The sequence below is a fragment of the Trifolium pratense genome, linkage group LG7 (genome assembly GCF_020283565.1).
Source record: "Trifolium pratense cultivar HEN17-A07 linkage group LG7, ARS_RC_1.1, whole genome shotgun sequence".
Classification (NCBI taxonomy): Eukaryota; Viridiplantae; Streptophyta; class Magnoliopsida; order Fabales; family Fabaceae; genus Trifolium; species Trifolium pratense.
In genome coordinates this window covers 49911458-50029202 of record NC_060065.1, presented here as the reverse complement: position 1 = coordinate 50029202, position 117745 = coordinate 49911458, and the positions used below count along the sequence as shown (strand labels likewise).

Below are 117745 nucleotides of genomic sequence, written 5' to 3'. Positions count from 1 at the left end.
ATATGTTATTGAGATCAATTAAAGTTAATAGTGTTCAATAAAAGCGTATAAACCTTTATTGTTGATGAATTTCAATAACATATCAAATGATTTTAAATTTCTATAGAATTTTACATGAATTATTTAGATGATATGATTTTTAAATTTAACGATAAATTTCTTTAAATTTTATACTCATTAAAATGTTACCGGTATAATTTAATTTCTCTAATATGTATATAATATATATATTGATCACTCCTTTATAAAAAAAAATTACCATAGCTATTATTCTTGATTCTTTGTAGTTAACTAGCAACAAAGCAATTTCCTTGTAAAAAAAGGAAATTAAAAGCCAAAAAACAACCCATAAGACTTGAACTCAGGTCCCTTAAGTAAATGGGGCACTACTTAACCACTAAGCCAAAAACATCTTTATGATAATATTAGCGGTTATAAGTATTTATGCAGTAATTCTGGTGTGGCTATAGCCACAGTCAGCCCCTACATGGATCCGTCCCTGCCTATTTCTCTCAACTGAAATATTTGCTCTTCCTTTCTTCATCCTGAAGGTGTGTTTTGCCTCTATTTATGGGAAATTGCAATTCAAAAGAGGTTTGGTTGGGATGCAGATTATGTGCAGTCAAAAATCATGACTGCATGCAGTCAGCAAGATCTGGACTGTCTGATTGAAATCAGACGATTCAGGTTTTTAAGCCAGACTTTTTATTATTTTAAAAAATAAAACTGCATAAGATCTGTGCCGTTCAATTTTGATCGTACGGTTGGAAATTACTAACTGCAGCCTGACTGCATGGTTCCTGAATTCATGGAATCCAATTCTGTTTGGGTGCCTGTTGGTGTTGATTGTTAATTAAAGGTGGTCCCCATTGCAGAAAAAGTTAAGGAAAGGGACAGGTTAAAGAAACAAAAAGAAACAGGGGATGGGCGTGCACTGTGCAAGCAGCTCTGTTGCTGCTGTTGTTGCGACTTGCGTGTTCTTCTTCTCTGTTTTTGCTTTATTTTTATTTTGACTTTGACAATAATAATAATAATATAATAGAATGATAATTTGCTATTGTTACTGTTCATTATTTATTGTCTTTATTTTTTTCCAGATCTTCGTAAGCATTCTTTTGAGTTTTGATGCATTGATTCAGATTTCAATGGTAATTGGAAAATATTTATAAAATATTTTTGTTCCAAATCTATATATTCCCTAAACTGGTGCATTTTATCAATTAAAATACCACACCGATAAATAAAAATCAATGAAAAATATAAATTATTAAAATTTTAATATTTTGTGATTGTAATATTTCATTTTAAGTATTTATTTATATTTTTTATATTTTATTGTCATTTTTTTTAATCATATGTTTACTTATTAAAAAGGAATTGTTGTTCATATTCTTTTTTATTGGATTTAAATCATGCTTATAAATGTTTTTTTACTATTATTTATAAATAAATGTTGCACTCCATTTTTTTACTCATTATTTTTTTATTTGTCTAATTTTCCATGTGATATTTAACAAATACACTGATAAAATAATGGAAACTCCTCGAATGACTATGCTATAGGATGAATTGGAAAAAAGTGGAATTGAGAAATTGATATGCTTAAAAAAAATTATTCTTAAACTTCATACTTATAAAGTAGAGAAAAATGTGTCATTGTCTGGAATATAAAAGGAATGAAGTAATTGACTTCATATATTATTTTTTTCATTCGTTTGTTTCTCCAATTAGGTGATATTGAACGGTCGGATTGATTAAATTTGCAAGCTACGATCAAAATCGATAGTTTCTGTCAAAGTTCATGGCCCTTTTATGAAAACTAGATTTTTGATATGACTGTTATTACAATCTGTCTATCCATTCGGAGTCCGATCATCAAGATTATTTTTTTCATCTGTTTGTCTGTCCAACTAGGGGATATTGAATGGTCGGATTGATAAAATTCAAAATCTACGATAAAAATTGGTAGTTTCAGTCAAAGTTCACGACTCTTTCATCAAATTGAATGTTCATCGTGTTCATCATGTACACTGGCGGCGGACCACCGATCAGAAAAACCAAAAACCACCCAAAAAAATCCCTAAATTAAAACCAAAATCCAAAATTTTGTCCTAAACATTTATTTATCATTTTCAAACACAAATTAAACCCAAAAAATAACAAAACAAACAAAAAATCAAACCCAAAAACTTTAAATCTCTCTGGTACCTTTCTTTTTTGTACAAACCCATAAATATAAAATAGAAATAAAACTGAAAGAATACAAAATGAGTAACATAAAATAAAAAATAAGACCAAGTGAAATACACGTGCGAGAATATACCATTAATATCCGGTTTTTATTGTCTGCGTACGGTGCGAGGCTCATATGTCATGCGCACCAGAGACAGAGCCAGAAAACAAATGTCTAAAGGAGAGAGATGACGATTAAGAACAAATATATTAACCGTTAGATTAGTTTTTGCATAATGACCTTTTTTTATGAAAATAAAAGAACAAATATATGAAAATCTAATTTTGATTGTAATGATCGTTTTTAAAAATACTATTTTTAAAAAAAGATATTTATTGTTTTTTAAGATTATCAAGATATTTATTGTTTTTAAAAATATATCTACGATCGCATACCCAGCTCTACTGGCGGCTAGCCCTAGCCGCTAATAATTAATACTCAATATAATCGATAGCACATGTTAAAAACGTGTAAAAAGACAAAAATTAATCAGTAGATTGCTGATGAGCATTAAATCCCAAAGTAAGCATGTCTTCATAAGAAATTAAATTAACAACTATGTAAATAAATACTCTAACCCCAAAACTTGTCTATAAAACTCCAACATCAGAGTCTTAATGTAAATTTTTAAAATGTAAATCACTTCAATATTTAAATTTTTAAAAATAAATATTAAATTATTTGAAAACAATTGCTTGATAAGAAACATATATTACATTAACAAATAATGAAATTTTAAGATAGAAGTTTGTTACCTCATTAATCAAAGAAATTACAGTCGATGATAAACACAAAAAGAAGCGATTGACTTGTAAAGCAGTAGGTTAAACTCCAGCGACAACATCTCTGGCAACATATATGGTAGCGTGGTAGTAGGAACAACTAAGAAGAAAGACTGGAGGTAATGAAGACTCTTAGGTTGAGGTTTTACGATCAAGTTTTGGGGGTTAGAGGCTGGGTACCAAATTTGTACTAGTTGAATTGAAGTTTATGTTTTAAAAGGTATATGAACTTATGAAGATGAAGAATCAGAGGTTGATCAAGTTGTTGGTTTTGGATCAAAGAAAACGGTGTTGGAAAAACAATATGGTGATACTTACTACTATCTACTCCATATATAGTATAATTAATAATAAAAATGAAAACAAAATAACGGACAAAAGACACGTGATGAACAGTCAAAGAGCCTTAACTGCTCCGTTTAAACCTCACCTTAGAATCTACCATAATTTATATATAACTTAACTACCTTATTTTCTTTTTTCTTTTTAAATAAAACTACATTTTATTATTTATTTGTAAAAAACGAATTCATTTATAAAATTAAGTTGCAATTTTTAAATAAATAATGTTTTTTTTTTTTTTTTTAATTATTATGGGTCCATTTTTGATTATTTGTTCGGGCCTCCAAAATATCGGAACCGGCCCCTGATATATATATATATATATATATATATATATATATAATATATATATATATATATATATATATATATATATATATATATATATATATAACTTTAAAATTATTGATAAAATATATTTATATTTTTTTAAAAAAACTTAACAAAATTGATTATGGGATGGGCCGGATCTGGATTTGCTACAGTTATAGATGGGCCGGTGTGGGTAGGAAGCAGATTTTTCTGCTGTAACTGCTGCGTCAACGCAGTTACAGCAGCAGCCGTTGGATGTCAATCAATGGTCAGGATTATTTTAATGTTTATGTAATACAAACCGTCCGATGATAAATCAATGGCCTAGATCGAAGGGTAAGCACTGAACAAAGCCAACGCATCGTCTACCGAGGCAAGGCAATAATTGACGCGTCATACCCCACTCACGGGACCCATATTTACTGCTGTTGATATTAACACATTTTTCCATTGTTTTAAATCACAGCCAGTGAATTTTGATCGAACGTCTGTGATTAATCTTTCTGTATTAAATGTCAGCCACTGATTCAGATCGAACGGTCCTTAGCTGTAACAGCAAGAAATCCATTTCCCCACTCACTACACCGATTGACGAAGTTGGGTATTAACTCCGAAACCAACCATATTCCTTAGAAACACGCGTCCCTTAATGGTAGTGATTAACCCCATATATATGTCATTGATATCTCTTCACTTCCCACAATTAATCAATTTCTCTTCACTTCCATCTGATCAACAACAGACAAGTCTAAGGCGTCTACCAACCCAGCAAACAAACCTTTGAAAAATGGCGGAACACCGTGCCGAATCTTCTGTTCGTCCAGCCATAAGTTTTTTCAGTACAGTGCATGTCGAAGGGGAGGTAAGTACCCTGATTTAATATGCGTTTTAAAAGAGAAAAACCATTATGGAGTAATAAAAATACAAAATCCTTCGATTAAAAAACAAACCACAACGATGATGTGTTAACATTGTTGTGTCTTTTTTTTTTTTCCAGATATAATAACTTAAATTTAAGTTTTATTTTAAATTTGTTTCCATTTATGTTGTAACGTTAGGTCAAGGGCGAAGTTGAACCGGATTTTTACAGAGAATACAAACAAGAGTTAGGGAAAGAATGGCGTCTGTTAGATTCAACCGGAAGTGGGGTTCAAAAAGTCGTTGAGTTCAACGATGATGATGAAGTTCCCAGGCTTACAAAAGGGTGGACGGAGCTTAGGGAAATGTATGGTTTACAAGGTCATCATTCGGTATTATTCAAATACATAGGTTCAAGTTCCTTTCAGATCTTTGTGTCACCCGAAAAGATTACTCCTGCACAGTTCCCAACGTGGCATTCGAAAAGTCGAGCGCTTCGAAAGGCTGTGACATTTAAAGTTACTATCACAGAGGATCCTGAAGTTAATCCGATTTTGGTAAGTTTCTGAGTTTTGTGTTATATTGTTCAATTTTTGCTAAGAACGTTTAATGAATTAAACAGATATAGTTGTTAAATTTGTTTTAATGGTTTGTTTCGTTCGTTTCAGACACTACCATACGATCTGGGAGATTATCTGTGGAACACAATGCTTGGCCGGGTCAGGCTAGTTGGTAACAATGGTGAAAAGCACTGGTGCTCGTTGGAGTTTAAGCAGTATCCTTTTGAGGTGAAGATTTCAAGTGGCTGGCCGGAGGTTGTTGGCATCAATGATTTCAAAGTTGGAGATACTATACTGTTCAACTGCTTCAACATCTACGATGACCATATGATGTGGGTGAGAAAGGAGGAGTAAAGATTGGGACCAACCTGGTGATTGCATGTATTTAATGTTTCTGTTTTAGTATTTTATGAACTTACCTTTTGTTTTGTTAAGTCACAGACATATGGATATGATATTTTGTTTGTTTTGGACGTGTTTTATCTGATCTGATATATGACAATGTTTCTCTTTATGGGTTAAATTTAAGGTACTGTGTTATAACTAATGATTGGTTTTTAAGGGATTTGGATTCTCTGCAGTCAAATAGGGACTGCAGGTAAATCTGAACCACTGATTTTATTTATTTTTTTATTTATTTGATTATCTAGTGGTGACACATGGGTGACCATCGTGGCCCACCCCAGGAAAAAAATATGGGCCACCCTCCACTTACCTATATAGTTAAGTTATTAGTTAATAAATATACTTAATAAAATATATTTTATGATATATAGCTATTAGTTAATAAAATTCCAATATATTCACTAATTAAAATGCCAAGTTAATAATATATTCACTAATTAGTTTTTGGACTGAGCCACACAAATTTCTATCCAACGATTTATTTTATGAAATTTGTGTTCGTTAAAACATTATTGAGTTGTGCAACATTACTAAAAAATTATATCGGTGTTATTTGATTTATCTCATCAAATAATTTTTTCATAAAAAGTAACTTGTAAAACAAAAAGTAAAATGAAATTACCAAACAACTTTAACTTTATTTTTAAAGTTTCTTTTTTTGACTTTATTTTTAAAGTAACTTTTATAGTAAAAAAATGTTTGGCCAAACGAGTACCTTTAAAATTAGATGCCACTTAGGGAGGGACAATATTGAAGGCCAATGTTGGATCCGTCAATGTTCTTATAATGGAAGTTTCGGTTATAATAAATTCATATAATTTATAATACTCTTGTATATGTGATGGAAGTTAGGGGTGTACGTGGGCCGGATTGAGTTGGGTTTGGCCAAAACCAAAACCCAAACCACATATGGTACTCCGGGTTGTGTTTAGTAAAATAACAACCCGTTATAACATTGGGCCGGGTTGGGTAAATCCACTAATTTCCGGGTTGGATTGGGTTGGGTTGTGGGTTACCCAAATTATTTTTCTATTTTTTTTATTAAATATCTAAATATTGAATCGTCATATTTTCTCATAAAAAATAACTCAATCAATGTATCTTCTTGAAAAATAGGGTAACTTTTTTTCACTATAAAAAATAATCACCCATTTTTGTGTGTAAATCTACTAATTTACGGGCTGGATAGCGTGTTATCCAAATGATTTTTTTGCTTTTTTTAATATCAAATGACTAAACCATGAATCACTATATTTGTTTATGAAAATTATTCAAATTTTTTAAATTTTTAAAAAATAATGCGACAAGTTATCATATTTGTTTATAAAAATTATTCAATCATTTTTATTTTCGTAAAAAATAATATAACTCATTTTCAATATAAAAAATATTTAATAATCAAATGAAAAAATCTTTAGTATTTTCATAAAAAAATTTCAAGAAACATAGCACTAGTGGGTTAGTAGGTTTTTTGGGTTGGGTCCGGTTTTACCCGAAACCCAATTTTTTTAATGGGTTTTTCATTTTTGAAATCCATATCCACCCACTTGCCCGACCTAACCGACTTTTTTGGGTTGGGTTGGGTGGGTTTGACCGGGTCGACCGGATTTGCCCAACCCATGTACACCCCTAATGGAACTGAGTGAATGACCAGAGCTTTACATAAAGCTACATTTTAATTGATAAAAATATTTGTGTTTTCTCTTTAAGTATTGAATGTTTGGGCATGATGTTATCAAATATGTATTTGAGTAGTACGTATTTTTTGTATAAGCAAATTGACATAGATTTGTAGTTGACGGTCTTTGGCACACAATTCCGTTTGCAGCTGTCGAAGGTGCCGTTGACTAAGCACCACCCATGGAGAGCTCCATGGTTCAATAATTTTTATGACTTATTTCTTTGATTGAGGAGAAGAAGTCATTGATATTGTTTTCCATTTGAATTTGAATGGGCATGATGCGATTGTGTTTATTCCAAAAATAATTAGATTCTGAAGAGAGGAGAAAATGGTAGTTGCAACACACCAACGAAAAGTGGGTGGGTGTGTTATCGCATTCCCCATTTTGCATTTATATATATTTAATTTTAAATTTAATTTTTGAGTAAACGACCACTTTGGTCCATGCAAGTGGCACTCGCTGTCATTGTAGTCCCTGAATCATAAAAAAACATTTCAAAATCCCTGAATATAACTTTCGTTTGTTAGAAAAGTCCCCGTCGTTAATAATACACATAAAAAAAAAAAAAAATTGGGTGTGGGAGGGCCGTGGCCACCCTCTGCCCCACCCTAGTACCACCACTGAAGATACTATTATTGCATCTGATACTAACTTTCAAAAGCCAAAATTTATATGTTTAAATCAAATATATGATCGCCGTATAGGTGTCGTATTGTATTGGTATCGTGTCACGTACCGGGTCTTCGTAGACAACCTACAGAGATGCCAGTAAACTCCAACTTCCGATCTCGAAACAAATAATTAAATAATATAAGAAGAGTAAATTTTACATTGAAACTAATATTTTTTATATTTTAAATATAAGTTTCAAGTAAATTATACTATTTCTATTTTCCTTAACTATAATTATATAAAAAATGAATTAAAAAGATTAATGAATTTATTCTAATTCCCATGTGAATAACCAACAACAATTGGAAAGCAAGTATATGAACAATATAGAAAATTAATACATTAATCATGTTTCTGGGTAATTTAGCCATCGTATTTTGTCACAGTTATTATGCCATCTTCTCCTTCCCAAAATTGGATCCTGTCGCCACATTTCATACAACTATTCTTGAAAAATTTGTACCATCCATGACCAACATGACATTGTGAAGGTCGTTTCTCATTCCAAATGAGGTTCCAGCATTCAACAACACCCCCTGCTAATGACACCGTAAGATAAACTGGTCTTGTTGAGAGCCTTGTTTGAACCACATGTGCAGGGATCAGCTGAAATTGGCAACAAAATTGGACATAGAACACTCAATTGGCAACAAACTATAACAAATATTGGACATAGAACAATGAATTGGCAACAAAATAGGACATAGAACAATCAATTGGCAACAAACTATAACAAATATTGGACATAGAACAATGAATTGGCAACAAAATAGGACATAGAACAATCAATTGGCAACAAACTATAACAAAAATTGGACATAGAACAATGAATTGGCAACAAAATATGTGTCGGATAACATGGAGAATCGCAGGAATATCAAAAAATTTAGATTGAAATCTAAGCTGAATAAAACTAATAACGAGTTTGGAGTTTAGCTTACGAGTGGTTGACCCCCTCTGGCCGTTGATTTTGAAATAGTTGACTCCCATAGGGGTATATCTGATCCCCATATAAGACCGGTGTCAATTGCTTTTGCTGGTTTTGAAAGAGTAGATGTTGTAACCTTGTTTGGATCACGACGATTTATCCTTGAATTTCGATGCTTATTTCTTTTCAGACCAAATGAAAAACTCAAAAATACGAACTTTATAAAATCAAATCTGATGTCTACAGGCTTTGTGATTCGATAGACTTCTCTAATGGTTGTGAGGTTGGTGTTAATTTTTGCTTTGCCTTGTGAAGCTTGCGTTATTGAACAAGGAAACACATTTCCACCAGGACCATGAATTTCACATATTTGTGTAAACTCTTCCTTCCATTTTTGATAAACTGATGCAGGGATAATGATGTAAGCCTGGGAAACGATTGTATGATCAAAGTCTATAATTATAGGATAAATATTGGGCGCAATATAGGAATTGATAAAATATGTTTGAAAAAGTTTGCTTACCTTATTTTTCCACAGTTTGGTTACGAACTTAAAAGTGCTACTGCCGTTGTTCATCGTAGTGAATAAATGTCGTATAGGAGGATATGCTTGTGGCCTGTGGGTAACGACAGAGATATATTCCATCGGCAGCTAATTCCATTAAAATTACATAAAGGTCAACAAACATTTAATTGTCAGCTGACCTTGGTACCAAACTGTTTAAATACAAATTATTACATCGTTAATAAAAATATTATTTATAAGATATTAAGATATATAAAATATATGATTAAATTTGTAAGTATCATATTTAAATAAAGCCGACTATAATTTTACTACGACCGAGTGGGTTTGCGACTAAGTTTCAGAGGATATCAACATTATTATTCAGTACTGAAAAGAGGTTGAATCAAAATGTGTCAATGAAGTACAATAGTCAAGCCGATCACAATGAATTATGTCAATTTTATTTTCGTCAATTACATATATTTTGGATCAATTCTTACCTTTTAATTTACATTTTTTCTCCTTTTCTTTTGTCTATCATAAGAAATCAATGAATTCTCTCAATTATTTTCCCCGAAAAAAATTGAGAGAATTCATTCTCCTAATTTTAGGACATAAAGATTATTATAAGTTGATTATCTATAATACAAAAATAATCAAAAGCAAACACATAAGCCAAACATACACTAAGTTTTTAATGGACCTGGATACCATGCAGTCAAAGCATGCTGCAGTCATGCAGTCAGTACATGGGAACCCTTAGATTTATTTTCAAATTTTTTTTTTTGAAGTATTTTTTTTGAATTAAAAAAACATTAATTTGGATGGCTAAGATTAACCTGCAGTCAAAAACTGACTGCAGGGAATCCATTTCCGTTTTTAATTGTAAAAATTATAAAAATATGATATTATTGATCAAATACATTACTCCCTCTGTTCCAAAATATAAGCAAAAATAGGTCAACAAAAGTTGATGAATTTGGTTTAAAATTTAGTCCGAATACATTCACTGTTGTTGATCCACTTTTGCTTATATTTTGGGACGGAAGGAGTACATGTTCAATACACCTAAAAAGTAGTTTTTGCTTATAATTGTGTCCGGTGAAAATATATAGTCAAAACGGGAATGGATTCTCTCAAGTGTAATTTACACTTGAGAGAATAATGTGTGGTTTGTTACATTGATCAAGAGAGAGAAACATATAAAAATTTAGAGAAAATGAATTTAGATGGTGTTAGATTACACTTTATTCTCTCAAGTGTAAATCACACTTGAGAGAATCCATTCCCAGTCAAAACGGATAGATTATTTTCTAGGGAGGAAGTAACGTTTTACACACATACTATAATGCAATGCAGGTGCATCACATCCATTAGATCAAATCGAATGGTTTAATACAATTTTTAATAATGTTAAATCGTGATCATCTGATTTCAATCAAATGGTACATAAGCAACTGACTTCATCCATGAAACGTAATCGGACTACATGGGATCTACATCCCTATCCAAATTGACGGTATGGGTGGCCTTTTTCGTTCCTCTGAGCATATATGTGGTTTAGGTTTAATGGTTTATTAATTGAAGTTGGTTTGGAGAGTACAAGCTTCAAATCAAAGGAACAGTGAGCCTGAAAAGCAAATGAACAGTAAACGAAAGGAAAAGCTGTTGACAGATTAAGACGTTTTGGTCTTCCCCGTAAGTACAGTGCATTGTCTGTTGTGTAATAGCATGAGTAATTGGAGCCAATGACACAACCAAACAGGATACAATCATCTGGTCACATTTGAACTCGCCTTTGAACTCCATCACTGCTCTGCTTAATGTTAACTGGTTCAATTCAAAATAAACAAACATGTCATCAGTGAACAAATAGTTTTTTTTGACAATAATAATAATAATAATAATAATAATAATAATAATAATAATAATAATAATAATAATTCGGATAGATAAGACATACGGCTAATTTCAGAATAATTCGTTTAATAATAATAATAATAATAATAGTAGTAGTAGTAGTTAATTTTGTTAATAAAAATAGTGATATTAATATGAATAATAGTAGTAGTAGTAGTTAATTTCACTAATGTTGTATTTTTTCCTGTCTAACCGTGTATTCAAAACTAAAAAGTAATAATTAATTGATATAAATTTCCAATAATACCCCTCAGATAGTGGAACAATGAAATTAATCAATTTTATATTTTAAATCCAGATGTCAAAAGAATATTCCTGAAGATCCGGTTTTTTTTTACTCGCGTACCGTGCGAGGCTCATTTAGCCGACGGAGCCTATTAAAAAAAAATGCATTTTTTATGTTTTATGTTTTGAGTAAATTTGAATCCAAATAGTTGGATTGGTCTGTGAAATATAAGCTAGTATTTTATTATTTCAACAAGTATGGAAAGACACGTTTCTCCGATACGCTAAATGAATCAAATAATTACAATAACCGTAACGATGATTAAGCAAAAGTAGGTTGTATGGAAAAAATGATTTTTTTTTTCCTTTTGATTCCCGAATCAATTGTAAAAAAAAGCTTAAGTAAGGAATGTCGCGTAAAAATGATATATTTCGGACAAATAAGCAATGATTTTGCAGTGTGGAAGTAATTATTACACATGTACCAAAGAAGCTTTTTACTGATATCAACAAGTATGGAAAGACACGTTTCTCCGATAACTAAATGAATCCAATAAACCCAATAATCGTAACGATGATTACGCAAAAGTAGTTTGTTATTGATATTATTAAGTGTTTGTTATTTTTTTAAACAATAACATTTTGAGTTTTTGTTAATAAATTTCCAAATATATAGCTCGCAACGCCAAAACTTGGAGATAAAGGAGTGTTGGATCAGATGGTAGTGCGTGGTAGTGGGATTTCATTATGCCATGTTGTGTGTTCAACTCCTGCTTTGCCATATTTTTTAGACTTTTTGTTAGGTCGGAAGTCATCATCAAGAATCACATAGCAAAAAAAATAAATGTTTATTTAAGTCAAATGTTAGTGCCACCCGGATTTAAAAATTAGAGCATATAATAATCAACTCTTTATTTGGTAATTTTTATAAGAACCCGTCTACAAAAATAATCGTTGCTCTTTTGATGGTCATTTTTTAAGTTAACAGTCTAATGCAATTTAAATGTTATCTATATGAGCTACATATTGATCCCATTGATCAATGAAATTTACGGAGCAATTCAATTTGGGAAAGCATACTGCAATAAGCTACATCTCATCCATTGATTAAATCTGGCTGTTAAATTTTTTGTTGTCTACCGGTGCGAGACTGATTTTGCCTTCACACCGTAGTCGAATTTTATTATTCAACTATAAAATTTGATAAAACAAACCGATATACTAAATCTAAGAAGTTACAATTTGGTTATTTAATCATTGAAAATTAGCAACAAAGTCTTATAATTAGGGACGGAGTCGGAGGCAACAATAGATCAAAATAAAAGATTTGACTAAATTGTGTAATCATGTGTGGGGTGAGTTGGGTATAGGGCGGGTATAGGTGCATTAAATGTGAGTGTTAGTTTTGATTGATATAATGCTTTCAATTGCATACTTAATTAAGCAAGGCGTACGTAGTAGTGAAAAAGGCTACTTGACTTTATAACACAAAAGAAGGACCAGAGCAAACCATAATACTATATCGTTTCCAGTAGCTTTTCTTTGTTCCGTCCTCCAACAATGGAACTCAACAACAATCACATTCTGGTCTCCAGCCCTGCAAGAGGAAGCAATTCGTAAATTCATAACCAACTTTAACTTTCATTTACACGATTTAAAGTTGATAACTTTATCTATATTCCATGTTATTAATGAAGAAAAATGTGTTTGTGTAGCATCCACCCTCAAAACGATGGTAATGTCTCGATCATGCATATCTCCTCAACTGGACCCATGGATGACAATGTAATGGCTGTATAATAAGTTCTAGTAATTAAATCAAAAGTTCTAGTGATTGAATCAAGGGTTCTAGTGATTAATCAAGGTCGTGTTTACTGAAATATCACAAGTAAAAATAATTTTAATAAACTTTTGTTACAGGTGGTTCATGAGCGTGGGGCTCATGTCATTCAAGATGCTGGACATGCTGGATCTTCAACGGAAGTCACTCTGAGGGACATAATGGACGCCATTGAGGTACAAATATGTTTATCAAAAGTTGTTTTCGTTGAATCCATTTATGTGTGTTTTATAAGTAAATACGTAGCATCCAAAAAGAACAAAGTAAATCATTTTTGTGTGTTTTCGTTCAATCCATTTTTATGTCTTTATAAGTAAATATGTTGCATCGAAAAAGAACTAAGAAAATCATTTCATTATTTTAGAACCTCAACATCCGTTTAGATAGCATGGATCTGTGTAACACCGACATGATAAAGCGCTATGTGAAAGAACTTTCAAAACCCGTTGTGAGATCGCCGGCTAAGGGGAGGGACGATGGTGACGTCCACAGCAGCTCTGATTACTCTCCTGAGCTGGGGGATAACGGGAAAAAGCTGAAGAAAACATCTGTTTTACAAAGAACCGGTGTCGATAACGAGGTTGAAATCGACAAGGAGATGGCGAGACTAAAAAACTTTGGTACAATCTCCTTGTCTGAGGAAATAGCTGATGCAACAGTCAAAGCAAAGAAAAGAACAATTAGTAGAGAAACTTTTGTTCGCGCCGAGACACAACCCAAGAGGGCGAAAAAACGCGTGGGGTATTTTTCAAATGCAGTGGAAGAGGATGCTATCGCAAAAGCTGTCGATGATCATCAAACTTACGAAGCATTCAACAGTGATTATCGGAGACGTGTCAACGACAAGGTAAAAAACATTTGCATGAAAACACTTGCATGATTAAGTAATGAATGTAAATAAGCATGTAGATAGTAATTTGCATCATTATTGATGAAGGGCACAACACTGAGGAGTACAACGGCGATGCCTAGAAAACTGAGTTTCACACCTGGTGAATGCTCAGCACCACCTTTGCCTGGCAATGGACGGGGCAAGCAAGCCGCAACTGCTGGGGCAAACGGCGTCAAACGTCGTTCCCCTGTTGGGAGAGCTAAGGGTGTTGTAGCTGTCGGAAAAACACAAGCTTTCAGAAATGGCGTTGGACTGATTATTCCAAAGGTTATCATATATGAATTATGTCTTGATCATCCAGTTTACAAATTTTTTCAATGCAATGACACTATATATGTTACTGATATTTAACAGATTTTCAAGTGTCCATTTAAGACAACCGTGGACATGAAATTGGACAATGTGGAAGTCAGGATATGTGCCTATGTATTCCAGAATGACTTTGATGTCAAGTGAGTGATGTAATTGATATAACTTGTAAATTTTTGAATAAATATCGATATATGTTTTGTTGCTGTAATGTAACATAACATTGGTGGTCTGTGTGCAGGGATGTTGTATTCAGGAAGGGCAAAACAGAATTTGCAAGATGTGAGTTCGAGTGTATGCTTCCCGGAATGTTGGTGTCAAGGGAGGTAATATTGATGAAAAGAGCGTCAACGTAAACAGTGTATTAAATGATTATGTGTATTATTGTAATGTTTGACGCTTAAGGCATTAATTGTGTTGTGCTATGTGTTTGTTATACAACTTTAGCCTTTTTTTTGTATGGTATTTGCCAAAACACTGTGTTTGAGCTATGCAGGGTGTGTGTTTAGCAATTGTTTTTATCGATTTGGGCTGAAATGCATTTAAATACTTGTTTAGTTTCGTGATTGGCACATGCCTTATTCATATATGTGTCTGTGTTGCTTGGGGGTTTATTTAGAACTCCATCCATTGACATATATCTGTTTGTGTCAACATTACTAGATAATCCTCATGATGGCGTTGAGGGTTACATGGACGCAGCAGAACACATTTTGTAAGACACTGTGGTGTCTCCCACCTTCATTTGCGGTATATCAAATATATTTCATATTTTATCCAAGGCCATGTTATAAAGGAATTACATAAATACATAGCTGATGTCATAATAAACTCCAAATTGATTACAGGAGGATGTTGTTGAGGATCACACAATTGACAAGTTGCACGGCTATTACGGAAAAGATTGGTTGCCTAAGTTTGATCGCCTGAATCTGGTATGAATACATATTGAACTGTCCCTGCAATACACCCTAATCAAGTAACACTACTAATAGTATCCAAATATAACATATTTGTTTACAATTGGTGTAGATCTACGTGCCCATTGAAGATGCGCGCGGTCATTTTTATCTTATGGTGGTATCTATCGAACATGGAAAGATCTTTCACTTTGACACACACCTTAGAGACGATGTCATTGACGAGAGACAGAGAACCATAAGAACCATCGTATGTATTCGTATAATAGTCACAACACCTAACAGAAATTTTATATGGATTATGTAAGATACATGTGTAACCATCATATTTTCTTTGTTTAGAGCAAGGCACTTTCCAAACTGATTGACAAAGTATATCCCGATTACTATACCTTCTGTGGACTGGCAGATTTTGGGAGGTGGGACATCGTGGAGGCTAGAGGTGTGCCTAACCTTGGGAACAGGTATTTAGTCAGTAAATGTACAAAATTATAATGAAATTGGTATAATTATGGTGTTAATGTTATATGTTCAAAATGTAGTGATGCTTCTGGACTATGGGTTGTGGAGTGGCTCAATATGCAAAACAGTTTTACGAGCAACGCAATTGGATTGGTAAATTATCTTTCTCTTGTAAAGTTGTTATGTTTTGAAAAACCAAACTTTAATTCAGAACGTGGAATAACATATGCATTTGATATCATTATGGTTTACCATGATATGCCTTTGAGTATGAACAAGTAGTACAATCCAATTCCTCTGTAAGATACGCTTTGCAACAACATGGTGCCATGGATTAACACACGTTAACTACCTGTATACCATGCTGCATTTACAACACACGAATTAAAGTCAGTTATCAGTTTTAATAAGTACACATTTGCGTTTGATATAATTTGTTTTTCATGCCGCCCATAAACTTAAACTCAAAATTATAGTAAGGTCAAGCAAACACAGTCAAACACAGCTATGTGGTTCCTATCTGAATGTTCTTATTTGGTTCCACAAACAAACACATTCAAACTGATAATGAATTAAAATAAATGTGCGTTGTCAAATACTTGTTCCTGAACTTGTTATTTAATTACTAACCAAATAACGTGTTATGCTAGCTGGATGAGAATGTGACCAGAATGATTGTGACAATGAGAGTCTTGCTTGGCAACCACAATGAGGTTAGCAACAGTTTGATACAACGGGCGAGGATGTATTGGCATCAAGTAACTGCAGAAGATGATCAGTGACGAGGACGAGGGGTATGTGGGAAGCAAAAGTAATTATGTATGGTATTTTGAAGGGCACTTCATGTTTAATGGTACTAGCATTATTTTGGACGGGCCACTAAGACTTTTATAGGCCCATTATTTTGTGTGCACTATATATATAGTATGATGGGCACTTCATGTATGGTACTAGCATTAATTTTTGAGACCCATTAGTTTGGATGTGGATGTAGACCTGGTATGGGTGAGTTTTTGGATGGGCCACTAAGACTTTTATAGGCCCATTATTTTGTGTGCACTATATATATAGTATGATGGGCACTTCATGTTTAATGGTACTAGCATTAATTTTTGAGACCCATTATTTTGGGTGTGGATGTAGACCTGGTATGGGTGAGTTTTTGGATGGGCCACTAACACTTTTATAGGCCCATTATTTTGTGTGAGCTAATATATAAACAATTTAAAATTTCCTTTCCATATTGATGCATAGCCAGAATATATTACATTCATTAAATCTAATACAACTAAAAGGGTATTGACGGGAATCTTGTCAGGAAATGAATTGTCACATTTTATGAGGTTTTTGTATACTACATATGGCTAATAGTAAGATTCCCTGTCTCCTGATTTAGTTCCTTTTCGAGAAAGTAATAAGTATACTACATATTTCCAACACATATTTTAACTGTACAGCTACAGGATGTAACAACAGTAAATATTGGTTTATATTACCTATAAAATGGCTTCCTATCCACACTTGAGATGATACGCAAGAAACAAACTTGTGAAAAATAGCCAGGTTGGTTTTATTATCATTTTCAGTTTCAATCAATGGCATCTAGCTCAAATAACTCCCCAAACCCAAATCCACTTCATCGTTTAGATCTATCGAAGCTTAAAATCCCTAGCAAAACCTATACCCACACAATGATGGCAGAAACCACTATACCAGTATCAGACAAATGTTTTCATGAAAAATTAGTAACAATAGAGCTTCATGTTCAAGGGTTCTATAAACTTTATGTTCAACCTCTGTCTGGACTCCAACCTATACCAACTGAAAGTGATTTTATTGTATCCCCAATATATAAATACAAGTTCGGCCTTCCTCTTTCCGTTGTCACTAAAAATGTGCAATTATTTTCTGTCGGTTTGTTTCAAAGGTTGGCAAATTTACCCATAAGTAATGATTTAGCTAATTATGTTTCACCGTATATTTTTGAAAATTGCGTTAGAATCGGACAGCGATCTGGAGGAAAGGAATTTAAGATTGTCTTTGATATTAAGGTTGTTGAGATGGATTTGGCAGATTCGCATGATTGCGGTCAATATCGTAGACGTGGTTTTGTTTGATTGGTATTAATGATTAAATATTGACGATTATCTTATCATATTAGTACTTTTTTAGGTCGGGCAACTGTAGTAGTTATGATTTATTATTAATGATTTGTATTAGTACTTTTTCAAGTTTGGATAGGATTTTATAGCTAAGTGATCCAAAAAAAGGCGACCCCCAAAAAGAACCTAAAGGATATACCAATATGTTGGGCATGATATGTATGATTATGTACAAGACCTCCACTCAAGAGAAGTATAAGTTATGATATACTCTGTTGATGATTAATCTCATCTTTATGCCTTTGTTATGAAATCTGACATAGGGCCATTGTGTTTGTTAACTTATAATTAGTTGGTCTTATTTGGAAGTTTATTTATTTATGGTTATGCATAATGTGTCTGTAACAACTATGAATTTTTAATGATTTCTAACAAAAATTAATCATTCTTACTACCGGTCGAATAAGCGTGTTGAAATTCATTAACTAACTAGTATTGTTAATTAATCCCGTGCATCGGCACGGTAACAAATTACACTAATGTATAACAACCGGCAAGTGCTAACAAACAGGAAGGAACAATTATAAATAACAAAACGGTAACCCAACACGGAATAGTATTTACACACATTACCTACAAGATTGCATCCAGACAGCTCCTATCTGGTGTTGACGTAGCCTTCGTAATTGTTGCCGCTTAACCGTACAGACATTGATTGAACAGAACTGGCTGCAGGAAATTCTCCATCTTCAGCCAGGTTAGGACAAGATCTTATGTTGTGTCCAACTTGGGAGCATCCGCCACATGTTCCTGGACGCCTGCTTCTCCCAGCTGTAGTGTTGTTGGAACTGGGTCCACCGCCTTTGCTTCTTGCACAGGAAGGGTTCAATATGTTATCAACTTCGACCGGACCATTTAAATTCACAGGACCGTTATCACCAACGTACTTTGATTTAAGCCTCGTGATTTCATTGGTTAGATAATCCAAATAGTTTTTATAATCATCAACATCCTTGTAAGCCAAATCGGAAACTTCCTTGCTAAGATGCACCAAATTGGCATGTCTCGCAACCAAATGTGAATCCCAGTAATGTGAACCATCGTTAACATTACCACGAATTGAGTCCTTTGCAAATTTAGACCATCGATTCAACACAAGATTAGTCGGGAATTCAACAGTATCAAGATATACCATAATTGCCACGATGTGTTCACAAGGAATTCCAATTGATTCCATTCTAAGACAAGAACATTTAAATTCATTGTTTGATGGACTGTGAGATACACGCCAAACATGTCCTTCGTCTTGATACTTCGTCACAGAATAAATTGAAAAGGATGCCATCTCTTGAGTGTCACATAATGATATCAGGGAAACCTTTTTTAGTACAGAACGTACCAAGCAGAAAATCTCATGTGTGAATTGTTTTGATGCAGACCTCTCGAGTGACCTTAGAGGGGTCTGCAAGACAGCATTTCCATATTGTGAATGAAAATCCGCCTCCACCTCCCTGAAGCGAAAATAACATACACATCTATTAAACTGCTTCACAAAATCAGTCATATTCATCTTTGAGTGGACAAACTGACCCATGTGACTGTGAAATGCTTCACACCGCGACGTCGTTCGTATTCCTGCAAAAAAATGCCCCCTAATATGGGCTGTTGACCACATCTTCTTTTTCTGGTACAATTCTTTGATCCAACTGTTGTCTTGAAGCCCAAACTTATCTATCATTTCATTCCACAGTTTCTCAAATTTCCAAACATCGTTATCGCCAAGCATGCATTTTTTCAAGTATGGAATGAACTCTAGGTTACCAATGTTAGACATGGCATTTCGAAGAAGATGCCAAGCACATAACCTATGATAACTATTAGGACATACTCTCCTTATTGCATTCCTCATAGCTACATCACCGTCTGTTATTACAGAAACAGGGGCCTTGCCTTTCATCGCAAGCAAAAATTGCTCCAACAACCACACATATGTGCCTTCAACCTCATTAGAAACTACAGCAGTGGCAAAGATAATTGTCTGATTATGGTGGTTGACACCGGAAAATACAACAAACGGGCACCTGTATTTATTTTTGTTATATGTAGCATCGAATGCCAACACATCACCAAAAACCTCATAATTCTTTTGGCTTTCTCCATCACACCAAAATAAGCTTTGCAACCTACCACAAGCATCGACCGTGTGTGCAACGAACATCAATGGATCTTTAGTCCTAAGACCTAGAAGGTACTTAACAGCACCTTTAGCATCAGAAGACGTTTCTTTTCTTTGTCTTTGAATTTGATTGTGCAAATCCTTCTTCAAAAACCCTACCTTATCATACCCTCCCGCAGCATTGGCAAACGCACCGATCATTTGAGCAACCTTTATCCCAGCTTGACCATAGTTCTTAATTTGAATCTGATCTGAATTTGTAAGTTTCCTATGTGCTGCCAATAGCCCACAGTGCTTCTCCGTCAACATATAATGATTGTGCTCAAAACTGAAAATAGTAATGTACCAGAGACCCGAAATTATATCAATATGCACTCGAAGTCTTGCACTGCAACCACACCTGGTTTCGTGTTTCGGACCACGCTTGCGCGTCACTTCAGTTAAATCGCGACGGTCTTTCCTGTAGCCTTCTAGGTTACAAACGAATGTTTTTTGAACAAGAACTCCATCTTTATTTCTAACATCTTGCCCTTTGCGAACAGCAAAACCGTTCATCTTTGCAAACCAACAGTAAAATTTGTATGCAACTTCCAAATTACCAAATCGCAACTTAGAAACGTCTTCATTGTGCAAGTTAAACATATCAATCTTTACAACATCCTCCTCACCATCAATTATGACTAATTGCTCTGCATTTTCATCCAAATGTGTCCACTCATTGTCGGTATCTGAATTTTCATCCAAATCGTTGGCAACCGTGTTCCCACTTTCATCCAAATGTTCCCACTCATTGTCGGTATCAGAATAACTTTCATCACCGTCAAGTTCACCCCCCAAGCTTTCATCATCTTCCTCATAATCATTATAATCATTATAATCATGATCTGCAGAGTGACCAACATTGTCATCTTCTGCATCAAACCCAATGTCATTGTCTCCAATATTATCCTCATCACCTCTACAATGTTCTCTATAAGAAGGATTCTCTTGTGTTAACTCGTTCAATGCTTGCTAAAAAATAAATAAATGACTACATCAATATAAAATACAACAAATATATACTATCGGTTAAAAGCACAAATACATACTAGCACTTACAAAGTAAGCATCCATTACTTCATCGCGCGCTGAACTGACACCAGCAACACCACCGTCGACGGCACCACGAACTTCGCCACTAACAGCACCATCAGCGTCACCAACGACTTCACCACGAACTTCGCCACTAACAGCACCATCAGCGTCACCAACGACTTCACCACGAACTTCGCCACTAACAGCACCATCAGCGTCACCAACGACTTCACCACGAACTTCGCCACTAACAGCACCATCAGCGTCACCAACGACCTCACCACGAACTTGGTTATTCATTGTTCTGCGGTCGATCTTCAACGAACGATTGCAATTGCAAGTTTCAGTGAGAATTGTTGCTAATTTTTCATGTTATTTTTGGAAAGGTAAAGTTGAGATTGATGTCAAATACCGACATTAACCCTGTAATAGTGTAACTATTATTAAATTTACAAAAACATGCGGTGATGGAATATTCCCGAAATATCCGGTTTTTTTTGCATGCGCACCGTGCGCGGCCTATCAAGGGTGCGCACCGTAGACGGCGCCTAATAAATAACACAAATTAACAATCTTACTAAATTTATTTACTATGTCCTTTTAGTCTCTTTTAGTTACAAATCTGATAAACAAAACGATTCATTGAAATTTAGCCCTTATTACTTCGATTCGTGTAGAAAAAATATAAAATCTTGAGAAATTGCTATTACATGTTTTGATTTTGGAGTCATAAGAAATAGTAAAATTAAGGGTTTTTTTTTTTTTTATTTTTGCAATTACGTGCAGATGATGTAACATGAAGAAAATCTATAAGAAGTCCAACAACAATTAGAAGAGAAAAAAGCAAAAAAAAACATAGCCACAAAAAAAAGGAAGAAAAGAAAAAGAATCAAACTCTTATAGTGGTTGTCATTATCAACAACTACTAGACATTATACTAGCAAGTGCATCAAGAATCACAAATTTTGAAGCATATACATTAAATCAAGTGGCATAATCAAATTGCATACTACAAAAATATCAATATGTATATGCAAGAAATAGAAAAACAATAGAACCATTGATTCAAATTCAAAGGCATGGGAATGAAGAGCACAGGTGGAGAAATAGTTCAAGTTCAAGGAGGTCACATTGTTAGAGCAACAGGTAGAAAAGATAGGCATAGTAAGGTATATACTGCGAAAGGTCCTCGCGATCGACGTGTTCGTTTATCAGCACATACAGCAATTCAATTCTATGATGTTCAAGATCGTCTCGGCTATGATAGACCGAGTAAAGCCGTTGATTGGCTTATCAAAAAGGCGAAATCGGCTATTGATAAGCTTGATCAACTTCCTCCATGGAATCCAATTCCTAATGCAACAGAAGAGTTACAAGAGGAAACAAATGCAGTAGAAACAAATGAAATGGTTATTGCAGCAGAAAATTCAGAATCTTCTGGTTACAATATGCAGCAGAATAATCACAATCACAATCACCATAACCATTCAGCTTTCATTCAATCAAGTATTGATAATGATGCTATAGCATTTTTTCCAACAAGTTCTGTTGCTGAAACTATGAATTTTCAAAGCTATTCTTCTGATATAATCTCAAGAACAAACAACTCAACACAAGATCTTGGTCTTTCACTTCATTCATTTCAAGACAATTCAGCTTCAAATGATCAAACACTTTTCTCTGAATCAAACCCTGTTGGATTTGATGCTAATTTTCATAGGATTGTGAATTGGAACAATGATCATGGAACAACTGATATGAATAGAACTGGTTTTATGGTTAATTCGCCTGCGTTTTTAGGCCAAGGTTCGGCTTTTTCCGCCCATAGGGGGACCCTTCAGTCCAGTTTTTCGCCTTCTCTTCGTCCTTGGAATGATATTCCAATGACGGATTCTTCGGTAGATCATCACAATCACAAGTCTCATTCTCATCAACCAATTCACCAAGCTTCTATCTTTGGTAGCAGGTTTTTGTCTGATGCTTTGACAGGTTACTGTATTCCTGCTAGGATTCAAGGAGACGATGAGAGCCACGGAGTTGGTTCCGAAAGGCCATCCCCTTCTTCTAATTCTCATCACTAACAAGTAATGTGACCTGCATAATGCTGCAATCTTTCTTTTCTATCAGGTATTACATTAATCATTTTTTTTTTAATGCTTTTCTTCGAGTAGTATTTCGAAAACATACATGTTTTAAATCGCTTTCGTCTCACAATATTTTTATATTGCGAAAAATTTACTGTCAAATATGGTTAATGAAGCCTAAATCACGATCAAAGATCAGATTAAGTCACATTTTTTTTACATAGTAACTACTCATTTTAAATTTCCATGTCATCCTTACGGAATTGTTCTTGGACAAATTTGTATCTTCTGGATGCATGATTAGTTCTTGGACAAATTTGTATCTTCTGGATGCATGATTAGTTCTTGGACAAATTTGTATCTTCTGGACAAATTCGTCATACTCACATAGAAGGAAATAAATGTGCTAATTAGTTGGCTAAATATGATGCTCACTTAGACGTTTAATCTTAAGTTGTGCACTTCCCCCTCTCCGTAAATAGCGCATATGCTGTTTGCGGATGTGACATGTGTCTTGAGGCAGGGTCCTCGTTAGTTAGTTTGTTTTGTTGCCTTTTTATTTTCCCCTTAATAATTTTTTTTTATAAAAATATGTTAAATATTGTTATGCAGGGGCATTGTCTGCTAGATATGAAGACATGGGAAGATTAAGATGGACACATTTTGTGATGATACACAAAATTTGTCTGTTGGGTTCAACTTTTTTGTAACTTTATTTATTTTCTCTCCTTATTGCAACCATTTACTTTGGTGTTTTTTTTTATAATTTTGAAACAATTGAATGTGGGTTTATACCTTCCTTAATTTGAATCAATGCTGCTAGATATATTTAAGCATTATTATGTATTATTTCATGATACTTTGCTCAATTAATATATGCCTTTGACTGCATTCTGATTTGATCCTTATCTTCGGTCGCAAGGTAAGTAAAGACTGACAAAAAATTATTCTCACCAGAAATCGAACTAGTTTAGCCAAGAATTATTTCCACCGAAATCGAACTCAGATTTTTCCGAACAATCATTTTAGAGAGAGTTCGTTAACCACTTTATCTTAACGTCTGGTTAGTTATTAGTGTCCTCTTTAGTAGAAAGAGATTTTAGTTTCCTTTTTCCTTGCTAGTAATTTATTATGCTTACTATGCTAGAACATTGATTATGTGGACTTGAACAGTACCATAATTACAAGGATAAGAGTATAGGACTTGCTGGCCCATTTGTTTGAATTTTGTACGAGACAAACATTATTAGCATGTGGAAAATTGATTATGTATTCTATTCTGCGTTCCAGTAGTAGTAGTAGTAGGGTATACATCATGAATAAACTAGCCTATTTTTTTCTACAATGGTATTTTTTTTTTTACAAGATTTTACCATGGTATATTGTTAGTATGTTAATTATTCTGTTAGTATATTTACATCTTATCAGAACTTAATACCAAATGACTCATTGTTTCGTGCATATACCAATTTATTATTAGTTTTTGAAAACTTTTCTTTTTCTCTTTAAAAAGAAAAATGTCTTCATTTAACAGACTCTAAAGTGGACGGTATTAATAGAGAGAAGATAATAAAGTTAAGGTTGCTGCATTTACACAACTTAAATCATTTGTCAATGATAGTTTATGTTTTCTTAATAATCTTTAAATAATAATATCCAAGATTTTTTCTTTTCACAACCTTTTCTTCATTCGCTCCTGAAAATTTCAAAAGTACCTCCTCGCTACTTAAGTAGTGCACTCAGGCGGCGCAAAATCTGGAAATCCTAGAATGTGAACTCAGTTCGCATCATAGTATGCAACCCTTATAAAATCATAGAATGTGAACCCAGTTCGCATCATAGTATGCGAACCTTATAAAATCTTATATTTTTGTATCTCCCACTCTTCATTTTCCCCTATTTTATAAGGTTTGCATCCTAGGATGCAAACTGTTTTTTCCCAGATTTTACGCCCCCTAAGTTTGCATCATAGGATGTGAACTGTGAGTTTTTTTTTCCTTCAGTTTTTTCTATTTTCGCACTCACATCCTACGTTGTGAGAGGGTAGGATTGGAAGGCCGAGGGGCGCATGTGAGACTCAAGGAGCGTGAAAAGAAGGAATCTCAAAATTGTATTAATTTTGATTTATACTGAATGGGCCATAAAGCTCAAATGGCCCCGTGTATGTTCAAGATCAGAATTGTTTTTGGGCTTAGTCCATTTTCCATGCCTCTTTTTAAAATTTCTCTATACTACCCTATATTTTGCTCAGACCCCCCAAAATTCTTTTTTTTGCACTTTAGAACTTTTTGGAATCCATTTTTTGAGGTAATTTTTTTTAAAAAAAATATTTCGAGAAATAGATTCCAAAATATTCTGCAGCTGTGAGATGTTCTGCCGCCATAGGCCATGTACTGTGAACTTTTCAGGTACGTCGGCACATGTCGTACTCTTACAGAAAGATGATGGCCAGGTTTCTCATAACATGAAAAAATCAAAAGAAGCTAATCGTGAAGGACATAACAGAAAAATGTGGGAAATATTCATTTTGAAGCAATGATATGTGAAGGACTAGTTGAATACCAAAACTTGTGTTTATTATAAAACCAACTATGCATGTATTTATAGGCTCTATTGTGAAAATAGTGGATTCATCCTGTGTCCTCATCAAACATGCTATATATTGTGAAGTTTCAATACTAAGTCTTTCTAACATAGTAACTTTGCATATCAAGAAGTTTTACTTACATAATTCTTTCTAAGTTTGCATAGATTCATATATGATGAAAATTTATTCATATGGTAGTGTATAATTATAGAAAACTAAAATCAATACTATCTCAATTGACATATCTAAATTTTTGTCTCTGCATGTGTTGTGAGGTTTGTTTCCATTTTGCATGAGTTGGTGTCCTGTGCGAATATAATATATAAGAAAAGTTTTTTTTTTTTTTTTGACAATAATATATAAGAAAAGTTAAAGATTATATTATTATTTAAAATTTCACACTAAATAAATTTAATTGTTAGAATTTCTCTGATAACTTTTGATTATTCAAATAAATTTTACTATCAAAATCATAAGATCATCTAAGCCTATTTTATAATTTATTTATTTTAACAAACATACACATGCACACACCTAGGCATGCATACCTGCATGCACGTGTGCACGCGCGCGCACACAAAACAAAAGAAAAGGTGCTTCTAAAATTGTAGTGCCCTATGCGGCTGCTCCTCTCGAACACCCTTCTAAACCCCTTGCATCCACAGTGTAGTTTGAATGATTTTTTTTGAAAACTTCGGATTATAGAATTCGAATATTTTTGATAATTTTTTGCCTCAGAAAATAGAATCTGAAGTACATATTTATATGCTTTAGATTCTGCGTTCCAAAATAATTGAAAATGCATAAAAAATTGATATCCCATCAAAATACACTCAACAAAAACTTTAACATGTCCCATTAAATACAACTTCAAGCGATACAAATCCAAAACGGCATACAATAAAGATTAAAATAAAAACATAAGATCTAGATGAAATGAAAATTAAAAAAATTCGAATTAGATACAAAGAAGGGTAAGGAATCAAGAACTGCAGTAACTCAAGGAATAATTAACCTCAGGGAAACAGTCTCATCTAGTGGATATCTGGGAATTAGCAAAAAAAAACAATACCAAGAGGTACTTAGCGGCAAAGTGGCGATTAGTCTGAACTAATTTTTTTTATTAGTAATAATATAGTTAACTAAAATCAAATTGTTGATATGTTTAACAAATTAGTTAAGATAATAATTGAATAAATAAAATATTTTAAATAATTAGCAATTCAGTGATATATTCTGATAGTTTTTTTTTTTTCACCCTCCAATTTTTAAGGGAATGAGCCCTGATAGTTTGAAATTCGATTGAAAGGTAAGTAAAATCAGACAAAAAGTTGTTCGTTTCAGATATTAAACTCAGATTATCTCAAACAATTTATGTTAGATCAATTAAGCACAATCACATAGTTAATAAAATCTAATAGATTAATTTAGTAAATTATTTTTATTTGCTTATAAAGAAAAAAAACTCATTCTTAATAAGTATTTAAGAGTTAAGTTGACCACAGGAACAAAAACACGGTGGCTCATGTGTTAGCAAATTGGGCTGAAGTTGAACCCAACAAAATTTGGTTAGATAACTTACCCCCCACATTGTAGGCCATATCCAAAAAGATATGATGTCATCTCATGTTTCTTCTGTTTCTTCTTTTTGATTCAAAAAAAAAAAAAAGAGTTAAGTTGACCATATTTTGCAGTGTCATTTCTTAAGAATAGAGAGTAGAAAGTTTCAGTGAGTATAACAACCTATTTCAAAGAGTTGATAGGAATATTATAATATGTAGAGATCGGAATCTGACTATTAATTTTTCACTTATTTATCTTAAAAACGTAAGATTTTGGTTATTAGACTATTTTAAAGAAGAAGAAATAATGGAAAGCAGAATAGAAAAAACTCTAACAACAAAATGTTGTATTGCTTAGTGCATAACATTTTAATTCCACACGTTATAAACAAAAGTCTTCTTAATTTATCAACACTTACGTGGATCTCGATCCTTTGTGAACTTAAGCCTTGAAAAGTCAACTTAAATTTTGCTTTTCACCCATACTTTAGTCTTTACAGGAGTTAGTAAACCTGATTTATGGTTACTTTATATATGAAGTATTTTTCATACAAATTTTCTTTATTATATAGAAAGTAGGATATTTTGCGATTTTCTTATGTGTCCATAATACATAAATAAATTCAATATTCATCATAATCATAACTATGTCATATAAAAAATATATTGATAAGGTTTTTTATATTTTGTATTGCGGAAGCTGATACCATTGACGGTGCTTGGATATCATTGATTGGGATTTTGGTGTTCGTACCACGGAATTTGGTAAAATATATATATTTATGCGAAGAAACTCTCCTGAGATATACTTTTTCTCATTCTTATTCATAGTTGTACCACTCTATACGCTACAAAATAAAACAAATTTTTAAATCATATCTTTTAAAACAACAAACTAATCCTAAATAATCTAAAGATATCATAAAAATTCTAAAAAAATATATAAATTCAAATTCTAATACTATCTATTTTAAATATAAATTTAAAACATATTTAAATCTAAATATTCAAAAAAAATATTTAAATATTATTCCCAACACACGTATATTCATATTGCAACTAGTTTTATTTCCCCTATTTTTTTTATAGCATTGTTGTCATCCCAATTACCATGCAATAGTTCTAGCAATCAACCAAATAATAGTCTCTTTTACCTTCCATGTTCCCACTATAAGCATCAATATTTCAATAGTCAAAAAATTTGAATTTTTTTTTGGAGTTTCTTGTTAGTTTAGGTCATAGACTTTTATAGTCACATCAACAAGAAATATAAATTAATATATTACAAAAGAAAAAGAGACTTATATTAATTAAAGTCTTTGTTACCATATTATTCTTCATTCACACACGCATTGCACACATACATATATATCATAGAAAAACCAAACCTTCATCTTCATTTTTCTTCATCCTAAATACAATATATATACAAACACTCTCTCTATTGATCATTTATAGATTATAGCTATGAGTAATTTTAATGATGATAGAAACCATGATGATGAACATAATTATTATCCATTTGGAAATATCTATCGTGGATCAAGTCAGAGCAATTTCAACAAAAAAATCTTGTTAACAGCCATAGTTTCTTTAATACTTGTATTAATTTTGGTATTTGCTCTTCATCTCTATGCAAGATATGTTCTCAAACGCCAAGCTAGCCGTAGAGCCGCCATTCATCAACTCAGCCTCACCGTCGCTCAAGCTCATACACAATTCACCGAACCACCTAGCACTGGACTCGACCAAACCCTCATCGCTACTCTTCCAACTTTCCTCTTCAAAGGTAAACAACAAGACAAAAAACAAAACAATGATGTTTTGAATGTTGTTGAATGTGCAGTGTGTTTGAGTGTTGTAGAGGATGAAGAAATGATGAGGTTGCTTCCAAATTGTAAGCATAGTTTCCACGTGGGTTGCATCGATAAGTGGTTAGCTTCACATTCCACGTGTCCAATTTGTCGAACCAAGGTTGAACCGCGACTAGAACCAGAGGCACGTGAGGGTCCCACTTTGTTCGAACCACCATTAGAAGGTACATCGGATGGTGATGGTGGTGTTAGTGGGTCCCCAAAAAATATTTCACGGTTGAGCTCTTTTCGAAGGATTCTTACTAGAGATAGATCTTCGAGACGAATCCAACCTTCTAGTATTCCACGTGATGATGTTATTATTGATCGTGATTTAGAAAGGCAATAATTTTTATTATTCAAGAAAGTTTAGATTAGGAGATACATGTTCATGTAAGGTTAGAGAGAACTATTTAATTCATCGATGATTTGCATATAATCTATCAACTATGAAATTTTAGACTTCTTCAATTCAAGTCAAAGTAAGTGCGAACGAAAATTCAAGCATTCGTGTCAACTGCAGATGGTATGAGGGTTTGATTATATATTGTTGTTATTATGATGTGGTATTACATATATGGTTTAACCTTCATTGGCATTGAATAGTAGAAAGGGGTGGAAAAATGATGATGTAATATTTTTGAATATTTTTTTGTATATGTTATGTTAGTCAAAGTATGAGCGGTTTTGGTGTTGAATTTCAATTATCGTATGTTATTATATTTATTTTTTGGAAAGGATTTGGTGTTTGGTAACGTGGGTTAACGTAATATAATGACTGCTAGTATATAAAATGGGCATGTTAGGTGCTTGCTCCATGTGATGTGAGCTTAGCAAATTAAATGTCTTAATTAAGTGAACATTTTTATTTTAAATTTTAAATTTGTGGTGGTTTTGTTTTGTTTTATTGGGGGTGTGAACGAATTTGGTGAGGGAAACCAAGAATCGTGATCCCTATAATTGGGATTTGTGTTGAGGGAAATAAATATGTATTAAGTTAGCAAAGGAGCAGATAGAACCTTTGAACTCTGATTGATGATAGATTTGTTTTATCAAACTAGTAGTAGAATTTTTGGTATCTAGTTTATTGGTCCCTCTAATTGAATCCATAAAAGTGGTTTATTGTTGGCCCACATTTGAATAAAGAGCAGAGAAAGGGTGGGTCTTGTGGAAGTAGGTCATGTAGGGTGTAGGGTTGGTGTGAATCCGCATATATGGTGGCTGGAGCAAGGTTGAAGGGTCGATGCGAGGAGCCCTTGCATACTACCACGAACACGGAATTTAGTGGTAGTCAAATTTGTATTTAGTGGCGATTAAAAGTGATGGTTGAAAAACAATGTAGAAATTGATGCTATTATAAATTTTAGTGATGATTTTCATCTAACTACCAAAATAACCGTCACAATGTTGATTGTTGTATGAAACATTGTTTACTCCAATGTTTATCGTTGGTCAATGGCAACCGTTGTTATCCAACCGTCTCTAAATCGCGCTTATTTGTAGTGGCACAAATAGCATTATTGTAAATAGCTTGATCAAAATGCTAACCAAAATAACTTGAGAGTCAAGACGAAGTTATACACATAATCCACAGTAGTGTATGAGATGAGTTACACAACAAAATTCAAAACTTACAATGTGGTACAAGGTTTAAATGTACTCGGAGAAAAACAAAGTTCAATGAGTGCAAGTGTAAATCATTTTTTTTTTGTTGACAGAAGTGTAAATCATACTTTGAAGGTTTGTTTTGTGTACATGGTCATGCCCACTTGGGAGATAAACAGATTACCCGACGGGTGATGAGAGCATTACAATTGAGATCATTAGACGTACTTCAATATTTAGGAGAAAGATCTTTAGACTATTGAGTTGATCATCATCTAAATTATGGTTTTAAATTGCAATTGCAAGCGCAGATGTTGTGGTTGCGATCGTTTTGATTGTAGTTATTGGAGTTGTTACAACACACATTGCGATTGTTGAGGCATAAAATGATTTTTATTTTTCACAAACTATCTTAGTTCCACCACCATACCTCTACACTATTTACTCACTATAATAGTCTTAATTTGGTTCGTAAATAGTGATTGAGCGGTGCTTAAATACACTTTTAATCCCATGAATATGAGATTGAGAATTTTCATTTGTTATATATAGATGTTTCAAGTTTTAACATGACTTCTATTTATCATATTTTAAATATTAAGTCATCTAATTTATTATCATGTCATCAATTTTTATTTTATTTTTATAATTCATGTCATCAAATTAATGGCAGAAATATTTGAATTGGATGAGCAAAATTTGTAAGAAATTATATTTTGGGAATTATATTTATGCATCATGCATAAGTTTATTCCTTATGCAAAATAACTCATGCTGTGAAAATTGTGGTTTTAATATTAAGATGAGAAGTACCGTATACGTTATAGATTGAGTTTACAATTTGACAAATTAACAAATTGGTTCAATAGAATTAAAGTATGACGGCAGGCTTTGACTCCTAAGCCCAACAACTATCCATTGACCTTTTAGTCCAAATTTTTAGAAAGTTCAAAGATTATTGAAGATCTCCTTTTTCTTTTCATTTTTTTTCTTTTGACAATTTTAAGGCATGTATTCCATTTAGGATATTTGAAAAGTAGGACACACGATTAACAATAAATTGATCAAAATAGAAAGAGATTTGAACCTCTTAAACTTAAATCGATAGTCCGAGATTTGATTCCTATAACTTTTATGTTTGAAAAATATTCGGTTGGGAGGGACATTATACTTTCTATATCTATAGTGGAGGTTGTTAAAAATAACCGTTTATAGTAGAGATGTGATATTTATCTCAACATTTCTTCAACATTCTTTGGCAAGGAATTTTGTACCAAGAGTCACTTTGGATCTTCCTTAATCAAAAGAATGAAATATGCATATCCAACTTAGTTACAATATCAGTTTAAACTTTGTTTAAGAAACAAAGGGGATACAAAAGGTATTCACACTCAAATACAAGGGCAGCTACAAGGAAAATATATGAATCAAATGTCAAAAAGAACAAGCCACACCCTATAGTATTTTCTTAAAGTACATTGATGAGGATTCACACACCACTTGTTGAAAAGACATGTTTGACCAAATACTATTTCCAACTAAGCCCAAATCCTCAATGAATCCACAAGAAGTGTATGCTACCACACACGAGCAAATCCATCCGGCACAACGTCGTTTGATTAGGATTAGACGTTGATTTGCAAATAACGTCGTGAACCCTCAACAAGCTCAATGATTTTTCACTCTAGTCTCAAGAGATCTTAGTAAATAAATTGAAGATACCACACTTTATTCTGAAAAACCTCTCGCCCACCTTATTTAGAACGAGTGTTTATTCTCTCCCGTGAGCTCAACCGTCGTCCTCTGCCACACTTCACATATGTTTGTTTCAGCGTTTGATATTCCAAATTCACGTTGCAAAACAATGTTGCCGCAAAATTATGTAAATCACAACAAATGCAGCTCTAGATGCGTGTTTACTCATATTTGTCACAGAACCAAACAGACAATTCATCAACTTCGTTCGTCGATCTAGGCCCACGTCGAATGAGGAGGCCACTATCTCCTAAATCTACTGTCAATTGATTTATCTACTTTTGTTGTTGACAGCCAATTAATGTATATGTATATCTAGATAATAACAAAACCTTATCCATGCTATAGCTACCTTTAATAATCAATGTAGATATAAAATAAAAAAGCAAGTAGCAAAAAAAAAGATCCTCTGCCAAAGATCTAAGAAAGCTGGTTAAATTTGTTAGTATATGACTACAAAATTGCATATTCCATCTTGGAATCAACTAAACTCACAAGTCTCAATTGAATCTGACCTTTTCTAACTTTTGTCATGACATAAGTTTTTATAACAAAGTATATATGACACACAAAAATTGATTCATGAAACAATTAAAATTCCATTATATATACAACACAAATTGAGCCAAACTGATAAATATTTACAATTTGGATTTTTTAATTTATATATCAAATAAAATGATTACATATTAATCATAAAAATACAACCAAACAACCTATTAAATTCAATATGACTTCATGACTAACACACTTTCTTTCATTTCATCCATAATCCATCACTCCACAAGCCCACTAGTCTTTGTTTTTCCAATGAATGATTGAAAAAAAACCACAAAACAAGTAATAAAAAATAATCAAAGACACCAAATAAATAAGTGAAAGAATCATCAACAAACATTATTATTATGATTATACATCCATTCCATTTTTTCTATATAAATCAAATTAAATTAAAGCAGACACAACTGGTTCTTCCACCCTATCTTTTGAGGCCACTGCAGCACATGTATTTCCCTGCATTCCAATCATGCAAACTTTGAGAGTGGTCCCTAAAACACATCACGTGCTTCCTCTTGTTTCATAACAGAAAGAACCCTACTAGTACTAATACTAGTACTACCATACCACCCAATAATGTCACTTCTCCATCCTCCAATATAATTTCCTTTTTCATAATAGATATTATAAGTTCGATTTTATGGTACAATCGACTGCAGACGTTAATTTAAGAGATAAAAACTTAATCTAATGATTTACAGTTGACTACATTGTGAAATCGACTGATTTATATTTGTGCTAATTAATTTTTCACAATATATCTAACGACCTGATAAAATGTGACATCATCCAATTTACATTACAATGTCATAAGAAATGAAAATAAAAAATAAAAAAAATTCTCCCATAAAAAATAGAAAGAATCACAATATAATGTGCAATAATATATAAGCTAGCTAGCTACTTAATTAGTGTGAATCTTCTGAAGGGTTGAATTCATACATTGAGAAGTTGTTCATTTTCTGTTTGAGCATCACACATTGGCTTTTGTGATGGAGATGGTAAGGGTGATCCATTAACATTTTCAATCTTCTTCAGATTCTGATTGTGATATACTTGTCTTAATCTCTCTATTTCCCTCTTCAGTGCCTCTTGATGAGCTGCATGCAAACATATCATTAATCAAGATCAGATAATTCAAATTTAAACTTAGTTTTATAAATTATAAACGAAAAATTTGTATTTTATATTAGACGTTCGATTTTGATTGAGCAACTTATGACCTGAATGTGTGAATGTCGAGAATCTTGACTTTAGCGAATTTGAATTTAATTAATTAATCCAACATTCTTATATAATAAAAGAGTCTTAAATATAGAGGAAGTATTGAATTTGAAGTTTGAGGCAGGGCACAAGAGAAGTACTACTATTACTACTATGAGACAGGGCACATGATCATATACAGACACATAAATAGGCATGCATGCAAACAGAAACACTTTCACTAAATTCAATATAAATTGGTGTGCAGTCTCATAATTATTGGGCTGTTTCTTCCCTTATAAAATTTAATGAAATACAAGTACTATTACTATAGTCTATAGTATGCTACTTTCGGATTGGGGTTGTCTACACTCCGAAATTTATATTTATAAATAATTAATATCCTACCTTAAAATATAGATTGTCTGATCTTGATCATACGGTCTATATGTACTAATTACATGCAGTGTGATTGCCTTGAATCCAAATCCGCAACTTTCACTATGGAGGGCTAGTAATATAGTGCAACTTTATTAGTAGTAATAACTCTTCACCCCAATTTGGCTAATCTATCTATGTAGTTTTATTATTCCTCTCTAGCAAGAAAACTTAACCAACTTCAAGAAACTACTATTTGGTCTAGATTCCAATCCTAGTTCGTGCATATGGAACGGTATATGTCTAGATAAGTCAATCTCTTAAATAAATTTCAGTAATTTTAAGGACTAATTTATGTAATTGCGTGTAGGAATACGGACTACTTATTTTGCTTTAAAGCTATGCTATATCTTATTGAAGTGTTTTCTCATTAAAACCGTATTGTCTTTCGATTGAAAAGTACACATTTTTCTTATCCTCATAAATTCACTCATTAATTTGCCATAATAATATATATACATATATTCATGCTGTCTCAAATTATAAACAAAAATTGGTGAGAAAAATTTGGACTAAATACGTTAACTTTCTTTGATCAAATTTTATTTATAATTTGGGACAGATAGAGTATTTAAATAAACAAAGAAATAGTATAATGAAGAAATAATTAAATTACCATCTTTGAAAATTTTGTCTTGAGCAAGAGCTGCAATTCTTTGCTTGAGAGCACTGTTATCAACATTAAGAAGCAAGCGTTGATGATCCAAAAATGCAACTCTTGGAGATAGCACTGAAACTTCAGCCTTCAATATTGGTGGTCAACAAAAAGTCAATAACATTATCATTATTTGATCATTTCTACTATACTATACACATCAAATAAATAAATTATATAAAAATGATTATGAAATCATGTTATATGTGACAAACTAACCTGCAATGAAGTTACACTTCTCTCAAGCTCTGATATGTATTGCAGCTTCCTCACACGTGACCTTTGTGCTGATTGCCTATTTGCCAAGATTCTAATTCAAAAATAAAAAAATTAAAAGAAAAATAATTAGTTCCAAGACTCAAAGAAAATATATAATTAATATAGAAAATATAAAACATTTCATAGAAACCAAGAAGGACAACAAACTATATTGGTTTTGAAGATCCACAAATTATTAAAATTAAGAAATCGGAGCCTTATAGTTGTGTGTGTGAGTTTCTGGTGGTAATTGTCATTTTCTCTACGGACAAGCTAATCAAAATTATAACTAGAATATGAAATTCATGCTCATAAAAGAAATCTACAATAATGAAGTGTAATTAAGAACACATTCTCCAGAATTGTGTCATGTTGGCATTGCAAAGTTTCTTAGGAAAATTAAGCATATTTTTTATAAATGAAACATACACTACTAGAAAAAATTGAAAATTAGAGATGAAAAAAATAAATTAAATTTCATCCTAAGTGTTAACATAACATATATATATTAAAATTTGCATGATAATTTACCTTTTGACTCTCTTTGGATCAGTAATTCTATCATTAGAAGAAGTAGAATTGTTGTTATTTTGAGGGTGTGAATTTTCTTGATTGCATTGGCTTTCAACCTCATCCGGTTCATTTTTCAATTGCTTCTCATAACCTTCCTCTTTCTTCATCACCTTCTTCTCTTGTTTATTTGTCTCATTCTCATCATTGAAAAAATTCTGATCCGAAGGACTCGAAGGATTCGACGAGGACAATGTCGGCGGCATATTATGAACACCGGCTATTTCATCGTTGAACATCGACAAAAATTGTTCATCATCAAACTTGTCAAACTCATTATCATTGTTGGTATGTTGTTTACTAGGACAATCATTGAGCATTGGCGTTTCATAGAAGGTAACAGAATCGCTCACCGACCTTCGGTGAGCGCCTCGCCTTGCGGACGAGAAGTCGAGAAATTCATCCACCCATGAAGGATTTTGACTATGATGATGATTATTGTTTGTGGTTGTGACAATGTTATTAGGTTGTGACATGTTTGGCATAATATTTTGTTGGTGAATGGAAAAATCTGGCCAACTAGGTGACATATTTGGAATCTTAGGAGGTAATTGTGCCATTTGAGAGACAAAATTAACAAACAAGAATTTTGCAAACCTCAAAATATGTTTTTGTTTTGTTGATATTGATAATGATGTAGTATTGTATAACAACAAATGCTATATATCTAAATATATGAACATTTCATTTGCATGAAAATATTAATATACAATATATGAATGAGAGAGAGAGAGAAGAAGAATGAAAGTGATGAGCCTCTAACACAACCCTTTAATAAATATGTATATCCCCAGAAACCATAAGGGAATGTTAGAGGGAAGAAAGCTAAAGTTAATTAAACAATATAATCATGATTTTTTTTTTCTTTTTTGTGATGTGAAATGTGTTTTGAATTTTTAAATATTGTTATATTTTGTTTAAGGATATAAAATCCTAAAAAAAAAAAAAAAAGAGTTATTTTTTGAAGGGTATCTTGTGTACAGTAGGGGTCACATGGGGATGGAGAGGGAATGGACAGCTATGAACAGCTGGGAAGAGGGACTCAACGGTGTTACTGGAAAGTCGCCAGTGGATTTAATAGCTAGTGGGAATCAGCCACCACGTGCCCTTGTGGCCTTCTCTTTAGTGACATGCCCTTATAATAATCTTTTCTTATTACAATTTTTGTTATATATGCTTATCATAACTTACTAATTTTAGCCCTTTCAAAATTATATTGTGTGTTTATAAATTGCAATATTAATAAGTACAATCATTGGTTAAAGAAAAACAGTCAAACTCTAGCTAACCAATTAGGTACATTGGAAGGAATTCGAATTCCTTGCTGTCGAGATCCACACATTTATGTAATTACTATATCGGTAGTCGTTAAATCATAATCAGACAATACATATTTAAAGTTTGATTATTTATTTTTTAAAGATCAAAATTAGTATTGAAATTTGAATGCAAGGAAACCAAATTCCATTTGAAGTAGGTTAAAGATCTCAAATTAGAGTGTTTTATTTTTAGAAAAAAAGCAAAATGAGATGCATATCTAGTGTCCAAAATTAAGATATGAAAACAGAATTAGGTAATTGATTTGATTCGGATGAATCGTGTCCATGTTATTGATAAAATTTTATTGAATAATTCATTGTCTCTAAGACAAAAGGAGAGAGAACCCCACTTAAGGGGGTTAGTGATTGATGAAATCATATGGGTTTGTGATCTTTAACTTAGAGGAGAACAAAAGCCATGTGCATAAGATAATTAGATACTATTTATAATAAGGGGGTGTAGTAGTTATTCATGGGGTGCAATGTTTTTCATTAATCATTTTTCATTAAAAAGCTAACTATACAGTAATTTAAGATATAGTTAGGATTGTGTGGACTCGTGGGATTTGGGGTATGAGCTGTGAAAGAGAGGAAAAAGTGAGGTCTTCTTGTGAAGATCATGTTATGCTCCCATGTGAATTGTTTGCATGCACTATATGCTTTCTTTGCTTTGTCCCCAAACCATTCCCACATGTAGGGTATATGCTCTCTTTCTCTCTATGTGGATGTGCATATATGTCTTTCTAGGTACCTTCTTCCATCATCTTATCTTAATTTGAATTAATGTAGTTTTATAAGGAGATAAAAGTTTGACATATATAGCACATGATTAAGAGCACCTTCATGGGATTTCATATTATAATCAATAGCATCTTTAAGTTCATAGGTATGCAAGGGTTGGATGTCTTCCAAACTTATATCTATGGAAAAATTAGGGTTTGTAGCTTCAACAAACTCACGTCCGACATAAGGAATATAGTTCGCCCAGTTAGAGCAAATGGAGATTCTCGGACAGGGAAAAGCAGCACTCAACATCGATAATAATATACATGAGAATATAAATAGAATGGAAATCTATCTAAACACACTTGAACGTTATTGGATCACTAATTCATTTTAATAACCCTTGATTATTTGCATGTGATTTTCTTCTAAATGTGACATTATTTTGGTGGATGACCAATTTTCTAATGGAATAATTTGTTGCTAGGAGTCTCGTATTAAATACATATAAGTGCTTAATATGATACTTAAGTTATAAGACTCTCCCACCTAATGAATTAGACTTTTGAGTTAAAGTCTCCTCATAGACTTAAGCCCTAAATATGGTTAGACAGGTATGTATATTAACATCAAATGCAGTGAGAAGGACATACCAAAAAATCATAGTTTTGGTCACTAAACTATGCTAACACTCGTTCTTTAATCGATTGAAATCAATATGAATCTCTCACTTTAAACATAGATCCCATGTAAAGTAATGAGACCTACATGAATTTCATCTGAATAAAGAGTGAGTGTTAGAAAGAGTGTTAACGTATCTCATTTTCAGAAACAATCATAAAACTTGGTTGGCAAATCAATCATCATATTCCACAATCATGAAGACCACATTGCAAAATTTGTTAGCTTCATTATGTACTACTACAATATTTGCAAATACAATAAACTATGTGCTCATTGAAGTAACAAAAGAATCCTAACTAACATAAGAATCCCAATCAATGAACTAAAGAATCTCCAATGTTTTATGCAATTTCCTTTTTTATATATTTGTATTTTCAGAAGAAATAAAAATGTTTTTTATTAATCAATGTTTTATTTTCCCAAATTTCGATGGGAAGATAAGATGAAATTATTGATCTAAGTTTTAAATACGGAAAAGCTTCTCATTCCATTATTTTAGTAAAAGTGAACAGAATAAAAACACCACCAACAATTAGAAATGCTTTTCATACAAAGAGACTAAAAAATGAGACTTTGCGAAATTCTATAATAATCACTAGAAAATGTTTATTGTTACTACAGATTATACATAATGTGTATTGTTAGCTAAGGGACCTAAATGTAACTAAACCTAGTTATGGGACTAAAACAAATCAACAAATTATTTAAGGTACCAAAAGAGTGATTTAGTCTAGAATATATTAAAGTTTAAATTTATTTCTGTCCGACATAAACCAACTCCATTTGATTTGTAAAATGTATGTACCGGACAGAACATCACTGGACATCACGAATGTTTAAGGTATTAAACAAGTGTTGTCTTATATGATGTTTGGTGGACAAAAATGTAATTTTAGTATTTTAGAAAACTTATACAGAGGATAAAAAGTTGTCTTGTGGTTTAATTTTTGTCTAGTCCATTGGCCCAAACACAACACGACAGAAATAGTCTGTGTACAATTTTTTATTTTTTAGTAGATCAAACGCACCCTAAAGAGATGAACTAAATTTAAGAAACAATATTTAATTTAAGACAATATCAGCCTAAACTATATATCAAACAAAAATATTTCTAGTCTACATGTAAAATGAAACTGAAACTATTCACACCAACTGAAACTGCCTAAATTGTGGAAAATGCCTAACAAGACCTGTACGTCTTCTTTATGGTCATGCACAAAAAATGAGTTCCACAATTCTTGTCATGCTAAAACTCTCAAAACAGAATTGAATATGCATTGCAAATTTGTAATGCATAAATAAAATAAACAAGACATTAAGAAGTAATGTATGTTGTTTATGATTATAAATATCAAGTTATGCTAATGCTATCATTTAACATATCCACTAAAAAGTAAGAACTAACCATGAGGACAACTATAACATTAAGCATTGTTATACTCAATCTTGTTGTGTGCAATCTATGGATAACTGCAAGTGCATTTCCTGCAATGCAGACAAAAATTTCAACTGACCCGAAAGTCATGAAGAAGAGGTATGAAACTTGGCTAAAACGACACGGACGACATTATGGAAACAGAGAAGAATGGGAAGTTCGTTTCGACATTTACCAGTCAAATGTTCAGTTTATAGAGTTTCACAACTCTCAAAACCACTCTTACAAGCTAACAGACAACAAGTTTGCAGATCGTACAAATGAAGAGTTCAAAAGCAGCTATTTGGGTTTTCTGCCTCGGTTGCGTGCACAGACAAATTTCACATATCATAAACATGGAGTTCTGCCAAAAAGCGTTGACTGGAGGAAGAAAAGTGTTGTTACACGTGTCAAAGATCAAGGCCGTTGTGGTAATTTATTGCAATTCAAGTTTATTCATTTTCTCAGATATCATATTACCATTTAGCTGCTAATATGAAGTCTTTGTGATTTAAATTTGACAGTAGTTATATCTATTATGGAAGTACTTTCTTATCTTAAGGAATCACCTAACAACAAAACGTTTTTTTAAGTCTTATGATGTTTTATATAATGCTAAGTTAGCTAGCTAAAGATCGTGCTTAAACATTTTCGAAATTTATGTTTTGAGCTGACATGATGGTGTCAAACTCGATGCAGGAAGTTGTTGGGCATTCTCGGCCGTGGCAGCTGTGGAAGGCATCCACAAGATAAAAACAGGAAAGTTAGTTTCTCTATCAGAACAACAGCTGATAGATTGTGATACTAAAAGAGGGAATAAAGGATGTGAAGGTGGCGACATGTATATAGCATTCAACTACATCAAAAAGCATGGAGGGCTAGCTACTACTAAAGAATATCCTTTAACAGGAACAAGTGGTACCTGTAACAAAGCAAAAGCTAAAAGCAATGCGGTAACTATAAGCGGCTATGAAAAAGTACCTGCTCGCAATGAGAAAATGCTAAAAGCTGCAGTTGCTCATCAGCCTGTCTCCGTTGCAACTGATGCTGGAAGTTTTGCATTTCAATTTTATTCAAAAGGTGTCTTCTCTGGAAGTTGTGGAAAGGACCTCAATCATGCCATGACTATAGTTGGGTATGGAGAAGAAAATGGTGAAAAGTATTGGCTTGTGAAGAATTCATGGGCAAATGACTGGGGTGAATCAGGTTATGTTAAGATGAAGCGTGATACTAAGGATAAAGACGGCACTTGTGGCATTGCCATGGATCCTACCTACCCTGTCAAACATTAAGCAGCATGCTAGGATAATTGACCTGTTGTGGTTGTAAAAATGAAAGATGTTAGCTCAAGAAAGATTGTTCACGCTAACAAAGAAACGTTTTAGGAAGACACGACAGCTATTGATTGAATTTAATAATATGGTGAAGAAAATTCCACAATACTATCCAAATATAATAATGCAATATACTTTGCTCAATTTCTCATTTTCACCATTCAACCTTCCCTTAATGAACACCATTGTAGGTCCCTGAACCAACCTCAGTAGACCTGTCCTTGAACTCTGAAAAAGAAATTGCTCCCCCGATATTTTTAAATTTTTTGTGATTGCAACGTTAAACATGTGTTATCATTTCAGCTAAATAAATTATTCAAAAAATAAAATAAAATATTCAACCAAATAAAGAGAAGTCGATTATAAGGTTAGTAAGCTATAAAGAAATCATGCAATGCCAATGATCATTCCTGAGAAAAACAAAGATGACTGTAAACTGGAACGATAAAGCATTTCCCACCATTTTATAATCTGTGTAATTGATATTATTATACTGTTTCTGTGCAATTGATATTACTAATACACAAAAAGTTACTCCATTTTCCTGTGTCAAAAATAAACTATACAGCCGAATTATTTTAATTTTAATATAATACAGCCGTCAAAGTCAGCCTAAGGAACTTTAATTCTACAACTCAATCAAACCTGTTCCTGTATATGCTCACTCCTTTTCCAAGCGTTAATTTAAGAGATCATACCTCCAAATGATTGGCAAATCTGAGATTCAAGAGCTGCAACTCTCTGCTTCATCGTTAAGAACAGAACTAGGCTAACTATAAGTAATTTAACAGCTAAGATTTAAGTTTTGCAAATCTTTCTCTCACAGCACAAGCTATCTTCCACTCATCGATGCTCGCCAAACCTTCGATTATCTTCAGCCTCACCTTGATATACGGTATAAAACCTCTTTCTGTCATCCCCATAACAACCTTTGCAGCCAAAACATACTCACGTCTCGCCAAGCAACCTTCAACCACCAACTCATAACTCTCAAATCCGACAGAGTTTCCCTCTTTCTCCAGGAACTCAATCACCTCAACAGCTTTCCATATCTCCTTGTTTGTCCGTAATGCTGTCAAGAATTTCACCACTGTTCCATGGTCTGGGGTCAAACAATATTTCTCCACCATTTGCTTCATTAAATCTTGAGCGTCAGAAGTCCTTCGGGCATTGCACATTGCACCAATTACAATGTCGTAACTATTTGAATCGGGAATACATCCTGCTCCACCCATACCCTTCAACACATTAACTGCCTCCACTAACCGATCAACAGCACAAAGAGATGATAGTAGATAATTACAAGTACCACAATCAGGATGATATCCAATTGATTGCATCTCAAGTAAAATATTAGCCACAGAATGCGACAGACATCGCCGGTCCAACCAAGCAGATGAGAGGAGAACATGAGTCTGAGGAACTGGTAAGCAACCAGAACGTAGAGTCCGTTGTAGGATAGCGAGTGCAAGAGGAAGGGGGTGAGAACTTTGGAGGGTGTAGGAAAGAAGGTAGGAATAGGTTAGCTGGGGCTTATAGCGTGGTCTGATGGATATAAAAGATTGCAACATTTCATCAACAATTTGCACTTGTAAGTTCTGCGGAAAAGACGATAAAAAAGAGAAAGGATTTGAATTTTGGGATCGAGACAACTCCGTGGAAATGATATCAGGAATTTTAACATAGTTTTTGGCTTCTACTTCAGCTCTAACAGTCGGTTCAAGCTTTTGCAGTGAAGAAGAAGCTGAATGAAGTGAAGAGCATTGGTTCAGACTAAGGAAGAAATGACGAACAAGTCTATGGCACATTGCTTCTCCAATCACCGGTCTTGATCCACTAATAGAGTAGTGGAGTACTTTGTGCAATGCGAAAAATGACACCTGTGGCCCAGCAAAATGCTTAGTGGTTCAGTAGGAGCAAAAGGGCTAAGGAATTATGTCACAAACATACAGGCGAAAAATGCAAAGATAGGGATAAACATTGATAAAATGTCCTTTTTCATGGGTGGATATGCAACTTCGACTAGAAATCGAAACTACCAACTAAACATTGCTAGGCAGTTAAAAAAATTTTAAAAAATGATGATGAAATCATAAAAATGTTGCATGCCATACAGTACATCATCGCCAAGAAGCTATGGTAGCTGCATAGCAATGTATAGCATCCATGTTGAATTAACAATGGTAAAACACTCATAAGTAAGTTCAATATGGTATACACGTACATGAAATTGAGGATATGATGATATCCTATGAAATTGAGTTAACAGTGGTAAAACACTCATAAGTATGTTCAATATGGTATACACGTGCATGGACGCTGACACTGACACGTCGACACCGATAATAATTTGTAAAAAAGACATAATTCAATGTAATTATAAGTGTCGGTGTCGTGTCCCGTGACACGCCTAATGTGAGAAGTGTCTGTGCTTCATAGATGAATCAACATATTTTGTATGTTTTCCTTATCACATAGTAACCACCACCTAAAGAATCTGTTTTTCTAATTTCAAAACCAATGCAATTCACTATGCAGTCTTCAAAATGGGAATTAAGCTAACTATAAATTGCATCATTTAACATACCTTATTTATCAGTGCCATCAAAACAGAACCAACAATATTTTGATCTGCATAAATAACAGAAGCAATAAAAATTTCAATTTTTTGGAGTTAGAAAAGAAAATGGTTTGTGGGTGTTACAAGAAAAGGGTTTTCTAGCATACCCAGTGACGGTGTAGTGGTGAGGACTATGAGAGATGGTGAGTAGAACCCGACTTCAGATCTTCAATCTTTAAACTGAAAAATGGGGAAAATGGTGACGGTGAGAGTGGAGGATGGCGGAGGGAGTTGATTGCGGTGAAGATGACGAAGAGGGAAAGGAGAACATGGATCAAAAGGTTCGTTCGACGGTGCAGAGAAAGATAAAGCGTGATTTCTGGTGTAGCGGCGGATGGCGGTGGAGATTAGAGGAAGATGGAGTTTTGTATCTGTGAAAGGGAATTACAACAAGTTTTTTTATTAAACAAATACTTTTTTCTTAAGTTTTTATTTCAGCCCTTAGATTGTTTTTATTACACATGTCACACATCCATGTACTTAATGGATTAAATGGAGAATAGGCTAAATGGAGGGAACCTGGATTCGGGGATAATTGATAAGTTATCTTATAGCAGATAGTTTTTAAGTTAGTTTTTAATTTATAGTAAATAAGTTAGCTGATTGAATTTGTAGTGTTTGGTAAAATTGACGGTTGAACTAACTTATAAATATGAAATGACGTAAAAAAGATATGTTTAATTAATATTTAATTTTTTCTATGATAAAATTTGAAGATAAAATACTGTTTGAAAAATAAGCTATAAGTTATAAACTCCTTTTTAAAAATTGTTACCAAATAGAGTTTTTCGCTTATACACTAAGCTATAAGCTAACTTATTTATCTTCTCAAACAAAGCCTAAATGGATTAAAAGGAAAACAGAGGGATCTTTACTTTCTATGATTCATTTGAGTCTAAGTTTGCTCTATTTTCTATTTGTTGTTTATTTAAAAGAGAGATATATGTCTCGCGAGTTTAGCTTAGTTAGTAGGATATTGCATTATATATGTAGTGGACTGAGGTTCGAACTCAGTCATTCCACTTATCTACCTTAAATGTGAAAGCTATGTGACAAAAAATAAAAGATACATACAAGTGGAGGATTAATGAAATTTACTAATGAGTCTAATGGTCTACTTATAAAAATGGGTAAAAAATTGAGTAGATTCGTTTATTTACGAGAGATACAAGTGGAAGTGAAAAATTAATGGACCCATATGTGAAAAAATAAGACCTTGAATAGTAAATTTTTTATAAAATTTTTATGAAAATGCGTAAAGTCAACGCATTGGAAATTGTAGTTTTATTTTTTTAATAAAAAGTTTATTTAAATGAAATGTTTATAGAGTGTCCCGCGGACACTCGTTAGCAATACCCTTAAAATAAATAGGTCTAACTAATCATCCACTTGTGTTGTATTTATATCTACAAGTATAAATAATGGAGCAAACACTGATTCTTAAAAATGCGGCGGGTTAATGAATTCGGATCTCTCTATTTGTCAAAAGAAATTGAGAACTTCGTTTAGAGAGACATGGACACTAACATCTATTTGATTGAGTGGAAAGAAAGATGGAAAAAAGAAAATTACGAAAATCAATGAATGAATTTGAACTAATCTATTTTTTTTCTAAATAGAGCTCTTAATTTCGTTTAAAAAATGAAGAGATCATAAGTCTAGATTAATGTGTTAGTCTGCCAAAACTAAAATCTCATCCAAAACAAAAATAAAATAATATTAAAATAAATAAAGTATTGTTCGAAAACAAGCAACGTCCCAAAACAAATTTCAAAATCAAACTAACAAGGTTGAGTTTATTTTTTAATAATTTTCAAAACTCAAAACAAATATTATATCACAATTTTGATATTTATTTTTACGCTAACATGTCACCACCTATGATTACAGACTCCAACCACCATTCTGACAATCAATCACCATCATCACTCTGACCACCGTTGATCACAACTATGATCAATCCTGATCACTATCGACTATCATTATGACGACGACTTCAACAACCGTCAACCACCACTCTCACTTCCAACAATCACCACTCTATCCATCTCTTATAACCAATCTAATCATCATCAACTATCACTCTAACCACCACCGGTTGCCATTCTGACCACCACCAGTTACCAATTCAACCACTCCCAATCACCTTAGCTAGTATAATTTTCTTGTAAAAAAAATAAAGTCTTAGCTAGTATAATTTTATTTTATTTCATTATTTCTTATAGTAATAGTAATAATAACATAAGGGGCATATTATGACCTTTTAAGTTTTTTTTTCTTCTTCTTAATATATTGTATTGGAATAAAATAAAATGACATAATAACTTGATATTGCTGTGCACCGAAAAGGAAATAATTTCATATTGCTTTACAGGTAGCTAGCTTAATTTTCTGTTGGGACATAAATTGCTTAAGATATATGAGCTTACTTTTGTACTCTGTATATATTCAAAAGAATTAGTTAGCTTGCAAAACAGGGTTGAACTATACTTTTCATACTAAATCTGTGTAAATCATCATGATTATAGAGCTATGCTTAACGGTTGGAGAAGTAATGTATATATGTACTATTCTTACATTTGGGTGTATTATTTTCGTTAAAAAAAGTTTTTAATAACTCTAACCACTCCCATAAAATTAAATCCACCATGACCATGAACAAAAATTCATCAATTGGGCAGTGATAAGGTGACATGGAAATCAATATTTTTCCATGAACATATATAGTTTCTAATCCATCCATGATCCACCCACTTTTCAATGGATCTAATATTTAGTGTTTGGGCAGCTGTATGACACTTGTACCAACTTGGTACTATCCAAGGAAATGAATTTATACAGTTAATTAATGCGTCAACTTAGTAACCGTTTCTAACTGTCTGATTAGAAAATAAATGACCGAAATAAAATATTATATAAAATTAATCAAATAATTTAGAGGTAAACAAACTTTTATTTTTCTCTATAAGTAATTAATTATTCTCATTTTTCTTATAAATCCATTAACCAAGCAATGTTCATATTCTAAGTACTAATAATTATTCACCATGTCCCTTGTACAATACTTAACCAACTAACACCACTACAACACCAAACACCTCCTTTTTTTTTTTTGGCTGAATATCTAAAAATCTCTGTCCTTCCCCTTAAAGAAACAGAAAGCTAAATGCAATAATGGGTTAAGTTAAAAAGAGACACACATTAAAGTTGGTGCCATAGGACTTTCCTTAATAAATGCTTCACTTCCCCTCCTTTTCTTTTCAAAATTCAAATTCACACCCCTCTTACCTATTATACACTTTTCTTTCTAAATACTATACTTTTTTTCTTTTGAATCTTTTCATTGTTCTACTTTTAGTTCAAATTTTTCTAGTGAAAGAAATATAATAGAACCATGCAGTGATGGAAATAACAAACCGGTAGAGAAAGGTTTGCTTTGAAAAAAAAAGGGGGGTGTGAAAATGAGTACAGCAAGATTCATCAAATGTGTTACTGTTGGAGATGGTGCTGTTGGAAAAACTTGTATGCTTATCTCTTACACAAGCAACACTTTCCCTACGGTATTACAACAAACGTACACATGATGTTTTTTTTTTAACATGTAATTTAGTTTGTGTTTGGTTCTTCTCTAATTATTTTATTTTTTATTTATTTTTTGAAGGATTATGTGCCTACAGTTTTTGATAACTTTAGTGCAAATGTTGTGGTTGATGGTAGCACAGTTAATCTTGGATTATGGGACACTGCTGGTAAGCAAACCTCAACTCTTAAGCTAGCTTTTGTGGTTGAGTATAGACCTCCGAAATTCTAATACATCAATGTTGTTTATCGACCGTTAAGTATTTTTGACGTGCATGGTTTCGAGATTTAGTAATTTATTGTGACTTTAAAAATTCAGGACAAGAGGATTACAACAGGCTTAGGCCTTTGAGCTATAGAGGAGCAGATGTGTTCTTGTTGGCCTTTTCCTTACTCAGTAGAGCCAGCTATGAAAATATCTCTAAAAAGGTTCTTTTTTTATGGCTCATTTACACATTTATTCACTTTGAATATGGTTTAATTTCATTTAACAGAATCTTACATTAGGCTAATTTTATGCAGTGGATTCCTGAATTGAGACATTATGCTCCAACTGTGCCAATTGTACTTGTAGGGACAAAACTTGGTAGGAACTTAATATATATAACTTGAATATTTAGTGTTACTTATGATAAAAGTTTAGCCTTAATGGTTATTTAATAATTAATTGGATTTTTTAAATAATTTGTTTTGTAGATTTGAGGGAAGATAGGCAGTACTTGATTGATCATCCTGGAGTTACACCTATAACTACTGCCCAGGTAAGTCATAGAAATTTGTCGGAGTTTGACTCTCTGCAGTCACACAGATGCAAATCTCAACCGTCGATGATGACTAGACAACTCGTATTTCAAATTGTATTTCTGTTATGTGTTGGAATACAAGTAGTCTGATTTTCATCCAAGGATTGAGATCTCTTGATTGTGTGATAACCTATGAAGCATGAACACAGACACGGACACCGAATACGACACGAACACTAACACGTCGATACCGATAATAGTTTGAGAAAATGACGTAATTCAATGTAATCATATGTGACGGTGTCGTATCAGATACAGGCGCGTGTCGAAAACGAGACACACCTAATTTAAGGAGTATTTGTGCTTCGTAGATGATAACAATAATTTGTATGGTTAGTACACATAAGTAATGTAAAATTTATGGGCAGGGAGAAGAGCTGAAGAGGGCTATTGGTGCAGCTGTGTACTTAGAATGCAGCTCAAAGACTCAACAGGTTCAATTAAATATTAGATTGGGGCAAACAATGTTACAATTAAGATTTAATATTAGTAGTACATTATTAGCCTAGGACTAATTTTATGTGTTTATTGCAATGTTTCAGAATGTGAAGGCTGTGTTTGATGCTGCAATTAAGGTTGTTTTGCAGCCTCCTAAGCAAAAGAAAAAACGAAAGAAGAACAGATCATGCATTTTCCTTTAATTGCTGATATTCATGTTTGATTCACATTCTGTAACATTTGATTGCAAACTCTACAATCTTTCTGCTTTCTTGATTTTTTTGTTGTTGTTGATGGATCCAAATGATGTTCCTATGTTATATGTAACTCGATATTCAAGGATAAATTTTGTTATAAGAAATAATGTCATTAATGTTGCACAATATCTTTGTTTTCACTGAGAAAAAATTGGTAACATGTTATTAGTACAAATTATCCATCAACTTTTTTTACTAATGACTAGTATCTTCCAAAGAATTTGGCTTACCACTTTAAAGGGTCTCTCCTCCCAATCAATTTTTTTTTTTCATTAATAAGTCTCGAACAATTTATTTAAGGGATTCAAGTTCAGTTTCACTCAGACCAATCTAATATTTAGTTAAGGAGTATTATAATGGCAAGTGGAATACAATATACATGTCTACTTCATATAGTATCCATAGTTGTTTAACGGTGACTAATTTTCTTATGGGAACTTGTGAAACGCACAAGATGAATTCTCTCATCTTTGCCGATTTTTTTCACACGTAAAAGTCAAAGATCGAACTCAAGTGACCATATACTTAAAGGACTCAAATTTCTTACCATTGGACCAATTCCTATCCTTTTCTATGAATTGAATATATAGTATTAGTAATGATTAATATTCCTAGCATTATTCTTGTAGTTAATCATGAATCAATCCTTTTGATCACAAGCTGTAAAAAAGGCTTTAAGTTATGTCAGTCATTTGGTTTTAACAAAGGCCGAAAGGTTAAGCAGCTAAAATATTTTATTGAATTTGAACCCACATAAATAGCAACAATCACATCCATCAAGATACAGAACAAAAATCATAATGTAGGAAAAAGATAACATAGCATAAATACTCAAATCTTATATAATGTCTCAGCAAAACTACAGTATTCGTGCCTGCGTGATTAAAATAAATAACATAAAATACAGTAAGAATCAAAGAAGCGCCTGTAGCTCAGTGGATAGAGCGTCTGTTTCCTAAGCAGAAAGTCGTAGGTTCGACCCCTACCTGGCGCGATTTCAGTTTTTATTTTTCTTCTTTTTTCTGCGTTTAATATTCTCGTGGTTTGCAAGTTTAAAGTTTCTTTGAACATTCTTTGGAGTGATTGTGACGAACTTGGATTTCAAACTTCTTTTTTCATTTGGATTCTCATCTAAAGTTTTTTATTTATCAAAATAAATTTTAAATTATTATCAAACAAAAATATAGAGGCATGTTCCTAAGATGAAATAACTAAATCTGTTCCTTGGAGACATGCAATTATCAATGATAAATAAGCATATTTGAAACTTAATTTATTTATTTTTTTACTAAATTTGAAACTCTTAAATAAAATAAAGCCAATTTGTTTAAGCTTTGTATCAAATAAAAATTTATGTAAAAAAATGTTTAAATGTATTTTTCGTCCTTTAAAATATATTATATTTACAATTTGTTTAAGTTCATGTCGCATTTATTTTTTGGTTAAGTTGCCTAGTACTAGAAATTTCACCTTAAAGATGAATAAATAGAGTGTTCGGGGTTCAAACTCTGACTGCTGTACATATAGTGCGATATTTCATCCAACTAAGTTAAGGTCACATGGACAAGTCCAAAATTCTTTTGTATCGTTGGCGATCCACCTTCTCTCTTTCACCTATCGCCGTCACTTACCTCAATCCATTTTCTCTTGTACCGTCGCCACCCACCTCTTCATCTCTACCTTCCAACACCGCAAAAATGTTGAGATTCGAGGTGGTGGTGCGGGGTTTCAATACCACCTTTCCTCAAGGGTCGTCGAACTCTAGTTCGTCATTCACTGTCGCCGCTGTGTTTCTCCGATAAGGTTACAGTTGTTGGTACGTCTTCTCCGACGACATCAAGGTTTTGTTTGTTGGTAGGTTTATTCTGTTGCTGTTGTTCTTCATCGTTCGACTAGAGATGACATTAGATTGTGTGGCTCGAAATGACGATTGATACTTGTTGTTATCGTGTTCAATGTAGAGAGTTGTGGTGCGTGAATTTGTTACTGCGTTAACGTTTTAATTCATTTGCTATTTTCTGCGCTCAGGTCGTTGTTGGCTCGTTCTCTAGGTTTCTCATATTCGCCGAGTCTATTTCAATATCCATTTGATTTACCATGGCGTTACTCTACCGCTGAGTTAAAAGGGCACCTTTTGAGTCAACTCCCGAATAAGGAACTAGCCGATATGAATATGAGTTTAGTAAGATTTTGGATTATTTGATTTGAAAACTTCATTATTGCTTGTTGTTTGTCGTAAGGAGTTAATGATACGTGGACCGATTCCGTGTTCATCTAAAAACATTCAAATTTTAAATTAATTTTCTATTGATATTTTTTTGGTTACAAAGAATTAACTTTTCTTTTTTTTTTTTACATTTAACTGAGAATTTACTTTTTGTTTTTGACAAAAATAATTTAAATTTATCGTAAATACCTTTACGACGTTGTGAAAAATAGCCGTTATTAATAAAAAATTGAAAAAAACAAATAAAATAAAAGAAGATTGATGATTCATTTGATTGAGGCGGCGTGTAACTTCGGCATCCTTTTGCTGTAACAGTCATACACGTTTCTCTCTCTTTCCTCTTCTTTTCCAAATTTCCATTTCAATCACAATCACTTTTTACTTCCTTCTTTCAAACAAACCCTTTTCAATTTGAGATCTATCTTTTCATTTTGAATCAATGGGTGTTACTGCAGATGAAGAATATGATTACTTGTTCAAGTTGGTTTTGATCGGTGATTCTGGTGTTGGAAAGTCTAATCTTTTATCTAGATTTACTAGAAATGAATTCAACTTGGAATCTAAATCTACTATTGGTGTTGAATTTGCTACCCGTAGTGTCAAGATTCTTGATAAGCTTGTTAAGGCTCAGATTTGGGATACTGCTGGTCAAGAAAGGTCACATCTTTTCTCCTTTAAGATCATTTTTTGTTTTTTGTTTTTTTTTTGTTATGGTTTTTTGATGATCTAGGTTTTAAAATGGGTTTGTTTGGTTTGTTATATTGATGAATTGAATTGAACTATGATGGATGGACACTTCTCAGATTAGACGTGTCACACAGTGTCAGACACACATTCAATGTCTGTGTCACATATGACTACATTGAATGTGTTATTTTCTGGTCGATATCGACTTGTCAAGTGTCATGTCTATGTCTGTGTTTCATAGGAATTGAATAGCGCCAAAACTCAAAATTTTTACTTTTGGTGGTTGTGGTGTTGATCTTGATTTATAGGATATTGATTGTAAATACATGATTGTGTGTTTGAGAATTTGTTGTTTGGTTGGGGGGATTATTAATTGGGTTTAAGAATGTCCATGTCCAAGTGATACTTTTTTTTAACAAAGGTATTGAGTTGCTGTTGTGAATTGTAGTTGTTGTTATGTTTTTAATCTTGGAAAAATGTTGGTAAATGAGGTTTTAAATTGTGATTGTCATCGCACTTGCATTGTGATTTTTTATATTGCGGAGAATAGAGATATATGACTGATGCGGGCATGCAGCCTCAATTATCCGTAGATTCTCTTCTAAAAGTATAGACTTATAACCTTGTTATATCATATAGATTTTGGATTCAACCCCTCTAAAGTGAAAATCACTTCAACAGAAGAAATTGGTTATTAAGATTTCTTACTTTTCCTCTAAAATGAGAGTTCAATTTCGAGAATGTTTTCATCTACAATGTGATGCTTCCAATACTAAAACAAAACCTCTATATAAATTTGCAGTTTGTTCAATATATCAAGGTGTTGTTTTTCAAATTTTGGAATTTGTTCAATATATCAAGTTGTTTTGCTCAATGATGTTCAATGCAAAATGCTAAATGAAATGAAACTTGTGACAGCCAGTCTTAATGTAATTGGTCTGTCTTTTCAATTCACATTCATGTGTATGGTTATGCGGGCTTGATCACTTGGTGGTTTTCAACTTCCTGATGTTTTTAGAATTCGAGTATAATGTTCAATATGATTGCGCGCCAATTACGCCTAGATTCGCTTCTAAAAATCTCGAATTCTAAACTTGTTTGTTAGTTATATATAGTTTTTGGATTCCACCCATCTAAAGTGAAAATCTTTTCAACCGAAGAAATTGGCTATTAAGATGCCTTTTTCCTCTAAAATGAGAGTTAAATTTAGCGAATTTGTTCATCTGCAGTGTGATACTTACATTTCTGAATCTTGTAGTCTCATTCTTTTTCATGTATCACAGATATCGTGCAATCACAAGTGCTTACTACCGTGGAGCCGTTGGTGCATTACTTGTGTACGACACAACAAGGCATGTAACATTTGAAAATGTGGAGAGATGGTTGAAGGAGCTTCGAGATCACACAGACGCCTCCATTGTAATCATGCTTGTAGGAAACAAAGCAGATCTTCGACACTTGCAAGCCGTGTCAACAGAAGAAGCAACCACATTTGCAGAGAAAGAAAACATATATTTCATGGAAACTTCTGCACTCGAGTCACTGAATGTGGATAGTGCTTTCGTGGAAGTGCTGACTCAGATATACAATGTTGTGAGCAAGAAGGCTCTCGAGAAAGAGAACGGTTCTGCATCATTGCCTAAGGGAGAGACTATCAATATTGGTAAAGATGATGTGTCAGAGGTTAAGAAGAGTGGATGCTGCAGTACAGCATAGTGTTTGAATTGAAAGATGTATACAGTAGAAGAGGAAGATCTTAGTTACATAGTAAATTTTCATCATTTTGGGATTCATATGAAATGTTTTGATATTTGATTGATACCTTTATTTACCATTGAACATTTTCCTATTTGTTTGTTGTGGCAAAGTCATTATTTTGAGATGTTTTTGTTTTGCTCTGCCTCAAGAGCTCATTATTGTTGTTACAGTTTTGATGTGTTGTTATTATCTTCAAATCTTTACCTTCATGCGTCTTCTTGCAATGGTCTTATTAATTTTTCGGTTTTCAATATTTAGATATGATTAATGACAAAATGTTAGCCTTGTAATGAATATGATTAAAAGGCGATGAAAAATTCTGTTGGTGAACTTACTGAGGACCTTTAGATGAGTCTTCCCTCCTAACTACATTTTTTTCACAACACTGTCGGACTTGAAATGAAATACTGTTTAAGAGATTTAGGTCTAATTCTATTTGAAATACAGAGATTTAAGAGATTTATGAAAGAGTTTAATTGTTGTGCACCGTCAGTGTAATTTTTTTTTACACATACATCCAATGACGCGTTGCCACATCATTTAATGAATGTGACACGTCATGTGTTTTTAATTACCATACATGATGTGTCGGTATATTATTGGACTCATGTGCAAAACAACTTTACACTGACGGTGCATATAAATTAAATTCTTTATGAAATACAAACGAATTCCGAGCCATTTGGGAAAGGTTTGTTCCCTCCAAAGTGATTATCTTCTCTTGACAATTGTTACATTATCAAGGCCAACAAGTAAGAATTTATCCTGTAGGAAAATGTTCGGTATAGAAGTGGAACCACTGTGTTCATTTGGTTCATCACATTCGGAGACTAAGATACACATTTTTACACATTGTCACTTCTCTCGGTCTGTCTGGTGCAAAATATGTCTGTGGTACGGACTCTCGATAGCTATGTCGGGGGATTTGACATATTTGTTACAAAATTTCATTGTTGGGCGCGGGAAAGGAAAAGGTAAGAAAGGGATGGTGATGGTGTGGCCGTGTGGGGCTTGCCAATTTAGCAAACATGCACCAAATATGCCAAATCATACAGGTTTTCATGGATAACCTCATAACTGGTTTTATCCTTGAGCACTTTAAGGAACTCAATTAATGATGCAGACAACATACTCAACCACATCACCAAATATTTTGAGAAAATATGATTGTAGGGTCGGGTCAGAACGAGAATACGACCATTTTTAGCATTCCAAGACCTCTGGCCTGTTGTCAAACTTTCCCTTTCAGCTGGTGCCATGTTGTGGTAAGTTCTTTGCCAATGCAATTGTTGATAAACTGATTTTGATTTCACGCAGTGCATGTTTGGAATCATGACGAGTTTGTATAAATCAAGGCTGCACAGATTTTGTTGAAGCTCTAAATGTAGCTTTTGTCAAAATCACAGTGGCACAGTGCGATTCGAACAAACTCATGGTCAATCTAACCATGTTGATGTTGAGTAGTAGATAATGTAGTTTTGATTATCTAGATTACTATCATGTCTTATAATTAACAATTTTATTGTCTGTGAACATATATATATGCGTTACTAACTTGAAAATGAATTTGTTTATACTATGCAGTCTTGAGCTATGGTATCACTTGGTTTCATGGCTGCAGTGAGGTAATAAATAACACTTTAAAATCCCTATCTATCATTGTACATCCATTTTGTTTTCTTCATAAGTTGAATGATTACTTACCCTTGGAAATTTACATTTACTTATTGTGTAGCGTTCGAGTATCAAACGAGCTTGGTAAAGGAAGCGCCAAAGCCGCAAAGTTCTCAATCGTTGTCACAGTGCTTACATCGTTGGCCATCAGATCTGTTTTTGTTTTTCTTAATTTTTAGGGAAATACTTGCTTATATATTTACCTCTAATAAAGATGTGGCCGCAGGTGTCGGAGATTTAGCACCTTTGTTATCGATCTCTATACTGCTAAACAATGTTCAACCAGTTCTCTCAAGTACTATTTACAACATTTCCTCTTTTTCAGTTAATTTGATGGATTACATGAATCTTAATGCAAACTAATCTTCAATGATATAGACTTAACAAAAATGTGATTCCATTTCGACAGGAGTGGCTATTGGAGCTGGCTGGCAAAGCATTGTTGCATATGTCAACATATGTTGTTATTACATCATAGGTATTCCAGTTGGGATTGTGCTTGGTAATGTTATCCATTGGCAAGTCAAGGTATGCTTTACCATCCCTCTTGTTTTCATTTTGCTTATATGAAGCTCCGACACAGACACAACACCAACACCCTAATAAGAATTTGAGAAATAAATACATGAGCCAGTGTTGTGTTTGTGTCGGACACAGACACATGTCAGGCACGCCTTCAATATGAAGTCTCTTTACCCAAGTTTTCATTTTGCTCTTATATCAAGCTCTGACACAGACACGACACCAACACGTTCACCCTGATAAGAATTTGAGAAATAGCCGGTGTCATGTCTGTGTCAGATACCGACACATGTCAGACACGCCTTTAATATGAAGTTTCTTTACGTAAGTTATGTCATTACGCTTCTAATTAATTGAACAGTTTTTTTACAACTTCTGCAGGGAATATGGATGGGAATGTTTCCTTCAAAAAAAAAAATGGATGGGAATGTTGTTTGGAACATTGATTCAAACTATAGTCCTAATTATAATCACCTACAAAACTAATTGGGATGAGCAGGTATCTTACATATTTGATACTACCTGACAGTGTTAGTTATTAAACTCTTATCGATATGCATTTAACATGATTAAATCATTGGACATTTGATTTATTAATTAACGGTTAATATTACTCGCTTTAGAAAGACCGGATTCATAAAGGCAATTATAGAATATTTAATGATGATAAACCAAAATATTGAGGAAATTATCCAACAAAAATGGACAAAATTAGTAATATGGTGGGGGTCGGGGAATCCATGGAGCAGAGGATACTTCCCCGATCACCGCCGTGAAATGTTTTCGGAGGAACATTTCCCTCCATCCATGTTGTTGCGGTGGAAAAAAATCTTCGTACTCGGAGTCACAGCCCTAAACAGATGATCCAAACGGGGATTCTCATTCATGGATACAAATTGACATCTCATGTGACTAACTTAATACATATTATTAAGTTTTTGCCTTATTTTATTTATAAGTTGTCATAGTAAAATTTGAGAGGAAAAAAATTGAGAGGATTCATTCTCCTCAACCACATCACCAAATATTTTGAGAAAACATGATTGTATTTTCTACCGTCGAGATTGTCTATAAAATTAAACTGAATTAATCAAAATGTTATATTATATTTCTACAGTCAAGATTGTCTACTACGGAAAATTGTGTGCAAGCAAGACAACAATTCTTGGTCTGAGTTGAAACCAAAGGTAATTCTTATTTTAAGTTTGTCGGACACAAAATGCAAATATCTATCACAACCAAAATTCAAACATTAGTTTATCACGTAAAAATTTAACCCATTTCACTAGACTCAACTCTAATTATTAAAGATTTGTTTGGCAAGACTAATAAACTAACTTATAACTTATTTTTTGGACACTAAATTTATAGATTATTGAAGCATCAGATGAACCCACCGGTGCACCACTAACAAATTTTCAATTTATTAAAATTGGACAGAAATTCGGTGACATCAGATAAGTCTGATATGAAATTTTATTCAACTATAAAAAAATGTTAAAAAATATATATGATGCAGGATGTGCACACTTGCATCATGTTTGTAAGTTGTCTTCTTTTAAACGATAAGAACCAAAATGTATTAAGAAATCTCAAACAGTTCCTTGGTTGACAAGAATTAAAAAATGGTTACCAAATGGCAGACAATTAGACGGCTAAAACATGAAAATGACATCTGACATTATCTCATTAGCAGTAGCTACCATTATTTTAAAATATTACTATAATAATAAAAATTATAGATGACCTTACATGAACATGTAGTAGCACTTGACAAGTTACTATAATCTATAAATTATTCATTACTCCTACTTTGTCTCTATTTAACAACCTCGTGCTAACTTGACATTAACTGATCTGGATTCCCTGTTGTAGGAAAATACCATAGTTACACACAGTAATGTATAATAGACGTTGATTTGAGATCAAACGGTCTGCATGCTGTAGGAAAATACCACAGTTACACACAGTAATGTATAATAGACGTTGATTTGAGATCAAACGGTCTGCATGACGCAGTTACTGCAACATATATGTTTCCAATATTAACCCTACTTAGGTGAATACGTGAAAAACCAATTTACTATGAATTGAAAAACCAAGCATGTGCAACTACCAAATGCTGAAATAACAACACATTGTGACAAGCAAAATACAACAAACAACTAAAGGATTTTGAATTGCTTCTAAAACAAACACATGCTCATCAAAGTATGAAGGCATGCAAAAAAACAGTAGTAAAAGTTTAGCAGGGAATTGAATATATGTACTTAGATTCTAACTATTGTTAATCAGTGGTAAACTAGAACCAAATCATCTAGTGAATCATTACAAATTTCGTTACTAATTGCGACGTTAGGTGTTGAGAAACTGTCGTCAATCAAATCATGTTTCATCTTCAGTTATTTGAGATGCCAGCCATCTTGTGAAAATTTACGCGTCTCTATGACAATGCTTTTATCTTCATCTTCTGAAAAGAATTCACCTATTCTGCACAAACACATTTTGTTCAAGTAAGTATACATACAATTGCCAAGTAAAAATCTTTTTATTTTCAATAACAGTTGAAATTTAACATAGAAAACTAATTTCATTCGCATATTTGGCTTTGCGCACCAGGTTGCCCTTTTACATATTTGATATAAATAATGCAATAGATTTATAATATGATTATATATACATGTAATAGGATACTACTATATAACCCAACTACATAAGGAAGTTACATTATTTTTAACATGTGTGACCTAAATTCTAAGTAAAACTAAATTGGTGATACTCTTATTATGCTTCCAAGCTCAAAAAAACAAGACATGAAATGCTCAAATAAGTAACTATGCCTCAAGAAGGTAAAGAATTCCCTTTTACTCAAGGATCCCACAAAAACACCGCTCTGATTCCGATTCAATAAAAACTCTATAAACACCAACATCTCCACTTTGTATGTTTTTTTTTTATCAATAATCATAAGTTTCTTTAGTATGATATGGATTCTAGAAGCAGATGTACAAAAAAGAATAACAATTTTTTGATGACAAAACAGTTGTACTATTCTACTAAAGCATTTTTATTCTCATCATTTTAAGCACTAGTTTGGATAAGCTTTTGATTTATAGGAGATTCTTAGTTCAAATAGGAGCTTCTCAATTAAAACACACTTATAACTCTTCACTTACAAAATATAAAAAAAGAAAAGTCTTTATAACCATATTTAAGGAGAAGTTAAATGAAACATAGCATTCTAAAAATTGAAAAACTCAAATTTCAACTTTCAATGAGAGGTAATCCTTATATCATAGTTATTAAAACACAAAAAACAAAAACTTTTGTTTTCTACAAGTGAACCTTGAAAAGTTGTTTATCCAAAGATCCTAACATACATAAGCAACAAAGTGATCTTATCCTCCTCCAAGTCCTAAGATACTCCCTTGTGAGCGAATCAACCAAATATAAGCAAAAAAAATATTATATTTGATAAACTTAATATAAGCAAATTCTATCTAACTTCACCTTATAATTAACATTATCAACAAATTCTATCTAACTCCACCTTAAAATAATATATTTGATGAACTTTATACAAGCAAATTCTATCTAACTTCACCTTAAATGTTATCATTCCAAAAATACCTCTAATGTTCTCAACATAGTCTAACAGAAACTTAAATGAAGAGAAAAAGTGGTTTGTAGATTAATATCAATTTTTTTCTTTTTATTACATAAAGAAACTTAATAAAGTTAACTAACCTTCTTAATTAGTAGTATACATATATGACTATTTTTGCAAATATTTGAGTCTAAATACATAAATTACATAAAATCCTTAAGCAGTGATTTATAGTTCCCTTAGCAAACATACTTTGGCACAAGTGGTAGATATTTGGCAACTTAACCATTTGATCCTGGGTTCAATCCCCGGCCGATGCACACCGAAAAACATTTGTTGGGAGAGGCCAACCCCCTTAAATGGATCTCAGTTCCCTCAAGGGGGATTAGTCTCCGCATTTGTGCGCGGATGATACATTTGGTTTCCCTAAAAAAACAACTTAGCAATTTTCTTATTGTGATGAAAACATGCATATCCAAGCAAGTAAAATCATTGATAGATACTAATTTTCTATCATAGATACTAATTCATAATTCACAACTAACTACATATATTGATGATAATTCCAAAGTGTTAGAAACAAAAATGAAATTTCTCAAACAAAAAAGAAAATACTGTATCACATACCATCAAAATTCATCCACTCGAATTGGGTCGATTCCCAAAACCCGGATCAGACCCACCAACCCTCCTATTCCTCTCATGTCCACCACCAGACTTGGGTCGCAAGTTTTCCCTAAACCTCCCAAGTTCCGGCCCAACCCGTTCCTCTCTAGGCACAAAACCCGGTCGAAGATGCGGCGGAACAAACTTATCCGTTTTCGGAGAACCCAATTCCTTCTGTTTCTCACCGTTCACAACAGGCGAAGGTAAAAGAGCCGACCCAGTACCGGTTTTTCCTAAAGGACGAAGCGAGATCGAATCTGATCCTGGTTCAGACCGGGGTCGATCTGGAACGTGTTGAATCGGGGGGTCGGGGTTGGGTTTGGGTTGTGAAATGGGTTTGGGTGTGGGTCGGGTCAGAACAAGAATACGACCATGTTTGTTAGGAGCGGAAACTGCAGAATAAGAAGCGGAAGAGAATGAAGAAGATGAAGAAATAGAAGGGTTTTTTGATGCTTTGTTGTTGGTGTTGTTGTTTGTGTTTGTTGTTGTTATGGATTTGTCGTAGATATGGTTGAAGTTAATGGAAGCATACTTGTTGTTTTTTGCCATCCACCAGTTTGGTTGCAGAAAAAGAGGGAGAGACGAAAATGGCTTTCAAGAAAAGATGAAGATTTGCGAAGAAGAAGAAGAAGAAGAAGAAGAAGAAATAATGAAGGAAATGTTGTATTCAAGAAGAGATTTTGGGCTTTTCTAGTTCTGTTTTGGGCTTTTATTTGAAGAACTTGTCTTTCAAAATTGCTTTTTAGGCCTCTTATGTACCCCCAAAACCCAAAAATAATTGGGATACAAGATGGTTTGAAAGATACAATCTGAAAATGCCTAATTTCGGAACTTATGTTCCAAAATGTTTTTTTAGTTAATTTCGGATTGTAACTTCCGAAATAATGGATCCCTCCTCATAGTTTAAAAGTAGTTGACTTTTGCTTATATTTGTGTCCAAAATTTGAAGTGTTTTTTTTCTTATATGTGTGTCCGAAGGGAGTATATAATTTAATTATCTATTATAAAAAATTATGAAAAGTTTATATTTTAAAAATATCCGTCAAAACAAATTGAACAATATGGACAAGGGGTGGTGCGGGTGGCTAGCGCCGAACGTCGCACCACCCAAGAAATATAATGCTATTAACTTTATAATGTATTTTGAATTTTCTTTAATTCCTCCTATATATACAACTCTAGAATTAGAATCGAGCTAACTAGGGAAGTTATAAACATAAACTAATTCTATAACTGAATTGAGACAGAGGAAGTTAGGTGGTTATCAACTAACAACCAGTTAGTTGAATAGCTTTTATCAGAAGTAATGAGCTAATGCTTCTCATCTTCGCATTTAACATAAGGATATATACTTTGTTGATTTAATGTTAAATTTATGGTTCAAATTTAGTCCAAATTATTGTGGCATGTGTGAGGTGAATTAAGTTTTATATTGCTTAGAAAAGTGGAGGTTGAACATTTTATAAGTGAGATGACCGTAAACTTAATGCCTTAAGGTTTTTGGTTAAAATGTATGTAGTGTCTAACTCGCTTAATTGTATTGTTACAATCCAATTCAAATACTACTTTATTATAGCCTAACAAAGCTATATTCAAGGCCTTTGTAAAGTCCCCACTCAGCTGTCGTATACAACACTGTCATGACAAGAGAATGCAGCAACAAAGCTTCCCGACTCGTCTCTGAGACACGCTCCCATGCTCACCTTGTTCTCCTGCGCGAATACTGCAGCATCTATGTTACACTTCAGATATTCAGCCGGCGGTGGTTGCCAATGAATCCGTTGGTCTGATTGTGCTTGCATCATTCTGTTTGCTGTTTTGTTGTTAGCATGATTCCAAGCTTGGAGTGTATAATTTGCTTTGTTGATTACCTGCATAATTGTCTCTACCTTATTTTCCCAAAGTTGGCATTTCGCTTCCTGCACAAGCTCCATGATGTTATTGCAAAAGTAGTCAATTGCTGCTCATTAAAACATTCCAATATATTTGTGAAAAATACTTTGAAGCTATCAGCATGTAGCATTTGTTGCTCTATATGCTACCACATATTTTGTTCCTTCCAACAAGAAATACTCTCATTACAACACAAGAATAAGTGCCAATTGTATTCAGTATAGGTTTGACAAACCACACAATTCTCTTGGCACTCAACACCTTTGCTAGATAATCTTTGTCTATATGTAAGCAATCTATTCCAAGTATCCACATATGCTTCACCTTGGGAGGAATAGCAAGTGCCCAAAGTTTATTCCAATCACCATCAATAATATATACAGTGGTGGTAATGAGTGGATTTTGATCATTTCTTAGCCAAGGTGTGTTTTCAATTGGAATTAAGGAGCGTCACCTATTTTTCAGCGGTAACCATGTTTTAACAAAGTTCGAGATGACCAAATGCTTCGCCACACATAAGTAGGATTAAATCCCATTTTATTCATATTACCAAAAAGATAAGACTAGTCAACACGATCATAGGCTTTGCTGATATCAATCTTTAAAGCTGCTTCACCTTTGTTTTCTTTGGTTTTACATTTTAAGTAATGAATAGTTTTGGATGCGGCTTAATTAGTAAAATGGTCCCTTAAAGACATTTTTGGTTTCAGATTGGTCCCTTAAAGAAAAAAAGGTCCAAATAGGTCCTTAAAGAAAAAAAAAGTCCGAATAGGTCCCTTAAAGACATCTCCGTTAATCAGTTTGGTCCTATTTAGACCTCTTTTTAAGGACCAAACTGATTAACGAAGATGTCTTTAAGGGACCTATTCAGACTTTTTTTTCTTTAAGGGACCAATCTGAAACCAAAAATATCTTTAAGAGACCATTTTACTAATTAAGCCTTTTTGATGCTATCAGCAGTACATTATCAGTAATTGACCTTAGTGCAAAAAGGCCGACAGCCGACTGTTCATCAGAAATGCATTTATCAAGGACCTTTTGCAACCTATTGGGCAGAGTCTTGGCCAAAATTTTATACACCACATTACATAAAGATATTGGTGTAAGGTCCTTCATACTTTTGGGTTGATCGCATTTTGGTATAAGGACTATATTTGTGTTTGCTAAAGAGATAGGGAAAGTACCTTCACGTAGCCAATTGTTACAACTTACAAGCATCTACAAAACAAGTACCTCTCTCCCACACAGCTACCAAAAGCGTTTATAAAATGTCTGATATTTGCTTATGGCAGCTGTCACAGGAAGAACAAATGGAGTAGCAGCACCACCAAAATAAGACTTTTGCTTATTGCTTTGATATTTGTACCTAGGATTCAAACTCAAAGTTTAACTTTTGCTTGATATTTGGCTCAAAACAAAAAGGTAAATATAAGGTCTAAAAGAAATTAAAATCAAAGTTATCATAGAACTCAAAAATAGAAGTTAATTTGAGTACAAATTAAAAAATGATAACAGTGTATAGTTTATTAAGAATTTAGTTTTACAAATATAAACATATATGCTCCAAAAAAAAGTTATAAAAAAAATTATGAGATCAATTGAATTCAAATTAAAAATAAATAAAATCAATAGATTTTTTTGCACCAAAGAAAAAAAATTGAATATGCTAATTAAATATCACCAAATCCATTTGATTTATTTATATTCTATAAAAATTATGATTGAATATCACAAAAAATATAAATTATAAAAAAATCTTCTATAACCTCTATAAATATCAACTCAATACACCTCCAAATCCAAAAAAAAATAAAATTGAATTCCATCTAGAATTTTCTTCTTCAGCCAAACCCTCTCCCTCTTTCGTAGCCGTTTTCATCACAATGTCTTCGTCACAACAATCGTTTGGCTTAGGTTCGACGGATGCCCGCACTGTCATCTCTAAGTTAGACTGGTTGGTGACCAACCTTTTCTCTTTTGTGATACTACTACTAATACTACCAAATTTCCCATTCTATTTCACCTATTTCAGCCTACACGGTGGCAGTTTCACTTTTAAGATATTCATGATAGGTTTTGCATTAACAACGTGTTCAATATTTGCCAACTTGTTAGGTTTTGCCATATATTTGGTCCTCAGTTACAAAATAAAACAACATATCAACAACCGTTGGTTCCGCATCTGCTTAGAATATGGGTGTCATACATTTTTCTTTGTCTGTTTTTGCATCATGAATGGGATCTATATGGCAGCTGGCACAGGAGGAACAACAAGAGTAGCAGCACCACCAACATAAGACTTTTGCTATATGCTTTGATATTTATATCTAGGAACAAACTCAAAGTTTAACTTTTGCTTGATATTTGTACTCAAATTAACTTCTACTATTTTAGAGTTTTATGATAACTTTGATTTTAATTTCTTTTAGAGCTAATATTTATTACCTTTTTGTTTTGAGCCCATATTTATCCTCTATACATATATTCAAATTCAAATTGTTTGTAGCAATTTCACACTTAATTATAGTCTTAATATTAGTGTGTGATCGTTCTTGCGCAAAAAATTTATTACTCTCCATTTCTTTTTAAGTGTTGCTTTTGACAACAACCAGGGGCGGAAGAGCTTGTGGGCTGGACAGGGCCATGGCCCGCCCCAGCTTTTTTTTTTTTTAATTTTTTTTATAGTGAGCAATTACAATTATACCCTTAGCTACTTTTTTATTTTCCCTCCCACACATCAAACTCTGTAACACGCACACGCAAAGAAGGACAGAAACAGAGCACACGAACAACAAACGCAACGACAAACACGCGACCTTACACACACGACACACCACCTCCACCGCCCTGAGCACCACCGCACCACCACCACCATTGACCGCACCTCCACATCACGTCGATCACTCCACTGTACTTCTCAGATTAATGTATGAATCTCAATTGCAAAACCCTTTTCCTCTCTCAAATTTTGGCTCTGTTAGATTGATATGAAATAATACTTGGGTTGTTGTGTTTCAGTTTTTTCTTGAATGTTATTGCTCAATACTCTTCCAATACTTCCTTATTTTGTTGTTGTTATGTTGTTTGTTTCAATTCTAGGGTTTTAATTGATTTTATTGTTTTTGTTAATGTCATGTTATTAAACTCTGTTTTGTGTTTGTTAGTTACAAGTTTGTCTATTGTTTCTGTTGTTTCTAAATTAGTTTGTTACTTTGTTTTTTATTGTTTATATTGTAGTATTTTTGGTATTGTTTGTTGATTTGCAATAGAAAATTGAAGATGAAAGTTAGAAAAATTGACTCTTTTTTTAAGAGAAGAACTTGTGAAGATGAAAGAGAGGAGGAGCATGTCGGTTTATATTGAAAAGGAAATTGCTGCAAGTATCGATTCAGAGACTATTATATTGATGCTTTCAAAGCTATTGGAACGCGTAATGCATCGTTTTAAGGTATTTTAAATCATGTAGTTTAATTTTTTTGATGATCAACTTTGTCCTTATTACAACTTAATTTTTTGGTATGTAATATAATATGCATTTTGGATTTACAATTTTTTTTTGTTTTACGCCACCCCCCCCCCCCCCCCACCATCACCACTATTTCTGGCTAGCTCCTCCACTGACAACAACGATTGATTACGATTTCTATAAAAGAAGCTCGTATTTTATCTTTGTTAACTTTTGTTAATAATGAAAAAAAAGTTAAGAATGGAAACAAAAAATATGAAAAAAGCAAGCCTGATCAATACTGTTCTTACTCTTCACTGCGGGCATACATGTTAATGCACTATTTTAGTTACTTATATCTTTAATTATCTATTATTAAAAATTATGAAAAGTTTATATTTTAAAAATATTCGTCGAGACAAATTGAGCAATATCTTATATGATAACATTTGTTTTTATATATTAATTAATAAAAAATTATAGTCAAAGTAGATCGATTATGTGAATAGTGTACATGGTCATACTGTAACACACTTAAAAAAAGAACGGTGGAGTGTCAAATTTCAATCAATCAAGACTTATTTGCGAACACCTTATACACACTTCACATTCCAGAAAACGAACTGCTCTATCCTAACAGCTTAAACTTTTGGGATAATTGGTTATTTGACATGGTATTAGAGCCTCTATGACTAAGTGGTCTAGAGTTTGATCCCCGCTCCCCTCACTTTCTAATCAAAAAGTGAAATTTAATTATATGGTAAGTGGGTCTATACATTATCCACGCTTCAAGTCCAAACAGGGCCGTATCTGAGGGAGGGCGACGACCCTAGGCCCCTACAAATTAGGGCCCAAAAATAATTTTTTAGGGGTATATTAACATTATATATGCCAAAATAAATAAAATAAATAAGGTCCCTTTGAAATACTTATTTTTGAGCTTATGCAAAACAACTTATACAAATAAATAAATTTTTCATGTATTATTATAAATTTGTCAACGTAGTTTTTTTAAAAAATAGCTTATACAAATATGTTTTAGAAAAACATATGAAGTATAAAATTTCAATAAATAAACACTTATTAAAAATCAAATTACACAAACAAAATCACACAATATTTATTAGTATATATTTAATTTTTTTTGACGTATGAATTAGCACAAATTTAAAGAAAATTCAACATACATTATAAAGTTAAAAGCATTATATTGTATAATTATTGTAAAAATAAATAATAAAAGACATATTTCAAGTTACAACTCAAGTATATTTTCCTTCAAAAAAAAAAAACTCAAGTATATTTCAAATCAGTATCCTTATTTTTATTTTATTTTTAATTTGTTTTTTAGTTAAATTATATTGTCCTCCGATTATTTTATTTCAAATCAGTATCTTTATTATATAACTAGTTTAAAGACCCGTGCGAAAGTCATTGACTTTTATTCGATATTTAAGTTTGTCATTATATTATGGTAAAAAAATTATTTAGAATAAAATATCTAAATTTTTTTATATAATATTGTTAAAATGTAAGTAAAAGTTGTGCTATTTTTTTTGTAAAACTTATTAAATAAATAAATTTGATTATAATTATAATGATAAGTTATCCATTTTTTTTTATTAAATGAGTTAGATGCCACACTTTAACCCAAAACATAACATTAAAGTGTTAGGTTTATAAGTCCCTTCACTTATAAAGTGTTCAACCTCCACTTTTCTAAGCAATGTGATACTTAGTTCACCTCACACTTGCCACAACAATTTAGACTAGATTTGAACCATAAATCTGACATTAAATCAACAATGTATATATCTTTCTGTTAAATGTGAAGATAAGAAGCATTAACTCATTACTTGTGATACAAGTTATTCAACAAACCGGTTTCGATCACAATTTTGGTGGGTTTAAGCGTTGTTGCACGCTCTAATCTCACAAAATTCTTCTTTTTCTTTCTTCTCTATAACTTCGTGTTGCAATCGTTTGTTTGTCTTCTTCATTCATCCCTTGTTCTTCATTTTTTGGAACTGCTTCTTGTTCCATTTTCCTTTGTTTCTTCGGTCAAGAACATCTTCACCTGCATCATGTGGATAGTACTGCTGGTAGTGTCAATGGAGCACATGCATCCAATCAAAACAAGGGATATCAAAATGACACTTTGAACGGCCTTATTTCTTGCATCCGAATGAAAATGCTGGTAATTTCCTCATTTCTCCATTACTTTCTGGCTCCAATTATCATTCTTGATCGTACACTATGACTGCACCTTCTCTACTCATTACACGAAAATGAAGAAATTGTGGCAAGAACTTGATAATTTTCATCCAATTCTTGAAAACAATTGCTTATACAATACCAAAGCCATAAAATATGCGGAGATGAATTAAAGAAAACTAACTATTATATTTCAATAAATATATAATTTTTTCAATAAAATTAAAGATTAATTTATGCAAAAAATAAACTCACACTAAATATATTTAAGTTTTTTGACAAATAATTTAACATAAATTTAAAATAAATTATAAAGTCAATAGTATTATTGTATTTTTTTTTGTTCTACAATGGAGCTGAGGATCGAATTTAGAACTTCTAACATATTACCCAAACTCATCACCACTAACCAAATCTAATGGCTTACCGTATAGTTTTTATAAAAAAATAAAATAAAATAAAAAAAGATAATAGTGTATAGTTGTATTAAGAATTTAGTTTTACAAATATAAACATATACGCTTCAAAAAAATAAAGCTTAAAAAAAAATGAGATCAATTGAATTCAATCAATAGACTTCAAATTAAAAAACAAGAAAATCAATAGATTTTGTTGTCCGAAGAAAAAAAATTGAATATTTTAATTAAATATCACAAAATTGATTTGATTTATTTATCTTCTATACATGTATAAAGAGGATATATTGTTTTTGGTGTGAACTTTTCATAATACCAACAATATTTTTTTAACAGCAAAAATATTTTATTAACAAACTCACCGTAACATAAAACATATCTTTTTTAATTGGACAAAAGTTAGACACAGACATGTGCAGAACTCGCTTGTATTGAATAAAAATTATGATTGAATATAAAAAAAAAATTATAAGAAAATCTTCTACAACCTCTAGAAATATCAACTCAATACACCTCCAAATCAACAAAAAAAAAAATCGAATTCCATATACAACTTTCTGCTTAACCCAAACCCTCTCCCTCTTTCATGACAATGTCTTCGTCGCAGCAAGGTTCGACGGAATCCCTCACAGCTTACATCTCTTTCTTAGAGTGGTTGGTGACCGACCTTGTCTCTTCTGTGATACCACTACTACTAATACTACCAACTTTCCCATTCTATCTCACCGATTTCAGACGACACGGTTTCGTTTCCACTTTTAAGAAATTCCTAGTATTGTTAGCATTAACATTGCTTTCAATCTTTTTCAACTTGGTAGGTTTTGCCCTATTTTTGTTCGTCGATTACAAAATACAACATATCAACAACCATTGGTTACGCAACTGCATAGATTTTGGGTGGTATATTATTTTCTGCAGCTGTTTTTGCATCTTGAATGGGATCTATATGGCAGCTGGCACAGGAGGAACAACAAGAGTAGCAGCACCACTAGCATAACACTTTTGCTATTTGCTTTCATATTTATATCTAGGAACAAACTCAAACTATAACTTTTGCTTGATATTTGTACTCAAATTAACTTCTGTTTTTGATTGATTTTAATTTCTTTTAGAGCTAATATTTACTTTTTTTTTAGCCAATATTTATTCTTTATACAAATATTCAAATTTAGATTGTTTGTATGTAGTAATTTCACTCCTATAGTACTATATGTTGAGTCAAAAAAAATCTATAGTACTATGAGCAGCCGTACGATAAGGGAACGATTAATTAATCTACAGTTGTATTTTTCTTCTTTTATTATTTATGTAATCAATGCAAGATTACTCACTCTTGAGGAGTTTAATTCGTTATAATACAAATCACTACTTGTGCACAATTTATTTGAATGATTTTTGCATGTTAGACAAAGTCTAATTTAATATCATCAATTTATGTAAAAAACAAAATATTGAAGAGACTACTTGTTAATAATGTATGATATCGAAATTGTATTACCATTGGAACAAAACATGTATGAATTGCTTAAATACTATATGACATTGTAGGAACCACTTGTTAGTAATATATCATACTCAAAGTGGTTTTACTATTGAAGATACTCTAACATACTCCCTCCGTCCCAAAACAATTGTCCTTGTCTGTTGATATTTGTTGATATTTATTTTGACCGTATTTTTTTTTTACTAATGTATAAACACAAATATTAACAAATAATATCTTGTTTGATTTGTCTCAATGAATATTTTCACAATATTAAATATTTATAATTTTTCATAAAAGAAAACTAATGATATTAGTGATTCAAATTATGTGTTGGTATGCATAAGCACTAGTGTTTTGGGACGGAGGTAGTATCTGATATTTGTCAAATTATTTTTTGATATTTCCAAAAAAAAAGTTATTTTTTTTTTTGTCTTAGATGAAGTGGTAAATCCACTTAAATTAAATTTTAATACCGTTATTTGGACTAGATTTGAACCAAAAAACTAACATTAAATCAACAAAGTATATCCTTCAATTATTGAATGTTAAAATTCGGTACGTCATAAATCCGTATAACAGTATCAAAATATTCTAAGTTTTGTTTTACCGTTAATATCCGATTTACTAGACCGTCTAATTTAGTACGAGGGTTAATTCTGACATCAAGTTATCCCTGCCAAATGATTTATTCTCAAGTGAAATACATTAACCAGTCAAGTCGATTCATTTGGTTCAATACTCCCTCCGTCCCAAAAAGAATGACCCATTTTGAATATATGCACTATTCATATATATTGTTTTGACCATATTTTTCTACTAATAAATAAAAATAAATATTAACATATAAGATGTTGTTAGATTCGTCTCGATGAGTATTTTCAAAATATCAATTTTTTATAATTTTTACTATTATACAATTAAAGATATTAGTCGCCAAAGTTATGCATTGGCATGCGTGTTTCGGTCAACTGGGTCATTCTTTTTGGGACGGAGGGAGTACTAATTTATCCTTTGAATACTTTCTTTTTGGAGGAATACTTTTTAAAGAAGTAAAGAATTAGTTTCCTCTAAAATAAAATTCTAAACGGTACCAAAAAAAAAAAAAAAAAAAATTCTAAACGGTCACTTTGATATCTAAAGAATTAGTTTCATCGACCATAACTAAGAGTTGTTGGATTGAGTTGACTAGTTTAGTAGCTATATAGAATTATGCATGCGTGCAGATTTTGCATTGAATAGTTTCTTTTTTCTTTTCTTTTTTTTCCTATCTTTCTTTTGCACTTTGATACTCTCCTTCTCAATTTCTCTACATCCGTCTTCTTTCTCTATATGTTTCTCTTAATTTCAATATCTTTTTTCATTAAAACATTAATAAACAAATTAATCAAGAGAAATAATGAAACTTAAAGAGATATAAAAAAGGATAGAGATGTAGAAAAAATCAGAGAGGATTCAATTTACTTATGTTTCCAATTAGAGTTGCAATATTCCTAACAACTAAACTATACTCACAAGCAATAACAAAGCCGATTACAACTACACACCCTGGATTTTTACTATTTGAACATAGGATCTTACATTTAATTAATTGTTTAATTTTAATGTCATTTTCTATTTTATTATTATTACTACTTTAACATTTAAATTTTCACTTAAAGTTCAAAAACACGGAAGCAATGGTTCGAACCGATGACCTCGTTTTTTCGGATGCAGATTTGATGCAGTAAGTTTTCACACAGTTTCGAATCTGAACTATTGATTATAAATCAGTCAGTTCAAATTGATGCAATAGTAAAATCACATAAAACAATCTCGGCCATATATTTTTTATCGGACGGCTAAAACTGTGTTAAAACAAATTGCAGTAAATTCTTCTTCTTCTTCTTCTTTTTGATAATATCACTTTTCTATTTATTATTTATTTTTGATAATATCACTTTTCTAAATTTCAAGCCGATATTAGAATTTATAATTTGTCTAAAATTTATGTAACAAAATTTTATGCCTTTGTTTAAAAATTCAAATTATTTGATCGAGAAAAAAAAATGATAAAATTAAAAATATATAATTATTTATTTATATTTTAATATTTATTTAAGAAGTAAAAAAAATGGCACCTTGATCCAAAGTCCTAGTTCCGCCATTGTACACATAGACCAGACTATACGTCTTTTAAAATTTTCTAAACCCCATTAGTTTTGTATAAAAAATGTACAAAGTAAATGGTATGACTCCATTTTCTTAATTCTCTCAAATATTATATATAATTCAACCATTTTTCAAGTGAACCACATGCCATTGTATTCAACCGTAGAAGTCACCTTATTATGTGGTAGCAACAATGGTGTGAGCTAGCAAGTGAGTTAAATAATATTGTATTGTTTCTATAAGAGTTTAATGGTATATTTGACAATGATACTCATGGCCTACATAATGCAAAACAGTAGTTTATCATAAAATTGATTTGTTTAGTGTGATAGTGTTTCCCATGTGTAAGGTTTATACATGCCAGGCTGCCAAACACCGTTATACAACTGTTGTTTGTCCATACTTAAAAAATTATTGCATTCTATGAAAATATATATAGTTGTGTTATGCGTTTTATAAATTTTATACGTTTATATCCTTCAAGAAAAAATTTATACGTTTATTATATTTACACACACATAAATATACCTTCTTCTACAACATAAATCATAGAAGATGACGTACTCCATTCTCATATTATAACAAAAAAAAAAACTAACTTTTATCATTTTCAAAATATATACTTTACTCTCTCTTTTCTTTTCCCCATAATCATTCACTAATAAAAAATCTTTTTATATCTTCCTATGAAATTTATTTCAACAAAAACATAAAAAATCATCCTTGAAATTATCATATTTTACTTTTTTTAATAAATGTGAAAATATTTTGTTTTTGCTTATATTATGGGAAGGATGGAGTATGCATTAACAAATTTCGTTATAATTTACTTTTATTTTTGTCTTAATTGCACTTTTGGTCTCTTATCTTTATTTTAGGTTTCAAGTTGGTCCCTTATCTTTTCTGCAGGTTTCAAGTTGGTCCATCCCGTCAAAGTTTTCACTATTACCGTTAAATTTGGACACGTGGCAAACATAAACCACCCTTGAAAAGATGACACGTGTCCAAATTTAACGGTAATAGTGAAAAATTTGACGGAATGGACCAACTTGAAACCTGCAGAAAAGATAAGGGACCAATTTGAAACTTTTAAAAGATAAGAGACCAACTTGAAACCTAAAATAAAGATAAGGGACCAAAAGTGCAATTAAGCCTTTATTTTTTTGTCAAATAATTTAGTAGCTAGAAATTTCACTTTTAAGATGGATAGTGATATGTCCAGAGTTCGAACACTGACTTCTATATATATAATGCAATGTTTCTATCAACTGAGTTAAACTCATCAGGACTATAACTTACTTTTTAAAATTACTTGTCACCATGGTATAAAAATGGGAAATTACAAGAAATAAATAAATAATTAGAAGTATAATAATTAAAATATAATTAATATTTTTTTTATATCTTAAAAGAATATATGAAATGAGACAATTTGTTTTTTATCAACAAAAATATATTTTATATTGAAATGAGAAAAGTACAATGAATACTAAATTTTTTACAATTTAGTGCGTCAAATAAGAGTAGGACTCTTCTGATGCCTATCTCCCAAAATATTTGAAGTAAAACAATCTTAGTAGTGTGAGAACAATTTCGTGTAAAATCATAAACAAAACAAGCCACTTGAAAATTTTGTACTAAATATCACGAGCAAATTTACAAGTATAAAAGGGGATTACGGTTCGACACCTCGCACCTGCATTTGAAAGGGGATCGAAACCACTTGATGTCATAACTCGTCCCGAATTCTGGACTACTAGAACCCCTTCGCCTAAGAATCAGTGGGTGAAAACCAAGAAAAATTACAAGTATAAAAAAGATGATCTTCGTCCTCCTTCAAATCCGAACAACAAACACAATCGGCCTCCGATACTATAGGTTAATAACATCCCCTTTTGAAAGATTTCCTCTATTTGGAAAGAGATGAAATAATAATTGGCAAGAACATTTTTTTAACCTTCGATGGAGCATAACTCTTCCAAATAACGCACAATTTCTTCTATGCTTAACCTCATCTAAATCACTAGGAGTGAGAATTAAATCATAAAGAACCAAATAAAGAGATTTGACTATAAAGATGTCCGACGGTTCCAACTCCCACTTCCACCGATCATAGTCGCGCGAGATGGATACCCCTCCAATTAAATTTTTTCTTTCTAAAATGACTTGTTAATTTTATGTGGGATAGGGGAAGTGTATTCTTTTTTCGGGTCAATATTAACTAGAATCTATAATAATTTTCATAAGATCACCTAACCAAAAATAAAAAATTCACAAGATTTCATGATTATGATGAAGGAATAAATAACTTTTTTACATGACCATGTAAATTAAGCTTCAAAACAATATATATCCTTTCTAATAAAGAGTATAGCACATACCAAAACAGAGTACATGGAAAAAGGTGGGTGGGAAGAGACACTTTTTCTTTGATCAACAAAACAATAATGCATGAATATATTATTCCATTTCCATATAATGCAATCAACCAAGACAAATTAAGCTTGACTTTATCCCAACTTGAATAGTATAACACAACATGTAATTTCCTAATTCCTATCATTGCATCCAAATGTTAAACTCTTTTTCATAACACCAAAGTGTTAATTAAACTTCATTCTTTATTGTAAAACTTTGGTGTGATTTTTTTTTTTTGGTGAATTTTCTCATTCATTTGTCAACTAAGAGAATATATTTTCATATATGCAAGCCTTGAGCCAGCTCATGCCAACAAATTATCAACCAAGTTAGCTTATTATTAATATTCCTGTCCAAATAAAACCACATCTTCACCTCTCTACACACACACATACCAAACCTCATCTTAATTCTCCTTCACTAACTTACCAACATGGCACTCACTACTACACCTCTTGTACTCATTCTTCTTACTCTCATTCCCTTTCTAACAGCACAAAAAGCACCAGCACCAGCACCTTCAGGCCCAATAAACATCACTGGAATCTTTGATAAAGCTGGCCAATACACCACCCTAATTCGCCTCCTCAATGAAACTCAACAACTCACTCAAATTCAATCTCAACTCAATTCCACTTCACAAGGCTTCACAATCTTCGCCCCAACGGACAATGCCTTCCAAAATCTTCCATCAGGTATAAGCTATATAAATATACTTAATTTAGGAATGTCAATTTGTATTCGTAAGTAAAAATTTCGGTAAAAATTGTCTATTTAGAACCCACATACGAGGAATTTTTTACCTGCAAGGATGATGACTAACGGATATAACTAATTAGTCATATCCTTGTAGGTGGTTTGGACCACGCGGATGAAGATCATATCCTGGGTCCCACGGGACCTGTCCTCAAATAGTTTATTAAAATAATTTTTACACTAACATATACACAAATATTTTATATGTTTATTTACTTTTCACGCAATATATGTTTAAACTTTAAACTTTTCTTTTATATATGATGATGTTTATCATTGTTTTAAGAGTATTTTTGGATGGTATATCTTAATTAGTATAATTAATATTAAGTTTTGCAATTAACTAGTATAACTAACGGTTATATATATATAATATCAGGAGCACTCAACGATCTCTCAGACGAACAAAAAGTTCAACTCATTCTCTACCACGTCACACCAAAATGTTACTCTCTTTCTGATTTCTTAACCGTTAGTAACCCAGTTAGAACACAAGCTTCTGGTAAAGATGGTCCTTGGGGTCTTCACTTCACTTCACAAGGTAATCAAGTTAATGTTTCTACTGGAGTTGTTACCGTACCAATTAACAACGCTTTGAGACAACAATTTCCTTTGGCTGTTTATCAATTGGACAAGGTTTTGTTACCTTCTGAACTTTTTGGAGCTAAGTCTCCGGATTCATCTCCGGCTCCTAAATCGTCGAAAACTCCTTCTTCTAAAACTCCAAGCAGCCCCATTGAAGGTGATGCTCCAGCGCCTTCGTCTACTAAGAAGGATGATAGTGCGGCTGGGAGGAATGTTGGATTTGGATTCGTTGTTGGATTTGGTTTGATTTGCATGGGAATTCTTTTTTGATGAGAAACTGTTTTCATGTAACTTTTCATTTGTTCTTCTTTGTCCTTTTTCTTGTTGGGTTTGATTTCATATGAACCTGGCTTATTCTTTGTATGTAATTTATGCTTTTATTTTTACATGTATGTATTGCTTGTCTTACATATTTTGAAGGATTTAAAGGACATGTTTGGTGAAAAAAAATATAAGGTTTTAAACACTTTACTTTACATATAGTGTTCTTTATTAAATTAATTTGTAAAATAGTTATGCTCGAATGAAACATAAACGAATAATAAACTGCGCTGCTAATCTTTTTGTAAGGTTAAATATTAGTTGTTATTAGTCGCTAGTCCATGTTAGTGGAACACTCACAACTCACCACATACATGATCTGTCATGACATATACGTCAATGTTAATTGCTCACACCATTTATCTTTCTTAATTATTTCTTGTTTCTAGTTATTTTGAATCAAGAAGTTTTTCATTCAATGCAAAATAAAATAATAATAAAAATTCTTTTTGAATCCACAAAATTCGAGGGATCAGTTTCTGTATTTAAGTCAGATAATACCCGTTTTACGCAAAAGAACAAATTCTAAAGCAAACAATAAAAATAAAAATTCTAAAGCAAGTTGGAAAAAACTTTGCATATATTTAGCGATTGAAATTTGGCTAATGAGGTGTGAAAATTAATCTCTAGATTAATTTATGGAGAGATAATTGGCTTGCTTTTAATCTATGTGGGGGTGATTATGAGAAGGAAGAGTATTGGGCTATATTTAGTTTGGGTATATTCTCTATTGGGCCTATAAAGATTCAGTCAATAGGCCCATTCAAACTCTTAGTATCTTTTTCCCGAAGCTGAACCTGAAAGACCGAACCGTACGCTTTTCTTGTTCAGAAAGTTTAAACCCTACTCAAAATCTCCATAAACCCCACAACCGCATTTTATTTCCTCTCTCTCATCGGAAGCAATTTCTAAGGTATATTCATTTCCACTTCTTCAATTTTCTGTTTCTAGAATCTTCTAGGGTTTCAAACGCTAAAAATTAGGTTAAATCAATTATAATTTTCTCCATCCGCGATTTCTGAATTCGTTTCCGAGAAATTTTGTATAGTTTTAAGTTCATCGATTTTGTAGGAAATTGTGAGAAATTTGGATCTTGTAATTGATGCTGTTTGCAGTTACGATTTCATTTTCAGCTAATTGTTTGATTTGTAATTTGTGTTTAGTGAGGAAAAAGGAAAAATGAATATCAAGAACATGAAAGTTCCTGGTGGTGGTGCTACCTCTGCACTGGTGAAATTGGGAATTATTGGTGGAATTGGTATGTATGTTGTTTCTAACAGTCTTTACAATGTTGAAGGAGGACACCGAGCTATCGTTTTCAATCGTGTCGTCGGTGTCAAAGACAAGGTCATTGTTTCTCTGCATAATTGGATTTCTATTTGTTAATTACTTGCTGATGATTGTTATAGTGTTTTGGTTGTGATTGTAACTTGATTTTGGTTGAATCTATTGATTTTTATATGCAGGTTTATCCTGAAGGGACTCATTTTGTAATTCCATGGTTTGAGAGACCAGTCATCTATGATGTTCGTGCACGTCCCCATCTAGTCGAGAGTACATCTGGGAGTCGTGATCTCCAGATGGTAAATAATAAATAATAACTTTTTAGATTCGTAATTCCATGGTTTTTACTTAGAAATTAGAATTGCATTTCGGTATTAGGATATGGCTTTGATATCAAATTCTTAGAACTTGGTCTCCTGTCCCCTAGCTAGTGTAGTGTACTCTTGGAATTGAAATTGCATATATGTGATTCCTTATATTTATTGTTTTCATCTTGATTGACCGAAGAGGTTTTCTTATGAGGAATTAGCATTTGCTTCTATGGATTTTTCCCTCCCTTCTTTGTTATTGTTTACCTGTCTGGACATCATTCTGCATTTTTCTGTTATGTGCATCATTCCGTGAATGTGAAACACAAATAGAACTGCATTCAGATTGTAAAAAGTGCATTCACAGTTTCACATGAATTTGTTTGGAAGAGCTTATAGAAATAGCGTATGACATGTCCATAAGCTGTTTTCAGCTTATTTTATTGAGCTTACTGTGATAGCTTTTAGAAATATTTATTCAAAATTTATACAGTGTTTACCATCTTTACCTCTCCGATTTTAGGTTATATTTAAACTTTTAAATGATAGTGTTATTTGGATAAACAATGAATCAAGTCTTTTATTTAGAAATCTCTGTACCCGTTTAGCTGATTCCGAATTACAAAAGGATTGTTAAAGTTTTTACAGAACTGCTAGTTGGCTATTTTTTTATTGCATAAAATGGCTATTTTGGATATCTCATGTTCAAATGGTAAGATTTTAAATCTGAAATGAAGAAAACATATTTTGATCTTTTCCCGTGTGGTGATTTAAAATGATTTCTGTGGGAACTTTTGATGCTATTAAGCCTCTGGTGAGGGTCGTTGAAATCTGAGTATCTTATGGAAAATGCCACATCAAATCTCTTATTCTGAGCTACAATGTCTCTTTTCATGTTTAGCCTCTGTATTTGCATCCATACTCTCATACAATATCTGCAACATGAGTCGGGGATGTTTGATGCCTTATTTCTATCTCTTCTGATTTATTTGGATGGCACTGTTGGAAGTTTTAATTAATACTTTATAGGTGGAAAATATATCTGGCTTTATGAAACTGATTTCTGGTACCTCATGTTTATATATTATAGATGTTTTATAAATTTAAACACATGCAATATTGATGTTTTCTTTAAAATGCACATGCACACTTTACAGGTCAAAATTGGGCTTCGAGTCCTTACTCGTCCTTTGCCCGGCCAGTTACCTACAGTTTATCGGACCCTTGGAGAGAATTATAATGAACGGGTTTTACCTTCGATCATACATGAAACTTTGAAAGCTGTGGTTGCCCAGTACAATGCCAGCCAGCTTATTACACAGCGAGAGGTAAGGGGAAAAGCTTGTTTGTGTGTTGAATAAAAGTTCAAGTTATTATTCAAACTAGGTTGCTTGTTGCTAAGTTGTCCATTTTCTTTTGTCTCGTGATGTTAAATTATTTTTGTTTCTATATTTGTTAGAATCCCAATGGATACATACATACACATGATATGTCCTAAGAGTTATTTATTGTTTTGAACTCATATGAACCGAGTAAAGTAAATATTGTTTTGATTGATTTGCATCACCGTTAATTAAATAGTCAACAAAGAGGTACTCACTCTGGACTTAATTATAAGCAAAAATACCTTTAAATTAACTAATTAAGTTATTAATGTTATGAGTAGACGACTGTTATAATTATAGATTAGTGTATGTATTTCCCTTTTTACACGGAGTCAAGAAAATTAAATGCAGTTAACTACTATCCTTATTAACTGACCTATTTGTTTTAGGCTGTTAGTCGTGAAATCCGGAAGATTCTGACCGAGAGGGCAGCTAACTTCAATATTGCTCTTGATGATGTGTCAATTACTAGTCTGACCTTTGGCAGAGAGTTTACTGCTGCAATTGAAGCCAAGCAGGTGGCTGCACAAGAAGCTGAGAGGGCTAAGTTTGTTGTGGAAAAAGCTGAGCAAGACAAGAGAAGTGCTATAATTAGAGCAGTGGTAAGAAGAAACTGTTAATACTTATGAAGTTACTGCTTTGGTGGTGCTTGGCACAAGTTTCTGCTATTTTTATATTTTCAACGTTGAAACTTGAATACAATTGGAAAAGGTGTTACGTCTATCTAGCCCCAAAACTCACGATATCTTTAATTTTTCTCTTGATCATGACGTGGGATTTATCTTTGGTAACGACTAACAAATATCTTTGTTCGTAAATCTGCCTGTCAAGTTTAATGTTTGTTTTTAAAATTAAATGAATAGTTCCCCGCTGACCTTTCTTACAAATCAACAGGGAGAAGCTAAAAGTGCCCAACTGATCGGAGAAGCCATTGCCAACAATCCAGCTTTCATCACACTGAGGAAGATAGAAGCTGCTAGAGAGATTGCACATACTATATCGAATGCAGGAAACAAGGTTTACTTGAATTCAAGTGATCTTTTGCTGAACCTTCAAGAGATGAATTTGGAGCCTGCCAGAAAGTGAGCTGGTTAATCTGTTTCTGTTTATGGTTCTCTTTAATTTTCAAGTATAAAATTATTGGTTTTAAGGATGTAATTTTTCTTGAAAAGTCTCCGAAATTCTGATATAATTGGAATGAACTGTCAAACTCAATGACATCCTTGTTAATCGGGAGAGGGACCGTCCAAAACCCAAACAAATGATTCACGTTGCATAAAATGAAATACCTTCAGCTACTGAAATAAGTTGGATTGTTGAAATTTATATTGGCGCTGCAAAACTTTACCAATGAGTTAGACAATGTATTCAACTACTAAAAGTTTTGTTTGTTATATCATCGTTACATCTTCCATTAGGTCATGTGTTGCCTGCACTATTTGGCCTATACTTGTTAGTGCTTTTACCCTATGATTTTGAAATATATCATGATTATATAAACTGCAAGCAAACTGCAAAGTGTATGTCCGTAACATCTAGAGTTGTGCTTATGGAGTGTTTGGGTGTTTCGAGAATTGAATAGGAAATAAGGAAAAGCTTGTTTCCATGAACTATATATACTTTCAAATTGAAATTTAAGAATTTCCTAATCCTAGTTACGGTCCCAAATTATCGTCCATGGTTTTTGTTATTTATTCAGTAATACTAATACCTTAAGAATTTTAGCACTATTGCATATTCAAGTCAGGGCTTGAATCGAGAAATTTGATTAAGTTAAAAAATTTAATATTTCTTTTTTACACTATTAAACCTTCACTTTTTCATTAGATAAAATCAATGTATCTTACGCTTTAAAAATAGATCCAATATTTTTCTTTTTTAAGTAGAGTAGTTCAATAAGGGTGCGTTTGATTTGCTAAAAAAAATAAGGGATTGGACAAGACAACTTCAGTTGTACTATGTTTAATATCAAAATTGTTCTTGAGACAGGAAAAACTGGGAATTCTTGTCCCCCACTGAATTACGGGACAACTTTTTATCTTCTGCACAAGTTGTCTAAAATACCAAAATAACTTTTTGAACACCAAACATCATACAAAGATAAAATTTGTTCAACACATTTGTCTTATGATGTTCTGTCTTATATTACCTTGTATAATTCTGTTCGGTATTTATATTTTGCATATCAAACAGGGTTTTAAGTTTTAACCTAGAGGTGGGGCCGTACGGAAGGTTTCCAGCGCGGCCATTACGGTATCCTCTCTAAGCTTTTGGAGGACGTGTTCCAACTCTAGTGGCCCAAATTGGTTGTTAAGTGTTACTCATCTACATGTTTGATGTCATAAGTCGTGAAGCATTATCCTTGCCTTGCCACATGGATACCATGCATCATGAAATGCTGCTGATGTCACACTTACTCATCTTCTGTCACCGACCTAATATTAATTTACCTAAAATGCAACTAAATACTATTAAATAAAGTGTCATGCTATGCTATTCTATGCGTATCAGAAAATTATTTGGAGAGGAAAATCCACGATAGATGGAGATTAATTATTATTAATGACAGCGAAAATTTTGTAATGTAATCAAAACAAAAAATAAAATAAAATAAAGTGTTATGTTAACTAATGCTTCTGAGGCTAATTAAGAAAATAAAAAAAACAAAAAATTTATATTAAAAAAGTATTTTTTACATTTTTAAAAGGTTTACTATATAAAATTAAGTTGCTTATAAAAAAAATATAAAATTTAAGTTAATTTGATTCTTAATTAGTGTCTCAGAAACACTATTTAATATTTTCCTTAAATTAATTAGTGTGTTTAACCGAATCATTACAAAATCTGAAGCTAACATGTTTAACTAGTTCTCTAGGAACAGTAGTTAAACGATTATTGTTTCCACTTATAAAAATAATTATCTTTACTTTTTTGACAAATGTTAACATGTATCGTGAGATACCAATAAATCATATTGTCCACATTGTGAGATCCGAATAAATCATATCCTCCATCCATATTGTGAGGATCTTATACCATCAGCAATGAGATCGATAATGAAGAAAAAAAATAGACAGATTTAAGACAAAACATGGAGCATAATAAGTTGGGCGCCGTCCAAACGAATACGTACACAAATTGCAAACAAAACAGAGCAAGTGACTCAAGACAAACAACCTTAAACGTCATCCACTACACATTACCATGACCAAATACCATCATCCACCGCGTACTAACTTTGAATTCAATAATCCTAATTATTTCCCTCAATTCTCATTGACGTAATGATTACTTCAACAAAAATGTTAACATGTCTCATAAGTCATAAGGTTTAAAAAATGGGTTCCGCTAACATGTGCCCTAAGGGCACATTTTAAGGTGTAATTAATGAACTAGCATCTCACTTAATGTGTTTCAAATATAGTAATAATCAAGTTTATTAATTAAAAGATATAGTCCACAAATATTTATTAATTATTTAAATCAATTACAAAGTCAAATTGTGATACTTGCCAATCATCATCATGATTACACGCGTCTGACATTATATGCATCCTTAATAATCTAATTTTTTTCGTTTTGTTAACAATCAGGATATCCTATTGTAGAAAAAAAAACAATCAGCATATCTTTATGCATCCAAAATATGACCAAAAATTAATCATTTAAATATTTATTTTAAGTGTTTATTTTTTGGATTTAATTAATCATTTAAGTTTTTTTTTTTGTTTCGGTGAATAAAACTGAGTATTATAGTATTATGTTGTGATGGTAACGATTGTTAGTACTATTTTGGATTTTGAATTGCTAATATGTTTTGGAATTTTATAATACTTATAATTTAATTTTTTTAAGTAAAAAAAATTAATTTTTTGTTTTCAACTTAAAAAAAAAATTGACAAAAAAAAACTGCTTTTGTACCAAAATAATTTAGTTGCGCGTGTAATCATATGATGATGGTTGGCAGGTATCACAATTTGCCTTTGTAATTGATTTAAATAATTAACAAATATTGTGGACCATATCTTTTAATTAATAAACTTGATTATTACTATTTTTGAAACACATTAAATGAGATAATAGTTCATTAATTGCATCTTAAAATGTGCCCTTAGGGCATAGGTTAGCATTTGCCTTAAAAAATTAGTCTCTATATTTGTATATATTTACACGCATATGATGCCTGGTTTATGTTAAAAAATAAAATGTTTGGTCTTAGGTTTGATTCTCGGCCGGTGTGTATGAAGAATCATTTGTTGGAAATATCAACCCCTTGAATGAATCTCAATTAACTTGAGGGATTAGTCTCTGCAGTTACGCGCAAAAATTACATTTGATTTACAAAAAAATGTTAACATGTATCTAAATGCACAAGTTAACAAGATAAATATAGAAATATTTTATTGAATTTTATGTATTTAACATAGTATTAAATGCATAATTTATATGTTTAGATATATTAATATGTATCCTTAATACACATGTTACTAGAAGCTTCCTTCAATTTTAATTCATCACTTTTTTTCCTATTTATTTATATTCCATCCACACCCTCTTCTTCACAATCTCCATAACCCCATTAACTACTCTCTCAAAAAACAAAAAAAAACTCACATCATGCATCAAGCAATTCCTTACATATCATCACACAACAATAATTTTGGTAACATCAATGAAAATTATTGCTATAACAAGAAGAAGGAGAGTCCTAATTCTTCTTCACACAAAGGAGAAGAAAAGATGATTTTAAACATGGTTTCTGAAAATGCTTTAATAGTGATTGGGAGGCATGGATGCTGCATGACTCATGTGGTGAAAAAGCTTCTACAGAGTCTAGGTGTTAACCCTGTGATTCATGAGGTAGAGGAAGAGAAAGATGAAGTTTGTGTTGCTAAAGAATTGGAATCAATAATTAAAGGGAAAGCAGAACAGAGGAATCTTAATGTGCAGTTTCCAATGGTGTTTATAGGTGGAAAATTGTTTGGTGGATTGGAACGTGTTATGGCTACTCATATTTCTGGTGAATTGGTTCCATTGCTTAAACAAGCTGGAGCTTTATGGCTATGATAAATTGTTTAGTGTCATTAATTAATTAATGTTTACACTTTGGTGACCGTCATAAACAAAAAATATTTTTTAGATTAACCGAATAACTGATGTATCTGATCTATTCAATGATTTTTATTTATAATAGTGATCGAAGATGTATTTTATAGTAAAAATCAAGATTGTCAGAATCGAGTTTTTACGTCAACTCATTTAGTCTAGGTGGAATCGAAACGTATTATGTCTATAGTCATGCATTTCAATATTAAATATTGTTGGTGTTGGTTGAAAATATACATGTCAAAAAGTCTTGATTTTCTCAACAAATAGCACCAACAACTATATATGTACCCATCAATATATCTTGCAAAGAATAATAATTCTTTCATTTTTGACCATGTATTAAATATGACTCTTTAAATCATGCATGTCACGTAAAAATAACTATTATATATGATAAAAATATAAAGTGATTGTATTGTAAAATTTAACCTCACTTATTTTATTTTTACGAAACTCATATTACATTTATGTATCTATTATTCATTAAAAAAACTTATTATATTTAGATTGCATAAAATTTGGTAATATTTTATTATTTTATAAAAATATAATTACTTATATGTTTCGTGTACGTGTCACATGTTTTCATCTATTCTTTTGTATTTTTTTTTTTCAATTTCTTATTTTGGCACACATGCATAAAAATAAGACATATTGTTATAAACACACACGAGTACTAGAAATTTTTATTTTTCTAACGTACTCCCTCCATTTCCTACTATAAGTGAAAATTCACTTTTAGAATAATCAATGTGTTGATCTATAATATACACCACACACATTAATGATTATTCATTGAACCTAATAAGAAAGAAACGGCTGAAGTACACTATTATAAAAAGTAAGTGTCAAAAAATGTTACTCCTCTAGTTATTAACATGTACTATTATTAAAAAAAAAAAAATAGAATCTTTTGAGATTTTGAATCATCCAAGTAGATAAAAAAACATGTGAATTTAAATCATATAAACTCGTTAATCAACAATCATGTTTACCAGAATGGCCGATATCGGAACCACTGATATGTTAGACTAAGGTCTTTCTTTGTCTGATCACTTGCTCCGATATTTGAGGTGTTTGATGGGTAAAACCACAAATGAGCTTACTGTGTTTTGTGTGTGTCGACAAAGGGGACCTAGTCAATCTTATATATAAAAGATCTCAACCCTAATACCACCCATCATGAACCCTAGAGTTGGGCCTACACTTTATTCGACACAAATCAGAATTAGTGTTCAAATCTCATTATTGTTGATCACAATTATCGGGCATAAGCATCATCAAATGGATCACAACAACATCAACCCGTTTTTATTAAAACCAAAACCCACAATTGATTGCAGTCCACAAAATATTAGAAAATATTCTAACATCTTCACTCTACTGCCATTCCACGCCTAAGTAGTTCTGATGCTTTGATTCCTTCCCGAAATCATGGCGCGCCAAATTTTCTCGGAAAAAAAAGTTTACGCCAGACCTTACAGTTATCCCTCTACCACCAAAAATCATAAAAAAAAAATACCAATTTTAATTTTTTTTTTCTTTCAGAAACACAATCACCCACTCCAAAGTTTTTTGGCTTGTTAAAGATTTCTAGAGTTGAACTACCACACTGAAAAATGTGATGAAAAAATTTCGAATGTTTTGCCCATGGTTACTGTGCCATTTGCCACAGGTAAAAATTTAGCCGTGGCTAAAAGTTACGAAGCAACTTAAAGTCAAGAACTCACTCAAATCTAACTCTTTTTTCCCACCGGTGGTTAGACACATGTATCATCTTATTTTGCCAAAACGGGATTCAAATCATATAAAAAGAGCATTTGGATTCTAAATTTTGAATGTAGAAAAATTCTAAAATTTTATTTTGCCATAAGAGAGATTCAAACCATGTAATCCTATTATATAGGAATGTTCGGTTTCTAAAATCTTAATTTTTAAGAGTTTTTCCAATCCAATTTTTAAAACAAAAATGATGAATGGCACGAGACGAAAATAGACAAATAGATTTCATATTCTCATCTATTGCTTTACTATTAGTGCTCCATGATTTCCTTCAAATGGTAGACTTTGTATTTTTTCCAACTTTTGTATTGGTCAATTTGCTTAGTCGTGTGTTTTCAACGACAAAAGTGTCGTGCCAATTAGTATTGCTCTTTTGAAAATTCTAAAATGGGTAAATTTAACAAAAAGTATAAATAAATTTGTGGGGTACGTAGAGAATTTTGGGAGATGGAAAAAGATGCAGCCTGTTTTCATAGTTGTAAAAAGATAGTTATGGGCTAAAATAAAACAGTGCACAAGCCCAAATCCTTGGCCTGTACCAACGCATGCATTTTCTTTAACACCCTTTCCCTCATGAAAATTGCTCTTTAAACCCTCCAAGATTGCCTTAGGCCCCCCAAAAATCCCAAAATAACCTTGGATTTGCCCTCAGGCCCCCCAATAACTTGAATTCGGGTTGTACAACCCAAAACTGCTTAATTTCGGTACATAGATACCGAAAACGCTAAACACAGAAATCAATTCCTTGCAAACAAAATAGAGTTGTTGTTGTTCTTCACCCTGCAAACAAAATCAATTTATTTTGATCCTTGATTGTTGTTGTTCACCCTGCTGTAGTTGTTGTGGTTGTTGTTGTTGTTGTTCATCTTCATCTTTCCTTAGATCCGATCTTCCTTAGATCCGGTTTCTATATACCGAAAACGCTTTGATTCGGTTTCAGTCTACCGAAAACGCTTCGATTTGGTTCTTATCTATCGAAAACGCTTCGATTCGACTTCGATTCGGTTTCGGTCTACCGAAAACGCTTCAATTTTGGTTCTTATCTACCGAAATGTTTCGATTCAGCTTCAATTCGGTTCTGATCTTACACTTGGTGGCGTGTTTTTAATGCTCGCTACCCAAAGACTAGTAAGACATATAAGAGCATTCACAATGAAGATATTCATTTTTGAGTACTTAACTGGTCCATACGTGTACACATCACTTATTTATAATTTTTTAATAATAGTACCTAGTAAGTATTCAATCCCTCCAACCCAAATCTCTTAAAAAGTTAGACCATCTCCAATGGTGAGTACTTATTTTTTAAGTACTAGTACCTAATAGGTACCACCATTGGAGCAAAACATAAATGAGTACTTATTAGCTACTAGTTCTACAATAAGAAGTAGTACTTATATAATTTTTGTGGGACCCATTTATAATGATGTAATGTTATTGGAGAAATGTGTTATTAGTGGGCCCAATTTAGAACTTTTTAAGATGTGTTGGGTTGGAGGGATTGAGTACCTATTAGGTACTATTAATAAAAAATTATAAATAAGTGATGTGTACATATGGGGCCTAGTTAAGTACTCAAAGATGAGTTGCTCCATTGTGAATGCTCTTAGATATCATTATAAATGGGACCCACAAAAATAAAATAGGTACCACTTCCTATTGTAGAACCAGTACCTATTAGGTACTAGTACTTAAAAAAATAAGTACCCACCATTGAAGATGATCTAATAAGACATAAAATTTGATTATGGTAACCATTTCAAGAATGATCAACACATTCACAATGATTAGAAACATTCTTTCTCATTTCTATGAGTTTAACTCATTTGGTAGGAACATGTATTTTATGTCTAGGAGTTAAAGTTCGAATTCTGGACACTTCACTTATTCACCTTTAAGGTGAATTTTTTAGCCACTAAACTACTTAAAAAAATAAAAAAAAAAATAATTTTCACAATACAAATATCTCATGCCACCAACGTATATTTTTATTTGTTTACTAGCAATGATTGAATAGGTCACCATCAACAAAAATCTATTTTAATTTACATGCATTCATTTTTATTTCTCTACAGCCAATATAGTGATATACAATGCAACAAGATCAGTTAAGAATATCTTATTTTTGACTTATGTAAATAAATAAGTTTTTATGTTAGTAATTTATAAGTTTCTACTAATGAAAACTGTATTTTTATAAGCTAAATTTTATAACTGATAGATAAATTGCAAGTATATAATTATCGTCAAGTAGTAATTAAGATATCATCTCCACGAGGATTGTCATTAACTTTGAACCAAAACAATTAAACCAATGCTTAAAAGAAAATAAATGAATATTTGGGAGGTTTTGTTCATAAGAATTTGTTGAAAACAAATATTGAAATTTTATCGAACAGTTGACGGGCAATTGGATCTCTTCGGTTCATCTCATAGTAATTTGTTTGGTGAATCATATTATATACTCATGAATTACTCAACTAGTTTCAAGATTGAATCAATAAAATGATTATTTTCAATCTCTTGGATAATAATCCTCTCAGTTAATCACAACTCCCTAATCTCTTAGGTGAATTTGTGTTTAAGTGAGGTTTTCACAAGCATTGATTCCTAAATCACAATTAATAAACCTAAATCTCTAAAGTGATTATCAATTGTTCAATCATTCCTAGGTCCATAACTAATTTTCATTCTCATGATAAATTAATTATTAAGTTCATCACACAATTTCGTCAAATTATGTGAAGCATTAAATGCAAAGAATAATCAATTGAAACTAGATTATAATCCAATTGCATACAATCAAGTTCACATGGTTCAAACAAACTACATGAGAATCACATTCAATCTAATAATCTAGCCAAATATAATGAAAGAGGAAATTACATGAATAAAAAAAAATTGCAATCTTCATAATAAGAGGAATTGAATGTGTTTCCACACTTGATTCTTCCTTGGATCCACCTTCTTGATGCTTCAACTTAGCTCCAATGTCTCACTTAGTTCCAAAACTGCATCCCCTCTCAACTGAGATACAATGTTGCTTATATAGTAAAACAGAGCAGCAACTGCCTTTTACGCATCATGCGTAAGAAAACAGCGCAGCATGCGCAATAACCAGTAACCAACTTGGCAATTTTGAAAATCCACATGCGTGGTAAGCTGATCCATCACGTCTTATGCAAGCTGCTTCAGCAAGATCAACACAAAGCCACAAGCAAGCAGCTGCATGGCACTATTAATTCTCCCAAGTTCCACGCAAGAGACAAGGCCAAATTAATACCTATTGTGCTACTCACTTACTAAGTTCCAAAACATCAACAAATCACCTCTTTCTTGTGAACTAAGTTCTCTTCCATTTTCATGCAACTCCTCTAATGCGTTAAAACCATCCAATCATCCTCTAAAAATCTCTTGAATTATGTCAATTTTAGTGTATAATAACGGAGTTATCAATAACCTACCTTGACAAATTTATAATAATATATAAAAACTTATTTATTTCTATAAGTTATTTTATATAAGCTAAAAAATAAACTATTCCAAACAGGCCCAAAGTGTGATTAATCAAATCACTCGCAACAGTGATTGGGAGATGGCTATCACTGCAATTGCGACATAGCTGAAACCATTTAATACCAAAATTGACCATACCGAATCAGTTTAAACAGTCCAATCAACTTGATACTGATGGTGGAAAAAAAAAAAAGTAATCACCACTAAACAACGATATAAATTTTGTACATATAATATTGTAAAAAAATAAATAAAATCACTATATCAAATGGTGAATATACTCGGTACATATATTATGTATGTATTAGAAAAGAAGAAAAAAAACTACATCAAATTATCAATCATGGAAGTGGAAGATGGGCCTCATTGTCTTTGAATTCCAACAAGGAAGGGATTCTAAAATATTTCTTTTTGGTGTGTTCCCAAATCATAATTTGCCAATAATTCAATGAGCAAAAAAACAAAGGACACTATGCAATTGATTTCTTCTCGTATTAAAACATTGTTCTTTCATCCATATTGCAAACTCATTTACAGAAAAGATAGACAATGACCTCTATTTACCATAATATAATACAACATGTCTTGATATTTTTGACTAAATAATTTTTGGATTTGGGCATTATTTGATCTATGATCTTGTTCACTCGGTATAAAGTTGGTGCCCCTATAGGCTATACCTATCAATTTATCTTTAAAAGTGGATAATTAATTAATAACTAATTCCTCAAAAATAATTAACTAATTAATACCTAAGGCACGCTTGATTCACCTTAAAAAGAAAAGAGAAAGGATGCTAGTGCAGTTTTGTTCTTTTTCTTTTTGTAAATAGTTTTATATTGATTTTAGCTAAGAGAGTCCTTCTAATCTTATATAGTACTACTATTAATTAGTGGTGGTCAATTTCATATCCATGGAGACAAAGTGCTTGCCTCTTAAGCTTCATATAGCGTGTTAGAAGCACAAATCAATCATATACAAATATATTATAACAATATTTGTTGTGAATTAGAAGATTATCCTTAATTAATGGTCCGAAGATTAACGATTGACGCATCACCCAAAAAGATTGTATCATTGACGTACTGGAGGTGAGAGACCATCGAGTAAGAATGATCTCCACCTTAAACCTAGAGAAAAGATTACACTCCTCCGCAGTTCTGATTGACACACTCAGCCCATCCACCACCGGAAAAAGGAAAAAAAACACGAACGGGGCCAATGGGTCCCTTGTTTAAGAGAAACAAGAGAAGTGTATGAATCATTTCGCTTATCAGTATAGTTGTTCAACATGTCTATTTCTACTAATTTTTCTATTTTTTTAAGCTAATTCTATTTAATTTAAAACCTATTATTCACACTTGACACTCTATAACACTTTTATCATCAATTGATCGATTAGAAAGAAAATGACGAAACTATATATTTGCTATTCATTCTTGAAGAAACGTAGGTAGAGGTAGGTATACAATTATATATATGGAGTACTATTATATAAAGAAACCATGCATGCATATCCCTTAAAAAAAGTAAAGTTCAAATTGCAAATATCCAAAAGGGAATATCCATATGTCGAGTGCTGTTTTCCCTTTTGTCCCTAAAGTTGGTTTGGCAAAATTCAATAAGATCGTGTAGCATTTTTTTTTAAGCAAAAAAATAAAATGAAAATGGGAGCAGCATAATATTTTTTAAAATAAAATATTATTAGTTGCTTAATTTTATTTTATTTTTGAGAAAAAGTTGCTCAATGTTAAAAGGCACATATTCTCCTGCTTTTGGTAATCAGAAGCATGTGGATTTCTGTATAATGGAATACCAGATCTAAATCCTACACTTGGGCAATTATTCCAATTTTTATTTTTGATAAATGGCAATAATTAGAATTTGATTAAGCTAAGTTAAAGCTAGTTGTTGAAATTTTGATTATTATTGGACTTTAAAGACTAATTGATACTTCAGTATTTACAACAGTCTGAAATACTATGGACCAACAATTTGCATGAGACTTTATTGGTGAGTTATAAATTAAATTGCGTATACGGCTAAAATAAATTTGCCAAACTAAATGTTGGCCATGAGAGAGATCTTCACCGTTGAATCATGCGAGGGTCTGAGGATATCATATCAGACCTCGAATAACTATATATAAGTGAGTCGGATATCACATGTTAACTCAAAATTTTAAAGTATTAGATGTGCGAGTCCATCCATTCTTTATGGGCATGTCTCCTTAAACATAAGCTTTTTCATACATACACTTGTTACACATGCACCGCCGATGCACCGCCGTTGCTGCTGCTCAAACGTGACTCGCTGCGTGATAACCTTTGTCAGTAAAACTTTCAATACAAGGGGCCGATCGAACCCTTTGACGAACCATTGACTCTAATATCATTGTTGGGTCTTGAGGGGTCTGAGGATCATCACATTGGACCTTAACAACTACATAAGTGAGTTGAACCTCACATCTTAACCAAAAATCTTAAGGCATTATATGTTCATGTGTCATCTTACTTAATTATAAATTGTTTAACATTCATTTTTCTATCTAATGTGGGACTCAACACACACTTAAAATATCAATAATAAGTTGGATTGACATTTAACACATTAACATCTAGTGTTAATATCACTTGTATGGTTGCTCAATCTCTCGTGAACCATAGTATTCCCAACAATACCGACTACGAAATCAATAATGGATATATATATATAATTGGTGACAACAATTTCCATTTCTCTAAACTATAATATGCTTTCAAATTGGAAGACAAATTTACCTAGAGATAATTAATGAATAGGGTTGTGGCAATTAAGGTCATTGTGGGGAGTTTGAATAGGAATCTTGCAAGGCCTTGAAAGTTGAAGCCTGTGGGGGGATGTGCTGGAGGGGTATGAGAATATTCTAAGGTTGAAAGAGTTCAACAGCTAAAGTCCAAATTTTTATTTTAAACAATGCTAAAAAGGAAAAAATGATTAGATTATGATTAACGATTTGTACCAATTTTTCTAGAAAAGTCAGCCCACAAGTAGACATCTACTCTCAATTCCAAAAATTCGCTGCTTTGTCAGTTGGCTGTCTTTTAACACATTTTTTAGTTTTCTTTCATAATACCAATATATTGACACAGCACTATTTAGTTTTTGTTTTTTGAAAAAGCACTATTTAGTTTTTGTTATTTAAACATCGGCAAATTTTAATATAGAGCCATGGTATGGTTCATGGTAAAATTACACTTGAAAATGTTTAAAATTTACATTAAACCGATATCAATTAGATTGCCCTTAGGGTGCGTTTGATTTGCTAAAAAATAAGGGACTGAACAGGACAACTCCTGCTGTACTGTGTTTGATTTTAAAACTGTTCATGGTACTGGACAAACTGGCGGCCAAGGGACAGGACAAAACTTGAAATTCTTGTCCCCCACATAATCACGGGACAACTTTTTGTCCTCAGCACAAGTTGTCTAAAATACCAAAATAACCTTTTGTCCACCAAACATCGTACAACACAAAGTTTGTTCAATACCTTAAACGTTCGTCTTGTGATGTTCTGTCTTGTACTGTCCTGTACTGTTCTGTCCAGTATTTATATTTTGCAGATCAAACGGACCCTTAAACTGTAAACACGAGAAAGATAGTTTTTATATCTGAAAAGTATTATCGATATCATTAAAATTTCTAATAATTTTAAAGTAATGATCTACCGTAAACCAATTATACAAGTATTCATCGTAGAATTCACATTTAATCTTAGTATTATTCAAACATATAACTCTAAGCTGCCGTTAAGTTTGGTTTAGTGGTGAGAAGTTTAAATAGTATGCTAGAAATTGTAGGTTCGATCTTCGACTCTAATGTAAACCAAATGTAAACAAAAAAAAAAAACTCTCATATAAAGGTAAATTCACAACTACATATCAACTTGTGAACCTATCCATTAGTCTCAAACAAATCCAACATTTATTTTAATTAATCCAACTCAATGAAGTTTAAGTCCAACCTTAAACAGTTGAGTTTTATCACTTGATTAATCTATTTCCCAAAATATGTTGCAAAGTGTTACATATAAATTAGGAAGTAGCTAGATGAAAAAAAGTATATTGCTATGCATCTACCACTAAAAAAATTAACCATGCTTCCAATTATTATAAGGTCTTCGATCAAAGACATTTCAACTTGTGGTAAGATATATCAAATTAAAGTATGTTTGACTACTTGTTTCATAATTTGTGTGACATGATAAAAAAAAAAGAAGTTAGTTTGATATATAAAAGCCAAGTGGGCAAGAAAACTTGTCAATATTAAACATATAGACATGTTAATTATTATCTTTTCTACATTTTTTTGTCTTTTCTTTTTTGGATTTACCTTCTTGACAGTTTGTTGAGTATATGCCTATATGGAAACTCATGCCACCAAACTCTTATTGTAATAAAAAAATAATTTTTCCCTTTTGGTCTTTTAAATAATAATAATAATAATAATAATTTTCCCTTTATTTTAATTCAATATAGGGCATTCAAATATTTTACAACAGTTTGTCAATCTTCTTTGGGAAATAACCCCCACTTTCAATTTGACTATGCTCCAAAGACTCAAAAGATTTTACTTTTTGTGTGAAATAAACATTAAAGAAGGTGTTTGGGTTGGCTTCTTTTTCCTAGTCATACTCACAAGACATAATGATTTTTCCTTTTTGACACAAATAGCATTTGCTTTGATTAAATTAGTTATAACACTCTTTTGAGTAACCTAGCTTTTTTTAGACATAGTTTGTGCATGGTAAGTAATAGGCATAATTACATCTTTATCCTTTCACTTAATTCCACTTAAGTAAATAAGAGTTAACACATTATATTAAGCTTTCACTTAACACTGAGCATTACATATTGCTATGTTGCATAAATACAAACTTGAGCTTATGTGGTTTCTTATCATATAATTGCTTCTCTTTGTCCAATAATAAATGTCACATTTGCTTCTTAAAAAAAATGTTACATTTGGAACAACAAAATTGTTATGAAAAAAAGGTACTTTCAATTTTCAACAACGCTTTAATTGATTTTTTCCCCATTGTATCATCTTTCAAGTTAGTATTTTTTTTATTTTGTATTTATCACAAATGACAATATATATCATTGATTAATAAATAATATAATTTAATATCAATGGTGAGGGGTCCAATCTAAGACTCCTATTTATGAAAAAAAAAATCGATTGAGAGAAAAGAAACCATTATGTATCCCGCAAGTTTTCTGATAGAGATTAGTTACCAATAAACAAAGGTGAAAACATCGTACATCTATCATGATAACTAAAAAATATTAAAACTACCATTCAATCTATTTTACTCATCATCTTTTCTTAATATGTGTGAAATTATCAAATGCAACAGTTATAATAAGAGTATTTAGTTTCAAAATTCATAAAATCAATAAAAATTATTGAAAGACATATGATTTTAAAATTATGAAGAAAAAGGCAACAAATTATGGGATAATCATTCCAAATGGATGTAACTTTCTTGCTATCAACCTCATCATATGTGTCATCATACACCTTTGCCTCTTTTCTCTCTATATTTCCCTTACTTGACCCCACCAATTCCTTTCTCTTCTTTTGCTTTTAGCCTCCCATAACAACTTAATTTTTTATTCCTCCTAAAAAGTACTTATAGTAAATAATAATAAAATTCACTAACATATGATAATAAATCAATAAAGAAAAGAAGAGTGACATAGAGATCCCATCTAGCATATATCAATTCATGTTGTTTAGGGTTAGAAACCATATAATTAAGAAAGCTATAACTACACCTTCCCATTCTCTCTATTTTACTCTCCAAATTCAAACACTAATATATACTTCTTTCTTCCCACCTTAATCACCTAATTTATCTCTTTCTATATCTTCTCAAAAAAAACAAAATCAAACTTAGAATTGAAGAAAATATGGACAATAGAGATATTTCAAATGGTTTCCTTCATGAAAACACAACAAGTTCATCAAATGAAAATCCTCCTATTTTAAAGAGGAAAAGAAACCTCCCTGGAAATCCAGGTAAGCTCTTCTTATAATTTCATAGCTTATCTCTATTTTTTTTTTCTTTAACTAGCTACCATTTTCTCATCAAAGATATATAAAAATTTCATAACTAGTTAATTTTTTTTTATATAAAATAATCAAGAATCAAATGATTTATCATATCCTATGTAACACTACACTTCAGATTAAAAACGTGTCTGGTGTCCAACAATTTATTCAATGATTACTTTTTTTTTCAAATTATTACCGTAGTTATATATATGTGTGTTTGTTTCGGTGTTTCATAGATTATACATATATGCAGATCCTGAAGCAGAAGTGATATCTTTATCACCAAAAACATTGATGGCAACAAATAGATTCGTGTGCGAAATTTGTCTAAAAGGTTTTCAAAGGGACCAAAATCTTCAACTTCATCGACGCGGACATAACCTTCCTTGGAAGCTGAAACAAAGAACAAGCAAAGAAATAAGGAAGAGAGTGTATGTTTGTCCAGAAAAGACTTGTGTTCACAATCATCCTTCAAGAGCTTTGGGAGACTTAACTGGGATAAAGAAGCACTTTTGTAGGAAGCACGGTGAGAAAAAGTGGAAGTGTGAGAAGTGCTCAAAGTTTTATGCTGTTCAATCAGATATGAAAGCACATTCAAAAACTTGTGGTACCAGAGAATACAAATGTGACTGTGGCACTATATTTTCGAGGTAGTTTTTTTTTTTTTTTCCTTGTTGATCATATATCTAATCAAATTTTATGTCAAAATTTTAACTTATCTAGTGCTCTAAAATGGGTTATAATTAGTTAATTAATGAAAAGAACTTGAAAGAAAAGCATTTAAGTAGAAGTCATATAGTAAAATAGTTAAGACTAATGTGGTTTATAAATTAATTAAGTAGAGTGATTAATTCCCAATTAATTGATTTAGACTTTTTGTACCATAAATTCTTAAGTTTTGACCATTAAAGTCAAATATGCATACACTTTTGTCTTCTTTTAGTTGGACCTCTGCTAGAATTTGAATATGAGTTATCAAATATGAGTTAGTTATTGACTTCAAGTGTTTAATTAATGAACTTGATTTAACAACAAATCAATCATGAGTATCTGAGTTTAAACTTGTTCTCTTAAGAATCGACTAAATTTAAGAGTATTAAATTTGAACTATTTTGAAAATCGACCAAACTTCAGACCATCCGAGACTATTTCTCCTTAGAATCTGAGGGTTAGTGAAAAAAAAGCGGTTGTCTTATATTTTTTTTTTTCGTACACTCCAATTGTTTACTATGATAAATACTAACAAGTGTCCTTATAACATTGGTTAAATAATCGAAAGTAGTAACTTTTACACAGGAAATTGTGTATTTATTACTTTTACATTTTCTTGTATTTTCAAAATAATATTTTCTTTTATGAAATCCTCAAATAATACTCACTTCATTCTTAATTATAAGAAAAAAAAATATTTTTTAGATTGATTGAATAGCTGATATATTTAGTCTATATTATAGATCAGATACACCAGTTATTCAATGAATCTGAAAAATAAATTTTTACTTAATAGTATCATTAGGACACTTATTAGCACACCCCTTGTTTATATAAATAGTTGATTACTTATGAATTGAATTTGTTGTAACACAGGAGGGATAGCTTTGTGACTCATAGGGCTTTCTGTGATGCCTTAGCAGAAGAAACAGCAAGAATAAACGGATCAACCAACTCATTATTAGGAATGGGAGGTAACAACATTGCTAATTACAACATCATGCAAAATTCTCTTATCCCAAACATAGGAGGAACTCATTTTTCCTCAATTTTCAAACCAAATTCATGCACAAATCAAGAAACAACAAATCAAACATCAAGATCAGGTTTATCCCTTTGGATGTCTCAAACATCTCATGACACAATATTGGCTAATAACAACAATTTGCATGAAACTTATCATCAAAATTGGGTGTTTGGAAATAAATTCTCTTCTAACAATGAATCTCAAGAGTTAACTAGTTCTGTTTCACTTCCACTTGTCAATAACAACAACATTGATAAGGATAGTGCAAATGAAAACAACCTTGTTAGTGTTCCTTCTTTGTATAGCTCACAACACCAATCTCAATCTAATCATCAAATCACAACCTTTGCAAACATGTCAGCAACTGCTTTGTTACAAAAAGCTGCTCAAATTGGGACAACAACTTCAACTGATTCATTATACCTTGGAAGTTTAGGATTGAGATGTAATAGTCCAAGTCAAGATCATGGTAACAAATTTTGTGGGGTGTTTACAACAAGTGATCATGGTACAGCAGAGTACTATTCAGGTGAATTGTCACAAATGCCCCCAACAAAACGACGACGTGTGCAGAATGAAGAGAATGTTTGGGGACAAACTAGGGATTTCCTTGGTGTTGGTGGTGCTAACCATTTGCATCCATTCATCCATCAGAAGATGGATTTGATTTGATCATGTCCGTGCCCTCCTACTCATCACAGTCTGAGCGCCCTTAAATTATGTAGCAATGTTAAAATTTTACATAAGAGTTTTTTATTGATCGTATAATCTGCGGTTAAACGTTCGTTGAAGTATTGATTTACATAATAAAAATAGAATTTTAGTATAGGCTTAAATATGTTACTATTCCCTGCAATTGTAGCATATTTTGGTTTTAGTTCCTGTAATTTTTTTTGTTTGGTATTAGTCTTGCAATTTGAAAAACATTGTTTTTGGTCCCTGACATTGGTGAGCCTGTTAAAAAAAAGTGAAAATTAACGGAGTGCCACATGGCACAATCATTTTATGCCATGTGGCATGGCAAGATTGTTATTTTTAAATTTAATTAAATAAAATAACAAAATTGATTTATAATTTGTTTTATTATTATTAATTAATTAATTAATATTAATAGAAGAAAGAATAAACAAACACAGATCCTCATCACCAATTTTCACTTTTGCTTCTCTTCATTGTCAATATTATTACAAGTGTTAAGAAGGAGTATGGGGTCTGTTCAACATGAACACCAATAGAACTATAGAAGGTTTTGTGAAAGGGGAAGAGTGAAACTCAAGGTTTTTAAATTGAACGTGAATCGAACTCATAACATCGAAATTGACTCTAACTGGTTATTCTATAGCCTCTTTGATCGCAAATGGATGATATAAATTTCGATGAACTGTGAGTGGTGGTGATTCGATGAGTTAAGATAGCCATGATTTTGGTGATGGTGTTTCTATGACGATGGTGGATTGGTGGGTGGGGCGATGGAGAAGAAGACAACCATGATTTTGGGTCTTTTTTTTCTTTCATTTTAGTTACTAATTATTATTGTTAAAATAATTATAAATAACAAATTATAATTAATCAACTTTATTATTTTATTCTAATTACAAAAAACTTTTATTGTGCCATGTGGCATGAATTGATTGGGCCACATGACACTCCGTTAATTTTCACATTTTTTTTAACAGACTCACCAATGTCAGGGATCAAAAACAAAGTTTTTCAAACTGCAAATTCTAATGCCAAACAAAAACAATTGCAGGGACTAAAACCAAAATATGCTACAACTGTAGGGACTAATAACATATTTAACCCTTTAGTATATATGTCTAAACTTTTTACAGTGGTAAAGGTGAAAATTGAGTGTGCTTGAGGAAGCTTGAAAAGTTGTTAGAAAACTATTGAAGGGCTAAAATTAAGAAGAGATATATGCATGCAATGTATATTCTTTTGAATCCATAAAGATGTCTCCTTTTAAAAATTATGTCTTTAATTTTTTTATAAAGGGGAAGGGGGTTGGTGGAGTTGTGGGGGCAAAGGATATATAGGATAGGACCACTTTTGAACTCCATTATTACTTAGTTTCTTTTCTGTTGTGGTTTTTCCCTGCTAAGCTGGACTCAAAAAGAGAATTTTTCAATGAACAAAAAGCATAATTCAATAGTACAAACTACAAATAGGCTTTTAGCATGTTGGTTAAAATAAACAATGGTACATCTTAGAATTTTGTACCTAGATTTGCTGATGTATTAACACCATTTCAAGCTGTATTTAATCACATACATTTGATTTGAGATCGAATAGTTTTGATTACACAAGCAATGACTAGAGGAATGGATAGCTAAACTCATTGAACTAGTTGCTCAACTGGTTGAACTAATTGAGCTAAGGGGTTAAAAGAAGTTGGAGGTACAGAGTTTAAGTTCTGGCAAGGTGTAAAAAAAAAAAAACTTAACATAACATAACAATTAACATGCTAACAATTAAATTTTCCTTTAAAAAAAAAATCAATTTAACGCAGTTGAACAATCTTAGTCGTTGATGTAAATCGCACGGTTGAGAACAGAGTTACTGTGTGGCAAATCCAATTCCTAGAATGTTGGGTTGAGAAATCAAATGAGAGTTAGTCTTTATAAACTTGAATCTTATCTAATGTTTTTTGTGTTTTCTTGGAGGCAAGAAAACTCCAAAAAATAGCTTAAAATCGCCAAAAAGCGGACATTTGTTGGCGGCCAAACTCTACCAAAAAAATGTGCAATTTTCTAACACCTGATTCATCGATAAGAACAAGATTGTTTTTTGTCCTTGAAAAGATCCTCACAACTCTTCTTATTATGTCTTCATCACGTCCAATAACAGGATCAAGCTTCCTTGCTTATTCAACCAATCAAATCTCTACCATAAGTTTTCGAAGCTTGAAATCTCTCATCTTTACGAAGCTTTTCAACTTCTTTAAACAAATTCATTTAATAAGAAAAGTACTTTTTGGTACTTCATCTGGTGGAGGTGATCGACTTTCTTCCATGTTTGTTTTAAACTCTTTCAACATTACATGTTGATTCTTCACCACTAACATTAGAAATTGCTTGGTGAAATATATTATTGAAATCATAAATTAGAATTGATGCAAGATAAAAGGGAGTTATATGAGCATGTCTTGGAGTTAATGCAAGTTAATGAGCACTAATTAGTGTCTTATTTATCTTGTGAAAAATTAAAAAAAAAAAATCAAATTTCCTAGCAGCTTAAACCTTTTCAAAGTGTCACTTTTTTTTTGCAATAATACTTATCGGTGGTTTTAGCCACCATAAAGTGTAAGGATATTTTTTGAATGAAGTAACCCTTGTTGAGGGTTTTTGTTTAGATATTGACCGCTTGAACCGCCAATAAATTTTTGATGGTGAAAACCACAAATAAATACTTTATAATTTTGTTGATTAACTGCAATTGTCATGGTGTAAATTGTGCCACGATAATGTTTAAACAAATCGTATTTTTCATCTATAAGTAGATAATCAAGTCATAAGGATTGTACCTATTGGAATTGAGAAAAGCATGGACGGAATGAATGTGGTAAAGCTTTGTCCACTTATAATTTCTTAATTCATCCTCTATATGTTTAAAATACACTACCAAAAATGTATTTCTAATGGTATATATTTTCACATAAAAGAAACTTTCCGAAGTGTGATTCCAGCAAGATTTTAGAGCGTCTTTTTTTAGTCAAATAAAATAATTCATTCATTCAAAGAGCTAAATAATCAAATATTTAACAACGCCTAGAACTTATTATGGAATTTTTTTTTTTGGAGTCCTAAGAGTTTCTCAAACACCATTCGCTGTTTAGGTAGCGGACGAGATTTCTTCTCAAATTTCTCACTTTTTAATATTCACCACTCTACTTAATTAGCAGATGAGTAAATATAGGGCGCGCGATAAACTCATGGATGCCAAAAAGAAACTTTCGCTTATTATTCTCTATTGACTGTTTTTGGGCCTAGTCTTGATTTATCAAATTCTAAGCCCAGCCCATCTTAAGCATAGAGCCATACAACCGAAACATTTTCCCATTCCTCTTGAATAAAAATTACTGATAAAAAAAAAAACTATGAAGTTCACAGACTCGCCGGTGATCGAACTTCCCGTCGGCGACGGCGACACCGTTCTCTCTCTCCACCAAAACAATGGCTCCATGCACGTCGGAACCTCCGTATGGCCATGCTCTCTCGTCCTCGTCAAATTCGTAGACCGATGGATCCATACCCCACCCGAAACCAACCCTTACACCACCCTCCTAAACTTCCAATCCAAACGCGCCATCGAACTCGGTTGCGGTTGCGGCGTCGCCGGTATGGGCCTCTACTTACTCGGCCTCACCGACATAATCCTCACCGATATAGCTCCCGTTATGCCAGCACTGAAGAAGAATCTCAAAGTGAACAAATCAATACTCAAGAAGAATCTGAAATACTCAATTCTTTACTGGAATAATAGTGTTCAGATTAATTCTATGAATCCTCCGTTTGATTTTGTTATTGCTGCTGATGTTGTTTATATTGAAGAATCTGTTCCTGAATTTGTTTCTGCTATGGTAGCTTTGCTTGCTGAAGATGGTGTTGTTTTGTTAGGTTATCAGATTAGGTCACCTGAGGCACATAAGCTTTTTTGGGAAATGTGCGACGAAGTTTTTGAAATTGAGAAAATTCCTCATGATCATCTTCATCATGAGTATGCTTATGAGGAAGCTGATGTTTATCTGTTGAGGAAGAAAAAGAAACAGTGATTGGTAAAGTTTTAACTTTAAAGTTCTGTTTCTCGATTATGCAATTCGGTTTACATTAGAATAATTTCGTGTTTCTACCTAATCGTGTGTTATGTATTATGCAAAACATGTAGTGTTTATAATTTTGGTAATGTAGTTTTTTACAGTAAAAATTTACTTCATTTCACTAAAAATAACAAAAACAATGCAATTTCGAACATGATAAAAGTCACAAGCATAAGCAAAGTCGAGATTACTAAGCTATGAGCTATGTTTTTGTTTGTTTTGCTATAATTTTGCTATTAATTTCGAACATGATCGGTGTTGTTGATTGTTGATGGTGGAAAATAGTGGTTCAAATTTCACTAAGCAAGTGTTATAGTGCTGATGTAGGTGTAGCTGCTATTTGACACCATTTTGTACTAAATAGTGTATCGCCCAACATTAGTGATTTGTTCAAATTCTGCTATGCTACTGTTAGAGTAGTAAGTTAATTTTTAATATACAGTGTTGACTTAGAATAGCTTAAATATATAGTTAGAGTTTGGTTAGTTTTACTTGTATTTGACAACTCATTGTATATAAGGAATTTTCCCTCATTGGATAAATCAGAGTTCATTTTACATAGTTAATTCTTCTAATATGGTATCAGTTGGTAACCTTTCTCTGCAATGAACTCTCTCTCTTCTTCATTCACCACTTTCTTCTTCACCAAATCTTGATCCCTTTTTCTCTGCAAGTGCATTCTTGCTCTGTAAAATCTTCTATGGCTTCATCTTCCACTGCTTCTACCGTTGCTTCTACGCTCGTTCAAGATTTCTCCAATCCGTCTTTTGTTCATCCCAATGAAAATGCTTCAGCAAAGATTGTTACAGCAGTTCTTGATGGTTCAAATTACCATGGCTGGGCTCAAGCAATGTTGATGGTATTTGAGATGAAGAACAAATTAGGGTTTGTGGATGGTACCATTCCTAAACCTGTTGAACAAGATCCCAAATTATAGCCAATGGAAACTCTGTAAAAGTCTCATTTGTTCATGGATCAATCACGCTGTTTCGCCGGAAATTGGAACTAGCGTCATCTGGCTCACGGAAGCTTCCGAAGTTTGGAACGGACTTCGTAATAGGTTCTCTCAAGGTGATTATGTTTGAATTTTTGTATTTACATGGTGAAACTCAATTTCATAAAGTAGTAAAAATCATTAGGAGTGACAATGGTGTTGAGTTTTCCATTCCCTCATTTTATTCTTCAAAGGGTATCATCCATCAAACATCATGTGTTGAGACACCTCAACAAAATGGGGTTGTTGAACGAAAACATCAACATATTCTTAATATAGCTAGGTCCTTGATGTTTCAATCACCCTTACCCCTCCCTTTTTGGTCCTTTTCAGTTAGTCATGCATGCTGTACTCAACTTATTACCCACCCCAACCTTAAATAATCATTCTCCTCATTCCATACTGTACATTTGGGTCTCTTTGCTTTGCCTCCACACTTCAATCTCATAGGACCAAGTTTCAACCTAGAGCCAAAAAGTGTGTTTTTCTTGGTCATTCTTTCGGAACCAAAGGTTTTATAATACTCTTTGAGTTACTATAAATAGAGGAAGAAGCGGTAATCCAAACAAAAAGAACAGCGAGAGTTCACTGCATTTCTCTCAAATTTTTGTGTCCTCTTTTCTCCTTATGATTACCTCTATTTATAGTAACAGATTAATCCTGTTTTATGATAGAAATGCAAAGTCTCCCCTTTTGTTTTGATCTGCTTGAATGCACTTGATGAAGGAAATTCCAATCCTTTTGTGTGTGATCTGTTCTGATCAGGGCTTTAACCCGTTTGAATGCTCTTGATGAGCGAGACAAAAAATTCCGTCTTTGGATTTCACGTGTACTGCAGCTTTGTTTTAGCTGTTTCATCTCTTTTTCCTTTTATATTGTTTTTATGATTAAAAATACTAAATAACAGTTTTAAAAAGAATGCCTAAAATAAAAACGAAAAAAGGATGATTTTGTGGTTTTCTTGAATTAAGTAAAGATAAAAAATAAGGTTAGGAACAAAATAAAATAATAACACATAAAATGACTCAAGTGGGACTCGAACTCATAACCATAAGCACTTGGAAAACTCCTTTCATTGCCAAACAGCTAACACACACACATTTGAAAGAGAATTGCATAATTACACAGGAAAGTCAAATTTTGGGGTATGACAGGGTGATATATACCTTTACAGCTGAACACACGCCAGACATCTACTCTTCCTGCTGTTAACACTTAACACACACTAGGCATGTACACTCGCTACATAGTGGAAAACTTCCCTTTTTCATGAATCAATCTTTTCTACTAAATTCTTTAATGGTTTTATGGCTTAAAATAGTCAATTCAGTTGTTGTGATCAGACTCTATTATGGATTTCTAAGCACATTTTCCACAGGGCCATCTTATCTCTTCTTTATTTGAGCCCGAGTTATGGAAGAAGGGCTCGAGACAGAAATATCAGCAACAACCGGGTTTAGTCCTTGTTCTGAATTTCTGATTATTATAGGTAGAGGTGAAGAGAATTGTCCTGCTGTGTAGCAGTGATGTCAAATATCAGCTGTAGCCTATAGCACTACAGGATAGCAGAATTTGAACCAATCACTATTTAGTATAAAGTGTTGTCAAATAGCAACTATAGCGGTGCTACTGCTATAGCACTGCTACTGCTATAGCACTGCAGCGTGATTGATTTTGAACTAACTGCTATTTTCGCAACGGGCAAAACTGTAGTGTAGTAATTAGGTACGATGTGAAGCTCCATGAATACAAATATTGCATCTATAAATTTCCTGATGATTTTCACCTTATTCTTATTTCAGAATTATAATTCCTTTTGAGAATTAAGTTTATAAACAACTTGCATGTGAAAGGTTACAAGCCCATTTCAATGTTCTAATGCAAATTCTCTTTGTTCTTTCTAGGGTCTTGAGAAACTTACTGCGGAGACAGATTCTTGCTGACAGGTGTGAGAGAATAGTACTCGTCCCGGTGTTCATGCTGACCCTCAGAATGATTGCCAACAAGAGATCCTTGGTAACAAGAGACACAATTAGATGTATGTGGAAAATTATGTTATATAGTTGGTGTATGATTATTGAAGGTTTATACAATTTGATAGCAAATAATAGGTAGATATAATTTCTTGAGTGTGAAGGTTTATGTCTTTGCCTAAGTTCTTTCAGTGGCTTAAAGTTCTGATTGACTTGATTGCAATTCACGTAAATTATATCATTGTATTGGTACAATATTCGACTCTTTTAGTACAAACTACCTAAACACATCTGAAGTAGATGGAGGATGGATATTGATATGGTATGCTATCGATGCAAAAATAAGAACATCAAGGAACGAAGTTCTTGTGGATCTCTGAATGAGATACGACCCAAAATTGCCTTACAAATCAGTTTTATTGGGGTTGATTTAGGTCTAACTTAAATTCTAAAAGAATATCAAAGTTTATACAAGATATGTTGGCTATTTGCTATCGGGTTCACTTGAGTTATGCTCCATATGCCCTGTCCTGGATGTGAAGGAGGCGTGTTGAGAAGTTTCATATTGATTGAAATATGACTTAAAAAGTACTCCCTCCGGTCCTTTTTATAAGGAACAATTTGGAAAAAAAATTTGGTCCTTTTTATAAGAAACAATCATTAAATTTATTCTTACAATTCCATTTTTACCCTTATTAAATTGTATCCATTCCAAAGTTATGCATTAATTAGAGTGATATATTCCCTAAGGATAAATTAATACACCAAGGTTAGTTTTGGAATAGATTGTAAAATTTTAGAATTTTTATTAAGAAAGATAAGGTTTATTGGTATGTGTGTTTTTTCCAAATTGTTCCTTATAATAAGGACCGGAGGGAGTATCTTTTATAAGTAGTGAGCAGTTCTCGCCTTACAATCTGGATTCAATTAGCTCCAACATAAATTCTTGTAGCAGCATTGGATGTGCTCTCAATTGTTCTAGTAATTCATAACATGTTTTTTAGTTAGTTGTGTTTATGACATTTATTTATAAAAATTAATTTAAACGATAAATAATTTTGGAAATATCTTGTAAAAATTAATTTTTTTAAATTTTTTTAAAATTTGTGTTAATTTTATTTGTGAAGATAATAGACTTTTGAAGTAAACAATTGTATGCATATTTGTCAAAATATTGTTTTCATTATTTTAAAAATTACCTCATCTCTAACTAGTATTTCAACTTCCATTACAATTACATATTTTTAAAAAGGAAAATACAAAATATTCTCACAAACTAAACAGTCTTATATAAGGAAAAACATAGACAGAGTTGTAATTGAAGACTTGCTTAAGGTAAAAGTCATGTTTGTGTACAGTTTGATATATAGTTAATATTTACCCAAGTATAAAGGTATCAAACCTTTGATATGTATGTTTTGGTCTCATTGTACATAGCATGAGAACATAAGCTACCTTTCAACAAAAAAAAAATGTAAAACAAAAAAGTAAACAAAGTTACACATTACAACCAAAAATAATATATATATTTATATTCTTTTTCCTTTCTTAGCCCTCACCATTAGTTTTCATCAGAAGCAGTTACTTTTCCCCACTTAACTAGTAACTACTATTTTTGTTAATTGTTATTAACTTATTTCTTCAAATTATAAGCATCCATGCATGCATCTCTTCTCATGTTAATTTTTTCTTTCAAGGAATGAAAGAATTACCATCATGAACAGGAAAATGAGAAACCACTTGAGCATTGTTTGATCTATGTTGTTCCCCTTGATCAAAAGATATAAAAGAAGTATTATAGTATTCAACAAATCCACTGTTTTTATGATTAACCACTTCATGCACACCTTGATTATCATTAATTAGTTTTTGATCAGAAAATGATGATGATTCTTTCATCAATGAACCACATTGTCTAGGTTGTGTTTGGTAGAAAACTTTGGAAACTACTAATTCTCCTTCTTTCTCTTCTTCATTGTTTCCAAGATGATATTGATGCATAACCCAATTTGTTTTCTCTGGCTTTCTCTGCTTTCTGTAGTTAGTGTAAAGCACGAGGATTTTTTTGTAACCTTTTAACTTGCCATTTATATAGACCGGCCTTGTTTTACCTGTTTTGTGCCATCTTGTTTCACTTCCATCTTCATCTGTGTGCACTTTTCTCCTTTTTCTGGTTCCTGTTGTGTATGCTTTTGATGGCCTATGAAAGAAATGTCGGATCAGGCCGTCTTTGCCAACGCCTGCAATATTATATGTAAAAATTAGTTATACTAGTTAGTTAGTTTGTTTGTTAGTTACGCTGGTTTGTTGTTCTTCTCGTTAACGATATAAGTCTTATGTATCCATTGATATAAGTCACATTTCACATTATATATGCATATAATGTCATTTATATATTTGAGGAGACCCTTTTATTAGAAACCACTCTATCTGTCTCATATATAAGTAAAGATTCTTTTTTCAAATTCATTGACTAGTTGATGCATCAGGTTCATATTCACTGATGTATCTAGTCCATGAATATAGACCAAATACATCATTGTTTGTATCTGGTCCATATTCACTGATATATCTGGTCCATGAATAGGGATCAGTTATTCAATGAACATTGAAAAATAATCATTGTTTGTATATGAGACCGGAGGAAATATGAAAGAATAAAATAAATGAAAAATTAGTTACAAGTATATGCATATATTTTGGTGGCTTGTATATTAAATAAATTGACCTGGTAACTTCTCTGGATGAGTACAGCAGATTCCATTCTCTCCTTCAAGAGTAGGAATGAACTCATCAATTAAAGGATGAAGCATTTGAATATCAGACCGCACTTTTGCTTCCAAATGTTCAAGAATCTCTTGATCAGTAGGATCAAACTTCACTCCAGCAGGTAATCCAGGTAACTCATGAATTCCAGCACCCTGATTAATGTTAATACCAAAATATTCATATTATTTAGTACAAGGAAAAAAACACACCATAAAATCATTAATAACATCACCAAAGAAACATAATATGATAAATGTTCATTATGGTAAATTTGGCAAGATCACAGTGCGCCATCGTGATTTTGATAAAAGTTACTCCTCTGGTCTCATATATAAGTAAATATTCGGTTTTCAGGTTCATTGAATAACTGATGTATCTGGTTCATACATCAGTTATTCAATGAACCTGAAAAAAGAATTATTGTTTATATGAGACCAGAGGGAATATACTTTAAAGTTTCAACAAAATCACGGTGGCACTGTGATTTCATCAAACTCATCGTGATTTCAAAATAATGCAATGTGATGAACCTGATCTTGGCATTTGATATGATGACCACAAGTAGGACAAGTTCTTATTAAGCTATCTTTTCTCCTCTCCATAAGAACACTATGATGATTATTTTCAGGGTAACTACACTGAGTCATTTATTCTCTCTTCTCTACCTTGCTTCTCATTTCATTTGTGTATAAAAGAAAAATGAAAGAGAAACAAAAAAGATAGAGCAAGAGGGAGACAGAGAGAGATAACTTGAGTTAAGAGATGGATATTTAAAGTAGAGAAATAAATAATAAGATTTAGAAAAGAAGAACTTGTCTCTTCTAAAGGGTTGCTCCCGCATGCCACTTCTTGTTGAGAGGTGGAAAGGAATTAAATTCTATCTTACTTTTTTTAGTACTTAATTTCTTCTATATTATAATTAAATCTTATAAAATTGTAGCTAGATCTTCTTAATTTTTCTTACTAATGGAGGTGAATGAGAGAGTGTGACACCTAAACATTCTTAATATAGAGACTGAAATTAAAAATTAGATAGATGGGGTTAGTTGCACTGAGAGAAGAGGAATAAAAAAATATAAAAGATTGCTTGGATCTCAAGTTATGTAGTTGCTTTGTATATTTGTATGAAAACTTGTTGAAGAATAAATGTAGAATTTTTGTCCTTTTTTAGTCTGACTAAAGGGTAGCTTTAATTAAGATTAAAATCTAGTCTAGAATAAAACTAGTTTTAAATAATTAAAAATATTGATATGTTATATTAATTATTTAATTAATTATAGAAGAGTTGAGTGGGATTGAGGCAATCTAATTATGTAGAAGCAGAGAATTGTAGAACTTAGGTCTGATGTCAAGTTGGAGTGTATATAAAGTTAAAAATATATTCATACCAGAAAACTATAGGGAGAAATTAAATTGAAGAAAACATTTTTCAACCAACCATAACAATTTCATTACTTTATGTAGACTTTTCATGCATAGCAAGAAACCTCTCTTTCTCCATCTTTTATAGTAACATCAATGATAGTTGCATTGCAGCATACTATCACCTGCAATGTGGCATCAAATGCTACCATCTGTTGATAAATGTATTAGACTATATCAATATTTTAAAAATGAAATTGAGTAGTTTAATCGGCAGAATCGTAAATTTGCATTATCGACGATTAATTTATTTGAACAGTTTGGTCACAGTTTCGTTCTAATTCAAATAGTTTAAACCAGTTGAACCATGATACAAAATCTCGCTATTTTTTATGTCTGCTTCATTTTTTATATTTTTTAATGTGATTTTTAAAATATTGAGATATATGCATTTAATACTATAAATTATTTTAACATGTAGATATTTTCAAATTCTCTGAGTTTTTTTTTTTTTTTTTTGATATCTAAATTCTCTGAGATTTAGTCAGATGATACATTTACACTTAATTATATCCATTAATTAAACTATGTATTTGTATTAAGTGAAGGATAGACAAAATAACATATTGAAAAACAGTCTCCAATCCAAGTCAATTATTTTTGAGCTAAGATTCAAGTTCAATCAAATATATTAGACAGCATGCTTTAGTTGTATTCTATGAAGCACGGACTCCGACACGGACACCGCGACACGACACGGACACGGACACCACGACACCGCTAATGTAAAAAATATAGGACACCGACACCGCTACATATTTATAAAACATATAAATTGATAATCAAAATATATACATGTAAATCTAATTTGAGGAAGTTATATTTTAAAAAAAATTTAAAACAAAATATGATAGTATTTTACCTTTATTTATCCATCTACGATCGAAAAAACTAAAAATATCGTAATCAAAATGTAATGTCTTCAATCCCACATTGATCAATATTGTTGTTTCTACACATCTTTAACTCTTGTAGATATGTTTAATATGTGCCTAAAGAGAGTATAAGCAAAGAAAAAATAATTATTTTTTGGGACACTTGTCTGACACGTGTCATCCGAGTGTCTTACAGGTGTCGGACACCGATCAAAGGAGTGTCAAACTAAAGAAAAAATTGAATTTTTTCCGACACCGATATGAGCTATCCGACACGTGTCGGACGAGTGTCATACGAGTGTCGGACACCGACACGTGTCGGACACCGCGACACGTCTAATCATAGAGGTGTCGGTGCTTCCTAGGTTGTATTTGTATATAGACCAAGACAAGATTTTGTACCATAATAATGACTTTAGCCTAAATTAAAGTGGAAGTACTGACCCTACATTTATTTATGGGCTGTCATGATTTGTGTGCTATATGGTGAAAATGTAAGTAGGTAGATTTTTTTTTTTTCACATCTATGCTTAATGTGTTTCAATGTATAATGTGTACAGTAAATAATGTCATGCAAAATTTGCAAATATATAAATTCTTGTTTGTGCAAGTAAAATTTCTCTGTTTATCAAGCTAATATATATAGAGGTTAGGTACTCAACAAGGAACACCCTTGGTTAATTTAATTGTATTGGATATAACATAAAAGTTTTCTGTGAGATATATAATATAGAAAGAAACATAAAAGTTTTCAGTGAGATATATATAATGGATTCGGGGTAGGATGAGTAGTTCAACTAATCAAACTAGTTGAGTCAAGGGTTAAGGAGTTTGAGGTCCATCGTTCAAGTCTTGACAAGGAAAAAACCTAACATTGTAATATAATAACAATTTGTTTTAAAAATAAAAAACATATAATGGACTCACCTCCCCTTTCTAACAAAAAATATAGCAAATTAACTTTTTTTGACAGCAACAGCTAATTAAACAAAAGTACACATATTGACTTCTTACTAATTAGTATGCATTCCAATTTGTTGTTGTGAGAGTCGGCAACATGACTTTTTCAACTCGAGTTTGATTTCTAAAGTCGCCTGTTCGGGAGATAGCTTAGTCTCAAATTAAAAGAAAAAAATAAATCAAATGTCTCAGTGTCAATTCAAATATTAGTCTTATAACATACTGAAAGGGTCAAAGTTGTGAGGATACCTTTAAGCCCTTATAAAAAATAAAAAAACTAAATTACAGTAGTCAGCCAAAAACAAAAATACCATGTACAAAGAATACGGGACCGCCTTCGGAATACCATTAGCATCAACAACTCGAACTTATTTAACAATCACATGAACTTTCTCTCTCGTCGTTCTCACGAAACCACCATCACCCACCTCTTGAACTTAACCAACAATCTCCCTCGTCGTTCTCATACCATCATCAACAACTCGCCAGTTTCATCAAGATTTAATCCCTCTCCTTATTCTCTCAAACTTAATCTTGACTTCTCTCAAACTTTATCAAGGAATTCTCTTGTCATTTTCCCAAAATCCGCAATCAGGTAAACTTATCATACCCTGAGAGCAAATCAGATTCTCAATCTGACCCTGATTATGAAGCCATTCAAACTTTACTTAGCTTTTGCACCATCGACCCAGTAAGGGCTTTCGATTTCTTCAATCGTTACAAATCCCTGGGTATAATTGCCTATATCAAAACGGGACTCATGCACAATTTCTCCCCATAACAAATATTAAGAGAATCTTTGGCTTTAATTGCCTTTGGTGTTCAAAAAAGAAAATTACATGCATGCATAAAGAAATGAAGCCATGAACTTTCAGCTGTCCAGCAGCCCTACTTACTATGTAAATAGTATAGGATTATTTCACAAGAATTAGGAATGACAAAATCGACCACCCCGCCCCGCCTCAATAACTCGTCTAAAGCTGAACAATGTGGGATAGGTCAACTAGATATAAAGTGTCGAAAAATCTCATCATTGCCGACGGACTGATAGGGTTGGCCTATCTATTTTTTTAAAAATAAATTATTAATTATTTGTGAGAAATACTCTTTTAATGTCTTGCTCCTTAGGTTTCAAGTGTGAAGGTTCACCAACATAATCTTGGTCTCTAACTTAATGGATTTTATATATTTTTTGAACTACTTATTATATTTATATAATTTGGGGACTAAATCAAAGAGGTGATAGTTTATGGAGTAACTCAATGGCTTATCCGGTAGACATCATTCTACTCGGTCAATTACTTCTTCATCTCTTTACTCATAAAAGTATTTACTCAAAAAAAAAAATGAAAAACACCAAAACAAGACTTGTTTATGTGCACATATAAAATAATTTTGCACCACACACGATGTGTTTGTTACCATTAGACTAATGTGTTCGTCATACCTCATTTGATTCGATCGTAAGATTTATTGATTCACCGACAGAAACTAATCCGTAGATGATGCAAATCTTATATATGTCACTTATGCAGTTATGCTATAGAACTAGCCTCAAGTCCTCAACGATGCATTGGTCATTCATAGTGAAACAATAACATAGGTCAATGCATTTTCATAGTAAATTTAGTACTAAATGCATTGACCTGTGAAATTTATAACTAACCGCTGTTGCATATTAAAATTGAGATTTGAGGTTTAAGTATCTCAACTTGGAAAAGTTGCCAAATTTTTTTTTAAAAAAAAATTTATCTAAAAAGAATCTCAATAATGATAACAAACAAGCCCTCCAAAAAGTATCTCATTGTCTAAGCCTTAAAGCATTTTTGTTTGCTGACGCCTCAATTTGTTTATTTATTGCCATGATATATAATATAACACACGACCCCTTCAAATTACAAACTAATATTTAATTTTCTTCCCAAATACTAATGTCAGTTTCTGAGTCAATTCTATATTAGCCTATTTATTTGGATATAATAGCCATTCCAAAAATGCCAAAACTTAGCATTGATGAGAAGAGAGCAATATAGAACCATAAGCAGACACATTGTTGAATCAAACAAATAAAAGCAGACAACTAGATATGGGCTGAAAAACAAAGCATATATATAAACATTTCATGATATTATAGTTTAAGAATATTGGTATGTTCTATAAATATTATATAGTTTAATGACAACGGACTATTTAATACCGACACTTCAAATTAAAGTTGTGTCTGGGTGTCTGACACTTATTAGTCACCAACACCAATACAACATCGACACATGTGATTACATTTAATTATTCAAATTTTCAAATTATTATCAGTGTCGAAGTATCTGTGTCTGCGACAAGTAGGTCTAGTTTAAACTATGCTTCCTAATGATCATTGTCAGAGACTACTTCTTGATAATAAGGAGAGAATTTTCCACTTCTTGATTTAGCAACTGTTGTTACTTGCAGCATTTTCACTACACTTCTCATTGAAGGACGGTTTATAGGAAGTGAGCTTGTGCAAAGAATCCCCAAGTTGAGTACTTTGCTGATTTCTTCCTTATACTTAGAATCAAGAGTTGGATCAATCACTTGATCATGTCCTTCCTCATTCAATTTGGAAGAAACCCATTTTACCAAATCTTTTTCTCCATATTCTTGATCAACAGGGTGTTTTCCAGTTACCAATTCCAAAATCACTACACCAAAGCTATAAATGTCACTCTTTTCATTCACCCTAAGAGTATAAGCATATTCTGCACACATAAATGAAAGACACTTAGTTTATAACTTGATTAATTTGCATATAATTGAGGCATGTTGAGATTACTTGGTAATAGACTATGAAGCACGGACACCGGACACGACACCGATAATAATGTGAGAAAATGACATAATTCAATGTAATCATCAGTGTTGGTGTCAACACGTGTCTGACACGCCTAATCCGAGGAAAGGAAATCAATTATGAATGCATTAATTATGATTAGTACCTGGTGCAATGTAACCACAAGATCCTGCAATCATAGACATAGGTTCTTCTGTCCCATTGGTGACACCTCTAACAAATTTAGCAACTCCAAAATCAGCAATTTTTGCACCAAATTCTCCATCTAACAAAATATTGCTAGATTTTACATCCCTATGAACAATAGGAACAACACAATCGTGATGCAAATAAGAAAGTCCCTCAGCAGCATCAACAGCAATTTTAAGCCTTGTTGGCCAATCCAACAAGTTTTTCTTACCACTATGCAACAAATCATCTAAACTTCCATTAGGCATATACTCATAAACTAAGAGTTTATTATCTCCACTATTATAACAACACCATAACCTTACAATGTTCTTGTGCCTAATCTTTCCTAATGTTTCAACTTCAACTTCAAATTCATCTTTTTCTTGATCATTAACATTTCCACTTTCTATCTTAATTCCTCTCCATAATTTCTTCACCGCAACTACCTCTCCATTACTCAACACAACTTTGTAAACCTTCCCAGAAGATCCACTCCCTATTACATTATCTTCACTCATCAATTTAACAATCTCAAACTCGCTAAACCCTAGTTTATGGAACGATCTCCACTTCGATGTACAAAAACCTTTCTTAATCTTCTTGAAATTTTGGAATTTGAAGTAAAACCATGCCACCCCAACAATTAAAACAACACCAGCAAGTACAAATATGAACCTAAAAACCCAAACAAAGTTCCTATTCTTACTCTTCTCACCCAAATTCGGACACAATCCCGAAAGATCAGCACATAAATCGGTATTTCCTAAAAAACTTTCCCTATAATTCTCATTTGCATAAAGAGGAGGAATTTCACCAGAAAGCTTATTATTTGAAAGATTAAAAATATCAAGCTTCAAATTTTGCAGATCCATTGGAATTTCACCAGAAAGTAAATTACCAGAAAGATCGAGAAAATTAAGCCCCGGCAAAGTTCCTAATTCACTTGGAATATTACCAACAAACCTATTATTAGCCAAATCAAGCTCATTAAGCTTCTTCCAATCACCAACCCAATTAGGAATCTCGCCAGAAAATTGATTATCTCTAAGAACAAGCCTACCCAACTGGCTTAACTTAACCATACCGGTCGGAATTTGACCGGTAAGACTATTCCTACTAGCAACAAACTCTCCGAGATTATCCAACAACCCGATTGACTCCGGAATCGACCCATTAAACCTATTCCCTGAAATTAATAAAATTGAAAGATTATTTGCTCTTGAAATTGCATTAGAAATAGACCCAGAAAGAGAATTTTCAACAAGCTCAAGTAGATACATATGGGGTAGACCCCAAAGTCCATAAGGAACAACACCAGAGAGATTATTATTCCCAAACCTAACTCTCATTAAGCTCAAACAGTTTCCAAGACTCGCCGGAATTTCACCGGAAAATGAATTGTGAATCATTAACAGTTCCTGTAAACTTCCCTGACGACATAAACTCGCCGGAATCTCGCCGGAAAATTGATTAAACGAAACATCAAGCAACTGTAGCTTTGAATTGTTTCCCAAGCCACTTGGCAACTTTCCGGTGAGTGTGTTGTTGAACAGAAGAAGCTCGTATAAATTCTCCGACGAAGCTAAACTTTCCGGCAGAGAACCGCTGAGTTTATTGTAGTACAAATTCAAAGACCCCAGATTCTTCAAACGACACAACTCGTCGGGAATCGTTCCTGTTAACTCATTATCAGAAGCATCGAATCGTTCCAAATGAGTCAAATTCGATACACCGGCACGTGGTAACTCGCCGGAGAATGAGTTTTGGAAAAGCTCGATTTGAACAATGCTGGTTAAACCGGAGATCATAAGTTCCGGTATGGTTCCGTTGAGCATGTTTCGTGATAAATCGAGGTTTTGAAGACGAACGAGTTTTCGTAGAGAAACCGGAATTTGACCCACAAGATTGCAACCGGAAAGCCATAGAATTTCAAGGTTGGTGAGGTTTCCGAATTCTTGTGGAATTTCTGAGAAGAAATTGTTGTAAGCAAGGTGAAGTTCTTTGAGAGATGAAACGTTGCTTAGAGAAGAAGGTATGTTTCCGGTGAGAAGATTGTTAACAAGGGAGAGAGATTGAAGTCTCCGGAAAAAGCCGAAGGTTGGCGGGATTTTACCGGAGAAGTTGTTGAAGGAGAGGTTGAGTTGTTTGAGGTTAGGGAGATTGGAGAGAGTGTTTGGAAGTTCGCCGGAGAAGAGGTTTAAAGAGAGGTCTAGATGGTGAAGAGTGGTGCAAGTGGAGATGGTGGTGGGGAGAGTGGAGTTGAGGCTGTTGTTAGGGAGAGAGAGATGGGAGAGAGAAGGGAGACGGCAGAGGGAAGTCGGGAAAGGACCGGAGAGATCGGAGTTAGGGAGGTTTATGGAAGTGACAGAGTTTGTGAGATTGTTGCAGAGGATGCCAGTCCAGTTGCATGGAGTGGAGTCATGGGGAGACCAGTTGGAGAGAGAGTTTGAAGGGTCGGAGAGATTGTGTTTGGCTTGGAGAAGGAAGAGACCTTCTTGGTTGAGAGAGAGAGTGGGAGAGATTATTGAGAGAATGAGGAATAATAGTTCAATCATTTTGCTATAGTTCATGTTTTTGTGTTGCTGAGACTGAGAGTGTTCATCAGAATTTAGAGATCATATATTTTGAATTGAATTGTATGTGACAGTTTGTAGTACTAATTCACAACAGTATAAGTGGTGGGTATATAGTAGGTGAAATGACTTAACTAACATGGGAAATGTTTGCTCTCATGTTTTCTTTTTTCTATTCCTTAGATCAATCAGATACTGTCATGTTTCTTTAGTAGTATACTGGTATGGATTTGGATACTGTCATGTTTTTCTATAGTAGTATACTGGTATGGATTTGGATAGTATGGAATTGGATTTGGTGCAGTTACTGTGCGATTTGAACTGTTCTATCATGAATTGACGGATGAGATTTTTTAATGTTTGTTTTTTCAATTCCGTTTCAAAAAATGTTTGTTTTTTCAATATTTAATTTGAGGTGTCCAATCATGAATTGCCGGCCGAAATTTGAATCAGGGTGAAACCGCGTGCTTTCTCTACGGCCGGCAATCCAAATCCATTTTGGTATATACTTTTTGGCCTTATTTAATACCACAATGCAATAGAGACTATGTCTGTAATTTCAAAAATCGGTCGGATGAAGATTATACGGTTGACTTATATTTCACTAAAATGTGAATTCAATTTCTATTGTTGAACGTGTTAGTCTTGTTAATGGATAGTCTGTAAATACCTCTTTCAACGCTCTCTCAGAGTCTTAGTCTCAACTTTGAGCTCATTAGCTGGCTCTGGTGAGCACTTGCATTTTAGGACACAACTGACGTCAACTTTTTATTACTGATAAACTAGTCTCACAAACATAATGAACTAAACTTTGATTCCT

General features: G+C 32.5%; 15 protein-coding genes, 1 long non-coding RNA gene and 1 other non-coding gene across 18 annotated transcripts; 12 read left to right on the top strand and 5 right to left on the bottom strand.

Moving 5' to 3' along the window:
* The first annotated feature begins 21970 nt into the window (after window positions 1-21970).
* LOC123899417 (transcription factor TCP4-like) lies at window positions 21971-24194 on the top strand. Its single transcript, XM_045950531.1, has 2 exons — window positions 21971-23329; window positions 23899-24194. Exon 1 carries the CDS (start codon window positions 22282-22284, stop codon window positions 23281-23283), a length of 1002 nt encoding a protein of 333 aa, XP_045806487.1. The 5' UTR covers window positions 21971-22281; the 3' UTR covers window positions 23284-23329; window positions 23899-24194.
* A 4579-nt stretch (window positions 24195-28773) lies between these two features.
* On the top strand, window positions 28774-29992 carry LOC123898224 (RING-H2 finger protein ATL40-like). The gene has a single exon (XM_045949125.1). The coding sequence runs from the start codon at window positions 28903-28905 to the stop codon at window positions 29635-29637; it is 735 nt and encodes a 244-aa protein (XP_045805081.1). The 5' UTR covers window positions 28774-28902; the 3' UTR covers window positions 29638-29992.
* Window positions 29993-33288: 3296 nt separating this feature from the next.
* LOC123897864 (basic leucine zipper 34-like) lies at window positions 33289-37076 on the bottom strand. Its single transcript, XM_045948657.1, has 5 exons — window positions 36292-37076; window positions 35722-35812; window positions 35464-35590; window positions 34149-34306; window positions 33289-33662 (listed from the first exon to the last, which is right to left on the bottom strand). The coding sequence occupies exons 1-5, from the start codon at window positions 36888-36890 to the stop codon at window positions 33594-33596; spliced, it is 1044 nt and encodes a 347-aa protein (XP_045804613.1). The 5' UTR covers window positions 36891-37076; the 3' UTR covers window positions 33289-33593.
* Window positions 37077-37190: 114 nt separating this feature from the next.
* LOC123897865 (zingipain-1-like) lies at window positions 37191-41894 on the top strand. The gene is made up of 2 exons (XM_045948658.1): window positions 37191-40901; window positions 41170-41894. Exons 1-2 carry the CDS (start codon window positions 40463-40465, stop codon window positions 41760-41762), a joined length of 1032 nt encoding a protein of 343 aa, XP_045804614.1. The 5' UTR covers window positions 37191-40462; the 3' UTR covers window positions 41763-41894.
* Window positions 41895-42266: 372 nt separating this feature from the next.
* Window positions 42267-44823, bottom strand: LOC123897863 (pentatricopeptide repeat-containing protein At1g06270-like). Its single transcript, XM_045948656.1, has 3 exons — window positions 44532-44823; window positions 44392-44435; window positions 42267-43684 (listed from the first exon to the last, which is right to left on the bottom strand). Exons 2-3 carry the CDS (start codon window positions 44407-44409, stop codon window positions 42596-42598), a joined length of 1107 nt encoding a protein of 368 aa, XP_045804612.1. The 5' UTR covers window positions 44410-44435; window positions 44532-44823; the 3' UTR covers window positions 42267-42595.
* A 2759-nt stretch (window positions 44824-47582) lies between these two features.
* Window positions 47583-49627, top strand: LOC123897420 (rac-like GTP-binding protein RAC2). The gene is made up of 7 exons (XM_045948056.1): window positions 47583-47984; window positions 48086-48173; window positions 48323-48432; window positions 48526-48589; window positions 48700-48764; window positions 49175-49240; window positions 49349-49627. Exons 1-7 carry the CDS (start codon window positions 47886-47888, stop codon window positions 49445-49447), a joined length of 591 nt encoding a protein of 196 aa, XP_045804012.1. The 5' UTR covers window positions 47583-47885; the 3' UTR covers window positions 49448-49627.
* Window positions 49628-50422: 795 nt separating this feature from the next.
* TRNAR-CCU lies at window positions 50423-50495 on the top strand. The gene has a single exon. It is a non-coding gene; the product is annotated as a tRNA-Arg (tRNA).
* Window positions 50496-52005: 1510 nt separating this feature from the next.
* On the top strand, window positions 52006-54382 carry LOC123898252 (ras-related protein Rab11B-like). Its single transcript, XM_045949159.1, has 2 exons — window positions 52006-52385; window positions 53699-54382. Exons 1-2 carry the CDS (start codon window positions 52168-52170, stop codon window positions 54129-54131), a joined length of 651 nt encoding a protein of 216 aa, XP_045805115.1. The 5' UTR covers window positions 52006-52167; the 3' UTR covers window positions 54132-54382.
* A 921-nt stretch (window positions 54383-55303) lies between these two features.
* LOC123898255 lies at window positions 55304-55990 on the top strand. The gene is made up of 3 exons (XR_006805287.1): window positions 55304-55438; window positions 55758-55798; window positions 55909-55990. It is a non-coding gene; the product is annotated as an uncharacterized LOC123898255 (long non-coding RNA).
* Window positions 55991-58522: 2532 nt separating this feature from the next.
* On the bottom strand, window positions 58523-61300 carry LOC123898253 (uncharacterized protein DDB_G0292186-like). Of its 2 annotated transcripts, none has more exons than XM_045949160.1 (2): window positions 60604-61300; window positions 58523-58859 (listed from the first exon to the last, which is right to left on the bottom strand). In XM_045949160.1, exon 1 carries the CDS (start codon window positions 61189-61191, stop codon window positions 60613-60615), a length of 579 nt encoding a protein of 192 aa, XP_045805116.1. In that variant the 5' UTR covers window positions 61192-61300; the 3' UTR covers window positions 58523-58859; window positions 60604-60612. The 2 variants fall into 2 exon arrangements, with proteins under 2 accessions (XP_045805116.1, XP_045805117.1); XM_045949161.1 differs by having other exon boundaries at window positions 58523-58854; window positions 60604-61273.
* Window positions 61301-74954: 13654 nt separating this feature from the next.
* Window positions 74955-76479, top strand: LOC123897754 (fasciclin-like arabinogalactan protein 13). The gene is made up of 2 exons (XM_045948503.1): window positions 74955-75357; window positions 75798-76479. Exons 1-2 carry the CDS (start codon window positions 75096-75098, stop codon window positions 76271-76273), a joined length of 738 nt encoding a protein of 245 aa, XP_045804459.1. The 5' UTR covers window positions 74955-75095; the 3' UTR covers window positions 76274-76479.
* A 637-nt stretch (window positions 76480-77116) lies between these two features.
* Window positions 77117-80608, top strand: LOC123899487 (prohibitin-1, mitochondrial-like). Its single transcript, XM_045950631.1, has 6 exons — window positions 77117-77237; window positions 77488-77671; window positions 77791-77907; window positions 79074-79244; window positions 79691-79903; window positions 80196-80608. Exons 2-6 carry the CDS (start codon window positions 77504-77506, stop codon window positions 80385-80387), a joined length of 861 nt encoding a protein of 286 aa, XP_045806587.1. The 5' UTR covers window positions 77117-77237; window positions 77488-77503; the 3' UTR covers window positions 80388-80608.
* Window positions 80609-83858: 3250 nt separating this feature from the next.
* LOC123898504 (glutaredoxin-C9-like) lies at window positions 83859-84573 on the top strand. Its single transcript, XM_045949481.1, has one exon. It carries the CDS (start codon window positions 83919-83921, stop codon window positions 84366-84368), a length of 450 nt encoding a protein of 149 aa, XP_045805437.1. The 5' UTR covers window positions 83859-83918; the 3' UTR covers window positions 84369-84573.
* Window positions 84574-95407: 10834 nt separating this feature from the next.
* LOC123897859 (zinc finger protein MAGPIE-like) lies at window positions 95408-98614 on the top strand. The gene is made up of 3 exons (XM_045948653.1): window positions 95408-95771; window positions 96061-96457; window positions 97395-98614. The coding sequence occupies exons 1-3, from the start codon at window positions 95663-95665 to the stop codon at window positions 98215-98217; spliced, it is 1329 nt and encodes a 442-aa protein (XP_045804609.1). The 5' UTR covers window positions 95408-95662; the 3' UTR covers window positions 98218-98614.
* A 2990-nt stretch (window positions 98615-101604) lies between these two features.
* On the top strand, window positions 101605-105616 carry LOC123900064 (protein N-lysine methyltransferase METTL21D-like). The gene is made up of 2 exons (XM_045951363.1): window positions 101605-102319; window positions 105260-105616. Exon 1 carries the CDS (start codon window positions 101642-101644, stop codon window positions 102314-102316), a length of 675 nt encoding a protein of 224 aa, XP_045807319.1. The 5' UTR covers window positions 101605-101641; the 3' UTR covers window positions 102317-102319; window positions 105260-105616.
* A 1042-nt stretch (window positions 105617-106658) lies between these two features.
* On the bottom strand, window positions 106659-109070 carry LOC123899760 (NAC domain-containing protein 73-like). Its single transcript, XM_045950969.1, has 3 exons — window positions 108628-109070; window positions 108057-108249; window positions 106659-107568 (listed from the first exon to the last, which is right to left on the bottom strand). Exons 1-3 carry the CDS (start codon window positions 108742-108744, stop codon window positions 107021-107023), a joined length of 858 nt encoding a protein of 285 aa, XP_045806925.1. The 5' UTR covers window positions 108745-109070; the 3' UTR covers window positions 106659-107020.
* Window positions 109071-113407: 4337 nt separating this feature from the next.
* LOC123897722 (receptor-like protein kinase HSL1) lies at window positions 113408-117261 on the bottom strand. Its single transcript, XM_045948466.1, has 2 exons — window positions 114327-117261; window positions 113408-114089 (listed from the first exon to the last, which is right to left on the bottom strand). The coding sequence occupies exons 1-2, from the start codon at window positions 116920-116922 to the stop codon at window positions 113719-113721; spliced, it is 2967 nt and encodes a 988-aa protein (XP_045804422.1). The 5' UTR covers window positions 116923-117261; the 3' UTR covers window positions 113408-113718.
* Window positions 117262-117745: the final 484 nt, after the last annotated feature.

Excerpts from the sequence above, each read along its gene's own strand:
- LOC123899417 (XM_045950531.1), top strand. The coding sequence starts at position 22,282 with ATGGGAATGAAGAGCACAGGTGGAGAAATAGTTCAAGTTCAAGGAGGT.
- LOC123898224 (XM_045949125.1), top strand. The coding sequence starts at position 28,903 with ATGAGTAATTTTAATGATGATAGAAACCATGATGATGAACATAATTAT.
- LOC123897864 (XM_045948657.1), bottom strand. The coding sequence starts at position 36,890 with ATGGCACAATTACCTCCTAAGATTCCAAATATGTCACCTAGTTGGCCA. Across the intron at positions 35,591-35,721 it reads GAAGTGTAACTTCATTGCAG|GCTGAAGTTTCAGTGCTATC; the intron begins GTTAGTTTGTCA and ends CCAATATTGAAG. Across the intron at positions 34,307-35,463 it reads AGACAAAATTTTCAAAGATG|CTCATCAAGAGGCACTGAAG; the intron begins GTAATTTAATTA and ends GTTTGCATGCAG.
- LOC123897865 (XM_045948658.1), top strand. The coding sequence starts at position 40,463 with ATGAGGACAACTATAACATTAAGCATTGTTATACTCAATCTTGTTGTG. Across the intron at positions 40,902-41,169 it reads CAAAGATCAAGGCCGTTGTG|GAAGTTGTTGGGCATTCTCG; the intron begins GTAATTTATTGC and ends AACTCGATGCAG.
- LOC123897420 (XM_045948056.1), top strand. The coding sequence starts at position 47,886 with ATGAGTACAGCAAGATTCATCAAATGTGTTACTGTTGGAGATGGTGCT. Across the intron at positions 47,985-48,085 it reads CAAGCAACACTTTCCCTACG|GATTATGTGCCTACAGTTTT; the intron begins GTATTACAACAA and ends TATTTTTTGAAG. Across the intron at positions 48,590-48,699 it reads ACTTGTAGGGACAAAACTTG|ATTTGAGGGAAGATAGGCAG; the intron begins GTAGGAACTTAA and ends TTTGTTTTGTAG.
- LOC123898252 (XM_045949159.1), top strand. The coding sequence starts at position 52,168 with ATGGGTGTTACTGCAGATGAAGAATATGATTACTTGTTCAAGTTGGTT. Across the intron at positions 52,386-53,698 it reads GATACTGCTGGTCAAGAAAG|ATATCGTGCAATCACAAGTG; the intron begins GTCACATCTTTT and ends CATGTATCACAG.
- LOC123898253 (XM_045949160.1), bottom strand. The coding sequence starts at position 61,191 with ATGGCAAAAAACAACAAGTATGCTTCCATTAACTTCAACCATATCTAC.
- LOC123897754 (XM_045948503.1), top strand. The coding sequence starts at position 75,096 with ATGGCACTCACTACTACACCTCTTGTACTCATTCTTCTTACTCTCATT. Across the intron at positions 75,358-75,797 it reads CTTCCAAAATCTTCCATCAG|GAGCACTCAACGATCTCTCA; the intron begins GTATAAGCTATA and ends ATATAATATCAG.
- LOC123899487 (XM_045950631.1), top strand. The coding sequence starts at position 77,504 with ATGAATATCAAGAACATGAAAGTTCCTGGTGGTGGTGCTACCTCTGCA. Across the intron at positions 77,672-77,790 it reads TCGTCGGTGTCAAAGACAAG|GTTTATCCTGAAGGGACTCA; the intron begins GTCATTGTTTCT and ends TTTTATATGCAG. Across the intron at positions 79,245-79,690 it reads AGCTTATTACACAGCGAGAG|GCTGTTAGTCGTGAAATCCG; the intron begins GTAAGGGGAAAA and ends TATTTGTTTTAG.
- LOC123898504 (XM_045949481.1), top strand. The coding sequence starts at position 83,919 with ATGCATCAAGCAATTCCTTACATATCATCACACAACAATAATTTTGGT.
- LOC123897859 (XM_045948653.1), top strand. The coding sequence starts at position 95,663 with ATGGACAATAGAGATATTTCAAATGGTTTCCTTCATGAAAACACAACA. Across the intron at positions 95,772-96,060 it reads AAACCTCCCTGGAAATCCAG|ATCCTGAAGCAGAAGTGATA; the intron begins GTAAGCTCTTCT and ends ACATATATGCAG. Across the intron at positions 96,458-97,394 it reads TGTGGCACTATATTTTCGAG|GAGGGATAGCTTTGTGACTC; the intron begins GTAGTTTTTTTT and ends GTTGTAACACAG.
- LOC123900064 (XM_045951363.1), top strand. The coding sequence starts at position 101,642 with ATGAAGTTCACAGACTCGCCGGTGATCGAACTTCCCGTCGGCGACGGC.
- LOC123899760 (XM_045950969.1), bottom strand. The coding sequence starts at position 108,744 with ATGACTCAGTGTAGTTACCCTGAAAATAATCATCATAGTGTTCTTATG. Across the intron at positions 108,250-108,627 it reads ATATCAAATGCCAAGATCAG|GGTGCTGGAATTCATGAGTT; the intron begins GTTCATCACATT and ends AACATTAATCAG. Across the intron at positions 107,569-108,056 it reads TCATCCAGAGAAGTTACCAG|GCGTTGGCAAAGACGGCCTG; the intron begins GTCAATTTATTT and ends ATAATATTGCAG.
- LOC123897722 (XM_045948466.1), bottom strand. The coding sequence starts at position 116,922 with ATGAACTATAGCAAAATGATTGAACTATTATTCCTCATTCTCTCAATA. Across the intron at positions 114,090-114,326 it reads TTGTGGTTACATTGCACCAG|AATATGCTTATACTCTTAGG; the intron begins GTACTAATCATA and ends TTATGTGTGCAG.